Here is a 140,566-nt window from a genome sequence, read left to right on the forward strand (position 1 = left end):
TTCACATCCATCCGATTTCTGCCAGGCTTAACTCTCTCTTCCTTTCATTTCGAACTGTTATCATCACACATCCAGTCAGTTGTATTATTCTACATTTGATATTTTATATGCACAAGATTAGTAACGGTACGGTTGATTGTAGATACACAACATTCAACATGTTTATCTGACACGATATCTGGGAAGCATCAACTTGTCTTAGTCACAGGTACATGATTTCCTTGTGACGCAATGGAAGATATAGGGGTACATATGGGAAGGCACTAAAAGTGTATTAGAGCCAGCGACTCCATTGGTAAGCAGGAATACCAAAAGTTGAGAAGTTTGAGTAAGCAATCGTATAAGCTGGAGAACGGCAAGGAAAACCACCTTCTGCTGCTTTACTACTTTCTATTACGCACTCTTGCAGATTCTAGTGTATGATGATGTATTCCATATCGAACAAGGGAATTATATTGTGCACAAAGACGGAAGAATTGCTCACGAACAGGATTTGTGTAGCACAGAGGCAAGATGAACTTGTAGCTTTTCCAACCTTATTGTTTTTGCTGATGCCGCAGCTGATTCCAACATGATGTTTCGCTTGCCTGTAATTATATTTTCGTGTGGTTTAACACATCTGTCACATGATATAATAAACTGGATGATTTACTTCACCAGGAAAACTTGAAGGATGCGGAGAGTGGAAGGGGATATGAGTTTCCATGATGTAGTTATCCATTAATGGGAGCATCCACTAGATTCTGGAATAAAGGAAATCAAATAACAATGCTGGTATGACCTCCACTAAAATCCATTCTCCCCCGGTTTATTTCCCTCTGCCAAACCGTTCTCCTTTTCTTCGGTACCTATAAAAGGGTCTCAACAATAAATTCCACTTCACGACTGACTAACTTAACCCCCAGGCGAGACCATATCTTCAACTATGCGGAATAGCATAAACTTTTCGTCCAATTGAGAGGAAAACTTCAAAAATTACATGATCCATCACGTCCAACTATCATCAACCCTCTCCAGAGAAAAATATCCTTTTCACGGATAAAAGCACTCACTTCCAACATACATCCATGCTCATTCAGCCAAAACACTAAATGTTCAGTGGGAATCCAAAAACGTTATCCTTTTTAGAATTCCACCGATTCCTTTATCTATCACATATATTTCAAGCTTAACGGAATCATACAGTGGAAAATATCCATACATTCTGTTCCGGACTAAGAACTACTATGTCTTGAACCCGGCCACCGCCACGTTACTATCCTTTGATATCCTAATTTCACAAGGAAATGAATGGGGCCTTTCTTCTCTTAATCCTTGACAACTCCCCATCCCAAAACCTCAACGATTACGACGAATCGTATTAAGCATATTATTATATTTTACCAAGCACGCGAATTGGAACAATTCCAAAATTCCGTAGATTCAAAATTCAAGATCTGGAACACACAGAAATCTTTCCGGATCATCTTTCCCGTAGGAAGGGAGGGAGCAAGTTTGCTGCATTACAATCCTTTGTAGCACCCAGCCTAGCGGTAGTGCTCGTATTTGCAATGTATCCGAACCCACACACCCCAACCCCCAGTGCCTTAATGTTTCTACGAAATTCTAAACCCTTTAGATGGTGGCTACCGCACGTCGAAGAGAAAGGAGGGCAACGGGATTTACACATTCTGTTGCTTGCCTTGGTGAGATTCTCTCTTGTTGCGAACCGCAAAAAGGAACAACAGGATACCATGTGTGTATGTCTTCTCGTACGAAATAGAAACTATCGAAAGTAATAAATTGCTTACTGTTTGGGGTAATTTGCCACGAACCACTTTTCTCCATTTTGCACTCATTTTTCCGGTGGTTGAAAATGCTCAAGTGCTATGCATCGGCGTGTTGAATACAGGATTGGAGCCAAAACTTCTTCTCCTTCTAACTAAATGTCGGTCATATGTAAGGGACAGGATCTAGGGATGCTGTGTGGAGAAAAGTCGATTGTGAAAGTTTTGAGTCAGTTGAATTATGCAGGCCTAAACTGAATTTAGATGCCAAAGAGACTTTAATACCAACCACAAAGGTTGGGGGATCGTCAACGATCCTTCACGGGTCGCTTACGATACGGGGAGTGGCGTCCCCGAGGTGCCCGAGCAAGTAGTTCTGGCCCCTAGCTGGCGTAATACTTGTGTCCTAGGTAGTAGCCTCGAGAAAGTTTCTCGGTGAAGAGCGAACTGCTAATGACCGATACACGCCGGGACACACCGGGAGTCCCCGGAGCCGTCGACAACTCCTTGTCGACGTCGATGGGGTGATAAAAGCCTAGCTCTGCCAAGGTGGTAGTTGTGGCGTGTATCAGGAGCCAGCCCCTTCGGGACCCTGGTCAGATAGTGTGCACTGAACCGGTATTAGCAGACCGCGTTGCCCCGAGTGAGCGCTGATTCGTCCGTGACTTCCGGGATCAGCTAATCGTAGGTTAGGCCTCAGGGAACTGGGGTAGGAGATTTGTCCCCGAGGGTATACCCGTTCCTGACTATCCCGGCCCGCTCCCTTGCACACGATGGAAACTGCCGAAACTAATCAAATGGTTTCGAATATAAGCCGAGTGGGAGGACTGTCGACTACTCTGGCGCAAGCTGAAGAGGAAAGGCTTATTAAGAAATGCACGGCAGTTGTGAAGCACATGCGATCTGCGACGTTCTCCAGAAAAACGTCGGCAAGGGGATGAAAAACGGGCTAATGGAACTGGAGGAGCTCCTGGACAGGATTTCATACTATAGGCGGACATTGGAAAGTAAGACAAAATCCGCAGGAGGCAGAAACAATCGCGCTTCCCGAGGAGAACACCACGAATATTAAACGGATCGCTGACAGCTCATTGCATAGCGAACTTGGTAAAAAACGAAAAGAGGAAGAGACATCTGAAGGAGACTTCACTCAGGTAGTCTCCAGGGCTCAAAAGAAGAAGGCGAAGAGGAACAAAAGACAACAACACCTCCCGCCATCAGAAAAACCTCTGCCTAAAACTAAGGCGGGCACGAAGGACGGAGCACCAAAAGAAAAGGTGGGGAGCCGAAGGAGGACTACACCGCCAGCTTTGCTTAATAAGCCGACGGAAGGCAAGACTTTTGCGGAAGTCCTCAGCGAAATCCGTTACAAGATTAAACCCGAAGATAACGGAGATTCGTAAAACAAAGGGTGGTGGAGTCTTAGTCGAACTAGGCCCGAAGACTATAAATAAAGTCACGTTCTGTGAAGCAGTCAAGGGGCTTCTCGGAGAAAAGGCTTTGGTTTCCAGCCTGGAACCCACGTGTTCTTTGGAAATCCGAGACCTTGACTGCCTCACGGAAAAGAACAAGGTAGAAGAGGCCATCAAATGCGAATTTCCAGAGGTAACCAATGTCCGGATTGGTATCACCTCTGCGAACTCTCGAGGCCAAAGACTCGTTGTGGTGGAAGTTGCCGAGCAATCCGCGAGGAAGCTTCTAAACAGCGGGAAAATAAGAATTAGTTGGGAAGTGTGTAGGATACGAATCCGGGCCGCCCCAACCAAATATTACAAATGTTTGGATTATGGGCACACATCTGTAAACTGTCGGGGACCTGACAAAAGGGCAATATGCCGTAAATGTGGTCAGGCAGGCTATAAAGTGAACACTTGCAATGAAAAGGAAAGCTGCGTCCTATGCAGGGACCGTGGCGTGACTGATGAGAATGTTGCGCGGAGCTAGGACGCGGCCAACATGATTCGCATCCTACAAATCAATATGCACCGGAGTGTAACCACTCACGAGTTGCTAGCGCAGTTTTCTGTGGAGACCAAAGTTGATTTAGTACTCATCAGTGAGAAGTACCAAACCAAGGGCCCAGTTTCATGGCACCCTGACATATCAGGCCGAACCGGGAGTCCAACGCTGTGTGTATAAATGCGTTCACCTACCCTACCCAAAAAAAGTCCATAAAGATCAAAACCAAGATATCACTCCTTAATGTGCGCGATAAAAAGTTATGAAACTATTGAGATCGGTTGAAGACACAAGTTTTTTTTTGGGGATAGGGTAGGTGAATGCATTTACGCACACAGTGTTGGACTCCCGGTTCGGTACGTGGTCGGACTACCAACTAAACACCTTCTCATCGTCTGAGAGTTAGCCTGGAACCGTTTGTCACATTACTTCGGGCTAGTCCCCGAACTCTCCCGCCTTGGGGAGCCTTCAAATCAGAAAATTCCTTTCACCAACGGGAGGGGAGAGGAGGAAGGAAACTGGCAGTTCAAGGAAACCCCTGCATCCGGCTCCTCCACCGGTCGAGTTCTATCTTATTAGCAACGAGAAGGGCCCGAAATTAATGGGCAAGACGGTTCCACCTGTCAGCAGTCCTCTTCGACAATGTTGTCTGGAGAGAGATCCCCTGTATTTAAATAGAGCTGACGAACCCCATCCTACCTTCCACAAGAAAAAAAAGTGTGGTGAGCGTCGTCCACAACTCCATTGCAAAACACACAATCCGGAGATCGCGCCTTTCCAATCTTGTGCAGGTAAGACTGAAAACTTCCATGCCCACTTAAAACTTAGGTAAGGAAATAGTCAGTCTCATCATGCTTCCGATTCAGCCACGCACCTAAGTTGCCGATGAGCCGCGCAGTCCATCTGCCTCTAGTTTCATTTTGCCACGAGAGCTGCCACTCGTCTAGAGTTCGTTGCCGTTCTTCGCGAGCAACCACCTCCCTTGGCTCATCTCACTTGCGGTTGTATCATATATGACTTGACGCTCCTTAGCAAGAAGGGCAACGGGGATCACTCCCACGATTACCGTCACGGCCGGTTCAGAGTAAGTGCAGTACGCAGACGCCACCCGCAAAGCTCCCCGTCTCTGTACGCGCGCGAGGTGTTTACGATATAGCTCCTTGTTAAGAGCGCCAGCCCATACCTCTGCGCCGTAGAACAGGACAGACTACGTTGAACTCATCAGGAGACGTCGCCTGCTACTTACCGTCGAAACTCCAGCTGCAGCCTTGTTCGCTGCTGGTTTGATTTGCTCGAAAAAGCTCATCTTTCATCAAGAGTCAACCCGAGGTACTTTACCGATGGTTTTGACTCGATTATCGACTCGCCGAACGATATGGGACGCAGAGTCGGAATTCTCTTTTTAGTCAGGATGACTACTTCGGTTTTTTCCAGTTCAAGGTTGAAACCATCATCAGCATCACCAGCATCAATATGCCGACACAAGTTTAGGATACATTGAAAGTAACAACATATTTGAGTCCTTTATCAAAGATTTCAAACGGGGAAAAAAGGGTCAGTTCCTAAAAAAATAAAGGAGGGACGATTGGAGCTGCTTGCGAAACTCACGCAGCTGCGATTCCAAGAAAAGGGAGTGGATCTCTCAAGGAGAATGTGGAAGCCTGGAGAAAAATGACACCTCGAAAAAGGAAAGATCGGAGGAAGATAAGACCTGAGGTTACCGTCATCTCCAAACGAGGTGAAGCTTCATACAATGGCATTCTCAGGAGAGTGAAGGCAGATCTCGAACTCGACCATTCGGAAGATAATGTTATCCACATTAGACGGTCCCAGAAAGAACGCTTTATGTACAAGCTCAAGAAATCCAAGGATGTAATCGCGGACAAATTTTTGAGCCAAATAGGAAGTCGTTAGGGCAGGAAGCCGACATAAGGGCTAACAGGACTTAAATCACTATAGTCTGCAAGGATATAAAAGGAGATCACCACGAAGGAGAAGATTACCGAGGACTTGGAAAAGCAATTCGATCTTACCGGACTACAAGAACCAACGGTGAAAACGCTAAGGAAACCCTACAATAGAACACAAGCCACCACCATCAGCCTACCAAGTTGAGGCAGCACTCAAACTGTTGGCAGGAAGAGTAAGAATAGGCTGGGTTATGTGGCTCTGAAGCAATGCTTTAGCTTTGGTCACATTGCAAAGCATCCAACAGTTCGATAAACATATCGAAACAATGCACAAGATGTGGAGCGGAAGGCAACATCAGCAATGACTGCGGAGTTGACCCAAATTGCCCTCTGTAAAGGAAGGAACAGGCAGGCAGGGTCATTATAATTACCCTTTCGGATAATCACAAACATTCATGACTATGGCCGGAATTTGAACCCAGGGCACGGTGTCGAGATAGTAAAACTGGCGCCGTAACCATCTCGCTATTGCCCCGTTATCCCATTGGCACATGGCAGTTAACAGTAGGTGCCGGTCTTTTGGAAAAACCCTCAACGCAAATCGCAAATAAAGCTGATAAAAATCAACCTCAACCACTGTCAGGCGGCGCAAGACCTACTCTCGCAAATCATTCGAGAAAAAAACATCGATGTAGCTACAATTAGTGAGCAATATCGAAATCACAGTGGGAGTATTTGAGTCAAAGACAAAACGAACCAAGCAACACCAACCTTCCAGGAATTAATAAAACACCCGGAAAATGGATTCGTCAGAGCAAAAGTGGAAGGAATTCACACGTACGACTTCTGTTTGGGAGTAAGGTAAGTGAATGCGTTTACGCACATAGTGTTGAACTCTCAACAGAACGTCGTCGGATTACCAATTAAACGCGGAACCCTTGCCATCCGGCCGCTCCGCCGAGTTCAATCTTCTTCGCAATAAGAAGAGCCCGAATATAATACACAATACGATTTCATCTGCCAGCGCTCCTCAGCACATCTCTGACAATGTTGTCTGGTGAGAGGTTTCCCTGTGTCTGAATAAAGCTGCCAACGAAAGCCGTCCTACCTTTTACCAGAGAAAAGGTGTGTTCGAACCACACAATTAGAAGATCGTGCCTTCCCAATCTTGTGCAAGTAAGACTGAAAACCTCCATGCCCGCATAGAACTTGGGTAAGGAAGTAATTAACCTCACCTTGCGAACCGGACAATCCATCTGCCTCTTCGCCAGGAGAATTGCCACTTGGTAAGTGTGCGTTGACGTTCTTAACGGCAGACACCCCTCTTAAATTTTCGCCCTTGCGCTGTAGATAGATTTACGCTCCTTACCAAGGATTACTCCCGCGATGATTATCACGTCGGGTTCTGAAGCAGTGCGTTAAGCATACACCACTCAAAAAGCTCCCTGTCTCTGCGCTTGAACAAGGCGGTTACGATGTACTACCTTGTCAAGGGAGTCAGGCCATACCTTCACGCCATAGAGCAGGACGGACTGCTTTGCTCTCATAAAGAGACGTCTGCTGGTAGATATAGGGTCCCCAATATTCATCATTAGCCCACTCAAGGCCGGGCCTCCAGCTGCAACCCTATCCGCGGCTGCTTTCATTTGCTCATTAAACCGAGGTATTTGACCACCGATCGATATGGGACGCAGGGTCTGGATTCTCATTCTGGTCAAGATGACTACTTCGGGGTTTCCCCATACTCGTCGCATCAATGTGCCAAGTCTGCTTTGCGTCTGCTTAACAGTGCGACCGGCAGCAAATGCACCAATGCCGTCTGCATAACCAACCAGGCGCAACTCTTCTAACAAGCCGAGTCCTAGCAAACTGTCGAAGGAAGCGTTCCAGAGGTCCAACCCTAGGATAAATCCCTGCGTCTAGCGTCTCATAGAACAGGGAGCGGTCTTTCAAATAATCTCTCATTATCCGCTACAGATAGCTTGACACGTAGAATGAGTTTTTTTTAATAAGCCCAGCATGTCTGTTCACCTAACGGAATTGAAGGCATTTCTGGCATCAAGCGTAATGAGAAGCGTTATCCACCCGTACAATGCAGTGTACCTGATCGATACTTAGTATGCAATATTTCCGAAGAGCTCCGATTTTCCAGATGATAAGTTTATAGCCACGTCGCCACCGAAGCTTTGCTTTTATTTATCACCCTGCGGAGTCTCCTTTCTGCTGGCCTATACTCTTTCTTTATGGCGTATGCTTCCTCGTGGGCGCGTAAACGTTGTGCCAAACGACGGAACTTATGACAGTCCTTCCGTATGTCGGTAATTTCTGCCGTTCATAGAAGGTTTCTCACGACTGGGCCCGTCCGATGCATGGAAACCCCACATGTTGTCGCTATCAGGTGCATCACTGAACTTACGGCTTCGAAGAATTTCCCGATCTTCACTCTCGCGAAGTTCCATACCCAGGGGAAGCGCCGGGATGATGCACACCAGCAAGTAGTGTTAACCACTTCGAAGGTGATGTACTGATGACCACTTGCCAAGAAGACTTCCAGGACTCGCCACTCGTTCACTGATGATGCCGGAGATTCCGATACAAAAGCTATGTCAGGAATGCTTTCTTCGCAGCGTGAGCGCCAAAACGTTCCGGTGTTTAAAACTACGAGCCCGGTTCACGCCGCCATTTCCAGGATCCGTTTCCCTCTGGAGTCTGGCAAGGGTCGAAGCGTTAAGGTCACCGTCTAGTATGATTCGCCCCACCGAGTCCGAAACAGCGTCCTCCAGAGCATCTAGCCGACGCCAAAAGTCCTTGAATATTGGACAAGAACACGAAGTCGAACGCCGTCCCGAACCCGAAGCGATACCCGATAAATCGAAATACAATAGCTGATATGATCAACCCAGTGGAACACTTGCCGAATATAAGCAGATACTGAATACTTTGGTGGATGGTCTGGACGCAAAACGACGTTGGCCGAAAATCATAGCGAACGATTTTAACGTGTGGGGGGCAATGAATGGGGCAGCCAAAAAACGGATGTGGTATTCGCGAATATCGAGACTTCATAGACTTTTAGATGAAGAAGCCGGATATCTATAGCGGACCTGCCATATGTGAGCGTCACTTTAGCCAGTAGTCACTTGGCAAATCAATGAGGACTATACTCACAGAGACCACTAGACAATGCATTGAAATCAAAGGCAAATCGAACTCGAAAAGGAGCTCTCGTAGAATGCGGAGTGGTTTGCCTGGGTGGACGGCTTAGGCTTTTAAGAGCCGTCCCAGCTCGACATATCCCTAGATTGTACAACCAGAAAAAAGTCACCTAAATCACACGACAAGCGACGCAAGAATGCGATGCTAATTTGCCCACAAAGCGACTGCTCCCCAGTAGGCAACCTAACTACTGGCGGAATAAAGAAATCATAAGTTTGCGAGTAGCACATTTCCGGGCAAAAGGGCTTACCAAAGGATTATGGGAAAGCCCGGGAGCGACGGTGATCGAAAAGAGATACACAGGCAACTGCCGGGCTCACTTAATGGTCGTGTCCTGATCTTCTCACAGGGATGGAGAGACTCGACCTCAAAAAGCTCAACACGGTTTGCTTTCGGAAATGGGAAAACTAACTTACTGCCTGAACGGCAAATACTTTGAACCACTTTCCGGAGAATATTGATGAGCAAGTGTAGGTCTCGTGGGAACGGATCGATGAACCGAAGGGGTTGGAGACTCCACTGACCGCTGCGAGCGATGGCGAGCGCCACGCGGTCAATCCCCGATAACGGGCGAAATCCCAAAAAGTTCAAAGTAGTGTATGCTATGATCAAACGGAATTTGATATTGTGTTGGTCAAGGAAGTGAAAGATACCTCGAAACGCAATGATTTCAGAACTGTATACCGCATCATGAAAGAGCTTACATGTGGTCGTAAATCTTTCGATAGTTCTGTAAAGGACGTAAACGGTAGACTTCTCATCCACGATGATGAACAACTGAAGAGGTGGAAAGAACACTTCAACATGGTTCTTAACCGCATCACACCCGGTGAAGTGCATCCTCACCATAACATGTGCATACAAACTATTCCTCCAAGCAGAGAGATGGGTAAAGCCATTGGGCTTGACAGTCTCCCGGCAGGCGGGAATTATTTATCGCTGCACCTGCAGCTACCTAAATCTGCTCCTTCCACTTGTAAGTAAATTTTGAGAATCCGAGACCTTTTCCAGAGAAGGGAAGAAGTCGATGATCATCAAGTTCTCAGAGAAGAGGACCAGCTTTGAGTGTGACGCCTGAAGGAGTACTTGCGTGCTCTCCGCCGTCGCAAAGATAATAGCGAAAATAATCCCGGAATGCATCATAGAACATCTTGAAAGCGTGGTCAACATAGAGCAGACTGGTTTCCGCTCCGGATCCTCCTGCATTGGCCACATCAACAACTTACAGATAATTTTGGAACAGTGCGCGAAGTTTGGAGCTTCGATGTATCTGCTCTTCATGGATTTCGAGAGAGCTTTCGATAGCGTGAACAGGGAGTCTATCTGGAGTTCTTTACGCAGGAGGGCCATTCCGGAGAAACTAATAGCTACCATCAGTGTGACATATGATGGCGCAAAATGTCATGTGCTGCATCGAGGTAAAATCTCGGAAGATTTCGAGCTCCAAAGCGGAGTCCACTTGGATTGTGTCTTGTTACCGATATTATTTATTTTTCTTATCAATGATGATCTTCACGTTGTCTTGACCGGAGAACGTGGAGGAATTCAATTGATTATGACATCTTTCCCCAAACACCTCGACTGCCCTGATAACATCTGTTTGCTCTCTCACTTGGCTATTGACCTTGGCCAAATGCATCCAAATTTGGAAAGAGATACAACTAAAGTTAGATTGAAGATAAACACCAATAAAATCAAGATTCTCAGTCTGATGGATAATCGCACTCTCTCTATATGCATTAATGGGCAGAGCATCGAAGGCATCGATCAATTTGTATATCTAGGAAGCGTGGTTTCTGCTGACGGTGGCACCGCACTGGATGTGGTCCGACGCATTAACACTGATAGATCCGGTTTAGCTGTCCTGTCTAAAATCTGGAAATTATGTTATCTCAACACGAATATTAAGCTGAGACTGTTCTGTGGTAATGTTCTTTCTTTGTTGCTATATGGCAGTAGCACATGGAAAATGAACTCCACGGTTACACAAAGGCTCCAAGCTTTCGTCAATACCTGGCTGCATCGTATCAACGAAATACGCTGGCTCGATACTATCTCAAACTTCGTCGGCGCACAAGCCTGGCACTCGTGCGCACTATGATCGGAAGACGGAAGTAACAGTGGATAAACAACACATTAAGGCGACAGTTGCATTGCTGGTTATGCCACGCAATGGAATGCACACTCCCAAGATGGCCAACAAGTGGGTCGCCCCAAGGGCATTTGGCGCAGAACAGTAGAGGAGGAGTGCGAGCGTCTCGGGAAGTCGTAGGGCATTTCAGGTAGCCGCGAACGATGGCGCGTAAATGTGGTTGACATGATATACCCAACCAAGGAGTGAAAGCCACGTAACTACACTTATAAGTGTAGTTACCGACCACGTTCTGCACAGGTGCCATAAGACCTGGGTGGCTGCCAGGACATGGAAGTAGATCGAGAAGCGTAGGAAACTGAAGGCTCCTATTACCACTGCAAGCGAAGGGCGAGCTCCGACAATATGGCACTTCTCGGGAAGTACAACGTAGCATACCGAAGCAAGATCAAACAAACAAACTGAGGCTGGCTCATCTTTCACCAAAAACCGAAATCATTTCGGCCATCAATTCGGTCAAACGGAGCAAGAGCGCTGGTCTTGACGGTCCCCTAGCAAACTGTTTATCGCAATTCCACTCATCTGTAAATCCTAGTAATCTTTTCCAAAGAGTGTGGAAGTGGAAGAGGGAGATGGTCGTTAAGATTCTGAAGAAGTGGACCTTGCATGCGACATTTAGAGGAGTATTTACGTAATAGCTACTCTCGTAAATTATCCTGGAACGCATTAAAGAGCATCTCGAAAGCTTGATCGACAAACGTCCCTCGGATTATTTCATAGCAATGTCCGGAGTTCAGATACTCATCCTCGATTTCGATAAGGCCTTCGAGCGGGGTCCGACAAGGTTGCATTCTGTCATCAATACTATACTTATCGGTCGCGTTCTATTGCTTTTTCCGTGAAAAACTTCAATGGACCATGATATGCTTCAAACACCACATTTACTCTCTCAGTATAAACCTTGAACAAATGGCTCTAGATTTGGAAAGCGAAGCAAACGAAGTTAGAATAAAGATTAAAACCAATAACATCTAGGATGTCGATCAACTGGTCTATCCTGGCAGTATTGTTTCTTCTGACGATGACACAGAGGTCGATGCTACCCGACGTATTAATATTACTAGATTCGCCTTCGTTATTTTGTTGAAAATTGGGAAATGCAGATAGTCAACGCCAAAATCAAGCTGATGCTGTTCCGCGCCAATATTCTCTCTGCGCTATTATATGGGAGCAGCAAATGGAAAGTGATCATCACTGTTACTCAAGGGCCTCCTTGTTATTGATTGACTCTGGTCGGAGAAAATCTGGAACAAAGAGATGAGTCGACGTACGTACGGCCAAATACCGGTAGGTGTATTAGTTAGAAAGCAAATATAACAGCGAATAGGTCACATTTTAAGAAAGAGGTATGCAATGCAGTTGGATCCTCTATGACAGAGTGGTCAACGAGCGAGTTGCCTAGAAACAATTGACGCCAAACAATAGAGGCGTAATGTAGGCTTTCTTGCGAGACCTGGCGAGAACTGAGGCACATTTCGTCGAACCAGCAACGATGACGCCGGGTATGGTGTACGCGCCATGCTCCAGTTACGGAATATTGACCACCATACAGTCAGCCAGGAAACGCTGTATCGCATTGGCTTGCCGGCCGTGATGCAGTAGGCGAATGCTCCAAGGCTTAATTAGGGCGATCAGACCCAAGTCTGCACGGGGACTCATCTGAAGTGGCTTCGGCCACGAAACCTTACCAGGAGTATACTGGTACCATGGGAACCGGGGCAGCCCCTGGACTCATATACTTCGGGAGAATTCCTGTCATATATAACCGAGCTGTAAGGTTATTTACGGTTGGCCCCCTTGTGGGAGCTTCATGGGGGTTGTTGGTGATGCTCAAGCGAGAAGAGACTCTCGGGCCTCGGCGTGGTGTTGCGTTTCAACACGGGTGCCGTACTCCTTAGTTCGGTAGAGATTTAGGTAGGTCTTGCATCCACCAGTATGAATGCTAAGTCATGCACTTACATAGACTGGTACCGTTGTTGCTTGTCACAGCGGGGCTCTGATTGTGGTCCCAAGATCAATCCGTGTCTTAAGAAGACCGTAGGATTAAGTCTCCACGACAGGTACCTACGTTAAAATCCCAAGCACTTAACCATACAGTCAGCCGCATTTGAAGTTGTCATAACACAGTTTATTGATCGACAGCATTTCGACCCCAGGCCGCACAGGACGTACAAATCTGCAAGGCATGAATTACGAAACCATGAATAAAAACCCTGTCAACTGACCACACCTTATCAGGAGATACTTATTGCTTTCTTAAAAAACTCCTGTTTTTAAATTTATGAACTCCTATTTTGTCGGAAGAGAAAGTAATGGCAAACCTTTGATTGACCTGAAAATATGAATTAGAATAAGTGATCACAACCACTTTAATTAATTGAGCGCAACAATTTTGAAATGTCAGTTTCATTTACTCATACCATTGCCTGTAAAAAAAGCGACGATACGGCAAAGTTTCCTGGACGAACGCGAGGCCCGTATAAAGCGTAAAATATGAGAGACCAAGAAAAGATGAGTTTATACTCTTATATAAAAAACAATGGTAAAAATGTGAATATTCTGTCGTGCCAAAGATGATTTGAATACCAATGAAAACTTGGATCCTGGTTAGTGAAACCTAATACTTCTCGTCAACAGTGTGCCTGTACATACACATATGTACACCCAATGATGGCACCTCCTCCTCAGCAACTAAATTTTCAACAGACACATATCCTAAGGAGGGTTCCTTTCCATTTTCGGGATAAGGATCCATATTAAAACACACATGCTGACAATTCCCTAATAGGGGATACTAAATGCAGAATGATGTATGAAGGACACGGCAGAATGCACTATGTGTACACAAAAACACTATAAACGCTAAATGGAATCTGCTATAATGAGAAATTAAAGTTTTATAGGTGCACTATCAGTGCAAACCATAGCAAGTGGAGAGCTATCAACATTTTGGGGATGCAGGATCCAAGCGCTGGTGCCCTCTTTGTCTGTTTGTATAGTCACATAGCTCGATTGCGACATTTCGTGCTAACATGAAGAAGTAAGGATCTCCGAATACGGCACGGCTAAATGTCGAAGGGGAGAGTATCGTCTGCTGGCGAATGATATAGAAGTTCAACATTTTTGGACATGCATCAACAAAGGATACAAGAAAGAAGCAAGAAGCTATGTCAATGACGGAAGGAACTTTTCAGGACTTTCAGTGAAGTTAAACTGGGGCTCTAGAAGATAAGAGAAAGAAGTGAATGATGGTTTACTCAAGGTAAGTGTTATTTAAGGATTGTTGGACATCAGGTCATCAGCCGCTTCAAACAGAATGTCCTCTTGGTAACTGGGAGTGAAAATGCATCATTGTATCCTTTCTTCCATCCTATTTACCTTACTAAATTCGTCTAGAAAGTGGTGAGGCCAAATCCCTTTTCATCACTTCACTAAAAAGCTGGCACCCATTTGGTCCCCACTTACGTTGGTTCTATCCTGGGTGCTGGATCAACATCATCGCACGGGTTATGCATAGTGTTCCATCATTTATTAGTTTGTCTTTGACATTATTCATGAAAGTACACTCTGCGTCCTCATGTTATATTGTTTCATTTATTAACTTTCCAAAGTATTAAAATAAGGAGCAAATCCTTTCGCCTGGATTTCTGTTCGCCATAAATATAAAGCTGGGAGAAAACTGAGAACAATTAGCCATTAGAAACGTTTGTGCTGAGATTACCTGCATCTGGTTATTGTTTGCTAAAACGACTATGATTTTCAATGCACATATGCAAGTTTGTATGTAATACAAAGTCTTCATTTCGAAACGGTTCTGCGTTGCAGGAAAATGTTTATTTGATGAATATGTTGAAAGTCATAAATCAAATACGTTTTCCTACAAATAGGTGACCTGGAAATTTATTTTAGAGACGACAAACACTATTTTCTAAGCTTCGCATGCTCTCGTTTACAGTAACAATATGGTCCTTGACGTGGTGGAGGCTACTCCGCTAGTAATTTCCAACTACAGTAAGAGCATCGAAAACATGAATGTAGAAACAAAGGATTTGTCCTTTCTAAGTGGTAAGAAATCGCAAACTTAAAAGCAATCAATTCGTGGTCAGGTAGCGAATTTCGGAGGCCTCACGAAGTTTACGCTTCCCGACAGAGAAGTCTGTGGAAGACAGACCTCCCACTTGAAGCCCGCAATTAGCATCTTCGGCGCGTTCAGTCAGAAAAGGGGATACAGTAGCTTCCATAATGAGAGAAACTGTAAACGATCTGTTCGCAATATTATTACTTAAATCCTCCAGAAAGCTGAAGAGAAAGACATGACAAATGTCAGCTTCAGTCACTAAGGAGAGGGTCTATGTCTCCCAGAACCCCTCTCGCCTATATACTGGAAAAAGCGTAATATATTCAAGCTGTTGATGTTGACGCAACGGGTCTGATTCTGACATTTAAAAACAGGACCATGCACCGGTGAGACCCACACTGGACGCAGCAAACTCTTCGATTGGCGGAGATTTCTCATCACGTGTAAGGCCACAACATAAGTTGATCAAATTAACTTTTAGCATGTCAAATCATCTGGGACGTAGGCTGACAAAGTTGCATTACTGCCCTTATATCTTTCTGGCACAAGAGCCATGGGTTCGGTCTAACTAAACCGAAAACCTGCGTGTTGATATCAAATTTGTTGAAAGCAGCTATGCTGCGAAAATTTTATAAACAAGGCCTATTTACGGTCATCTCCCAATATCATGCTAATGAGAAAAAGAGAAGCGTCATAGTTGCCCCTGTTTATCTACCCTATGATTTTCTATATCCTCCGCCATCCCACCCGCTAACCAGGATGGAAAGCCCTGTGAGTCTGGCTGCAAAGAAAAAGGACACAACCCTCGCTGCTAACGCAGAAATTGCTAGAGGCTGAAGTAGACATGCATCGACATCATGGACAATAGAAACGACGAAAGCGTTTCTCAAGGAGGTGTGCTGTCGCGACTTCTGTGAAATATGCTGATCATCTCATTCAGAATGGTATCTAGAAATATACGATATATATTTACCTTGATTTTACTGACAAGCGGTACTCCAAGCCTCCTCCCTCGGACACCACCTTGTCGTGGTGGGGGAGCCTGTAGTAGTTTACTACTAAAGTAAGGGTATCCAAAATATGAATATGGAAACAAAGGATTTAAACTCTCCAAGTGGAAAGAGTCGCAGACTTCGAATCCACCCGCGACCATGAGCAATCATGTCGCTACCGAGGCACAGATTTTTGAAGGCCTCACCACATTCATAGACAAATATGCAGAAGGGATGCTTTCCGACTCAGTGGAAAGCTTACGTTTAGTGCCTACAACGAAGTTAGCCAGAAAGGAAAGTACGGTAACTCTCAACTCGAGAGAAACTGGAAATCCGACTACGGCCGGCCCGTCCGCGGTACTACAGCCAAAATCTACCCGCAAGCGGAAAAGGAAGGCTCGGCGGAAGGGAACTTCGGCCGCTAAGAAAGGAGGACTGCAGGCTGAATCCTGCCTGTCAGAACCTTCTTCTTCACCCTTACCGGGAAGAACGGAAGCTACTGGTTAAACGCCGGTATGTGGAAATGGACCCAAGCGGCCCGGACACTGTGAACCTGGAAAGGCCCAAGCCTGCGGCAGAAGCGAGCACTGCGAAGAAAGATGAAGCACCTTGGGAATGAGGACATGGACGGGGCTGTATCACTAGGTACGGTAGCGTCCAGAGAAATCGGACGCAAAGAAACGGTATCTCCGGCGGAACGTAGGGATAAACTGGAAACCCCGGCGAGATCCACATTGAACGCACCAGACTTCTGTCAGCAGTAATGCGCGCAAGAAGCGTAAGACCAACAGATCTGCTGAAGCTAACGTTTTAATGTGCTCCGCAACAGGGGTTACATCCACGCTTTCCGCGAGTATTAGGACCGGTGTGCCGGGAAGTGATCAAATCAGCGAGAGAGATCCCAATGAAGCTGGTCCCTCCCATAGGAATACGAACACGAACGCAGGAAGGAAGAGGACATATGCGCAAACTGCAGCCTCTGTTCTGATTGCTGCGGTGAGAGTTTCGTCCAAGGATGGCAAAATGTCAGAGGGACAATTTACCATCCTCCGGGAATGCCTGTGGAAAAAAATGCTGGAACCTGGAACGAAGCCACGATTTAACAATCAAGATTTTCGCAATGGGCTTCTCCATTTTGAGTGCACTGACAAGGCTGCCTTAAAGTGGCTCCAGCAGGCAATCTCGGTTTTGAGTTCCGGCGGTCGGCCCAAGTTCACTATTGTGAACACTGAGCTACGCAGGGCAGAACATGTCGGATGTTGGTTATCAGTTAATTAAGTGGATCCATGCTATGCTAACGCAGAGATTGCTGACTGCTGAGGTGGCTGTCAATCGCTATCTAACAGCAGAAGCAACGAAAGGCTGCCCCAAGGAGGTTTGCTTTCGCCACTTCTGTGGAGTGTGCTGATCGACTCACTACTATGCGAACTGCAAAATTTGCCAATACACGCTCAAAATTATGCTGATGACGTGGCTGTACTTGCTGTCGATCGGGATCTTGGAACGGTGTGTAGAACCATACAACGTGCCGTTGATTCGGTAGACAGTTCGTGCCTCAGACATGGTCTTTCAGTTAATCCCAATAAAGCCACAATGGTATTATTCACAAAAAGGAGAAAACTGGATGGACTTTGTCTCCCTCAGATGAGGGGTACTACCCTGCAACTCTCCGAAGAATGAAATATCTGGGAGTCACACTATATAAAAAACTTCTTTGGAACAAACATGTAGAGGTAAAAATGAAGAGCTTTCACAGGTTATGGGCTGTGTAGGCGGACCTTTGCCTCGACATGGGGACTTAGACCTAAGGTAGTAATATGGATATATGTCAGTAAACTCAGGATAGAACGATGTTGCTCACTGTATGGGTGAAGGTTCACAGCCCCCCTCCTTCCCATCAAATTGTGCATCAATCAAATATCAATCAATCAAATAACCATTTCTGAGAAAAGCGGATGTGACAGGCACAGTGCAAAAAACGTGGAGGACAAGGTCACATATTCAAGGAATGCAAAGCTATCCCTGGATCCACACTTTGGAAGGGGAAAATGGAAGTCGACTGTGGGCACGATGGAGAAATGAAGTCGATACAAATCAATCTCAACCATTGTGAGGCAGCACAAGACCTATCTCACAGACTATCTATGAAAAGGGAGTCAAGTGGTCACAGTGAACGAACGTTATCGCGACAATAAGAGTGGGCCTGGGCCACAGATGTAACTGGCAGGGCGGCAATATGAGCATGCGGAATTCAAGCCATCCAGGAAATGATGGAGTTTCCAGAAATTGGATTAGTTAGGGCGCAAAAAGCCGAAGAATCGATGATAATAAAGCTCTCGGTGTAGCAGTTCCCAATAGAGCCCTTAAACCCAACTAGTTCATCAGCGTATTCAATTCATCACAGTCAGCTACAATAGACTTCTCCCTATCATTGAATATAGGGATGGCTTTCGATGCGACAGTTTAGTTTTTGTCAAGCTCATTCAACAATCGAATCCGTAAACGTGATTTTAAAACAGGCTCGAGACGCGATGTCCTCCAAAAAATACGTTCAATTCAGCCAGCTGGGAGTAGATAAAAAGTTCACTGTCTAAAACGAATATATCTCTAGTAACCTGACTAGTGTGCTTCCTGAGAAGTAACTTTCGAAAACCTCTCAGGAAGCACACTCTGGTACAATACAGACTAGAGACCTAAGCATTACAACGTCACGGCTCAGTGGAACATTTATGTATAACGGTGTCCTTGCCCTTCCCGCGCCAAAAGAGACCAAGATAATCGGTTTCACAAATGATCCAACTGTGTAAGTGTACGCCAATGAATAACCGCCATAAATGTGTGATTAGAGATGTTTCAACTTAACCCAACGGGGCCAAAGATCGAGGTAGTATACGATGAATATTCGTGTTGATAGCCACATTATCATTTCAAAGGCGGCTATCAAATACCTGGAAGTGATTACTCACATGAAAATCAATTAAAAGGGTCACGGATTAGCACGTATGACGCCCAATATTGGAGGCCTAAAATATAGCCTTAGATTACTTGTGGCCAGAGTGATTCGCTCTACACTATTATACGCAGCATCGAGCAGAGATTAAATGTTAGCGTATGGGCCTCTCCTGAAAACAAACTGACCACGTGTTCATCGAACGTCGCCACCTCTCAGCCTTGATGAATGTCACAACATATAGGGCGGCCAATATAGACTCGGATCACTATCTCGTTGGCATGTTGTTCCGAGCTCGAATAACAACACCACCCACAATCTCCTCTGGCAATCAGGTGAGAGTTAACACTGAAGCCATCCACAACACAGCCCTCCGCGACGCCTATAAGAGGGATATGGATGCCGCAATAACCGCAGTCAAAGGAGATCCTGGAGAGCATCAACAAATGATCTTCACAACCACCTGAAGAACGTTATCATTGATACGGCCGCAAACATACTTGGCCCCAGCCGCAAAAAAAGTCAGAACGGCTGGTTTGACGGTGAATGTAAGCTAGCTACGGAACGGAAGAATGCCGCATACCGAGTAATGTTGTATTCTCAAAGAACGCGGGCACGCGCAGAGACTTATCACGAACTCCGGTGAGCGGAGAAGCGACTTGACAGACGGAAAAAGGAAGCCTGGGAGAACCAACAAGTCTGTGAACTAGAAAAGTACAGGGAGCAACCTCACCAGGCGCGGAAGTTTTGCCAACAAGTCAGCAGGATGAAACCTTATACACCTTGATGCTCATCCTGCCGAGACAAAGAGGGAAATCTTATTTCCGACAGATGGGGCATATTGGAGCGATGGGTTGAGTACTTTGATGAACTACTCAACCAACCAACCACCAAGTAAAGAAAAAACAGTCCGTGCAATTCATCAGCTTAAAAATGATAAGTCGCCAGGAGGCAATGGAATTAAAGCCTAATTGGTTAAATATGGAGATGACCAATTACACCAAGTGGTTCATCAACTTGTCCTCAAGGTATGTGACAGCGAATCAATGCCTGACAACTGGCAAAGAGGTATTATATGTCTCATACATAAAAAGGGAGATATTACAGTGCAGCAATTATAGAGGTATCACGTTGCTGAGTACCATCTATAAGATATTCTCCACTGTCATGCTAGGCCGGATAAGCCCCATACGCCCAGAACCTCATTGACCCATACCAAAGAGGCTTCATTCCAGGCAAATCAGCAACAGATCAGATTTTCCCTCCGCGGCAAGCGATGGAAAACTGTTGGAATATGGACAGCAGTTGCACCATCTATTCATCGACTTTAAAGCCGCCTATGATAGCATAGCTATTGTATTATATTGTACACGGCCATGAGACAATTCGGTATCCTAACGAAATTGATAAGACTGACTATGCTGACCCTGACCAATGTGCGAGGCCAGAGAAAAGCAGCAGGATCACTCTCAAGACCATTCGACATCAACAACGGTCTACGACAAGGGGATACCCTATCACGCATCCTATTTAACCCTACCCTCGAGAAAGTGATCCGTGATGCTGAGGTAAATGCAAGAGGCACGATCCTCGTTAAGTCCACCCAACTACCCCTATGTTGCCTATGTTGACGATATCGACATCATGGGAAGAACACTCGAGACCTACAAACTGCCTTCATCCAGATCGAGCAGGCGGCGATTGAGGCGAGATCTTGTGTTGCACATCAATGAAGGCAAGTATATGGTAGCAACGTCAGCACCAAAAGCCAACCAACCAACAACATCAAACCGCACTGGTCAAACAGGAAGAATAAAGACAGGAGACTACAACTTTGAGACCGTTGATAATTTCACCTATCCAGGGTCGAAAATCACAACCGATAACAGCTACAATGATGGCCGCATTCGAGAGAAGAATCCTCCGAAGAAAGAATTTTTGGCCCCCTACATATGGATTCCGTAGCCTACATGACGATGAAATCTATGAGCGACACCATGACTGTCTATGGTAGGAAAAGAAGACGAGGCAGACCGTGCCTGAGATGAAGCGATGGCGTGGGTCAGGACGCCAGACAGCTCTGAGGGATATCGAATTGGTGGACCTCGGCGCAAAACCGGGATGTCTAGAGTTCCTTATTAAGGCAGGCCTAGACCGGATACCGATTGTTGCGCCGTTGATGCTGATGATGATATTTCATAAGGGGGCTGTGGAGGGTAAAAGTGGGGTTTTGTCCAACTAACCAAAAGAATACCTTCTCGCATTTTCACCGGGAAATAATTGAAGGTTCCTGCGCTAAGTTCTTTAGTGTATGGGACACAGAACTCGAGTACTCGAGTAGGAAGGTATTACCTTATCGTTAGATATGTCTCTATTTCGTCGCAATATGGGATTTTCAATTTGACTTAAAGTTCTCTTCAAATTACTTTCTAGTATGTGATGCATATACTCCTGTCCAAATTTAATCCCAAACACAACTTACATTTGAGCAACTGTCTTCGGTCAATAGTTTGGCAGTGATTAAGTGTCTCCCCGACAACCAGAAATTCACAACCCTCTGAGCGCCTCATCCCTCTCCTCTTTCCTATAGTGTTGTTAATATTGCATCTTTCCAGACGCTATCTCCTAAGTTGTTTATCTACTGAAGAAAATCAGGTGATGCTACCTACACAATATTCACTTTCACCTGTGATCCCTTCGCCTTCTGTTTTGTGCTCATATTTCAGCAGCACATGTTTGATTGATTTATTTATTGTCTCTTACGACAATTGTTGCCTCCAAATGCTACCCCTTCATCTCCCGACACACATGGATAGCTGACAGAAAAATTCTAATTCTAGATGAAAGAGGAACTCAACATTTTATGTGCTTGGTAAATGCAGGTTGTAGCAGGGAATCCATTTTGCCTAAACTCACAGCGCCAAAGCGAGATTTGTTAGGATTCCTCTCTCATCTTCGCACCAGAATAATGAATAAGCAACGTTCTCTGCCAAGTGACTTAGGGCTTCAATACGGGAATTGTCGCTGTATTTGGAGCGCTCCTAAGAAAACTGAATACCTGTAATTAAACAACAATAATCGTCCTTGCCGCCTTGTGTCCAAAATTTCACCAATCTTACATAGGCTACTTCCCTATTGAATATTACTCTAGGTACACACGACAAAAGAAAGGAATGGAATATCCTCGAGCTTTTAGCGTATCCTCAATAATGAGTTATGTCCTGGACAGTGTATCCAAGAAACATACTAAGGCTTGATAATGCTTCGAGAAAGCGCTGAGGTAGGTGGAAGTATTTGGTTTGCTCAACAGTTCCCTCTTACTCCATATAAAGAACACGAAAGCTTTCTTCCTTGATGGGAAAATATTCTATCTACCATCCAGGACTGCTTCATGCCACATAAAAGTTTCAATAATTTTAGATGAACTCACACTGAAAGAAAAAAAGGAAAATGAAAAAGCATTATACACCCGTCCCGATAGATAGCCCTTTCTAAAAAGGAAAATATATCATATGTTGAGATTGATTGAAATCAAATTCCATCCAGGAAACGAAAAGGAAGGCTGACAGAGCCTGTTCGAATCTAGTGGAGTTCATCAGTTATGTTGAAGCTACAAAGATACGTCAAAAGCGAAGCTCAGGACTCCTGGAATATTTGCCTATGAAGGCTAAGATTGCCTGATAACAGAGATTCATGCTACTTTTGTGGAGCCATCTGAATTACAAGAGTTGCAAAGGCCTAGAATTGAAACCCTTCGGAAGGCAGTGCTCAGATGAAAAGCAAGCTGGTGTTTAAGCTCCGGAATAGGTTGGCATCCGGAGCAACCTCAACCCATATTTGTGGATGACATTTGGCAGAGAAGTTGATGGAGCTAATAGCTTCTTCTAAGATTATAGTGTCTAAACGGTTCCCACTCTTATCAAGCATCGGATCAATGGCTGCAAGATATACCTACTCGAAGAACCATATGTTATTGGTAGGAAAGGTTGAAACTTCCAGCACACAAATTATTGTTTATTTTTCGGTCAACAATGAAACTACTCTTAAAGTACCAACAATGAGATAAGGAGACTATGGAGTTCTGATTAATTGCTGACTGCAGGAACATTCATTCGAGCTATCAAATGCCAGGCACGAAAGTATGAAGGTAATAGCAGGCTGCGATGTTAACGCAAGATCTAGCTTATTAGAATATCTAATGAGGGCAGAACCAAAGACAATCAATTTGGGTAATCTACGTCTCTCGTCGGGGCTGGCAGGCATCAAACAGTTATAAACTGTCGAGCTATAGAAGCATAACGGGTATGAAAGCACCACGAACTGTTCCATTCCGAAATCCGTGGAAGTAGAGGCTATATACATGTAAAGTTGCCCCTAACGCCCAAGAGACCTTCTTTGAGAGGCGCGTCAAATACATACAGTATATACAGTACAGTACAGTATAGATTAGCTTTCGAAAAGAGCTCCCGTCTCTGTACGACAAAAAGAGAAAGGAACTTGGCAAAGTCGATAACAGTACGAGCACCCCTCAATCTATAAAGAAACGCATTGACTAAAGGTAATTTCTAGAGTAAAATGAATCCGGCTTGGTAACATACACTTATATGACTGCCATTTACACTTTCGTGGGGTATAGGGCTTCAACCATGCTCTTCAGCTCCCCCACGATTTCCCGAGACGCCCGCACTCCTCCTCTACTGTTCCACTCTTGGGGCAACCCACTTATCGGCCATCTTGGCGTAGCTTGCAATGCAATTGTTGCTCCTCCTTAATGTGTGATCTATATACTGCCACTTCCGTTTTTTAATTACAGCACGGACGATTGCCAGGCCTGTACGCCAACCAAGTTCTTCTTTTGCGATAGTTTCAAGCTAGAGTACTCCGCTAATATGATATAGACAGGTGTTCACGAAGGCTTTTCAGTAAAAGTGGAGAAAGAACATTAACACAGAACAATTTTAACTTGATCTTAATGTTTAGATAACTGCATTACCAGATTTTAGACAGGGCAGCGAAAGCGGATTTAACGTTGTTAATGCGTCAGGCAACATCCATTTCGGTGGCATCGTCTACAAAAACCACACTTCCCAGATATACAACTTGATCGACGCCTTCGATTTTTTGGCCATTAATGCAAATAGGGAGAATGCGATGACCTGTCAGACTGATAACTTTGGTTGTGTTCGTGTTAATCTTTAGTCCAACTCTACTTGCCCCTCTCTCTAAATCCAGAGTCATTTAGGGGGAGAGCAAACAGATGTCGTCAGCGTAGTCGAGGTGTGTAAGGAAAGATGTGATCGTCCATTGAATTCTTCCACGTATTCCGGACAAGGCGACATGTAGAACGTAATCGATAACAAGAAGGGTCAGCCTTTAAGGGGATGATCACTGGGATTTTTTTCTGACTTTTCGGTTGGATAGGCTCTGGGAATAAGACCTGTTTAACTTTTTGGTGCACACATCCCCTACGTTTCACCCAATATCAAAAATAAAATCAGTTCCGAAAAATACTAATCGATCCCTTTCATTTGATACCCCACATGACCATATTCTGTGAAAAAATAACACCTCCCTTTCGCATGTGGAACTCAAAATCGCACCACTTGCTGCATGTAGCGGGACACACAGAACACATGTTCTCACCAAATTTCGTAACAATCGATTCTGCACTTTCAGAGTAAATCGGGTGTGACAGACAAACAAACGAACAGATGGATAGACAGGCATTACATCGATTTTAATAAGGTTTTGCTCCATACAAAACTTTAAAAATCGAAGTGATTGGTATATACATATATCGTTTTGTGATCGATAGACTCCGAAACCGCTGAACCAAGCGCTATCAAAATTGGTACATACATACCGCTTTCGCGAAATCGTTGATATAACCGTGAATCAACCCGGATTTGTCAAGAACTGCGGAACTACTGACACAATACACGCTGCGCGGTTACTCATGGAGAAACATCGTCCCCTTTACATTGCATTTCTGGACCTAGAGAAAGCGTTTGACCGTGTGCCACACGAACTCATCTGGTATACTTTACGACACACTTAGTGCCAGGAGAACTCGTGCGCTGGGGTCAACTGCTCTACCACGATCCCAAAAGTAAAATTCGAAGTATGGCAGGGGTATCAAAACCGCTTCGTGCCTCTGTTGGTGTTCATCAAGGAGGCGTCCTCTCATCACACCCCTTTGTTCTTGTTATGGACAACGTCACACGGTATATCTAACGTCCAGCGCCCTACACACTGCTTTATGCAGATCATGTTTTCCTAACATCTAATAGCAAAAATGATCTCGAGCGAAAGCCCTCAAAAGTGGCAATATCAGCGGCGATTAGCAACAACAACGATAAACTTAACTGTTACGTGTTCCTCAGTACAGCGTTAATTAACGTAGAGGCATCGGATGGAACTTCAGTCAGCTGTAGAGCGATGTCAGATTCCGGCTCACAAGTCAACATCATGTCAGAGAAACTGTTGCGGAAATTACAAAAAGTAGGACATTCGAAGCTGGAGACATACACTTGAAAGCAAGCTAGCAAAAAACGAAAAATTAAAGAAGCAGTATTTCGACTTCATGAGGGAATATCTCAGACTTGGTCACATGAAGGAAATCAACCCGACTCAGATACCTCACCCTCACTATTTCCTACTGCATCACTGCGTGCTACGACCAGAGAGTAGCACTACAAGGTTAAGGGTCGTCAGAAATCGACTAAGAAGCAAAGGTCCACTAGTATACTTCTCTAGAGCCAGTACCAGAAGGCCATGCATATTCTCAGTAAGATTGCTAAGAATAAGGAGGCCGGTATTGTCGACGAACTGGATGAAAAAGACATCGCTAAATATCAGGCGATTGTTGAGGACTACTATAGCAAACGCCTGGTGAACGAGCAAAGGGCGAAACCCATCGCTCTGAAACACAATCGATCTCAAGACGAGGTCGAGCAAGATCACAAGCGGAACAGAGTGGGCAAGAGCTCGAACGCTAAGTAACATCCGAAGAAAAGTATGCAGCAAAAGCCAGACGACGGGCCAGAAATTGCGAAACCCTTCAGCAACGTGGCCAGGATCCACTTGCGTGTAGCGCTGACGAATGGTAATTCCGCTAACGGCAAACTAGCGCCAAAGGTGTGGGGATTCATCCCCTGCTTTGATTCCTCTCAGGTGGTCCGTGGGTTCCACGTCATAGCTTGCGCGGACCAATACTCTATGGACTTTATCGTTTCGTGCGTCACTAAGATCAGCAGCGCCTGGGAGGGCGTAAAGCTCAATGTCACCCCTTACAACGAGATTCCCAGTGAACAAGCTCGTCCAATCCCTCCGTCTTCAAAACGCCAGGATTCCCATGGACGACTGGGTTGTTATCAAGGAGGAGGAACCCCAGACAAACAGCCAACCTTTTCTACTCCGTATAAACGAAGAGTGCCTAAAGGCACTGGAAAAAGCCGACTATAAAGTGCGCTCTGAAAAACTGGACGACGACCTAGATCCAATCGACGCCGCCAACGAGCTGTTGGAGGAGATGGCGATCAACGATCCGACGGGGACTGACGAACCCCCCACGCAAACAGATCATGTTGAGAATAAGGCAGATAAATCTGCAGCACTCGAAGCGCGCCTCGGTTAATCTTCCTCCTAGACGAAGACATCAACATCGCATTAACCCATTCAACACGGCAGCCATTTTGGTTCAGTGTCTCGAAATGGACTCCATGACGCGTCAGTGCGCTCGCCGTGTGGAATGGGTTGATACAGGAGCCCTAGATCGAAGGTGACCGAACGATCAAAGGGCTCCAAAGCAAATATTTTAATTTACTTCAAAGCACAGGAGACGCTGATCAGGACAGACCAGGAGCATGTATTCTCGCGAGGAAGAGTCTGCAAGATTTTCTGTGTCCGAACCTGAGCTCCAGCGAGCTAGTCGTGGTCAAGTTGGACCAGGCGGGGGCAGAGAACCCGTATATTTCCTCGGCTTACATGGCCCACGACCGATCAGCTCCGCCAGAAGAACTACAACATGTGACGAACACCATAGCAACAAAGAAAGCCAACCTATTGATAGGCTGCGACGCCAATGCAAAGCATACGCTTTGGAACAGCTGAAAATCAAAGAAAGAGATGAGTCATTCTTTGATTTTATTATTACTTCAAATCTGACTGTGTGTAACAGGGGCAATATAGCAACCTTAAATTTCCCCAGCTCGGAGAACTGTGACGGTTAGGAGGAGGTCCTTGATATCTTAGGGTGGAGAACTGGAGAGTGTCTGACCAGAGATCCTTCTCGGATCACAGTTCAGCATAGGGCCAAGCGCTCTTACTGTACAAGACAATGATATTGCTAGTCTTGATGTATTCCTCGGAGACTTGGGTTATTAGCAACAAAAATTGCGAACTTTTGGCCGCGTTCGAAAGAAGAATCCTCCGAAAAATTGTTGGCCCCCTATATGAGGATGAACGATTCCGTAGCCTACATAACGACGAAATCTATGAGCGATACTGTGACCGTCAGGTTGTGGATAAAATCCGGCTCAATAGGTTACGGTAGGCGTATCACTTAATCCGTATGGAAAGTCTATAAGGGCAATATCTATGGTAGAAAAAGAAGACGAGGCAGACCCTGCCTGAGATGGAGCGATGGCGTAGGTCAGGACGCCAGACAGCTTTTAGGGATATCGAATTGGTGGACCTCGGCGTAAAACCGGGATATCTGGAGTTTCTTATTAAGGCAGGCCTAGACCGGATACCGCTTGTTGCGCCGTTGATGATGATTATGTACGACTAGATCACAGTTTAGATTCGCCTCCCACGAGGGGTAGCTAATTGGTCATCAGGACCCTGGACAAATGTAAGACCGTGCTGGTGCCTCCAAAGATTTTCCCATAACGACAATTGGGTACCGCACAAGTCGTCCCGGATAGCATTTACATCTGAGAATCCTTAGACAAAAGAAAAGTGAATCAAACAAATTTTAAAGCGGGTAGTGACTGGCGGCGAGAAATACGTCATGGAAGCGAACCCGACCGAGCGGTGGCCGTTCATTTCGGAGATCCACTGCCAACATTTAAAGTGTCTGAAGACAGCAATCGACCAAATTTAGGCAACCGAAAATGCCTAGTGTTCCAGTACGCCAACGGCAAACCCCACACGTCCATGAAAATCCCCCAGGAGCTTGGCCCGGGAGTCCTTATGCGTCCATATTACATTATGACCGCCGTCTTTTGTTATTCATGCTTAACGTTCTTCGCCAGCCACACAGCCACAGGAACAAGATCAAGAGGAGCAACTTTGCTAAGTGCGACATTATGGGTCAAGTTTTGGTGACCCGTCAATTTGCATACAATTTCGTGTTGAGTCTTCTCCGTAGCATCACTTGCCCAATTGAATACAAATCACCTACCTGAAATCGAGGAAAAGATCGAAACTAAAGTAAGACATCAAACTCATTTCTATTCTACTCCAATTTACCTTAAACGATCCAATTTGCAGGGTTTTATCCAAAACACCATTTTCACCACACGCGTCACTTCTTCCGGTTACCGAAAACTCGCGCCAAAAAGCTCGCCCTGCGTCAAGTTGCATTTCCTATCACGGAAATCCCACAGCGGGAAATTTCCCAATTCCCTCCATCAGCAGACACTCACGATGACTCCAAACACTGCTCCAAGGTTGCCCCAAAAGCTGTTTCCCCACGAAATTAAACAAAAGCCGAGAAATTATGCGAATCGCGAGGACGCCCCGCCGGCAATGACGTCGGTCAACAAGAACTGCGTTGCGTTGCTACCCGTCGGAGGGGGCAAATGGGAATGAAAAGCTTCATTCGCACACGTCCGCCCCCCCCCCCTTGGGGGAAGATGATCCAATTGTTGTGTTGGATTTTGTTTGGTAAACAATTCTTTCCGCAAGCCACTGTGCCAACGCGCTGGCGATCGACGCGTGCCGGGATCCGATGCTCTCATGTCAAAAGAGTTGCCGCTCTTTGATCTGCGGAGAAATGTGCGTATTTCGCTCATTTTGACGGGATGGAAATGATCAAATAATTCCGCGGTTGATAGCGAATGGTTTGTTCTTTTATCTGCTCTAACCATGCACGAAATTGAATCTCAAGAAAAGCGCATTCTTCATTCATAACCGGAACAAATTTACAACGATTCTGATGGTAACTCTCATGTTGCAAATCAGCAACGCGTCCGTCCGCCCGCGACGCTCACATGCAGACGCGCTCCGCCGCTCTCATCGCATTCATCCGCTTTGCATCGAACGGACGAGTTCGCTCCGAGCCCCCAGTTCAGCGCAGTGCGAATTTCCTTGGATTCACGTCCGACTCGCGGCCGATTTTCCGTGCAATTCTGAATTACCGTGAAAACTCGATCAATGTGAATTTCCCAAGTGCGTTTCCCATTGAGTATCCTTCCCAGGTTCGTCGTAAATTTCCCGTGAATAACTCGAGATTTCCGTGAGTGAAGGAAGTGAGAATTTTCGTGGCCGAACGCAGAGTCGTCATCGGTGGTGAGTATGTGTTGGCATTTTTTCGCTATGTTTATCGCTGGCCGTGTCCGTGCACGCGGAATGCAAATATTTGTAGAAATGTGTGGGAAATTGGCTGCGGTGGTGTTGGGGCGAGTGTGGCACGTCGTTTTGACACAAACCGAGCTTTCGCACGCACGCACACTTCCGCTGTGCTGGTTGCGGTTGATAAACGAATCGCAAGAGGGGAAAGTGTTTTCGTTGCCACAGAGCCACAGAAGCGGCGGATTTTCCTGTGAAGGTGATTTTCACGTGAACTTGAAAACTCGATTGGGCGAGATCCTTGAATGGGACCTTCCCAAAGGGAGACAATAGGGAACGAATTGTCTGTGGACTGTTGAGTTTTCGGGGTTGCGAGTTGCTTTGAATCGGCTGGCCTTGGGGCCTTGAAGCTCCGCAGAGAATCATTGAATGGGACTAAAAATGGATTGACAACGAAAACAATGGATGCTCGACAAAAGCTCCAAGTGGGGGACTGGCACTTTCCACCCCCATTATTCCGTGTCTAATAATTGAGATTTATGTAAGAATGTGAATTTAGCGAAATGTCGTTGACGATTTAGGCAAGGCCAGCGTCGAGTTTGCGAACAGTTGCGCCATACAGTATTTGTACAATGAGGGTCGGTTCCTTGCAATTTAGCACTAAACACGTTAGTAAACTGCCTCCAAATAATGTTGGGTATTCTGTCTGCATTTTAAGGTTTTGTATAAAAACAAAACCTTATTAAAATTTGTTCAATATTCGTCTCTTTCCCTTCCTGATATGGGAATCTTCAAATGGCACTGGTACAAATGTTCCATCGTAGCGGATTTTTATCCATTAAAATCACCCCCTAAATCCTATCATATCCACAGAATCATCGGAAAGTATCATCTGGCCTTGGATCTAGCCCTCCTTTCTTGCATTCTTTGCTTCCACAACTGCGCCTTTCTCGTCTCCTCTGCCTCTATCAACCTGCACTGAATCTACCTCACCATGTGGCTAATTGCGTTCCAGTTCTTCTGGCGCGCAAGCATTTTCACAATTACACTTTGTGGTACTACTGTTCCTGGCAATGTCTCTAGGCTTCTCCTTTCCTCTACGAATTTAGGACAGTGAAAAAGACATTTTCCACATCCTCCGAAATACCGTCGAAGCTGGGACAGTTCGTGAAGTGTTCAGTTTAAATCTATAATGGTATTTACAGTATGCCTGATGAGAAAAATCATAGTTTATCTCACCACGCATCCTTGAAAATCATCAACGGCGCAACAACCGTTATCCCGTGTAGACCTGCCTTAATAAAGAACTCCGATCATCATGGTTTTGCGCCGAGGTTCACCAATTCGATATCCCTGAAATCTATCTGGCATCCTGGCCTACACTATCACATTTCAGACAAGGTCTACTTCGTCTTCTTCTTCTGCCATAGAACCCTTATAGGGTTTCTGGGCTGGATCATCCCCTTCCAAACGGATTAAGTGTCGGATTTTATCCACAACCTGACGGTTATGGTATCACTCATAGATTTCATCATTATGTAGGCTACGGAATCGTCCATCTTATGTCGGGGTCCAAAAATTCTTCGGAAGATTCTTCTTTCGAACGCGGCCAAGAGTTCGCAATTTTTCTTACTAAGAACCCACGTCTCCGAGGAGTACAAAAGGACTGTCAAGATCATAGTCTTGTACAGTAGGAAAGTTTTGATCCTTTGGTGAGATGTTTCGAGAGAAACAACAACCGTGCACGGATTTCATCGTAATAGCGTTATCTCAAAGTTGTAGTTTTCTATCTTTATTGTTCTCGTTTGACAAGTGCGATTCGATGTTGTTGATTCTTTAGCGTTGGAGTTACCACCATATATTTCTCATGCCACCTGCTCGATTTGAATGAAGCCAGTTTGTGCGTTTCGAGTTGTTCGTGCTCACCGCATTTACCTCAGCATTACGGACCACTTTTTCCGGGGCCAGGCGCAACTGATGTTCATATTCCAACAGTTTTTCCATTGCTTGCCGGAAATCTGATCTGTTGCTGACTTGCCTGAAGTGAAGCCTCATTGATATGAGCGAACGATGTTCTGGGCGTATGGGGTTATTCGACCTAGCAAGGGAGTGGAGAATATCTTATAGATGGTACTCAGCAACGTAATATCTCTATAACTGCGGCACTCCGTGATATCTCCCTTTTCATGTACGGGACAGATAATGCCTCGTTGCAAGTCCACAGGCATTGATTTGCTGTCCCACACCTTGAGCATAAGTTGATGAACCGCTTGGTGTAGTTGGTCGCCTCCGTCTTTAACCAGTTCAGCTGTAATTCCATCGGCTCTTGGCGACTTTTTTCTATACTTGTTAGTGGCAGTATTTGTCCCTCGTCTTCAGTTGCCGGGACCTCCAACTCGCCAATGTTCTGGTTGTCCAGCAGTGCATCAAAATATTCAACCCATTTCTCCAATATGCCCCATTCTGTCCGAAATCAGATTTCCCTCTTTGTCTCGGCAGGATATCTAGGCTTAATCCTACTGACTTGTTGGCAAAACTTCCGCGGTGCCGTTGCTCCCTGTACTTTTCGAGTTCACAGACCTGTTGTTTCTCCCATCTCTGAAGTCGCTTCTCTACTCAACGGTCTTGGTGATAAGTCTCCGCGCGTGTCACGTTCTTTGTGCTGTTAGCTTACATTCCAAGTATGTTTGTGGCCGTATCCATGACAACGTTCTTCAGGTGATTGTGAAGATCATTTGCAGATGCTTCATCTCCAGGATCTCTGTTGACTGCAGTTATTGCGGCATCCATTTCCCCCTTATAGGTGTTGTGGACGGCTTCAGTGTTAACTCTCACCTGATTGTCAGAGGGGATTCTGGACGGTGTTTTTATTGGAGCTCGGAGCACCATGCCAACGAGATAGTAATCCGAGTCTATATTGGTTCCCTATATGTTCTGACATTGATTAAGGCGGAAAGGTGACGGCGTTCGATCAACACGTGGTCAATTTGGTTGGAATAGTCCCATCTGAAGAGACCCATGGATGTTTGTGGACTGCTTTCCGCGCAAATCAGGTATTTCCAACAACCATTTTGGGTCACTGCTAATTGAATAATCCGCAGTTTGTTGTCATTGGTATCCTTATGCAAACTATTCGCTTGAATACGGGTTGCGCTCCTACTTGACTGTTAAAATTCTCAAGCATGATTTTGATATCATACCTGGGACAGGCTTTGAGGGATCGTTTTATTGCCTCGTTGAAGGTATCCTTCTCCGATTCTGCGGTCTTCTCTTTAGAACGAGGCTTATATTTCTAAGTGTGTTGCACAAGCGCAAAATGCATAGCAGTTCGCTTATGTTTTCAAAATCGGTAACAACAGGCTTCAATTTTTGGCTGATTAAGAAATCTACTCCGAGCATATGGTTTACTGGATAACATATGGTGCAGTGACTTTTCTCCAAAAACCGGTTAGCTCTTCTCTTGTAACGCTGTTACATTAGCCTTATATTGGGACAGGGTATCGGCTAGCTGCTGGGCAGCATTCGATCTGTACAGGGAGCGCACGTTCCATGAGAAAATGCGCAAATCGTAATTCTGTTTTCGTTACTGGGTTAACGGTTGTGTTGTCAATCCAGTCCGAGGCTCCTTTTGTGCATTCGTAACAAGTTATTTATCAGCCCTACCTAACCCTCCACCTGGAGGACCAGTTGATATAATTTTTCACAATTTCAGGGGTGAGAGGCTCGCCTTCTTCCTTCTCTGTCTCCAGCTTTTCATTGAGAAAGAGCTCTCAGCGGTTACCGGGTGGAGGTGTCGATAGGGTTTGGTAGTAAAGCTGTTGGTGTTGGCTCAGTAGGCGTTTCCCAGGTTTTATGCTCCATCGTGAGTACCAATCCACGTTTCGCCCTGGGACCTATTCTAACCTTTGGCAACTGGATTTTTGCTGCCGAGAATTAATCTGTGGATCCATTGACCATTTGCCGCCAGTTTCCATTGTGAATTTTACCTGCTTTCGGCGTTTTTCAAATATCAATTAGAAAAAGAACCGGGTCTGTCGTAGATGCACGACCTCTCGTCAGCCAAAATGTCTATCAGCATTATTCCGACTACCGCTTCGTCTGAGATGGTTCTAAAACGACAGCACATTCTTAAGACAGTCTTTTGAGTATTGGTATGCAGTGCATCTGCCCAAACTGATGCTGCGTAGAGCAGTGTAGACCTCACCATGCGTACGAGTGCATCGCGGGCCCCCATCATCATCCTTGCCAGGCCATGCTTGCATTTTGTAAGTGCTGCTTGAAGTTCAGCCTCGCATCTATTAGAACTCCAAGGTATTTGATATCTGGTTTCGAAGTGATGATGTGTTCCCCATTTTGATCCGAGCAGCCACTTTCTTACGCCGCTTGATGGTAAGCATCGCCTATGTTTGGTCCATTTCTGTTTATTCATAGCAATGATTGTTTCGAATATGGCTCCACATCGACGAGATGTTTGTCAACAGCATCGCATTTTCAGCTAAGCCAGGGACAAGTTTGATTGAAACCGAATCGTCGATCTGGTAAGCTTCTCAGACTATAGCCGGGTTCAATCTGTTATATATTATCCGCTCCAGCACTTTCCCCATGTCAAATAAGTCTATAGTAAGATGGTTCAGGATGGAAGAAGCTCAGTAAATCGAAGCAATAACAATAGACTTTGTCGTTTTCATGTCCCAGGAAAGGTCTCATCCACGAAGCCTGCTTTAAACCTCTCCACTGTCCGGTCTCAACCTAAAAGCTAGCGTAAGGGCTTCGTTGGTATATTATCGAGGCCCGGTGCTTTGTTGTATCCCAGCCTGCTGCAGATCTCCAGTACTTTCGTTGTTATTGGGGCTATTACAGTCACACCTAAAGTCTCTGGAGACTGTTGCCGCTCGTGTTCTCCTGGAGAAACAAACCCTGAAATCTTTTTCTTTAGCCTTTGTTTCGTTCCAGAGCAGGGTCGGCTCGTTATGATAGATTGTGCCATTTTGTTCTATCAAAAGGCTGGCTGGATACATTCGGGAGGCTTTTAAATCACCATCCAGCGTATCAAGCGATCGCTGTTTCGGCCGGCCTTTTGGGCGCTTACCATCGACTTCGATGTTTAGACTAATCTTGGTCAGTGAATTCTCGTTAGCGCGAATTACGTGATCATAACATCGAAAACGCCTCACTCGAAATTTTTCCACGATCGGTGCATCCCCTTATCGATCGCGTATTGCCTGGGGCCGTCATTCCATTTCTGGACAAGTTGCTCGAGATCATTTTTGCTATCAGATGCCAGCAAAATATCATCTGGATAAACCAGTATATAGGGTGCGGGGCGTTGGATGTTCCGTGTGACAGTGTCCATAACAAGAACAAAGACGTGAGGAGAGGAGGATACGAAGCGGCGTTGGCACTTCTCATGGTATTTCTCCATGAGTAGCCGATCTCCTCATCACAACCCTTTAGGCGCTCCCACACAGGTCTATATTCGCTTCTGAGCACAAAAGATTGAAGCAGTCCCTCTCGCTTCGATGTATAGCTAGCCTTAGGTTTCTTCGAGCTTCCTTGTAGACACGCTGCTTCACCTCCTGATTAATCCTACCCACTGCTCTCTGGCCACTGATCTGACCCGATGATACGCCAACCGAAGATCAGACAGATCACTGTTCCACCAACAGTAAGATCTTCTACTAGGGGACATCGATGAGTCGCATGCTGTCGCGATCCACTCCATGATATGCAAGACTTTCTTCGAGGATGCGCCCAACCAGACATCCATCAATATTTGCTCGTGAATTGCTTTCACAGACCAACCTGATTTCTCATTTTTGAATGAGCAGGTCTCCAACCGGTTCCGGTGTTCTTCACATCAAAGACGATTGCCTAGTTATAATGGTGGGTGTGGTGTTCACTGACATTCGAGGACATATCATAAGTTAGTGAAGAACTAAGAAAAATCAGGGCCTAAACCGAACCGATCCCTTGTTTTCGGTAGGTATTAATCTAGTTGAGTGGTTAGAGGACAAGGCTGTCGTACGGAGGGTCGCGATTCAAGTCTCATTGGTGGCAGTGGAATTTGTATAATGATTTGACGTCGGATACCAGTCGACTTAGCTGTGAATGAGTAGCTGAGTCAAATCAGGGTAATAATCTCGGACGAGCGCAATTCTGACCACATTGCCTCCTACAGGGTACTATAATCATGTAGTGCACCGTTACGGTTTTAAATGAAGTGCTCTAACAAACTTCAAGGTCCTGATCCAATTGGATTGTTGCGCCAACGATTATTATTATTATTAACCTAATCATCGTTTGCCAATATGATGACTAACGACTGACGAAAGTTTCCAAGAGACCAAGCCCTCCAATCTCTTGCATAGGTCAGTAAACTTTTCCATTCTATGGCCCACGCATTAAAATCACGGCCAATAACTTTTGATCTCCGTCCTTTTGCATTCAAGACCAACATGTCCTCGAATTCAGCCAACGTCAGGCTTAGAGGAATGTAAATGTCGTCTATTTTTGCCATATGAACCCACTTGTGGGTTGCCTCACACATTCCTCTATATAGGATCGGCTACCCATATATTATTGTTAGGGTATCTATAGCTTCGTTTATTATAGCCACGTACACCTTCGATACGTAGGTGGTCTGCGTAGAGTGTCTGGAACGACCCTGCAACGGATGAGTTTGGTTCGGATCAACCTATTGTCCCCATTGCATTCAGCACCTATTTTAACTCAGAACACTTGTCACTTCCGGAAATTTGCCCGCTGTCTAGGCCCTCGTTTTCATCACACTGCATGCATTTGGGATCCTTGTTACATTCCCGGACAATGTGACCCTTTTCCTCACATCATCTGCATCGGTCAGACCTATCAACCGCACTTGTGCTTGCCCTCGACACTCAAGCATTTCTTTAAAGATTTGTTTTCTTAGGCGACAGGCTACCCATCCAATATTGATCTTTCCGAGAGCCAGAAGGCTGCGCGCTGCATCTGCTGATAGCCAGATGATCGTCATCTCTGTGTCTCCATAAGCCTCTCTGAGGTTTACAATGTACAGCTTGAACTGCTTTGCCAAGGCAGCGTAGATTTCTGCTTAGAAGTAATCCCATCTAGGTCCTTGCACTGTATGGTGGTCTTATGGGTTTTAGTACGCTCAGCAGCGGAGCTTAACCACTAAGCTGTCGCAATGGAAAGTCGCGGTTCAAATCTTACTAATGACAGAAATTTGTATCACCACTGGATGTTGGATACCAGTCGATTCAATTGTAAATGAGTACCTGAATCAAGGATAATAATCACGGACGAGCACATTGTTTTCTAGTGTGCTGATCTTGAATATAATACGCTTCAAAGCTAAGATCCAATCGGATTGTTGCACCTACGAGCTTGAGCGCATCACGCTCACCAGCATTCGCAGCGATCAATAGATCCTTCAATTCCTTAGATTGATCAATGCGCCTCCACGGTCGATAGGATATCTCTCCCATTGTCGAATGACAGTTGAACTATCATATATAAGCGGTCGGTGTTGAGTTTTGGGAAGAATGGGAAGCAGCAATTGCAACACGCACACGAAAGAAAGCGACCATTAGATGACGATCCCTTTCAGAGCCAATGTTAGCGCTTCGTTTGTTACGCGCATCCAGAAGACAATTTCTAACTCTCCTGTTGATCGCAGAGTGGTCAATTTGCTTGAATGGTGTCGCTCAGTAGAAACCTAACTGATTTTATGATAGGTTCTGTACTCCAAAAATATGCCCCCAATGACGGGGCGGTCGAAGCTGTAAAAATGCAAAAACCTTCGTTTACTATCGTTATAGTTGCCAACATTGTGTTTTCCTATGAATTGTCCTAGGAGTCCTCCTAGACTGCATTCAATTTTTCAGAGAGCCATGCGTGCATCCTAGGTCTCTGTTGGTACATACTACTATTAAAATGTTCCTTAGGTATCCATTCCGAAATCGGCTCCTAAGTAATAAGGGCACGTCTTGCGGATTCACAGGTGTTTCAATAGCACAGTGGTGCAAGGAGGAGAGGAATGTTCTTCAGAGTTTCACCATCTAACCTCACTTAATACTTGGGTTGTAACGCAGGAACTCTTATTCAAGTTTAAGAAAGCAAGCATTGTGAGATCCCTTCACACCGCTGCCGATTAGGTTGTTCAGATTATAGAGTATCGTTTTCCTTTCTTTTTCCTTTTTTCGAACGGGCTTGAAATCGTCTTTGGCGGAGTTTAAAAAAGGGTATACTATGTTGTGTTAGAAAATTCACATCTCCTTGTGCTACTTCCGTGGTTTTGTTATACCTGCTGCACTCCCGAAATGGCATTTTCGATCATCTGGAATAATTTTTGATCACAATAAACTAGGTTTGCATTGTCAGTTAACTGTCGTATCCTGTCCTATCTAATCTGCTCTCTAGTTACATCCCTTCCCCTATCATCGCCATCAAAGATTCCAGCAGCCCTCAAAAGTCTATCTAACTTTTCTCCTTTCTTCACAGTGCACTACTCAATAAAATCATTGATTAATAAGTCCCGAAACGAAAATCTGTTCAATGTCGAGATCTGCTCGAAGAGCGGGAAATTAAACTTTTCTGGTCTCACATTCCCAACTATGCCCAATATTCTTTCACTATCAGCAAATTCAAGGGTTCCACTGCTAATTAATTTGTGATTTGCGTTACAGTTACCATTCCTCGGTGTATATTTGCTTATTATTTTCTCCTCTTCCCTATTATACTGCAGATTGCTTCCTATTTTCCGCCATTTCTCTTCTGACCTCTTCTTGAGTTTTTCAACAACTTAATGTCAATGTAGGCTTCAATACCACTGGTCTTCCAAACCAGTTTCCATTAAATACAAAGTGCATTTTCCTCCTTCAGCGTAATTTCTCTTCTTAGTGGAACGATTGTGCTCTCTTGCTAATCAGGTGGTAGCCTGTCCTTCTTAATAATGCTATTTAGAGACCCATTGGGTCAGAATGTGGGGTTCTAGACCCACCTTTTCCAGAGCTCAGTTACAACGGAATTAAGGACGCATACACGTTGAAAATCAGAAAGTTGTCGAGCGATCATTTCAAATTACCGAAGTTTCGTAAAATGGGTACCAGAAGAGTTTCCCCTTTTGACCGAAGATCAGAAGTTGAGACTTTTGGAGGTTTTTTGGAGACTTGCAACAAGGTTTGCTGAAAAAGATAATGCATTTTTAAGTTGAATGATCACCCGTGGCGAAACTTGGTTAAAACATTACATTCCCCAACCGTAAAGCCCGTATGGAATGAAGAAAAAGGGGAAGGCTGTCCCAGTGAAAGCCAACACAGCATTTTGCTCGATTTCTTGCACGCATAATGTTTGCTGCTTACTATTGCAAGCTGTTGAGGGAAGCTAAGGTTCTACATTAGTACAAAAGGCGAAACCATCCGAAATATTATTCTCCTCCATGATAACGGCAGGCCTCAGTTCAGTTGCAACTGTCCCAAAACTTAACAAAATTTTCTGCAGTTGATCATCCTGGATTTCTTTGAGCCACAACATAGGTTCTCAGTCTGACGGGTCTTCACACTCTCTCTATCTGCATTAATGGGCAGACCATTGAAGGCATGGGTCAATTTGTATATCTATGAAGCCGACGATGGTACCGAACTGGTATGTTGCCCGACGAATTAATAGCGCTAGATCCGCTTTCACTGCCCTGTCTAAAATCTGGAAATGCAGTTATGCCAACACCAAAATTAAGTTGAGACTGTTGTGTGCTAGTGTTCCTTCTGTGTTGCTATTATATATTGAAGTAGCGCATGGAAAGTCAACCCACTGTTACTCAAAAGCTCCAAGCCTTCGTCAACACCTGCCTGCGTCGTATTATCGGGGCGTCCGCGAAAACATTTCATGTACGGAAATGTAATACATAGCTCCGGTTGTCATCTGTCTTTGCAATGAGGGATTCCACCTGTTGTTGTCACAATTCCTAGCACTGCACCATAGTAACAATTTTTGGTAAAGTACGGATATCAATCTCTTTCATAGAGATCCCGCAGGTTCCTTCGTCTTACCAGAGTACCAATTTGGAGCCGGATTCGTATGATCAAAAACTGAATTTTTCATCATCATGTCAAGCCATGCAGGAGCACTTAGTTTTCTATGAGCCAAGCAAACATTAAAATTGTTTTTAGGCACGAAAGGGTGAGGTACCTCACTCCACAGGCGAAAATTATACGAAATTGTGATACTTCTGAAAAAAGATAGAAACCGCACCCTAAACACTATCTCCGTCTTATCTGAAGTTTCATCGATCTCTGATGCATCTAGGAATCTAGTAATGATGTTCTTGACTTCCAACAACTAACAAAAGGTGAGAAGAGAATGAATCTATTATAATCTCCTCAAACTCGACCCCCCCCCCCCCCCCCCCTCCATCCTATTTTATCGAAGCTTGCCTTTGGGTCTTTGAGTCCTCCTTATTTTCTTGTAGAATGTCCGCACAAATTGTGAGCCTCTTAGGAGAAAAAGTACCAAGCATCCGAAAGCAATTCCATCTTTTCCGTCTAGTTCTGGTCATTTTCTTCCTTTACGTGTGTGACCTCTCCCTGGCTACATGTATAAAGGAAATGAGTTGTTTTTGCGCCTTTTTCTAGATTAATTTCATCCTTGCTTCGATCGCGGAACTATATCAGACATATCTATGTACTGGTGACTTTTTGAGTTACAACATTTATAGTGAGAAATATAGTGAAAGTCCCTAACTTTTTATAGGGGTAACCGCCACGAGCTTTCATCAAGATTGAAAGGGGACCGCCCCTCTCCCTTCGCTTAAACTGATGGCAATCTGGTGAACCGTGTAGAGATTAATTCTTTGCAGCGCTATCTGATGGCGAAGTACAACATCGCATAGAATCTATAAACCTTCGTCATTAAAGAATACATATTTTTCTTTAGCCTTTGTCCCATTCACAAGCGAGGTCGGCTCGTCGTGATTGGTTCCGCTATTTGTTTCTATCAAATGGCTTATCTGGATGCAATCGCGAAACTAAAATCCCCATCCAGCGTATCAACCCACCGTTGTTTTGACCGGCCTTTTGATCGCTCGCCATCGACTTTGATGTTCAGACCAATCTTGGCAAGTGAGCCAAGATCTCTCGTTGGCACGAATTACGTGATCAAACTATCGAGGACGCCTCTTTCGCAATTTTTCCACGATCGGTGCAACCCCGCAACAATCGCGGATATCCTCATTTCGGATGTGATCAAAACGTGTCATGCCACTAGTCCAACGCAACACTTTCGTCTCCATTACCACAAGACGCCATTCATTGTCTTTTATAGTCGGCCAACACTCAGAATCATAAAGGGCGACAGGACGGACGGATTGCGGTAAATTTTAGATTTCAGACGTTCGTTGATACGTCGGTCACAAAGATCACCAGTTGTGGAACGCCACTTCATCCAGGTTGCGTTAATGCGAGAAGCAATTTGATAACGCAGTTCTCCATTGGCTGATAGTGGTGACTCGACGTATTTAAATAGCTCAGTTCTGGGCAGATCACTGCCGCTGACGGTGGTTGTGCCTGTTTCATGGGGATCGGTCGTCAGTGTTGCATGAGGCGATCATTCCATCTTTGAACAAGTTGTTCGAGATCATTTTTGCTATCAGATGCTAGGAAAACATCTTCTGCATAAAGCAATGTGTAGGGCGCTGGATGTTGGATATCCCATGTGACGGCGTCCATAACAAGTTCCTCGGTCTTCCCAGTTAGGGTATTGGTTTTGTTCGGACTAACTTGCTTACGTCCTGACGACGTCCATACGTCAAAAACTCTTTCCCATTTCTCGACAGGACCGAGGCCCGTCCTGCCGTGTCAATTGAGGTGGACGCCCTAACATTTCTCCGAGGCTTGTGACTTAATCCGACCATCTTGTTTGTAACGACATTGTATGCATTTTCTTAGTGGGCCTGTCGCGGGACCTGTCACCAAGAGAGATCAGGTAGTATTTAGCATAGTGAAATAACTCCAGCTATACTCTATTTATCTCTTTCCCTGATCTCAGCATTTTATTTTTGTTTTACTGAGGATAGTACAGAGTACGTTGCCTCAAACCCTCCTCCTTTACCTGGGCTTGGGACCAGCATACTATGTTAATAGTATTCAAGTCGAATACAATAGTATCTTTTACCGGCGACGCAAATATGCTTTTTATACGTTTCACCGGTGGTCGAACGTATTGGTTTAAGAGTCAATGCGAATTAGACCTTAATTCCTGACCCAGAAAAAAGAAAGGCCTTGAGCCTTGTATGGACCATGGGTTCCGCGCAATCGTTACTGATTTTCGGCAATGAGTTTCAACATCGTTGTTTGTCTGAACTTTTAGAACAAATTGATACTCCCGGGACTAATATTAAGACAAATTAATATTGCTGGATGATGACCCCCTTACTGATTTTCTGGAAATTTCTTGTAATCGCAATCTATGTGACGCACCATTCGCAAGTGCTGACGTTCCCTTTTTATTGTTATACTTATCACTTCATAGAACTAGCTGGGCTCCATGTCGCATACGACTATTCACCGTCAAAATACATTTTATAGCAAGTGGTAAAGCACGATCGTCTATTTTTCACCCGGCTCGTCACTCTATAACTTGATAGCTGGGGTCAATGGGCTACTCACAGCCTATCATATCGTGAGGCAGCCCTTACTTCTCCATATCACATTCGAATGTACTCGTCCAGTGGAGATCATTAAAATTACTTTATTCAAACGACTGTTGTGCTTTTTCGAGAAAACAGAGAATAGTGAGCCTAGCAACGTTTGTTTTTTCTAACTCCGAAGCTAGCATAAATATATTGGGTTATATATAGTCCAGCTGTGCTGGATCGGGATAGGTAATTGAGCGAAGATAGATACGTTCGCGTGTAAAGTGCAGTGGAAAAAAATAGGTGATAAGGAAAACAAAAATGAGCGGTTGATAAGATTGTTTACTGTTTCGCTGAAAGCACGCAACGATATGTTGTAATTTTTTCAAAGCGGACACGTACACCACAATGGGTGTTATTTGTGTACTTTTAATTCGAAGTAGTATTTATAGATTCACTGATCAAAATTATTAATGCTTAGAGTATTTTCGGATTGTCGTGAAAATTTTCCTGCAGAGTCAAAAAAAATTCACAGTTTACCTTAAAGTAATCACCAAAAAGAACAAAACAGGCTTTGTTTTTCTTATCCTATCAAAAATCCCTATAATTCCTTTCGTCCTTAAAACAAATGCAATTTCAGACAATATTTGAACAGCAGAAAGATGGTGGAATTATTATTAGAGTCCACCAACTCGTTAGTAAAATTCAGGAGGTATCCAAAAGAGAAACGCACTTCGATCACGTCAAATATATTGACAATTCCTCACTACCTAAAATGGACCTAAAATCTATCGAAAATGACCGAAAGACCAATCGAGACAATGGTAACATCCGGACTAAGTTTACGACCGAAAGAGGTGGCGACCGCATCCAGTCGAACTAACCCCGCAACTGAACGGGTCATCTCTGATGTTGAAGCAAATGAGCTGAAAAAAGACCTGGGCGATATTAAACTGAGCCTTAATTTTTGAGAAATTTGTAACTGCAGATACCGTGCAGATTGTATGCTAGATGCTTTAATTTAATTGTTCAAAGTTACTTCTTTGGTACGAACGTTTTTTGCTAAGAGAGCTAGCACGATGAACCAACGCAAAAAGGCAGACCTCTTTTACTTCCGTTGCAAATGGCTGGCACTAGATTATAAAGTTTCCTTTCTAGTGGAAATTTCTCTCACTAACTCAGCCTTTTTTTCCCTACATGCCCGACTAGGAATATAACGTAATTCATCTGAAATAATAAAACTGTCTATTCGCTAGTGGAGAATTTTATTTAGTAAATACCGATATTTCGGGAACCACTTATTCGCTAAGCCTGAAGATCTAGAAGAGAAGCTAGTTAGTTACTACTAGTTTACTTAACAGCAAGACTATCAAATACAGAATTATATAAATGGAAACATAGCATTCGTATTATTTCAAATTGCACTCTAAAGAATTTCGTATTATTAATCACTGGTACTGAACAATCCTCCTCCTATGATGATGGAACTGGTGGCAGTATGAGCACTGAGAGCTGTTCGACCGAAAGTTAAACCGCTCGGCTAAAGAGGCAAATGATGAATGCGTCTGGTTTGCAATCACCCTTGCAAGAGCCAGAATTGAAAAGAGATGAGGGGACAATTTTTTCCGTGAAACCCGTGGCCGGAGCAATACGAGGTTAGACAATTAAGTAATGAGACTGATTTTATTGCCGCGCTTGTGGTAAACCTGCAACCTTCAAATTCCCTTCCCTTCCCCCGCATCCTTCCCCTCTCCATTGATATATTCACCATCGCTCTAGCTTGTTTAGTTCGTCTGTTGTGTCGTGTTGAATAGACGTGTGTTGGTGGTGCTCGTCACGAAAATGGAGAAACAAAATCTATAGCAACGCGTCACGATAAAATTTTGCGTAGATTGGGCGAAACAGCTTCGGAAACGAACGCTAAAATTGTAAAAGTCCATGGTGATAGTGCTCTTAGTCGTGCCTAGGTGTTTCGATGCATAAAGAGTTTAAGAAGGGGTGTGGAAGACGAGGCGCGTAGTGGGAGACCAGTCGAGGTCGCCCTAAGCCGTGAAGATCGGCGTTTAGCAGTTCGAATGCTGGTCTCAGAACTGGGTATGAAACGTGAAACAGTCAGACAAATTTTAACAGACGATTTCGGGATGAAAAAATTGTGCGCGAAAATGGTTCCATAGAACCTTTCCGAGGAGCAAAAGCAGCATCGAATGACCGTCGCAGAAGACTGTTTGGAACAAGTGGAAAACGATCCCACGCTGCTTGATCGAGTTATTACAGGCGAATAGAGCTGTTTTTTTCCAATACGACCTGGAAATCAAAAGCCAAAACTCGCAATGGTTGTCTCCGCACGCTCCCGCCCGAAAAAAGCTTGGATGGGCAAGTCGAAGGTGAAAACGATGATTATTACCTTTTCTGAATCGTCGAAAAAGAATTTGTTCCACCGGGGTAAACCGTAAATCGAGTCTACTATCGCCAAGTACTCGAAAGATTGCGAAAACGAGTCAACAGGGTGCGCCCAGACATCGCTCGTAGCTGGATCTTTCATCACGACAACGCGCCGGTATTTAGTCTCTAAAGGGATCGCCGTGTTGCAACAGCCGCCTTATTTGCCCAATATGTCTGACTGTCTGAATGTGTGACTTCTTGTTCCCTAGAACAAAATCGGTGGTCAAAGGAACCCAGTTTGAGTCAATTGCAGACATCCAAGCGATCATGACGAGGGTACTCGCGGACATCCCAGTCGAAGCGTTCCAGAAATGTTACGAAGAGTGAAAAAGGCGCTGCAATCGCTGTATAACTGCCCAAGGGGATGGCAGAGTTGTAGAATAATTTTTAAATATACGGTTTTTATGGAATCAGTCTTATTGCTTAATTGTCTAACCTCGTATACGCTTGGAGGTCCGAATGATAAAAATCTGCTAGAAATTGGTTAGGGATCTTCTAAATTAAGGCTAATTATACATATACTAAGTAACTATTGAGAGAGTCTCCTGTTGAGTAAGCAAATCAAGATCAACTTCTGCTAAGGGTTTTTTTCTCGATATCTTCCTCAGACGATGCCTTGCATGAGATCACGCACACAATGAAAATATTGTTTTTTGATTGAGGCAACCCTATTGCTTTTATTAGCATATGTCGATATTTCGCGAGCTAGTGACTCCCTTCTTCAGTGCTTATAATCTTACATAATCAACCTAATGATGAAGTATTTGGGATGCTGGCCAAAGACTACTTCGGCATTTTGAACTCGCTGACAATTAACACTTAGCGTCTGAAAGTATTTGTCTAACCTTACAATGAATATTCCGACTTTTGAATGCCAGAATTTAAAGTCGAAGAGGTATACTATTCCGAACATTTCATAAAACTTCTTTGATCGGTGGAGTTTCCTTCCCGCTCCTCATGAAGCTGCTATAGGAATTACGTCACAGGATGGATCTAACTTTATTATTGTTTATTTGTAAACTAAGGAGAGTTAATCGCATCACAATCCTCCTGGTATGCGGGTTCTATCTACTCTAGAACTTTCGGTCAATTCTTCTAGAAATTGCTTCCAGTTCCTCCAATCGTCCATAAATCTTCGGTAGTCGAGAGCGCCTAACTCTGTCTTCATATAGACCGCAAAGTCAGAAGAGTATATTATGCACAAGTTACTATGTTTCTCCAAGTCGTCATTGCATATAGGATCCCTGTCCATACGCAGTCTATGAGGATATTGTGAGGCTCTTACATTCAGCGTTATCTTTACCAAAGCCATAGGCCCTTCGGATGTTACCGTAAGCATACTGCTAGAGCTTAAAAAAATATATTTGCGTCTATTATTCCTTTCCGGTATTTGGATGATTAGCTTATAGATAAGGATATGATTCTCAATTCAAATGCGAGCGTCAAGAGTCCTATGATGATGGTTGTTCAGCGCTGTCTAGCCACAACTTCGCCGCACTGATTATTTCGCAAACAATAAAGATAGGAGACTACAACTTTGAGACCATTGAAAATTTCTCCCTTTCTGTGGGTCGAAAACCACAACCGATAACAGCTATGACGATGAAATCCGCGCACGGTTGTTGGCTGCCAGCAGAGCCTATTTCAGTTTACAAAAACTATTTCGCTCGAAACGTCTCACCATAGGGTCAAAGCTCTTACTCTACAAGACTATGATCTTGCCAGTCCTTATGTATTCCTTGGGGACTTGGGTTATTAGCAGAAAAAACTGCGAACTCTTGGCCGCGTTCGAGAGAAGAATACTCCGTAGAGTTTTTGGCTCCTACATGAGGATGGACGATTCCGTAGCCTACATAACGACGAAATCTATGAGCGATACCACGACCGTCTGGTTGTGGATAAAATCCGGCTCAACAGATTGCGGTGGGCGGGTCACCTAATCCGTATGGATGAGGATGATCCAGCCCAATATATCTATGGTAGAAAACGAAGACGAGACAGACCCTGCCTGAGATGCAGCGATGGTGTAAATCAGGACGCCAGACGAATTGGTGAACCTCGGTGAAAAATCGGGGTGTCTGGAGCTCCTTATTAAGGCAGGCCTAAACCGGACACCGGTTGTTGGGCCGTTGATGATGATGATTACTTCGCATGAGTATATTATAGTGTCCTCAACATACTTTACAACTACATCTAATGGGATATGTGTGTCCTTGTCTCAACCGGAAGATTCCATAATAATCAGTTCAGTAGAACTCTCGCGATAACGTTCACCTTGGGTCCGTCGTTAGTATCAGAGAATTTTTTAGTATTCTGCAGATTTCTAGCAGCCCGCCTCTGATTACTGCCGTGGTATCCAATATTAATCTTTCGGTTCTGAGGGAAATCAGCACTCCCCCTTTGGACTTTCGTCTAGTTGAATTTTCTTGTGGAAAATATTAACTCCATTAGCATTGACGAGTGGCACGCTTTTGCATTATGTGGAGAGCTCCCTCGAAAGAGTGACTAGCATATGGCTTTGCACACTCATAATCGTATTCTTTCATCCATACATAAATGATTACAATTCACTTACGCGCCATTGTTCGCGGTTACCTGAAATGCTGTTCAGCTTCCGAGGCTCCCGGGCTCCTTCTCTACTGTTCTACAAGTGCTCTTGGGCCAACACACTTGTCGGTCATATTGGGAGAGTGGATTCAACTGCAAAGTGTATCAATGACGCCCCTCCTTAATACCACCACTGTCATTTCCACCTTCCGATCACATCGCGTAAGGATGTCCAGCCTGTACGCCAACTAAATTTTTTGCTTATAATAGTACCAGACAAACGTACTTTCATAATACGACGCAGACAGATACTGACAAAGGCTTGGAGCCTTCGAGAAACAATGGGGGCCACTTTCCATGTGCCACTCCCATATAGCAACACAGTAAGGTCACTAGCACGGAACATTGTCAACTTGATCTTGGTGTTGAGATAACTGCATTGCAAGAGCGGATCTAGCGTCGGCTATCTAGTTCGGTGCCACAGTCGTCCAAAACCACGATTCCTAGATATACAAATTGATCACCGCCTTCGATTCTCTGCCCATTAGTACCTTGGTTTTATTTATTTATTATTTATTGTCTTCAGTCCAACTCTACTTGCCCCTCTTTCCAAATTCAGAAACATTCGGCCAAGGTTCACGACCCGATGAGAGACCAAACAGATGTCATCACCGTGGTGGAGATGTTTGAGGAAAGAATTCATCGTCCAGTAAACTCCTCCAGACAAGGCGGCATGAAGAACGTCATCGATAACGAAAAGAAATAATAGCAGCGACAAGATTGAACCCTGACGGACTCCGCTATCGACTTCAAATTCCTCTGGGATATAGCACGTAACATTTTCCGCCATCATATGTTACTCTGAAAGCATCTATTAATTTCTCCGGAAAGTCTCCCTTGCGTAGAGCAATGCAGGAGGATCCAGAGCGGAAACTAGACTGCTCTCTGTCAATATTCCTTGATACATTCCAGGATTATTTACGCTATTATCTTTGCGACGGCAGGGCACGCAGATACAGATATTTGGAATTGCATTTGGACCCTCCCCATTTCTGTTTACAAAGCCACAGAGGCAACAACTGGCTGTTTTAAATTGTCCATCGAGGGGCGGAAGGCTATATAAGAATGAACTCAATACGCAAAATGTATTCAACTTTCACCATCCGCTTGCTGCTTTTAGAAACCGATGAAGATCCGTGGGGACACCCCCTGTAAAAAGAGATGCAGTTCGCTGCGAAAGTCAAAGCGGACCTAGTGCTAATCAGCGAACAGTACAGGAACAAAGGTTCAGCTGCATGCCATCCCGACTTAGTACGAGCCGCTGCCGCTGGGTTCGGAACGGTATCCGATTTTGGGTTTGTCCCCAAGGCCGAGAGCATGCCTTTCTCTGGATTTGATCTTTAGAGGCAACGCTTTTCAGCCCCTATGTAATAACTTGTAAGATAGAACATGACTTACTCAGATTGCAAAAGAAAACATCCCAATATGATGATCGTAAACACTGGATCCACGCCTTCCCGTATGCATCAGTGACATTGTCAGTAGGCGAGTTGCGAGTTCTGGAAAACTTTATACATCGCGTTCGAAGTGGTTGACGCTATCTTTCGACCAGTACGGGACACGAGCTAAGCCGTTGATTTCGTAGCTCTTGATCTTAGAAGCGCTTTCCATTCCGTAAGATTACAGCTATGCTAAGCACACTAGAAAATTCTTCCAACATGCCGGGCTACCTTTTGTTCATATTGAGGGGTTATCTGAGAGACCGCCCCTGTCCTATGAGACACTGAGGGGCAGAGGAGAGTGAAAATCAACTCGAAGGTAGCGCAGGGACGCATACTAGACATTTCGAACACCGCAATCCAACTCTTTTTGTTCTATGGCGCGCAGATCTGGGTTGATATTCTTGGCAAAAATGTGTATCACCATTAAGTTGTGCAAGTACATAGTGGTGTCTTCCTATCGCGCTGTGTCTGAATCGACAGTGATATTGGTCGCGAGAGTGCCTTTTGTTACTCGTCTTGCCAACGAATGTAAAATTGTTTACAAAGGCAAAGTAAGAGACTTAAGGGAGGTGGATGCTCGTGGAAAACAACAAAAACAGAAAAACTCAAGAGGCAGATGGATTGTGCGGGTCATCAGCAGCTTACGGGCGGCATATGAAACGAAAGCATGATTAGATTGATTATTTCTTTCATGCAGATTTCCAGTATTATCGATACAAAATTAGGAAGATACGGTTCCTCTGTGTTCTGCAATGATGGACGGCGTCGATCACATCCTTTTTTGTTGTGGGATGGAATTCATCGGCAACTTTACTTAGATACAGAGCTCTTTACGGACTACAGTTTTCAGAATGATGCTGAGAAATGGTGACAGTTGGACCTGTTTTGGGCGTTATGTTCTTTTTCTTATTGAGAAAAAGATAGACCACGACCGGCGCGGGACCCAATGGCAGGTGGTTCTTTGAAATAACAATTCTCTTCTTGCCCCGCCCTCCCATTGGTGAGAGCCTGATTTACAGACTGCCTGATGCGAGACTAGCCTAAGATAATGTGTCAAACCGAGGTATTGACCATGACCATGTTGTTATAAAAAAAATGTCACTTTGGTGGCTATAACTTTTTAAAGGAGGATGGTCGCTGCCGATTTTCATTCGCTTTGAAAGAAGGACACCACCCTCTTCCCTTCCATAAAGTTTTCACCTCTTTCGGGGATGGGTTTGAAAATTCAGCAAATTTTTAGGGGGATGACTGCCATAATTTTTCAACAGGTTTGAAGGGACCTCTCGTTTCTCCCTCCATATTCTCCACAATCCCTTCTGAGGTAGGATTAAAAATTAGATTTCACCGTTGTGACATCAAATTAGTCCATTTCGAGGTCCTATAATTTTGCGGGGCGATTGCAGCAATTCTGCAATGGGGTAAGTGAGGGGAGGATCTTCCTCTTTCTCGGGCTAGGATTGAGAATTCAAGCTACCATGATTATATAAAAATCCACTTTTTGGGACGCCATCATTTTTAAGGTTTTATGCGAAACAAAACCTTGTGAAAATCGATTCGATGTCTGTCTGTCACACCCGATTTACTCGGAAACGATTGAACCAATTGTCATGAAATTTGGTGAGAACATGTAGTCTGTTAATCCCTTTGCATGCAACCTGTGGCATCATTTTGCCCTTTGCTTAAGGGGGTGCTCCCCATACATATGAAAAGGTGATCTGGTCGGGTGGAGTATCAAATGAAAGGGCTTAATTAGTACTTTTCCAAACTGATGAGATTTTTTTATACCGGGTGGAACATAGATGAGTGACGGCTCAAAATGCAAGCCCCAAAAAGTGTAACAGGTTTCGTTCTCAGAAAAAAACACAATAGTGCATCCATACGCAATCTAAACCGCAAAATACATCCCATTGCGATGCCTGCTTAAATAAAGTTATGAATAGTATATTACCACGGACGTTTGTAAGTAATAATATAGGGTTGGGGAAAAAGAAATGTCGTATTTTGTCAATAGATGGCGACACTTAAACATATCTTGTGTTGTACTTATCGCATCGGGTCATACTATACGGCGATTTGAAATCTGTGACATATCTGTCTCTTTGACAGTATTGTGATCGTACGTTTCAGTCTCAAGTTATAGCGCATCAAAGATGGAGTCCACCGAGCAAGAAATTCGTCATATTTTACGTTTTTACTACCTGAGAAGTAAAAATGCAGCGAAGGCGGGCGAAACATTTTGTGAAGTTTATGGGTCCAATACTGTAACGATTCGCATAGCACGGCGTTGGTTCGATTGATTTCGTTCTGGTGTAGTGGATATCGAAGATACACTCCGTACTGGTAGGCCGATCGCCGTAGAAACCGATAAAATCGTCGAAATCATCCAAGTAGACTTGCATGTGAACATTTCGCTCGATTAGCCAGGAACTGGGTATAGACCATAAAACCGTTTGGAACCATTTGTAGAAGGTTGGATTCCAAGAAAAACTGGGTGTTTGGGTGCACACGATGTGACGCAAAAAAATCTCTTGGACCGAATCAACCCTGCCATGCACTGCTTAAACGGAACGAATTCGACCCATTTTTGAAGCGGATGGTGACTAGTGCTGAAAAGTGGATCACGTACGACAATCTCAAGTGAAAAAGATCGTGTTCGAAGCGCGGCGAGCTGGCCGAACCTATCGCCAAGCCCGGATTGAGAGCCAGGAAGGTTTTGTTGTGTGTTTGGTGGGATTGGAAGGAAGTCATCCACTACGAGCTGCTCAACTATGGCCAGATCCTCAATTCGGTTCTCTACTGTGAGCAACTCGATCGTTTGAAGCAAGCGATTGACCAGCGGCCAGAATTTGTGAATAGGAATGGTGTTGTGTTCCACCAGGACAACGCTTGGCCTCACACATCTTTGATGACCCGCCAGAAGCTACGGGAGCTCGGATGGGATGTCCTACCGCACACACCGTATAGTCCGGACATGGCACCAAGTGATGACCATCTCTTCCGGTCCATGCAAAACACTCTTGATGCTACTAAGTTGGCCTCAAAAGAGGCTTGCGAAAACTGGCTGTCTGAGTTTTTTGCGAATAAGGAGGGGGGGATAATGAAGTTGCCTTCTAAATGGCGAATAAAACGGCGCATATTTGACTTAAATCGAATAATTCTAAGTATGTTAAATAAAGCGTCAAATTTCGATCACAAATACGACATTACTTCTTCCCCAACCCAATATAATACATAATTTTGGAAAGTTTGACAAAAATCTAGCTATTGTTAACAGAGTTATAGAAGGTCAAAAATTGGATATTCCACGTAAATTTATCGCACTCTATGACGATCATGCCGTCATCATCATGTAAAGTGAACTCATATGAACCACGGAGTTTGGAAATGTCATTGGAGGTATATGACAACGGAAAAGCATGAATAGGAAATTTCTCACAAAAGATAAACACAAAACCTTCATATCGGAAACGTCCAGCTTCCGGTATTTTGACTTCTTTAAAACATGGTGAGTGGCCCCGAGTTTTCACCGGTGTTAAGAAGGGAATCTCCTCCTCCCCCTGCATAACTTCACTACCCTCTGAGGGATGGAGTTAGAAATTCAATCTGTGCCAAAATTATTGATTCATAGCAGTGCTACGAACGTATGAGCATTACCTAATGGGAGATTTGAGCACTTCTCATTAGAAGACAATTGTTGAGGAAATTATTGAGAATTTGTTAGTTGCCCTTACAAGACATTCTAAGCTCCTTTATGTTTGCAATTCTCGTTGCAATCAAACTTCACAATTTGCCCAGTGTTTTCTCTAATGATAAATCGCAGAAACCAGCAAATATGTCGATTAAGTGACTCAGTCCCTATGCGAGAGACAATTTGCTGGCCCAAAAAATACTCCGTTCGAGCGTCGACTGATTATTGCTCCCCAACTCATGGAAGAGACGGGGCTGAATTTTTGCCATTGTGTCATTGAATTCACTATTCTAAACTATTTTCAACCAAATAAAGACAACAGTAAACCAAGTACATTAAAAATGCAGTCGGCTGATTGTCAATTAATTAACAGGCTCCCCCCGAAAATTTCAAGGAGAGCAAGCGCCAGCACTACACGTGCCTCTGCCACAATGAACAACGTTAAATATCTATGATCTAATTTCCGTTTAATTTACCTGCCTGCCAGAGGGCACAGCGAGTATACCATTAATTGGAGATGTTCGCTTCCAAGATATGTACATTCATGCCGAACGCACGTTCAAAACGTTGGTGTATTTCCATTTCACGTACGTACACGCGAGAAAAAAACATCAGCTGACTAAACAGCTGCGCTCCCCAAACACCAAACTAAATAGTGTGGAGCCTCAAAACAAAAGCAAAAGTTGAACGCTATGGGGAGCATACAGCACATTCCCCAAACATGTGTTTGCTCTTGTTGATGTTTCTATCGCTGCCAGCGGGTCAAGCTTTCAAAAAGCGGATAGAAAACTGAGGTGGCCATCAAGGTGGGGGGAGGCCCGAGTTTCATTCCCCAATGCTACTGCACCAGCCCCATGTCCATCAACAAATAGATGAGCTTTCTTGCGGCTTATAATTGGGCTAATTTTTGAAATTTTTCTGTCCCCAAATCAGATTCTGTGTGATTGGAATTTAACTAGCGGACTGGGTGGAGGATGGAGGGTGGACAGAAAAACCCCAGTGGGGCCATTTGTCTTGTTTTTTCTCCTCTGTCTTCGCGATGTTCAGAAGCTCATGCATAAACTTCGACTACCATTTCAGACATGAGAGTATGTACGTACTGAGAATGCTTAATCAAAGTATCTGGCCGAGGGGGAGTCGAACTGCGCAAGGGCGGCTCGTTTTCCACCCGCTCCAATCTCTTCTCCTTCAATTTTACACACTAATTTTACAATAAAGCATTAACATACCACCACAGACCAGCGCCGAACGAATTGTGAGCTTAACAATATTTTTCTCAAGTTAGGGGGGCATAGTTGGTAAGCAAATGTTCGTCGAGCGATACATTCGACCGCAGTGGCTGTAATTTGCAATCGCGAATGTTTTCTCCAACATTTCAAGTGAATTTTCCAATATCTGCAATTGCCAATATAGTGTCTAGTGCCTTTTTAAGGGTAGGTTTCTTTTAAACGGGACCTTCTTCAATTTAGAAACTGTTTTGTTGGATGAAAATTCTGTGTTGTTTTCTCCCCTAATCTCCAACACGGTGACGTGTGTCTATGTGGTAGTTGACCTTGAAGAAGGTGCATTCAATTTTCCACTACATCAGCTTGTACTCTACACCAATGTCAGTGAAAATTTTCATCAACAAGATGTGACAACAGCCACCGTGTCACGTAATATGACAGTGAAAAAAAACTGTGAAATAAATAAAGAAATTGGTGAAAGAAAAGTCAAAAACCAGAGCAGAATACATATGAATTGGTGAAAAGTGTTGGTGAAGGAATTTACCATTGGAATTTTCTTTGTGTCCTAAAAGAAAAAGTGGGAAATTTATAATTGCAAGGAAATGAAATCATATGTTCAATGAAAACAAAAATTGTTGTTGAAATGTCGGTGAATTGGTGAATTCGGAAGAACGTTGGTGAACTTTGTTTTTCCTCAGCAAATTATATCTGAGAGCAAACATTAAGTTGAATATTTTCTCTCAAACTTATCATAGTTTTCACCTGGTCGCCGTAACATTGGTGAAAAGGTATTTTAGTCGTTCTCCGGATTAGGCAGCTTCAAGGACATCGTTCCCCTAATTCGGTTCTGTGCAAGTGCTCATTGTGCTTAAATTTCTATAGATAAAAGAAGATCAGCCTCAAGTTGATTTTATAATTGTCAATTCGCAACAATTGTGACATAATATGTGATAATATTACTTTTCCAAACCACTTGAACTATAATAGCCCACAAAGTGCCTTAATTTCTGATCCCAAACAAAGACCGAACCCTTCCCAACTGATTATCAAACTACCGACATTTTTTCGGAAAATTCCGGTAAAATTCCATTCATCAATAATCTACATTTGGATTACGTATATGCAACTGCTAGTCCATTCGAAATTCACCAACGCCAACGAGTCGGTGTTTCGGTAAGTACATGCAACCCAGCAACTAAGACCGAGCTCAATCAAGCTGGTCTCGTTAGTTCACTCCATTGAGGCTTTCACTTTTCTTGAAAATAAAAGTAATAAAAATGAAGACGAAAAAAAGAAACATTTTTTGCTCTTTTTTGGGCTAATATGCTTTGGCTTTTGATCAGGTTTTGTGTATTTTTTCCTATATTCGATGGAACAGGTGAAGTAACCAATACATGGTGGATACTTCGTACATATCTCGCGCATTCATGAGAGTGAGATTAATGAATGATGAAGGGGGACCGATTGAGGAAGAGGAGAATAATGGAAAAAATTATTATAACTGGACTTTGTGTAGATGTTTGAAAAGGAATAGAAGAAGACCTTGTAAGAAGTTAGGCCGGGAAGTGGTTTTCGGTACAGGCGACTACGTCGCAGATTTGACAATATTGATTGTCATTTTCAGCATAGAGTACTGCTGAGTACTTTGCTGAGATATTTATAGGTGTGTCATTCCAAACCATAGGTAATGAAATAAAGTAAACCTTTCTTAGTATTTTTGCTGGTGCCTTTGGATAATATGTGAATATATCATATATTACTGGAGACAGTTCAAAACGTGGTCCGATCCCTTTGAATGAATCAGTCAAACTTATATCGTAGAGAGAAAAAGTCTACGGGATTACTTGGGTCTTTCATCCTCAGGCAACCGGCCCTTTGTAGTACATGTTGGCCCATTTAATGAACTTACTATATAGATTATCAAGAAGGGAGGAGAGAGTATATCAGGTCTGTGGTTTCAATCTGGAAGCAGGTTTGCCTTACTGTAGTGATCAGTCGTGATTGGTACAACACTCGTCAGCTGGAAGATCTCACATGCCTTGCATAGTCGCATGACGAGTTCTCTAATTCGTATCTATCACACGCGGGAGTTTGATCTTCACTCTTTTCGTGAGCAATGTTGTCGCCGAAGGGTTTGTTTTCTCAATTGCGAGAAATTTCTTAGGGCTTTCTCCTTCTTGGAATTTTCTTACATTCTTCTCCGAAGAAACTAGTATAAATTTTCGACATTTAGTACAAAAAAAAAGCCGCAGCTTGCTCTTCTTCCAGTTTTTCGAATTATTCACGAGAATTTTCATTTGGGATTTCGGGAGTTCTGAGTCCACTTCTTCCACTGTTCGTAGTCCTCGAACCCCCTGTTTTAGGCTAGCACCCAATACAACGAATTTACGACTTGCGGTTTCGTCCAAGGCAGACGCAACTCATTAGACCCTGCCTTGCCTCCGCCCTAAAACAGCGTGACCGAATTGGGTACAAGGTGGTGCTTCTTCCTTTATATAAATCCAACAACATGTGCCTGAATTGTAACCGGGACAAAATCCGCCTTGCGAAATTGACGCAGAAGTTAATCTAAATTTTTGTTTTGAAATTGCAAAAGGCCTGCGTCTCTTTGCTTTTCGCATAAGGAGTATACTGTTTCAAATATAAGTATCACAGAATGCGATTAATATAGTGCGGTCCCCATCCTGTTAATATCTTCCCCAGCTGTTCGCTAGTTTCAATAGCATTTTCAACGAAAACGTTGAAGACTCTTTAAAAGACTTTACTCAGAGCAGCTCAGTTTAGTTTCATGGTCTCGAATCCCGGCTATAGTCATGGATATTTGTGATTGTCTAAAAGGATTAGCACAATGAGGCTACTAAAGGCCGTAATGCTACAACTGCGGTTCCCCCTTTAAAAATCAAAGTAAAAAAAAATAGACCCCAATGCACGAATGGCATGTCTAAGCCTGATTCCTTGAATTGCTACCGTTTTCGAAATTGAATTCGTTTTAGTGGCTTCTCCAAGTGGTAACTGCACTTGCTACTTCACAGGGTAACCAAACAAGCTCTCAGGTAGTTATCGTTTTTACTTTCAGTAGTAACAAATATAACACGTAGCCACATAGAGCTCTCCCTGATCTCATGGTATCAAATATGCTCCGGTAAAACTTCGAAGCCAAAGCGACTTCTGATGAGTCCTTGTAAATTCTATTACTCACGAACGAGAAATACTCACCCCCTAATGAAGGGACTAATACGATGTAAACCTAATGGAATGAACCGCAACTAACTCTTGACTCTAATAATACAACGTATCACATGCTTAGCATATGCTGCAAAACTCATGCTCGTGAATACCAAAATCCTCTAACCCAATCTAGGTCAATAAGAATATTCTGCATGACATCAATGCGGCCCTTTCACTAGGGCTTCACTCACTCATCGCTCGTTTTAACATGTGAGATCTGCCCGGTGAACACGTCAACTGGAGTCAGAAAAATTTTATTTTCCAAAATTCATTTGATATCATTATATTATCCCCTACAAAGTAATTCCGATTTAACTTCCATTTCCTTTTCCATTATTTATAAAATCCTTGGAGATATGCAGTTTTGAGGCTTGAGGCTTTTTACGTTTCTGCGCTCTCGAAATAAAAATAAGTCATTGTTATGGGGGATATGGGGGATCCTAAGTCCACATCCACATGATGTTGGACCGGACCAAATGGAGAGCAACTTACTCCCACGGTTTTTGGTCCGCGGAACACTCGTTTAGGGCATAGCACCCAAGCATTCAAAAAAACAAAAAAGGACTAACGGTTTCGTCCAGGGCAGAGGCAACTCTTTAGACGCTGCCTCACCTTTCGAAAGTTCGGTGTTCTCCTCATAAACACAGCAGATCCACAGTGACAGACAGCCAGTGGTGTTGCATTGTCTTCGTAGTCATCACGGCTCTCAAGGAGCCTATAATCCCATTTTTCGAAAATTCTTTTTCCTAGTTCTTTATCCTCATAAATTCATAAACAGCTTTAGAAGTGCTATTAAAACCAAAGCGTACTATACAACTATCTCGCCAGTCTGACGATTACTAAGATCGTAGTAGATTCTGTCATATTGAACACTGAGTGTGCATGACCATATACCTCCCCATTCTTACTTCGCAACATCAGTTCACGTACCCAACCCCTCTGTTGAACATCACAACGTGTGCTTTTCGAAACCAACACGAGTGCCTCATCAAACCAACCTACAGTAGAGCTAAGCTAATCCTATAGTACATTCAACTTAAGGTTCAAAAGAAATAGCTTCTTAAACGGAGCTAACTCCTGACAACCACACGCAGTGAGTTTCAACACCACAGAAGTTCGGATTAACTAGTCAGATGCAGCTTTAAAATCTGCAAAGCTTCCAAGAGTGCACCTACGGAGATAATACATAGCGAAGTTCTCAACATGCATTGAATGTCAGCAATGGACCTGCCAGTTCGAAAGCCTTACTTTCCGTGTGACTGGCAAACCTATGCCAACCTGAAATGAAATCTTTAGTATGTTTGCAAAGCCTTTCTCATTTTCTTTCATGGTTCTCTTCAGCTCCACACAGAACAAAAAGGAAGACGTGAAAGGAAGGGAAGGAACCATATTTGCCCATATTTGATGAAAATGATGACTAATTTGGCTTTTGAAGTGGAAGAAAACAGAAAAACCTTCGTATCCAATCGAATGTGTTAAGCTTTTTTTTAGTATTCTTGAATGACAGTTTCGTCCAGGGCAGAGGCAACTCATCAGACGCTGGCTCATCTCTGCCCTGGGAGCAGCATGACCGAAAGTAGCGACAGGTGGTAATTGCTCCATTTTTTTCAGTATTTGTGCCTTCAGCGGCTTCAATTGGAATAGTTAGAGGCGGGGTTTTACGGAATACCTATCGAAGGGGCCTAACATTTTTGTCTTTGAAAGGTCTTAGAAATGGGAAAGGACATTTTGATAGAATCAGGGATTTTCATAAATGTCCACTTCCAGAAGGTTGCCCCGATTCCCGCCCCATCGTATCAAACCTGCAACCAATTGAGCGTCGTGCTTTTAAATCATACAAATCGTTATACCATTGAGAATCGCCCTGTAAAGAACTCAGAGAATTCGGCTGCTGTATTCAAGACCAGCAAATCTAGATCAGCATCCATTTCATGGTGCTACCACAACTCGCTTGGCATTAATTCAACAAAAAGAGTGAAGTGACGGCGGCTTTACGGTTTCTTACCAGGACAGAGGCAAATCGTCAGACGCTGCCTCACCTCTGCCCTGGGAGCAGCGTGACCGTAGCGGCTCGCAGATGTTGAATGCTCCTTTATATAATTCGTAAAACACGACATGCCTACGAATTATATTGAGCGCAAATCCGCCTTGCTGACCAAAGCTGGCCATGGCTGAAATATTCGTTTTGAGAATGAAGAGTCCGCATCAACTTAATGCAGGACCGGACCAATTGAGGAGCAACTTACTCCTTCTTTTCTGGTCCACGGACCCCTCGCTGGGCCTGCACCCAAACTTTTTTAAAAAAAGTGAAGTGACGGCGGCTTTACGGTTTCTTACCAGGACAGAGGCAAATCGTCCGTGGACCAGAAAAGAAGGAGTAAGTTGCTCCTCAATTGGTCCGGTCCTGCATTAAGTTGATGCGGACTTAGGACCCCTCTTCATTCTCAAAACGAATCAACAAAAAGAGTTGTTGCCACCTTTACCTCGCTATCTTTTAACATCTTTCATCAGGACTATTAAATCCTGGTTTCGATCTGCCCCAACATACCCAAGACAATGCTTTTAGTTATAAGACGAGAATTTCGACGCCATTTTTGCTGCCACACATTTCACGGCCAAAGTAGCTGAATCAAAGGTTTAGCATGTGTCAACTAAAGTGGCGATAATATCAGCAGCCTCTGATTCCTCCGCGATTTCTTTTTAATTATTCGATCTTATAACCGTTGTTCTTCATGTACTCAAGCATCCAGACCAGTTGTGACTTTGAACGCCTCTGCCGCCTTCTTGAAATTGTTGGTACCAGTCGAGAACTCTTGTTCCCATAGCAGATTTGCTGCTGTCCACATTTCGAATGGTGTGGAACCTTTTCTCCATTTGTCATACAACATTTCATGGAAATGTTTTGGTGCAATAATTTCAAAAGTGAAAAGTCGCTGGACGTACCAGAAAATGAAAACGACTGTGACGACGATAATGATGGACTAAACTTTACGTCCATCATCATCAGGCTCTGCCTCACCTCTACTCTAGGAACATCGTGTTACTCGCAGATGTTTAAACGCTCTCTTATGCTATATACAGCCTTTGCCTATGTCTTTTTTCAATTACTTGAGTGCTAATTTCATAAAAAGGAGTCCGCGCACCACAGAAAGTAGGAGGCTCGAACTGTCAAAAATTAATTAAATATTCAAAGGGACTGTAAAGACCAACAAGATGAGAGGCATGTGTACTAATTTGATTTATAAAGCCCTCGAAATTTAGAATCTTAAGTCTATCTGACAGATACTTTCGATCCGAACACTATGCAATTTCTAGCCTGAGCTATATGGAATGCAAGGAAAGCACCAGCCGTCATCTATCTTTCTGAAATGCTCAATGGTTTTCATTAAAAAATGGATAGGTTTCTAGAAAATCGTAAAGAATAAATTGAACCCATAGATTTTGGAAAATTCAATATTAGAATGAAATATAGAGATTAAGAGTGAATAGTAAAATGACATCTCGAGATCTTGCAGTGCTAGTTAAACAGTGGAATTACAGGGTTTTGTAGAGTATATGATGCCCTTCACATTTGGTAGATCAATCTTTATCCAAATACCTGACCTGATCGCAGTTATCTCCCTGGACACTAGATCAAGTTGAGTAGCCTGCTTATTTCCCCTGCATATGAAATCACAACCTCAAGGTCATAGATTTCTTATTGACATAAGCCTCCTTCGACATCTTCACAAATTAGGAGCAAGAGCAAAGGGGTGACGGGAGCGCAGTGTACAATCGACAGTTTACTATGACCAGACTTGGTGGTAGATACTGTCGACTTCTGCCGCTTTTTGAGAAATTAGAATTGATATTTACCCACATACATCGAGCTCTTTAAATGTTGTTCCTTGCAAAAACAAATACTGACCTAGAGATGGGAAGGCAGGATTAATTTAAACGTCTAAAGGTAATTTTTCCATCCTGAATATGTGCTCTTAACCCTAGAACTCTAACTTTGAGCCTCACCAGTTTGTCGTGTTACTACCTTTCGCTTTATATTCTAACAATGTGCCAGTGTCATGGTCAGGTATTACATGGTTTATGGTTTTGAATGTGAAGCAAACAAAAGTCACATGTAGACCAATCCGGAGGGGGAGAGTGTTCGAGGGTTTCTCAATGCATTTCACGCAATGTGATCCGCGATGATTCGCGATGTGTGCTTAACGTTATCATGGAAATTCATGACATCTCTTATGGGCATTCCTCGCCTTTTACTTCGGTAGGCGTTGATTTCAACTAATGGCAACAAAAAACCGGACTCACTGTATATACATTGATCATGGAGAAAATATATGTATAAGCATATTCTGAGAGGCGGATTTTGGCCTTTACTAGGCTTCCTTTCCTTACCTTCTTTGGAAAGCCTGCCATCGTCGATTTAGTCGACAAATAAATACTCGGTTCTAGGAGAGTGTAGGCTGCCAACCTATACCTGGTTAAAATTCCTGAGGGTTTAACTCCTTTATGAGATTAAATATTTTATTACAATGCTCTGTGCAACGGACTAACCAACCAGGCTCATTTCACTTCCTCACCATCAACCGACCATTCCACCATTTAGTTCGAAACTGTTTATATTTAAACCACCCTCATAAACCCAACCGCCTTAGTGAATAGATCCATATCACGGGCAGCTATTTGACACCAGCAATTTGCTTACGCCTCTGATTTAAAGTTCACCTCGCTCAGAGGATTCTACGAATTGATTGGAGTCAGCCTAGAATCGTGTTTGCAAAATTTTGCTTGTAACGAAGCCGTGTTGCTCTTTCTTCAATTTATTTGTTAATGTTGAGGTGATAGTAAACGGCTGATCCTGAAACCAGTTATCGCATGGTAATGCTGCCTTCTTGCTGCCTCCATTGTCTATCGAAGGCTTAGTGATTAAAAACTGTTGTTATATCCTCATTGATGGAGTGTCGCATGAATCTTTAATGCAACGAAAAGTGGTACTGTTTTCTTCCCATCTTTTGTTATAGGCGGAATTGTAATTCCAGTATTCAGGTCCTTATTGTAAATTTATCCACAACAGCAACCCAATTAATAACCACGACTGGGATTCGAACCCGGGGCACAACGTCGAAATCGCGAAACTAGCGCCTCAATCATCTTGGTGCGTTGGCCGCCTCTTAGCATCTTCAAAATAGATGGGGACTTTTAAACGGTTCTTTTTTGGCCTGTATTGCGTCATCACGCATACAAATTTTCCGAAGTGTCAGTGTAGTATAAAAGCCGAAGCAATGCTCTCAAGTCATATATTATTTAGACTTTGAAAATAATGAATCACTACAAAAAATGTACATTATCCGAGCACAAGTCTCCTTGCTAAACAACGAGAAAAGCCATAAAGCTCCCTAAATAAATTGATGTCACCCATGGTCGCTTCTCACCCTTTTAAAGGGTATCTGTCAATCTTTCCCGACACCTTAATCTAAAGAAAGACAACCCTCTTACGTCCACACTTTGCTGCAAGAAAAATTATTATCTGAACCATCTCCCCCTTTAAAAGCTCAATCAACCTCATAAATAAATTATCTAATTCAAATATTATCGCTAAATTTTCCCTCAATCATCGCCAAAGTAAACACATAATCAGCTGTGACGCGAAAACAATGGCGAAAAATAGCATTTATTCTACCACATTGAAAATTCAGCCCCGATACTCTGTAATGTGCAACTCCTCATGCTTTTGTTAGCTTTCTCTGAATTTATATTCACCGAACGTATGAACTCAATCAAGAATGAAATTTTCATGAAATTACTTTAGCTCAATTTCGCGCTGATGGCTTGCCCCCTCATTAGATAATTTCGTGAACGTTCCTAAGAAAGCAGCCACAAAATATCGCAACGAGCGCACGCATTTATTAACCCCGAAAGCTCTTTATTGATGCAATTGTGCTCTTACTGATTCTAAACAGTATATTCAGTTTTTCCTTGGGAAACCGCCAGATGAAGCTTCTTACAATGGAATTCTACCCTTAATTTGAGGGACACTTTTTGCATCGATTTCTTTAGAACAGGGGAATCCCCCGAAAAGTGAACTTGACAAAGCGACAAGCGTGCATGGCGTTTATGAAAGTGTTAGTGAAGAAAGAAAACCATCTTCTGAGGAATATTTTGCAATGGTAAACGCAATCATTCGTGAGGATAGGAAATGCCGGCATTTTCGGAAGGGTTTCGTGAATTGGTCATGTGGTATGTTAGTGAGGTAGGGAAGGGATGGCTGTTTCGAATTGTGTAAGGGCAGGTTGGTTTTCTGTGAAGTGTCTCAATATTGTGTAATTCAACGGGGAAAGATTGATTGTGAAATACTATATACTTTTGTCTCCAAGAACAAATGGTGTTTGAGTGGCGGAAATTCAAACGAGTTGTTGGAAAAATTGTAAGTTTTGCTATTTTCTAAGTGAGATTAGGGTAAGTTTGACAAATGCTCAGATCATTTTAGTTGCATGCTGGTGGAAAAAATCCAGAATCTTCGTAAATTGCTGAAATTATAAATGCTTAATCGCCATTTTTTGGCCCCAATTAGCATACTATTTTTAGGTCCCGTCTCCAACCAAAATTAGCGATTGCAAACATTTGTTTTTCTTCCGGTTTATGCATAATAATGAAGACAATCACGTTTAAAACTGCATTTTTCGCAGATTTTTGTCTTCTCAGTTCTGTTTTTCAAATTCTACTTCAGAAAATTTTCGATGTTCAACTTTTCTCAAATGATTTTCCATTGCTAATTTTCTGAATATTTTGTACCTTCTAATCTGGACACAATAAATGTCTTTTCTGCATGAAACTGATGACCACACCACTTTCTCTTATTCACTCAATTGTTGAGATCTGACCGCATAGTAGATTACGCTTTTCGGATTTGTAATTGTTCAAAATTTTTACTCACTAAAACCACCCCTGACACCCCCCTACCCCTTTAGGTATTACATCACGGGACGGAGTTAGCTTACTTTAGCTGGGTCTCCCTCCGTCTACCCGCGGGATTCGTAACCACGCCTTCTTCACTTATTCTGCTTTTCGCAATTTATCCTGGATTACTGCGATCATGGAATTCATTGCATCCCAGTCTTCCTGACAGGCTACCATTCTCCGGATAAACTTTCCCGGTGATAGCACTTCACCTAGAGTTTCCTCTAGATTCCTCCTTTCTTCCACGAACCTAGAACACTGGAGGAATACGTGCGCTGGGTCATCTGGGACCCCGTCGGTGAGATTATAATTGATCTCCCCATGCTTTCTCTCCAACCACTCCCCGATGGAAGGGATCAACCTGTACGTCTAATGACCCTTTTCTGACTGGTCCCATCGCTGTTGCCATCTGCTTATGGATTTCTCCTTTTCGGCTTTTTTCACCTCAGATAAGGGAGAGATGAACCTGGTGTTATAAATGTTCATCATTTCGGTTGCCAGGATGTCAATCGGCATCATTCCCGAGATGACTAACGCTGCATCGTCTGAGACGGTCCTGAAGGCAGAACACACCCTTAGGGATGTTCTTCTGTAAACCGTACTCAGTTTATATGTATTGCCTAAAACCTGCATGATGATACGATTCCCGATTCTAACGCAGGCGTAATTTCTTTTGGGGCGCTTAGTGATGAGGACTGCTTTCGTCTTTTCCTCCGCGCGTGCCAGTTCAGCACTCTCTAACCAAGCCTTAACAACACTGATTGCTTCGCTTGAGTACAACTCAGCACCCCCGAGATGCTTTGCGACCACAACCAGTGCTTTATTATCGGCGTAAACCACCACCGTGGCCTCCTCCGGAACTGGAAGGTTAAGTACATCATTATACATGATGTTCCACAGTAGTGGGCCCAGTACAGAGCCCTGTCGGACACCCGCGGAGACAACGTACTCTTTGGGTCCATCATCGATGTTATACCCGAGTGTGTGCTCTTTCAAGTAGCTATCGATAATAGCGGCAAGGTAAGTGGGAACACTAATCGTCGCTAGGTTCCAATTGGCCGAGTTAAATGCATTCCTCACATCTAGGGTCACCACCACGGAATATTGTCTGTCCTTCAGTCCGTCACACGCATTTTTCTCGGAAACGGTTATAGCGATTGACACCAAATTTGGTAGAAAGATGGGAACTGTGAACGCTCACACAGTGAGTTACATGCTTTTACGTTGAATTTAAGGGGGGGGGTCCCCAGACATGTAAACGGGAGGTGTAAAATTTTTTTCCAACAAATATAATCATGTGGGATATCAAATTAAAAGTCTCGGTTAGTACTTTTCGAAGCCGGTCTTAGTTTTGACATTTGTTAGAAAGGTGGGGAGTGCGGGGGGTTGAAAATGATCATTTCTTTAAGGGGGCAATTCTCAGAAACTACATAATCGAAAAATCTGAAAAAAATCAGGAGGCTGCCACTATATGGTGCCTGGGCTTCGAAATATCTTCCATATCGACATCTCTTCAAATAAAGTTAATAATAGTATGTTACTGTAATTTTTAGTAATTGGCTGCAAAACAGTTCATCCTGGCACCACAAAATAGCGATGTAGGCTATAATATAGAGCATGATCTTACCAAGTTTAGTGGAAATGACACTATTACTAACAAAGTTATAATACCTCAAAGTTGTTGCTTTGAAAATTCAACACTATGAATGGATACTCTCACATAATATATGCATATACTACGTGCTACGTACTGAGAAATATCCAAAACCTTTCGTACCCGAAGGGTCCAGCTCCCGACTTATTTCTCATATTCATCGTACTTATGACTTTTATTTTTTTCTAATTCGAAATCCCGTAAAGTTTCAAGGTTCAATCAAGGACTTTTCGGCGATTCTAACCATTTTAAGATCTTCACAAAGGATCACGGATTAAAGTTTATTACTTGAAGTCTCGATGATATTAGCATATAACGTTTTTCCTGCCAAATTTAAATCATTTCAAGTTTCGACCAACATTATGTAAGCTCCACAACTCCATAAACTTTTGTTTCGGAAGTTTGACTGGCTCGCCTTAAGTTAGTTCTGCGTAACATGGGTAATTCTGAGGATCCTCATGAAGACATATAGAGATATTCCGATTGCGGTACGAAAATACGACCTCCAGACGTTTTTGAGTCAGTCCTTGACAAGAGGGAGTAGATCATTCGTAAAGTTTGACCTTTCAACCACACTCCGCTCGGGATTAGGGAAAGGGAATGCTTCCTTCGAAAACCCCGATAAATACTCGTGATAGTAATTCCTCCTTGAAAATTAATGGCGCTTCGAGATGTCTTTTTAACATCATCGTGGTAAAGTTTGGATTTTTCAATAAATCTTACCCCCAAAGTTAGAGGTATGCAGGAGAACGAGAAAGAGCCTCATTTCCAACTTCATAGGAAAATTCCTGTGGCTATCTCCCTCCCTCATAAGTCTACTTTGATATCATAACCGTAGGGAGATGGGATTTAAAATTGAACCTTTACCAAATCCCTTTGTCAGTAAAGCATTTTCGACAAGCAGTTAAGAATAGTTTAATTCCTAAGATGGGGTAATCTGTAAAAGTATCTGAATTGGTAATGTAATCTTGGGGCCGCGGCGGAAAAGTGTGCTACGTTATTATAATGTGGTGTCTTCTATGAAAAATAAACGATCATTCCATATTCCTAGTCAGGCATGAAGCAGTTTTATAGAAAGATTAAAAACTGCAAACTCCGGCGGAAGTTATTCCTGTTTAAACTCTTGTATCTCAAAACCAAACACAAAAATAAATATACTAAAATTCGTGAAGGGCATCACAGGATAGTTAAGTGTTGTATTCCGAAGGAGTATCATCTTGCGCGCTCAGAAAGCGAATATCTCACGAATTCGCAGTAATCAACCATATTAGAAGGTTATTATGAAAAAGACAGAGAGAACGCTGAAAAAATACCGAATTCGAGCATCGCAAACTAAACAAATTGCATAAATAAAGATTTCGAATTTCTACGTTGCGTAGAAAAACTAATGACTCTTCATCCTTTTTGTTAAATGTTAAGTCTAGCATTTGTGGAACTATTCCATTCAAGCCTGTGAGCAGAATTCTTAAAAAGTTTAAACGTTTTCTCAATTCAGCGGTACAAAATTAAGCTTACGAGTATGTCTCCCAGCTTTTTATTTTAAATGGTAATCTTATGGCTATGAGTTCGTTAAAAAGTCAAAAGACTTCTTAGGATTTATTTTTATCGATTAGATATATATCCGCCAATACTTAAACAAACAACAATGCTCTTTTAGTACCAAATCAAGAATTTAGCCAGAACACATAAATTCTGCTTGTCAACGTCATTACCTAAGCATCACATGTCATAGCCCTGCTCTCCTGATACTTTGCTTCGTAGGTTTACGGGTCAGCCCATGCACTTTTCTCGTGAATCCAAAAAAAACTGAGTTCACTGGGGGACGCAATGACGTCTACCCGAAGCGCAGCAACACGTCGCTTTACAATTGTCTAATAGACACGGACGCGGACGCCTTGGTCCTCCTCGTCCCCACACCCAACAAACTTTTTCTACAGCAACTAAAACTAGCGGCGCAAATTCCACGCTCATCACAACTTTCGGCTACATGCAAGTAAACGTGAAGTCTTGGCTTGCGTAGATCCTTTTCGTTGCGGTTCATTTTATCTGACATCAGTGCCCTCATATTAGCCGCAGGCTTCTTACGTCACTATGCTGCAAGTGGATATGCAGGATAAGTCCCTGATAAACCCCACAACCTCTCTTAGGTCGTTAGGGAACCTGCGCAAACATCACTCTTTCCATTATTTTTGAGGGCGTTGTCAACCACCGCATCCTCGGAGTCCTCTAAAAATATCGGAACATTACTACCGAGTGTAGTATCTCTCATCCAGGTAAATACCATGTTCACCACCACATCAACATTACTGGCTCCGTAATCTTCTTGAAGGTGCGTTTTTTACCATCCCAGATGCTTACTGTTTGAACTTAGGCAGGATATATGCAGACTTTCTTCTACGGCGAGTAACGACCTGTGGGTTTTATAGACACCTGAATGCTCAGACGATTCCGGACCGGTATCCCATTCTACGTATCCAAGACTTTTGACATTACTATATTTAGCAAACTGTCGTGTTTTCTCGAACATAGAACTCGCTAAGGCTTACCATCAAATCACTGTAAGTCTCGAAGATATTCCAAAGACAGTAATGTGTACACTTTTCGGACTTTTCAAGTTCACACGGCTGACTTTTGGCCTTTGCAACGTGGCGTAAACTTTCCAGAAATTCATCCACTCTGCATTACGGAACTTGGACTTCTGTTTCATCTATGCGGATTCTGGTCGCATTTTAGACCGAGTCCGGTATTTGGCGCATCTTGAGAGCGGTTTCCTTGACAATAACCTATTTCTTAACGTTAAAAAGTGTAGATTTCTCCAGCAGCGGGTGGAATTCCCAGGCCATTCCATTAACCCAACCCAGACAAATTTTAGAAAAAAATGTCTGAATGATAGACGCTGGGACTAGAGGCAGGCTAGGAATTCCAAGACCACGTCACAAATGGGTTCCCATTTCGTCATTGATAGTTTCATGTGTCAGCTGCGGACTACCATTTCCAATGGAAATAGTTTGACTAAGCGCACCCGACTTTCTTTCGATCCTATTCTGTCGGGGTTATTTCAGGCTTACCTTATTGCAATTTCTAGAGACAACGTTGTTCTTTGATAAATGACGTTTATTCATTTTCGACACACACAATTGCAGCTTTACAATGGGGTTGCACCGATCGTGGAAAAATTGCGAGAGAGGCGTCTTCAATGCTGTGGTCACGTAATTCGCGCTAACGAGAATTCATTTGCCAAGATGGGTCTGAATATCAAAGTCGATGTTAAACGACCAAAAGGCCGGTCGAAACAACGGTGATTTGATACGCTTGATAGCCTCGAGATTGCATCCAGAACAGGGATTTGATAGGGCCAAATGGCAAAACCGATCACGACGAGCCGACTTCGCTTGTGAAGGGAACAAAAGCTGAAGTAAAAAAAAGAATCGGCAGAGTCAACATTACTTTTGACTATTCTCCAGCGATGCCAATGTTCAGACATAATAAGTCTTAGTAAAGCATTGGTCATCACGAAATGCACAGCCATATCATTGCAGGCCAAATTTTCTGATGGTTCATTTATTATTCAGCGAACAGAGTAAACTCTAATTATTCATTGTCCTCTGCAAAAGGAGCAAATTATGTACAAAGTGACGGCGCAATTTCATTGTAATGTAATCTTTTTATGATGTCAAACCGGCACTTAGTGTTCTCTGGTATCGAATTGTTGATCTCGTCAAGAACACTACACATAGGAGGCAACTGCCGTGTGCAGACCTGAGAGGAGCGGAAGGTCTCCACGTGAACGGAGTTTTTCGAGAGCCTGGAATCAACATGACAGTCGTTTTTTCCCCATTACGGCCCTAGTGTTTCACAGTTTAAACCATTAAGATCCATTTTTGTATTCTTTCTTATATTAGTAAGATGATCCTTAGGACTCAATCAATATATCATATATCAATATGTTAATCTTACCGAAATTTCAGTTCTTAGTCGCAAGATTCCATTATTCTATACTATATTCTAATACTAAAAGGGAGCACTAGATTCTGCATGCACCTTGCGAGTTGACAGCAATTTATGTAAACTTCCAACTGGCTTAATATGATATATCTTGAAACCTGTTAACTAGAGGATCGATGGATAAAATTCAGTTTTACCATCAGGTTGAAGTATAGGATGAGATTTTCTTGTCCTTCACCCATAAGAGCTCTTCTCTCGCATAAGGTAAGGGGAGGACAGTTTTCTACTTGTACCTCTTCATTGATGAGAGCAGACCGGAGTTAGTGGGCCTCACATCACATTCAAAGAACGAGATCATGGGAGCCCATGACTCGCAGCTTATTCTTGAGTTTCTAAGGGACTTTATTAAAACCGAAAACAAGGATTGTAAAAAGAAAATCCGAATCCGGAGTCAAGATTATTGGTGCTCCCTGTTATAATAAAATGGTTATTTCCGGGCTCCTGAGGGCTCGATGCCAACAGCTTTATGTGATAGGCACTTTTCTTATTTGCGTCCTAAGAAAAGGTTCGACAATTTTGCTTACGTTGAATTTTCAAATCCTTCAGATACACTCAATATGTCAGAGTACAGAGAATTTTTGGTTATACCAGAGAGCACTAACATCCTTGCTATCATCGCTTTTATACGATAATCACTATCAACTCTAATGTAAAGTTCTGTCGCAACCAAGTCGTGCGACCTTACTTGTTTTCTACGAAAACCCAGCTGTGGGATACCGCCATTGAGGGACTATTCTTATTCACGTTTTGATTCCCTCTCCGATATCAGACGTGACAGGAACCCGACGCGCAAGGGTAAAGAAGTATCCTCTATCATCTTTGTATAATGTATACCCTGATTCTGATAATTGAGAAACGACGTTTATTTATTGCTGAAGCGTCATGGACGTTGACATCATCAAACATACATATATGAAAAAAGTATCCATTATATCCAACCAGGGCAAAGTGGAAGACCGGCGGCGTGTTGAAGGTTATGACTCAGTGTTCTTTACCGACAGATCAAAGATGGCCTGTGGAGTCAGTGCGGGGGGTTTCTCAAATACACACAGTGTATCCAAGTCGTATGGTCTCCCAGGTTTCACCAGTGTATTCCAGGCGGAAATACTTTCGATATTGGAAGTCTGTCGATGGCTGGAGCGAGATCCGAGCCTCAAACGTAACATAGTCATTCTGATCGACAGCCCCCTCTGGGTTACCGGGCATAAGAACATAGAAGGGAATGAGCGGGCTGACGGATTGCCCAGGTGAGGCTCTGCTCTTGGCAGTCTTTCGGTGAATACAGTCGGTGTTCCGCTGTTGGCTGTCGGTGACCGAGTCTACTCGCACTACATAGCAGCCGCGGGTCTAAGATCGCGAAGGCTTACAAGCTGTGCCAAGTCAAGGAGAATTTGGCCCACTTATAACATAGCCCGATCACGGGAGCTCCTGTGCCAGACGCGTGTAAATGCATTTAAGGTTACGGCGGTCTGCACGCGCACTGGCCCATAGGGGATCATGCCGCCAGGCTCGGTATACCCTACAATTTGCAATGCCGAAGCTGCTCTACGATTGCCCAGCTCTGGCTAGCGTCAGGCTATGGGCACTGGGTAAACCATTCTTTGGGGAGCTGCTTTCCTTCGTGAATGCTACGGGTTGGCTCTGAAGATCCGACTCTGCCTCCCTGCTCCTATAACAACAGTCACAGTCTTAGGAGTTTGTGGCATCAAAACGGCGCACCATAGCGCTAATTGGGCTCCTCGGAGCGGCCACTGATACCTACCTACGTACCCATCCATTCTATTAGTGAATTTATATCCTAAACGTGAAAACGACAACTTTGCCAGTGCAAGATTGTCGGAAACTAGTTGCATAAATGAATCTGTGGAATGTAGGATAAATATTTTAAGATTGGCTAAAGCTGATGTTTGCAAAACTGATAAGTCGAAGCAAAAGTAATTAAACAAATGGGAATGAACCAAGCTTCGCGGGTATTACACTCAAAACAATTGTTTGTTTCATAAAAAAGATACTTAACGAATTATTAAGATGCCTTTCCTTAGATTCCATCAACATTATTCTTTTAAGTACTATCATTAAACTCTCCCGCAACTCAATCCATTCATTAGCTCATAAATAAACACGAGTACAGGAATCTTTCCGCAAACTTGATTGATCTATTTAATCTGATACTTGTTAGAATGGTCAGTACCTAATGTATGTAACGCATCGATTGAAATTGTTATAATTCAAGTCACGTTCCAATACATACACGTGCATTACTTACATAAGCAAATTTATGTTGAATCAGGTTAAAATGAAACATTGCAAAAATAACCTTTTCGACGAACAACAGAAAAGATTGTTTTGTACTATTTCGCTTGGTTAGACTTAAAATAGATTTATATTTACACACGTACGTGAAAGTATGTATCTGTATTTCAGTTCCTGGGTTATTATACCGATTTGGAACAGATATTCCGTCGATACTTGATTACTCTGCTAATGGCGACCTTGGATAACTCCTTCAATTTTTTGCTAGCTACAGGCACTGGTATTGTTGCTGATACTATCAAAAAATGAATAGCAGAAATTCGCGTGTTTCGCTTGCCAATCAATAAGAAATCACGAACTTGCGTCTGTGCCTGAGTTACGTATGACCCTGAATTAGCAATTTAGTGTATTGTGAATATTTATAATCGGCATTTAACTGCAGACTGATTTGTTGTATAATGAGAATAGTTGAATGGCGGCGGAAGCTAGATTTATTTTGCATAAAGCAGCTTATACTTCAGATTTGTAAATGGTTTTGAGTGCACAAATATTCAGATTTAGTTAGCCAGATATATTGGTATTTTAAACGAATTAATCAACAGGAAGAAGAGATTTTTATCCACTTTTCAAACAAGAGAATTCTATGCTACTAGAAGTCTGGTTGTTTTGCAGATTTCCACTGATTTTTTCATCAATTTTAAGTTTCTCGAGAAATAGATCGATCCTTAGAATGAACAGACTGCAGCTGGTAGCAATGCTTGGCTAGAATGGCGAGTCCCTACGTCTCAGTCCAAGTCTTAATCTTCTTCTTCCCGTTTTGCTAGACTTCATCAAGATTGCGGAAAAAATTTCTGAAGCTTCTTATGCTCTTCTTTTCCTTAATTATTCTGTATTTTATGTTTAACATTTTGACAGTCGCAGTCTATCTCGTTGCTTCGAAGCCAACTGACTATTGTCTAATTTATAGGTACAGACCAGATGCAACAATGTAAACGTTTTAACTAATAATTTCCCTACCCGAATGGTTTCTTATTGCTTTCTGAACTAATGGCCTGTATGGCGCTTTTCTTTAGATTCTTGCCAAAACTGGGATCGCTAAGTTCATCTTTGGTGGAAAAAATTAGACTAGAGGAATTCAAATACGGAGCGTCTAGCTGATAAGTCATATTTTCTTGTGAAAAGAACTAAGTATATTTTCTTTGAATTTCCGCATTTAACCAAAAGAAGTCTATGTTCCTATGTTTCACACCATAATAGGTGATTTAGGCCTGTGTGTTAATATCTGCTTATGTAAACGCTACTCAACGGTTAGATCAGAATTGCTTACAGACAAATTTTTTTGGAGGACAAATATTGAATGCAGAGTGATCGTAAAATAAACGAGACGATCGTGTGTACACTCGATTATCATAAGAAGCGGCTAAACTCATCCCACGAATCGAAAAGATGCGCTACCCCGTGCAGAACACTTGAATGTGTTCTAAATCTACAATTTAAAAATCCCATTTTAAGTAAGAATGACTCAAGTGCTTAGAGCGGAAGGTCGCGGTTCAAATCTCGCTGGTGGGAGAGGGATTTGTTATCGTGACTGGATGTGGGATACCAGTAGACTCAGTTGCAGTGGGATACCAGTAGACTCAGTTGCAAATGAGTACCCTTGAGTCAAGTCAGGGCAATAATTTCGGGCAAGCGCAATGTTGACCACATTGCCTCATACAGGGTATTGTAGTGTAGCGTTAGGGGCTTGAATGGAATGCTGTATCACACTTCAAGGCCCTGATCCAATATGGCCAACGTGTGCCAACGATTATTTTCCGAGTTGTTACAATCTCGGCAGATGCCGGATTTTACCTAATACAAGCACTAAGTGCCCAGTATTTAGGCTTGGATGATCCGACCTACTTAAAAACTAAAGGGCCGCTGGTAGTGTTGGCCGGTAGTAGGTCAACGGGAGAATCCGTCGACAACTCCCCTCAACATCGAGCACGTATGCAGAATGGTGTACTTCTGCATGGTTTGAACCAGACTGTGCGAGAGTCCCAGGACATAAAGGAAAACCGTGAGCGATTTAGGTAGAATGCCTGTAGTTGACAATATTATGGGAACTACAAACACCCGCTCGAGACGCCAAATTTCTTTGATTACCCGAGTCAGTGGCTCATAGTTCACCGTCTTCTCCACGTTCGATGTTGCTGTTATGGGGAATAGCAACATCGATAATATAAGCGGAGCGACCCGTCTTGTCAACTAACAGTACGTCAGGCTTGTTGTGTGCGGTATGGCGATCAGTCAGAACTTGCTGGTCCCAATACATGCTGTAAGCAGAACTATCAAGTACTGCTTGCTGCTCATATCGGTAAATCGGACATGTTCCCATGATCAGCCCATGCTTTTATGCAAGATTTTGATGGATCACCTTACATACAGCATTATGCTTGGTGATGTATTGCACCGGTGTCATAACAGTACAGCCAGAAATGAGATGGTCCAACATCTCTAACGCCGAACCATTGGTCGTTCCCCACTCGTTATTTCATGATGTGCTTTTTATAAGCTTGGGTGGCGACCACGCCGTCCTGAATGGCACACATGAACCCCTCTGTCTCAGCAAAGAGTTCCCCAACACACAGCCACCTGTTCGACAAATGCAAATCGATAAACATCAACCACGACCCTACCTCCGATGTCACGTGGCAGGTACATCCGCTCCACGGCAGAGTTTGGATGATGCATTTGAAATTTGGACTTAGTTGTCCGTATCCGCCACTGGACGTTTTCCAGACCGGTCTTCGTCCACAGCAATATTCCGAATGCATAAGCCAGTGAAGGGATAGCGAATATATTCAATGCGCTTATTCTTCCTCGAGAGATGCGATTTCAGTAGCAGCTTTACACGTCGCAGGAATTCGGACAGCAGAGCATCCTTTAGATCACCAACTCGAGCATGGGTTCCTTGCAGAATTCCTAGTTACTTGTAGAAGCCTGTGTCGGTCGTAGCTTCGATTTGGAGGTCTGCTATGTCCGGCATGCGGCTCGTGATGACCTTTGCGGATGGCTTGGATTCGACTCTTGTCTCGTTGTCCATCCGAATATCACGGCTGTACATGTCTACTATTCGCAACAGACTTTTAAGATGGTCGCCAGTACCAGCATACAGCTTGATGTCATCTAAGTACATCAAGTGTGTCAGTTCGCACTTAGCTCGTAGGCCATATTTAATTGCAAAACCATGCCCTCTAGCATCATTCAGTAGCCATGAAAGAGGGTTCAGTGCAATGCAAAATAAAGGGGACTCGACGAATCCCCCTGGAAGATGCCCCTCCGTATACGGATGGGCTCTGAGGTATTAGGACCCTCAGATGTACGCACTGATAAGGTGGTATGCCACCCTTCCATGACTGTCGCCAAAAACTTTATTAGTTTCGGATCAATGCGATACAGATGTAGAACATCGATTAGCCAGGTATGCGGGACGCTATCGAAAGCCTTGGCATAATCGATATAGCAACTACAGAGGTTTCTTTGGCCTCTAGTTGCTTGTCCTACAATTACCGAGTCGATATTGAGTTGCTCTTTGCAACCCCTTGACCCAACTCGGCAGTCCTTTTGCTCCTCGGGCAGAATGTTGTTCTTGAGGTGCGTATTGTCTCTTCCACTAATAATGAACGTAATGAATTTGTAGATGATTGGTAAGCAAGTAATCGGTCTTGTGTCTGCGGGGTCCTGCACTGTGTCCTCTTCAGGGATAAGGTAGGTAATTCCCGCAGCCTATTTCAGCTTACAAGAACTGTTCCGCTCGAAACGTCTCACCATAGGGTCAAAGCTCTTACTGTACAAGACAATTATTTTGCCAATCCTCATGTATTCCTCGGAGACTTGGGTTCTTAGCAAGAAGAATTGCGAACTCTTGGCTGCGGTCGAGAGAAGAATCCTCCGAAGAATTTTTGGCCCCCTACATAAGGATGGACGATTCCGTAGCTTGCATAACGACGAAATCTATGAGCGATACCATGACCGTCCGTTTGTGGATAAAATACGGCCCAACAGGTTACGGTGGGCGGGTCACTTAATCCGTATGGCTGAGGATGATCCAGCCCGGAAAGTCTATAAGGCTAATATCTATGGTAGAAAAAGAATTCGAGGCAGACCCTGCCTAAGATGGAGCGATGGCGTAGGTCAGGACGCCAGACAGCTTTTAAGGTGGACCTCGGCGCAAAACTGGATTTCCTTATTAAGGCAGGCCTAGACCGAATACCGGTTGTTGCGCCGTTGATGATGATGATGATGAATTCCCGCAGTGAGGAAGGGTGGAAATTCTTCCGGCCAGCTCATGACCTGATTTATGCTGTATGCCAACCCACTGTGTACGCTGGTAAACTTTTTATATCAGAAATTCTGCACCCGATCCAGTTCTTCGAGCTGTTTATGGCTCGTCGAACTTCCCCTTCGGTAACATCTGCAAAATTCATGCCAGGCGTATTGGCAAGGAGGGTGCCTTCGGCATGCTGAGTACAAGACCTTGATGGCCGCTTGGCTGTCGGTCAGATTGGCTATGTTACGCTTGGGGCTCGAATCACGCTCCAGCCATCGACAGACTTTCAATATCGCCAGTACTTTCGCCTGGAATACACTGGGGAAACCTGGGAGACCATTCGACTTGGATACACTGTGTGTATTCGAGAAAACGCCCGCACCGACTCCACAGGCCATCTTTGATCCGTCGGTGAAGAATACTGTATCAAAGTCTTGCTACACGCCGCCGATGATCCACTTTGCCCTGGTTGGAAGTTCCAAAGCAAAGTTTCTCGTGAAGTTCAGCGTGCGTGTGGCATAGTTCGTGGGGGATGCCCAGATTTCCCGAGGTATTTCATCTAGGATGTTGCTGTGGCCGTAGGACTTCGCTGTCCAACATTCGGACTCACGTAGTCTGACGGCACTGCACGCTGCAACATATTTAATGTGCAGGTCTAGGGGGAGGAGATGCAGGAGTACATGGAGAGTATCTGCCGGGCAGGACTGCAGAGCCCCAGTAGCAGCTGCACACGCGGTTCTATGAATCCTATTAGGTTTCGTTCTATTGTATTTTTTCTTCAAAGCCTGCCACCATACAATGGAGCCGTACGTTAGGATCGCACACATTACAGCGGTGTACATCCAGAGAACCATCCTCGCCCGGAGACCCCATTTCTTTGCAATGGTTCCCTTGCAGGCATAGAAGGCTATACAGGCTTTCTTAAGCCTCAGTTCTATGTTCAACCTCCAATTTAGTTTAGGATCCAGGATTACACCCAGATACTTTACATTAGAGGAAAGAACCAATCTTTGTTTATTCAGCCGTGGTAGATGGAAGTCAGGTATCCTTGTCTTGGTGGTCAATAGCATTAGTTGCGTTTTTAGTTGGGTTTATGCTGAATCCGCATCTTGCGGCCCACAGGCACACCTTTCGCAACTCTCCTTCCATGATGTCGCTCATAATGGACAGAAACATCCCTGATACTAATATCACCAAGTCGTTGGCATACGCCTCCACCTTCACCCCGCTGCTGTCCAATGTACGTAAAATTTTGTCCATTACTATTAATCAAAGCACCGGTTAGATGGCGCCACCCTGGGGTCTGCCTCTGTTCACAGCTCTGGTCAAGTGGTTGCCTCCCAGATCTGACTGAATTATCCTGGTGCTTAGCACGGATATAATCCAATGCGTGAGATACCCTTCCAATCCAATACTGGTCAAGGCTTCCTTGATGACGTTGGTACTGACGTTGTGAAAAGCTCCCTCTATATCCAAGAAGGCAGCAAGGTATACTGCTTGTACTGCAGCCACCGCTCAATCGTGCCAATTACCTCGTGGAGGGCGGTTTCTGTGCATTTTCCTTTGAGGCAGGCATGCTAGGACTTAGAGAAAGGCGTTCTCTCCATAACCGTCCTTAAGTGAATGTCCAGGACGCGTTCTAGGGTCTTCAGCATGAAAGAGATCAGGCTGATGGGTCGAAAGTCCTTCGCGGACTTATGACCGCGCCTGCCCGCTTTCGGTATGAAAACCACTCGTCCGCGCCTCCAGAACTGCGGTACGTATCCTATTTGGTCTATAATACTTGAGTTTCTGGTTACGAAACTTGCATGTGAACTATAGCTCAGCATGGCACTCGTTTGGTTCAGCATATCTGCCTACCCTAAAGTAATCTTGTACCTGTACCTTTCATGTGTTTTCTACAGCGTCAGGCGACTAAACATCGTAGCTTTTTGGGAAGGGCTCTTTGATTGGAATAAGTATTCCTTACAGTTTGACGCATACGTGAACTACTACCTTAATCTCCTCAGTTTAAAAGGAATTAGTGATAAAATTAGGTCCGATTTTTTTTTATTTGTTGTTGTTTTTGCGTCTTAGTTTTCCCGTTGCTCCTAGTTCGGTATTATCTTCTTAACGAGTACTGGTATTGCCATCCTTTTATGCTCCAGAAGTTTTCACCCCCGAAGGCGAAGTTCTATTTGTTTTTCTGGCCCAGTTCGAAATCGTCCGAGAGTCGCCTTGTTAATCAAACCCTTATCTCTACTTTTCCGCAGTTATTCCCAGAGGCTGCCGTAGATCCCTTAGTGAGACAAAGTGCATTAACATTGACGATTTTCGACTATTTGCGCAATTTTGTATGTATTTGCTGAGATTTGGATTCAGTCGATCAATAGGACAAATTTACTAAAAAAAATGAAAAATCGAAGATTGTAAGCCAAGTTCGACGTCCAAAGGCAATTAAACAAACTTAAAATGAACAATTGACGGCCCTAAACCCTCGTTTTCGTTTAATATTCCCAACTCGTTCCTCCCTCTGTTTTGCTTAAATATTGTCATAATCGAAAGCATGCACTACGCGACTGGATTTAAATATTAATTGCGCCTCTAAATTTGCATATCTGAATCGAACTAGCCCATCACTCTATGCGCCATACACTCATGTATGCTGTCTTAAAATTACTACTCAGGCTTTTTATTTTTTCATTTTTTTTAGCTCTTCACTTAGCTTTTGTGAATATTCACATAAAAAAAAATAAAAATTGCGGAAAACTGATGTCATCGAAGATTAAGATACAATTTTGAATGTTTAATGCGTTTCTTACCCATCTGAACTTAGATAAATAATGTACGATGTGTACGCCAAGTTGAGATGTTTGTATTTTTAGAATAATTGTATCGTATCTGTTGGGCGAGCATGACTATAGATACATATTTACTCACGTAGAGATTTGTATACAGAAAGTTTGTTGTGAATCATCCAATGCTTTTATAGGTGCTAGAAACTCGAAAGAGAATCCATTTTCTGACAAATTGTCTGTTCGGTGCTAATACTACAATTGTTAGCGTTGCCCTTGGCATTGAAAGCAGTTGAAAGATGATCGTTAGTCATTGTGTTAACTTCGATTTTTTTTCTTTGTTATGGGAATGCGGCTATGTAAACGATTGGCGAGCTGAAGGTGGAACTGATTTTCTTCAATTATGTTTACCTAGAAGCTGTGGAATCTGGAGTTTTCACATAAACAGTGTAACAAAGATATGTACACAATTTTCCTCAAAGTTGCGAAAAGTGTCTTTCTTCCTCTTAAACTGCTACGTAAATGTTTATAAGTCAACCATTCAATGAGAGTTTCATTCAAAAACTGACAAAACACATGTTTCCATTAAAAATATGTCCTTTATTTACAAATTACACATGAACATCGAACAGAACACTCCCAATTTCGTAACAATGTGCTTACATTTAAAGTCGGAAAGAAAAGAAAATTGAAACTGGATATTTACTGAGCCTAGAAACAAAAGATCGTACTACACACGGTTCTATTTATTTAGCCTACATTAAGCTTTCATGCCAGATCTTTTGTTTTTTCGCAAATAGTTCTGAATAAATGAAAAATTTCATGAGAAAATTATGCAAAGTTTAGATACTCCCGATCAATTCAGATTTTGCTTACATAACCCAGCAATCGAGATGATTACGGTAATTTGCATTCATTTGGAAAATTATTAACGAAATGCATTTTCAAGTTGTGATTGCTATTTAATTGGATAGTGTTATATTGCCTGAAAAATCTATGGCGGAGATGGTTATTTAACGAGAACTATTTGTTGGTTCTGCCAAATTCCAGTAGGATTTCGTTTCCAATTAATTTTAATAGAAAAATGAAATGTAGTGGGTATAGTTACTCAGATTGCTCACGAAGTATGTGAGCATTTTATTACAAATTGAAGCACTAGAAAATTTCAAGAGATCATCAAGAGTTGTTAACAGTATCAACCAGGAGAAGAAGCTACAAATTCCATAAAGGAAAGAACCTAGAATTCATCAGAAGTGTTCTTTATAATGTGACTCGTGTGTGCATGCGTCTCTTGGGAGGTAACCCACGCTGTGTATTCGAACATTACTATGCTAACCGATTGGGGAGGATGAAGGAGATGATTCTTGTCACATCTGACTAATGTCATTTTGCAAGAGATCAAATGCGCATTTCTGCTGACGGTGAAATACCAGATGATTCAGAAATCTGCAAGTAGCAAGCAGAAATTGTATAATAGTAAATATATCTCGGAGCAGGATGGGTGGAGGTGGCCAAACTGTCACCTTCAAAGGGTCATGTCATTCCGCATAAATGCCTCTTATTTCATCGCAGATATGAAGTGATTGGTCCTGTTTCATTCATAACTTTGTTGTTTGTTAACTCGTATGATCAATTTTCTTCATATTTACAAATTCAACGTGCGTTTATTATTGACGAACTTCACAAACATCCATGACCATCGCCCGTTCTGAATGTGGTGCACGAGATAGAGATCGCGAAGCTGGCGTGTCAACAAGCTAAGCAATTGCATCGTCAAACTTAATCTTCTTGGAGTTAATACTTTCGACTCAAGCAATTTTCGTCAAATAGCTATCGCTACCTACATGGCAGGAGGAGAGGCTCCTGGACGGATCCTCGGATTTTTCATACTGGAATTCTGTAGCTTCGTGATGTTGATGACAACATGAAAAGTATGGTAGCAATTTCAAAAACATTGAAAATTTAGCGGTGGACAATTTTACAAACACTTGAAATTTTGGTGCCTCTCCTTTTTCGCTGTTTTTTTTTGTATGGTATAAAAGTTTGAGGACAAATTCAAGAATGGCTCCATTCAATAATGAATTTCCTTGTGTCTGCCACACACGATCAGACTAGCCTGTCAGTTATACCTGAACAATACGCGGTTAGCTGGTGGCCGCATCGTGTGTGGGATCTGGCTGACCTGTCATTTGGGGCATCCAGTTAGCCGCAAAGGAGATCAGGAAAACCGGTACGTATGTGGTTTGAGCCACGCAGGCGACGGTCTCCTGATAGGCCGTTGAGGCAGTAAGCGTTCTGTTTTAAATGCTCACGTACAAAAATATCTCCACGCCTTTCACAGCCAAAGTTGAACTGATAATGTCGTCCGGCTTGTCGGTACATATATGGTGTTTTCAGTCCAACAGCCGACCGGATGAACTACTAGACGTAACTGCCACGCCTTCTGATCGTATATGCCAGACTTTACAATCGCTCTTTTAGTTGCAGCGATTCATTCAAGAAGTGTATGAATGTGCCGAGAATCCGGATAAATATGGTCCTAAAAGACATGCTGGTCGTCCAATAAGGCTATCGTTGCGTGGCGAAAATAACGTTTTTCGCAAAGCTTCGAATTCTAATAAAAACCGCTCTTGAAGTTATAAAGGTATATAGCGAATCAGATCTACCAAAAGGAGTTCACGCATTAACATCAACGTCATCATGAAAACCATGGTGCCCCTTTTGAAGTGGGCTTTTTCGGCTCCTTTTTGGCGTTCGCGTTGGCTGCAAGGGGAGAAAATTCTTTAGTTCGTCATGCACTTTGTTCGAATCAGTCTAGATACTCTAAAGCGACACAGTTTTTCAATAGACACCTTTCATCCATTGATGTAAGTTACATGGCTCTTGAAGCTACTAAATTTGAATGAAATTCAACCGGTGGAGAAATATTTATAATGTAAGGCCGTTAATAATGAATCAAGCTACTTGAATTATTGCAAATACAAATAGTATCGCATAATAATGAGGTCAATGGATGGAGGGGTTGCCCAAAGACACGTTACATTCGTGCCCGAAAGCGAAACAAGCGAAATTCGTTACTGATTTTGCTTGTTTACAGAGCTGTTTGTCCGTGGGTGCCTGGCCCAGCCTTTGTGTTTTATTTACCAGGATATGATAATACAAGGAACAGAAGTTTCAAAACCCTCGCTCATCTTTCTAAATTGATTAGCGTAACGTCATTCAAGCACGTCTTGATGAAATTTACATCCTCCTAATGGATTAGAGAGGGTGAATAACAGGCACTACGCCATAAAATTGTTGCCCTTGAAGCTTCGGAGCTATCTAACCGAGCTGGGCTTCAGAACAAAAATAGAATACGAACTTTGAATTTGAATATACGCTCATAATTCAGAACAGGTGGAATAGTACAAAATTGCTGTCTTAGCGGTGGAGGAGACGAAATTTCTAGGTGGGGAGGCATATGGCTCTCAATGTACCTTCTTTTCAAAAACGGAATATCGTCTGGAACGCGAAATGTCCGGAAGATCATAGCTTTCAGATCAGCCATATATGCATTTCAAGTGAAAAGTAAAATTTTCAACGTTTAGCCATTTAAATTTATTTGCGTCAAAGGAAGACAAGAATTATTTTATAAGGCAAATTACTGCATTTAACTTGCCGCCCTCAAATCAAATGGAGATGGTTCTTGGCGGCAGTTGAGGTCAGTTCTTTCACGAACGCAATTGTTGGAACAGTGGGGAGAAAGGCCACCGCTAGGAGATCTGCACAGCATCACGCCGCTCCTTGGCTACCGTCAACAAATTTAAACCGCAATATTCTCGCTGCAGTGGCGTGGAAAACTGTTTATCAAGGGGAGGTCAGAAGAACGCGGCAGGCGCTCTACGGCCTAGCGTCGCTCCCATCCCGTCATAATAATTGTATCTCCGTCCTGTAACGCAAATCAATACCGACCCTCCAGTTCAGCTGTTAAATCGTACCGTCGATACCGAAAAACCACCACTAGTGTCGAGAGAACCGAGGCTTTCGGTCCTGAGGCCGTTACACCTAAAGTTACAACAATACCAAGCTGCTAGTATTCGGAGTATCCGAATTGACAAGGTAAAAGCCTAAGCGCCCCACCCTTCAGTTAGGTCGATACTGGCAACGAATAAAACACACCCGTCAACTCTATTGCTCTGTTCTCAATAGTAAACGCAGCCACACACTTCCATACACAGAGGCAATAGTCTAAGCTGAAAGAATCTTGGGTCTAATCAACACAGAAATCACCGTTACTTGCCTGGCTTCAGATTTTGTGAATAAAATTCGGTCCAGCCAAATGGGAGCGAATGAGAGCTGATCTCAGGGGTGCTGTTCCTTCCGCAGGCCGCGTATCCGCTAACCTCACTTTTTGCTATAAAATTGAGACTATGGCATTCTTCCTTATCCCGTCGTTGACTCAAAACTTGTATTTTTATGCCGATATTATGGGAAACTCCGAACTGACATGTACGATACTGTCATTAACATCTTCCCGTCGTTTGGCACTGAGGGTTTAGTGCGCACAATTCGAACAATGCGCGCCATCAACATTGGAGGCCATAAACTTATTAAGCATAGACATTTATCAGTCTCCCCCGTCGTCGTTGATAGAATATTGTCGCTGGGAGTTAGTCTTCGTTTGTCACTTTTGTCTGGTCTTCGTTTGTCACTTTTATGATGTGACTTGGTAATATGCGTCTTTATCTTCATGCACGCAAGATGAATAGTGTCACTGTGAAGGGTGCTTAGCCCCTGCCTTTAATCGAGGGGATTTTCGTTGTTTCCAAAGGTTAGATTTATCATGAGTTTACGTAGATCAGGCATAGAAGGCCAAAACTGCTTTCACAATTCCAGGGCAATCGCTCTACCAGTTTGTGAGCAAGTCGTTTGGATTCTCCAATGCACCTCCACTGATACAGCGACCTATGGATACGCCCATCCCTGCCTACCTCTGCGACATCAAATTTTCATTTACCTTAGCGCTTGCTACTCAGCATTTGTTGGTGTTGAGCGAAGTGGCACTCCGTATAAGGTACAGACGAGCAAGTTTGTTATGAAAAAATTCTGGTACTTAGATCACATCAGCAATAATGGAACCTTTCGAACGGACCAAAAAATCACAAGCTATACCTGATAATCAGGCAGCTGCAGCAGGTTCTCGGAATATGTGGTCGGTACCAGCGCTTTATGGACAACTACGCGACACTGTCGCTTACGGACATGCTGCAAAAGATGCATTAACTTTGCTGAACTGAGGAAGCAATCTCGCATTCGGTACATTGAAAGTGAACCTCTTCAACGGTGGTTTTGCATAGTCCGGATTTCAATAAACTACTCGCTACCCATTGCGACCAAAGTCAATATAGCATCGGTACAGAAGACAAAGAAGGAGAAGGAAGTCGGAATTATTTAAATGTTAAGGAAGTTGACTCAAACGCAGCGTAACTATACAGTGACTAAGCAGAAATGTCTGGCAGCGGTCCAGACAATTAAGAATTTTCGAATGTTTGCTGATGGTGCCAAGTTTGTGGCAGGCCAATCCGGTCAGAAAGGTCGCATAGCCGGATGGACTTTAAAGTTGCAAGGGTTAGGTTTTTTTATTATACCTCGGAGAGGGCCTCAATGCTTTGTATCTGATCTTTCTTTCATATGTATACCAAAATTTTGGAATGCTTTCGAAGTTGATTCTACTGGCCTAAAATGGTTTCCCAGGTCAAAAACTATGTAACTGTTAGTTAGAAGTGCGAAAGCTCCGAACCAAAGACTTCAGCCGCCAGTGGAAAACCCTTTCGTCTCAGATAGAGTTTTTCAACGTCTGTAGATTGGTTTGACACCGGTCCATACCCCAGATCCCGTGCAGGTAATATCTGCGCCGTAGTCGTTTTCGAATCGTGATCAAAATTTTCTTTCGTGAAGCCAGTAAAGTGGTTTACTGCGAACGTGATTGTTGAATATCTTCCACGTATTTGGCATCCCTGAGTCTGTCTTCAAAAATCTTTTGTCGTTAGATTCTTCACAAGCGAACGCATCCCAGAGGATAAGTCTATCCTTACTGGGGGAAAAACGTATTTACGTTGACCAGACTCAGCGGAATTGGAATGCCGTCTCATGGAAAATCTTACGCCCTTTCGCCGCGATTGCAAGCCATGCTCCTGCTCCTTTGAAATAATGCTCCGATCAAATTGTCCTCTTTAAAGATCGGTAGCGGTAGTTTATCGTCTTTACAATGCTATGTTGAACCAGAAATTTGGAAAGTCATTGCGACGGTTAGGGCTGTACAATATGAATTCGCAACATGAAGAGTATTGAGGGTTTTCAAAGAGGCTAAACATTATTTTTTACTTTCTTTTCCTCAGTCGAGTTCTTTCTAACTGGTCGATTGCCATGCAATTGTGCACGACCTGGATGGAATGCTTGAGACATAGCTGGCTAGACAAATTATATCCATTTGACTGTTTTTGGTAAATTTGTGTTGAAATATTTCCAGCAGTATAAAAACTTGTATAAAATTTGCTTCCATATTCAATTTTCAATTTCCAAAAAGGCCGTGACACAATATCGTCTGAAACTAGGCGGACGTTTCCACTGAGATTGTAGTTCGGCGTGTCTCTTTCATCCCTCATTTGCCGCTAAGTTCGTGTCTTTCAGCTTTACAGCCATTGTTTTTTTGGTATCGGTTTCTCTTGTCCACAGACAAAGTTATTGTTTGGCACAAATTTCCATTTCGCTTTGAAACAAGACGATGAAGGCGATACATTATTTCGTTTATATTTTATACCCTGTTACCAAAAGAATCTTTCCTACTCCCGTCCCGTACAGAAGTATCACACATATTTCTAGAAAGTTAACCAGTTTGCGTAGTCCTTTTCATTGTTTTGATTCAGCCGAACTGAAGCTGCAACCTATTCTTTGCAATTATGGTACCGATTCGTCCCATCACGAAAACCAATCCGTAGGAATCAAGTTCGTGTCAAATTATTTGTTTCTCGTTGATTAATATGCTCACGATTCAAACTCGTGAACCAAACTGAATTTGGAATTGTTTTTACATATTCACCTCTAATTGTTACATACTTAACATTTTTTAAACGTTTCCTGTGCTTTTTTCTGCATCCTCAAGTTCCGTCAGACTCATCAAGATCTTCTCTCCAAAGTAAAACAAGTACGTACTGACTGATCTGTAGTAGCCTTGGCCAAAAATTGCTTAATTTGAAATTTTTTTCTGAATCACTACGGACTTTTTTTGCAATAGCAAAATAGCTAACTACACGCTAAATCTATAATGAATTGTTTTTGTGGTAAAGTATCTACAATGTTGCCACGGGTATCTCTATTCATGGTCATGGCTATTCATGACCTTAACCCAAGCAAGCGTGAAAGACAAAATCACATTCTTTTTGTCAAGACGATAAAAGTAATAATGATCATAATTGAATGCTTGTTGACTTGATTTTCCCCAAATACATTCCAAAAAGATGGGAGACAGATGGACCAAACAGAGGAGCTATCGCCAGAGCAGTGTTTACAGTAACATATTGTATTTCTGTATTTACTCAAAAAAGAAGCCGTAAAAAGTTGCGAAAATCATCTGAAAGTATCTTCAATGTATTGGATGTATCTTTGTATGGAAAAATAGCCTGAATGGTAATCATTTTGTTATTATGTTGATCCACTGGGAGATTTGGTGTCTCTTTGAGTCTCATGTTGCCCGAAAGTAAGATCAAATTTTTGTGGTCGCAATTTTTTTCTGGTTCTGCTTTCAAGAGTCCGGTTCTAATTAGGCAAAACTGCACGAAATGGATTCGTGAATGTAATTTCAGCAAAAACTTGCCGATATCCTCCAGCAGAGTAGATTACCATCTTCCTGGATTTATGATTGTTTTTGTGGTGCTAGAACGAGCATCTCTAGTCTCGCCCGTCTTCGCTCCTCACATCGCCATGATCTCTTTTGAGCCCCATCTCCAGTTCCACTTTTACTTACAAGCATTATTACAATCTTGCGGTTGATTATCAAGTACCATATTCATAATTACAATCGAGCAGAAAACGAGTTCAAAGTAGCCGTTTTACAGCTTACAACAATGTATGAGTACATTGAATTCAAAATATATCTCCAAGGTCAGATTTGCCTAAGAAAGTTTGCAAAGTTATTATGGACCAATCCAAGAGTTCAATTGATCATCAGCATCTTAGCTAGAGGAAAAGCAAGATGAAATAATAGCTGGAGAGAGAGGAGAAAAGTGGAACATAGATTTCTGGCTTGGTGTTGGTTGTGTTTTCATTTTATATTTGCACCATCTTGCAAGGCGTCGGAACTCTTAATGTATCTTCTGCTCTGCGAATGGGGCAGCTATTTCACTTTCAAAAGCGCTTTTGAAAGTAAAATGTGTATGAATTTTGTTACTCTGGTGAATAGGATTACGTCATATTTTTGGCTGGAACGTGATCCGTATTTTGGGCATTTACATTAACTCGTATGAACTCTGTGTTATTGCATAATTGCGACGGTCTAGTACTTTTGAAAGGCTTGTATGTACTTGTTTTGTGCTTGAACTGCAGTAAGAGGAAGTATGCGGAATATTAATTGTTCAGTTGTACATCTATTTGGCCAGGTATTTTGCTCGTTGGGTAATTCGCTGACAAATATGGCGAGGAGGCTCATTCAGCCTAAACGATGCAAAACCCGACTGTTCCCGCAAAATATTATTTTATGTATAATTGATTTCACCACCCTTCCGGTCATACCACACTCTGAAGATACTAGAGATCAGAGTCTAAATCCAGTGATTCTTTCCGGAGATATTATTGGCTTCTTCCATCTATATAATTACTCTTTTGGGGGTTTGCGAAAACCCGTGTTCATTTCAAAGATCATTCTTTGGACCCAATATATTAGGTTGTTGCAAATGAAATGTCGGATTTTTCAATGAAGTGAAGTTAGTTATGATTTTAATGTTTAAAACTGCCGCAAGGTGACTCTGGTGGTATGGGATAATTGAGTATAAATAGTCGTTCGTTCGATCAAGGAGTCATTTCAGTTTCAATCGTCATTGAAGTTCCAAGTAAAACTCAAAGAAAAAAGCATGGAAGGGAGTCAAAAACGTCTACTTTTTCTATATGAATTTAAACTTGGTCACAACGCAGCGGAGGCAACCAGAAACATTTGCAGAGCATTTAGAGCTGACGCAGCAAACGAACGAACGACACAGCGGTGGTTCGAAAAATTCCGATCAGGCGACATGACCCTCCAAAGTGAACCTCGTGGACACCCAGAACCATCGATCGACAACGACGAGTTGCGTTTGATAGTGGAATCTGATCCCCGATCATCGATTCGTGACATTGCAGAGAAAATAGGCGTACACTATTCGACAGTATCTCGGCACTTACAACAGCTTGGAAAGGTGAAGAAGCTTGATAAGTGGGTTCCGCATGAACTCAACGAGCAAAACATGGCGCTGCGAATGGAAATATCCAGTTCTCTACTCAACCGCAACAGGAACAATCCCTTTTTGCGCAGAATAGTGACATGCGATGAAAAGTGGATATTGTACGACAACCGTCGCAGATCAGCGCAATGGCTAGATGCCGATCAGCCTCCACAACACATGCCAAAACCGAGCCTTCACCCCAAGAAGGTAATGGTAACTGTTTGGTGGTCTGCATCTGGAATTATTCATTATTCGTTTTTGGAGCGTGGTGAAACAATTAATGCAGAGAAATATTGTGCCCAACTTGATGAAATGCACGAGAAATTACGTGTTCAGCGGCCTAGATTGGTCAACAGAGATGGAGTGATACTGCTCCATGATAACGCCCGACCTCATGTTTCCAGAATGACGGTCCAAAAATTAAATGAATTACGATATGAGACTCTTCCTCATCCACCATATTCACCCGACCTCTCGCCAACCGACTACCACTTTTTTAAGCATTTGGATCACTTTTTGGCGGGGAAACAATTCAGCAATGAAGTAGCTGTCAAAAGTGCCTTTGAAGAATTTTTTAGCTCTAGAAACCCAGACTTTTACGAAACTGGAATAAATGCCCTTGTATCTCGTTGGGAGAAGTGCATTGAAGCTGCTGGTTCTTATTTTGACTAATTAAATTAATTTTCATAAAAGTTATAGTTTTTTGAAATTTTACTCAAATATCCGACATTTCATTTGCAACAACCTAATACATAGGTAGCTAATTTTCTAAAAGATCTTTGCCGCACCCTTTGAGCATCAATCTCCTTTTCTTTTGATTTACATCAGTGTCAAACTCTCGGTATATATTAAAGGATGGTTACCAACACCCCCTTGATTGACCATCAAACCTGGGTGTTGTAATGATCGGTTTTTCGGTGCTCGAATGATGTTATTTTTGAACCAGTTTCTGTTAAGCGTTTTTACCTGAAACAGATTACCAGTTTTCGATATTTTCGAATGTATGTAATTCGATAGTGTAAAATTCCCACTACCGCACTCGTGCTTCTAACGTGGTCGTTGTCAGGTCATCTTCAAAACCGGTTAACGGTTGAGATCGAATTTGATATACTCGGGTCTAAAGCTTTTCTTATGAGATACTTCCTCCCTGAACTTGCACATTATTCAGGATGATCTAGCCTTCCCTGCAAAAGTTAGACGTTGCTTTTGCTGGTAAGATGATTTTTATTGCCCAAGTTCCTTTAAACACGATTGTCAAGCAAACGCGTCTACTAATGCGGCATGGATAGCCCCCATTCCATCAACACCTAAGTGGCCAGGTTTATAAGAGAGGCTGGAAGCAAACCCTAGCTTTGACCTCCAATTTTCTTTTGCTTCCATTTGTTATGTTCTTTTTTTAGTATGTTGATCGACCAAGATCTCGGCCTGCATCGACCTGTCATTTCTGTGTTTTTGCTTGCTTTTGTACCATATAATACCATATTACCATATTACCACACCTTTGTTTCACGTCCGAACAACAAGAAGAAATTTCAAAAACAGATTGACTGACGGTTTTGTCAGGGCAGAGGCAACTTATCAGACGCTGCCTCACCTCTCCTTACCTCTGCCTTGGGAGCAGTGTGACCGAAAGTGTCGACAGATGGTAAACGCTCCATTTATATACATATAATCGCAAACACGACGTCAGTGCGAATTATGTTGAAGTGAAATCCATCGTATGTTCAGGCTTAAACTACTCCGAGGTAATTTTTTTGTTGAGGATGCAGGAGTCCTGAGTCGGCATTCACTTAAGGACCGACCGAACCACTTGTGAAGTAACTTACTTCCTTTCTTGTGGTCCACGGAACCCTTTTTTGAGTTGAAAACTCAAGTTTTTAAAAAAGATTGACTGACGGGGCAGAGGTGAAGCAGCGTCTTATGGGTTGTCTCTGCCCTGGACGAAATCGTCAATCTTTTTTAAAAAAATATGTTTAACTCAAAAAGGGTCCGTGGACCAGAAGGGAGGAAGTATGTTGCTTCCCAAATAGTCCGGTCCGTTATCTCAAGACAAACACAACAAAGGAGAAATTTAGTTTTCCAATCGCCTACATGCGGGCAACTTTATTAACCACTGACAGCATTATGTAACTGCTGGCATCATTGGTTTGCCACTTTCTTCAGTCGGGAGTTATCGTAAGCCGGGCCGATGTGATTAGCTCTACATTGTTAGCTTACCAGGGCCTTGCGAGAAAAACCCACACCCAGCATCTAAGTGCAGTTCCGACGAAGAGGCGCATCAGTGTGAAAATGGGGGGAGGGATCTTTGGTATCTCGGTTTCTCAGATGTCATTGACAGAAAGCGTATGCCGTAAGCCTAACCAATCAATCTCTACCATTATCGCGTTCTCATAGCTACAGGGTTTTAAAATGTGAATAATAGAATCGCCACAATGGTACGCGAAGTAGCTTGGTATCTGAAGAACTGTTACTAAATTAAAATGCTCCCTTTTCATACACTCAATAAACTGAATAACACGAGACCAAATCCTTAACAACTAATTTTCTTCGACGGGATAACGAAGCAAACATCCATGAATACGCCTGGCAAGGAAAGCAGCAGTGATTATAAAATAATTATACTTCAAGAACTAGAGGACTTTGTTGATTACCAACCCCTTTATCAGCTTTTTGAGCAAGATCAGTTCTCCATCTGTCTGATGGTGTAATTGCAATAACTAATGGACTTATAAACCAGTTTGACGAAAATTGTTCAATTTTCTTAATTAAATCTGCCAAGCTGGTATGGTGGGATTGACTGATGGGAGACTGGTCGCGAAAGGTTGCTCTATCCTTTGAACGTGAATCCCAGGATTGACTTTCGGTGCCTCTCATCATCAAATAGGGAAACTTTCCAAATTAAACTTTTGAGTCGAGCATAGGGAATATAACAATGTCTTCCTTGAGATGAACAGTATGGAATCGGGAAGTTACTAGATCTGACACTTTATTAACAGAAAAACTCCTTTCAACAGATTAGCCGTGTCCCTATGAAGGCGAATTTAAGTGAAATTAGCGTAACTTGGATGGAGTGTCATTCCAAACCTCGGTTTTTTTGTGATCGGCGAATCAATGAACCTCTTCATTACCAACGACGTTCGAGTGCCTTGGCGCTGACATGCAAGACGTTTAATTCGTTTAGAAGTTTCCTACACAGGTTAAATTAGCGATTTACGACCTACGATTATGAAATGAATGCTCAGTATGATGTGTCATCACTTTCTTCTATAGTAATCGAATATTCAAGCAATTAGAACTATTAACAAATTTGGGGAAAGTTCTCTGGTGCTATACCGGAACAATGGTTCCAGGGTATGTTCGAAACGACAGAGGACAGGCTGTTTTCCGCTCCGAATGCTCCTGCATTGACCAAATCTTGGCTTCCTATGCTCTTCATAGATTTCGAGGAAATTTTTGTTCGGAGCGGACGCTGCGATGGAGGGACATTCCGGATAAACTAATAGCTATTATTAGAGCGGCATATGATGCTGAATCGGAGTAAAATCTCAGAGGATTTTGGGATTCAAGTAGAGTTCGCTAGAATTACATCTTGTCACCATTATTATTTCTCCTTTTTGTCGGTGACCATACTCGCCGTGGATCCCTTGTCACAAGCATATTGCAGGTGTTGTTTAAAACTTCACTTCGTATCTATCATTATTCCCAAGTATTTGATAGTCAGCTTGGAAGTGATGATGTGATTGCCGATTTTAAATCGGACGTAACTTCGCTTCCGGTGTTTTTGCGATGAGGATTGCTTCCGTTTTTTTCCTCCACAAGTACCAGTCCAGCACAGTCTAACCAGGCCTTAACAACACTGATTGCTTCGCAAGAGTATAACTCAGTATCCTCTAGATGCTTTGTGACTACAACCAATGCTATATCTCGAACCGGAAGGTTAAGTACATAATTGTAGATGATGGTCCAAAGTAGGGAGCCCTGTGCGATACCTGTGGACACAACGTACTCCTTGGGTCCAGCATCGGTGTCATGCCAAAGTGTCCGTTCTCATAGGTCACTATCGGCGATAGCTGCGAAATAGGTGGGAACACCAACCGTCGCCAACCACTTTCAGGTCCCAATTAGCGAAATTAAATGCATTCCTTACGTCCAGATTCAGCACCAGGCAATATTTGCTGGTACTACCCGTTTCGTGAATTGCATTTTCCGCCAAGCCAGTAACCGTTTTAACATAATGGCATCAATAGTTGATCTGGCTTTGCGGAACGCAAATCTCCGATCTCAAAGGTCTACTTGGCTTTCGACGATCGGGAGTAATTTGTAAATTACCCGCTCCAACATTTCTTCCCTTAGAAGGCATTGGTTTATCAGCCTTAGGCAGCAGCACCATCTTCTGTCGCTTCCATGCTCTAAGGAATATCCCTCGGACATGCACGCTTCGAACATGTCCGGTCTGGATTTTACCGCGAACTTAAGGGCTTTGTTCGGTATGCCCTCCAGCCACGGAGCTTTCTTGTCAATTATTTTGCTGCATATCTCCAACAATCTACCGTCACATTTACAGATCTCTGAAATGTGTCAATATCCCTCTCTTGTTGGGGGAATAACACCTGGATGAATTTCAACAAAGAGTAGGGCACGTGATCTGTGTGGATGATCGGCCTCTCAATCTTTCCATCACAATTCTATAGGCGTTCCCCCACGGATTTACATCCGCTTTCGAACAGGGCTCCTTAAAACATTTCCTTTTGCTCCCTTGTTTCTGTTGTTCTTTTAATGCAGTGCATATTTCTTCTCTGAATGTCACTTCGTCAAGATCCTAGCCATGCCATGCCTAGCTTTCGGCCCCGTACTGTGACATTCTCCCCAAGCGAGTTCTTCAGTTGGGTGCAAAAGCCTTCGGTTTTGCCCAAGCTGGATTTTCTCAGCTCAAACATGAGATCGCCTTTCCAGGTTCTTTGGATCTTGCTGACATTTCCACTCAGATGTTTTAGGTCGGGGTCAGATTTCACCTTTTTTAGAATCTCCGCGTACGATAGTCCTTGGTGGAGATAACAATTGCCTCGAATTCGCAGTTTTGCTTTCTTCGCCTTTTTATTAACGACCTTCGTCCATTCACCATTTTCGTTTCCCTTCGATTGCTGACGTTCACACTTAGGCCATAGGTTTTTACATTCCGTGCTTTCAGTTCCATTCTTCGGAACTGCTAGTGTACTTTTTTCCTCTTATGTGCCTGCTGATTCCCAAAAAGATCACCATCTCTATCTCGAACTCTTCTTCTTTGCTGGCAGATCGCTAACACTATGGTTCGGTGTTACTTGGGTCGCCTGTGACACTGTTGTATTGGCAGGTTTCGGATTTTCCTTGGGACCTCTTTGCTCCTCTTCTGTCTTTATCATTGTTGGAGATCGGGGAATTGAGGAGCTTCTCCTGAATGGGTCAATTTCTTGATCTTGGTGTACCTCCTGTAATCATCTTTCTTGGACAAATGCGGTAGGTGTCGAAACCACGTTAGTCGCGCAGCGATCTTGATGTTCTTGGCAAGGTTTTGCTTCGCTTGAACACCTCCTTCTTCAACTCTAAATCAGTCTGCCTGTCACACGCATTTTTCTCAGAAACAGCAATACCGGTTGACACACCAATTTGATGAGAAAGTGGGAACTGTGCAGTAAGTTATGTCTTTCTACATTGAGTGAGGGGGTCATCATATGTACATGCAAAAGGGGGATGTACATTTTTTTTTACCGAATATAGTTATGTGGGGTATCAAATGAAAGATCTTGGTTAGTACTTTTCGAAGTCGGTCTTAATTTTGACATTTGTGGGAAAAGCGGGGAGTGCGGGGGTCGAAAGTTATATATTTCTTTAACGAACCCAAATCATACAGCTCCCTTTATACAGGGTTCAGGCCTCAAAATATTCTCCCAAGTGATACCTACTCAAATTAAGTTAATAATAGTGTATATTACTATGTTTTAGAGAAAGTGACTAGGAACCCCATTAAGTTTATCCTAGAGTTACAGTTGAGAAAAAACTTTCTTAAACTTTAGTGGCTTACGGACAAATCTTTTTGAGCTGATCCTCAAGTTTCCAAAAAGGATAGCTGACAATTTCTTGCAGGTCAGAGCCTACCCATCAAACACTGTCTCACCTCTACCTTGAGAGCACCGTGGTTGCAAGTCATGTTTGCGAAAAACAGAGGGAACTCTTAATAAAATCGGAGCTTGGATTAGAAAAAAGTCTTTTTACCAATAAATTTTGATGGTGAAATCAACACTGTCAATTGTCCAAGTGTACCCTAACATTTCCTTATCTATTTCGCGAACTACTTTAATTTTCTTAGTTATTTAGATTGTGATGTCTTTTCTTTTCCTTCAGCCACAATAAGTCGCCTTTCTACTACTTATTTGATCATTAGCGACATACAATCATTTTTGCTAAAAAGTCACTTTTAACCGGGTTTTCTCAGATCGTTGTCTACAAACAAAGAGAAATTCTTCGAAAACCTTTGTTAAAAATTGGGTGGCCGAGTGTAATTGAAATTGCACAACGACAATCTTCCAATCAACTTCTTACATTTAATTTTAAAGACCCAGACGCGTTATAATATTCACTTCACGCATTCGCAATTTATTCCGCTCTTTTCTGTCATGCTGCAGACAACTGATAAACAAATCTAGTTCAGCCATTTCTTGCACGGTACCTCGAAAAAAAAAATCTATACTCCAATTTATTACCTAACTGGCATTTTAGCCAGCAAACATTAAATGCAAGAAATTTATATAACCATACAACCCGAAAACTAATTTAATTCACTCTAAACGCACCAACCAGCATTTCAAGGTAATTTTAAGTGTTTCTTGTCTGCTTTTTTATTGAAGGTGTCCCCGCAAAAACACAGCAGCTAATCAATGACCAAACTAGTCGAGATAGTCAACAGTACCGTCACTGAAACTAGAAAAACAAGAGAGGATTGATGTGGGCCTTAAAAAATATGGATAGAAAAATAGTCCATTTCAACGATATTCATTTAATTCAAATATAATCATTTCGCGATGAAAACAAACTGGATTTTCCGGTAGCAGGTACTTGTATTTTGGGTTCATTTCAATAATTCCGGCTTGAAGTTGATGGGAACGCGACTATGGTGAATTTAGCAATCTATTTATGAGACATGTTTACGTATGTATGTTGGAGATGTAGAGTAAAATGGAAAGGTTGAACCAAGACGGAGAGGATTCGATAACTTGGCCGATCTGCCTCTTCATTAACTTGCAAGATTATGCTATTTGCATACGGAAGAGTATGCATAATTTTGGAACTATAATCCAGTTTTAGAGGTATCATCAAATAGCATCAGTAGGTATGAATGCCCAAGTAGGAGCATGTTAAAACAAGTCGGGAAACCGGAAGCTGGACGCTTCAGGTACGAAAAGTTTTGTGTATTTCTTAGTACGTAGCACGTAATATATCGATATATTATGTGAGAGTACCCACTTTCGGGTGATATTGACATTCATAGTCTTCAATTTTCAAAGAAGCAACAACTTTGACGTATTATAACTTTGTTAGTAATAGTGCGATTTCCACCAAACTTAGTAAGATCATGCTCTATATTATAGCCTACATCATTGCAATTTCGTGGTGCTAGGGTAAACACAAGGGGGAGTTTGCAGCGAATTACTAAAAATTATACTGATATACTATTATTAACTTTATTTGAACAAATATCCGTATGGAAGGTATTTCGCAGCCGATACGCCATATAGTAGCAGCCTCCTGATTTTTTTCAGATTTTTCGGTTTGGTAGTTTCTGAGAATGGACCCCTTAAAGAAATGATTACTTTCAACCACCCGCACTCCCCATCTTTCCAACAAATGTCAAAACTAAGACCGGCGTTGAAAAGTACCTTTAATTTGATATCCTACATGACTATATTTGATGAAAACAAATTTTACACCCCTCTTTTGCATGTATGGAGACCTCACCTTAAATTCGACGTAACAGGATGTAACTCACTGTATGCGTGAGCGTTCACAGTTCTCACCTTTCTAGCAAATTTGGTGTCAATCGCTATAACCGTCTCCGAGACGGACAGACAGACAGACAGTAAACCGATTTAATTTTCTGTTTCTAGAAATGCACGAGGGACTATCAAGTTGCCTGATCAAGATCTCTATCTCGGACTATGATTAGCTAATCAAAAACCGCTACCTTGATTAAAGCAGCTGCACTCAGATATGTGGTACTACGTGTCAAAACGCAGATCATCTAAACAAAAAATATCTCTCCCGATATCGATATTCCATGCACACAAAGTATAAGCACTGCATAATCCAACCAGAAAAAAACGTCCAACAGGTCACCAGAGCAATAAACATTTATTTTAAAACAAATGTATTCAAAAATATCCGAAAACATCAACAAAAGCAGCAACTTTAGCTTCCTACGCTTCCCGACTATCACGAACAATCAAAACAAACCTCCCCATACCTCCGAAAAACGCGTTGATAAAAATATCAACTTTTTGTATATTTCTTTGCATATTTCGGTGGGTTGGCTTTTTGTTCAAAAGATTGCTAATTTAAAAATAAATTTGTATACATATTCAATATGTTTTTATCTCCATATGAATATACTTCAGACGACGAAACTAAGGAGAGGAGTGAGTTCCGAAGAAGAGCAATACACGAGCCAAGGGCTAGCGAACAATTTTCATAGACGTCAGCATGTAAAGCATACGAAAATATGCCTCGGGAGGCCACCAAATATACATACATTAAATTTAGAAGAAGCAAAAACTTATGACAAGTTTATCAAAGTCAAATGGAAGAAATAGCAACAAATATGAGCATATTCGGGGTGACAACACATTGATACACATACAATCGAAATATCGCTTAAGATCAAGACAAGTATCTGACAACAAAATACAGGAACCACGCCAAACTCGATTCATTCGGATCCAACACACATAAACCGACTCTCGGAATCAGTCTTCAGCTGCTATCCCCACTGGTGATTCTCCCAGATGCATCGAGTACCATCAACAAACGATAACACAGACTACGTGTAGCTCCACTGAAAAGCTCCCCTTGTTATTATGACAACACGCAACAGTCTGCTTGTATACTGTTAGCATTTGCCAGCTGTTATTCTACTGTATTAACACTGGCTCCCTTGCCCCCAACTCGTAGACAATAGCCATTGGGCTCAGTCACCTAAATTTGTAGGTAACTGTAAAGTCGTTGGAGCAGACCCAACAGCATCAACAGGACAGCCCCAGGAGGCTGCACATCATCGGGAGCTTTCACACACTCCACTGACACATATAACCCAGAACATTGTGCCACGAAAATCGTACTATTCCGAATTATGTACAGCTTCCTCGACGGTACATCTTCACTTCAGGCTCCATCATTTCACTTTAAAAGGGGAACCTAGGAACCATACGAACTCTTCCTCCAACCCCATTTAGCTAGAACGAGATAGAAATCTAAACAAACAAGTTTGAACACGTCTGATTCTACGAGAGCCTACACGCGCGAGGAGGCTGGGTACCCTCGAGGGGAGTGGAGAAATTTAACTAGATGTTGGCTAGAGCTTTTTCATACGCACTTATTGGGTGGGAATGTATGGAAAACAGTTGTCTCAAGGTCACGCGATGGACTGATGGATGCATGCAATTCGCACTCGTTGGGGCACCTCCAGCTACGTACGACCAGATGATACAGCGAGGCTTGGCAGTACACATATCGCAACCGGCAAAGTTCCCGGTGGAGAAGCTAAGCTGGTGAACTGTTGTTGACAGCAGACAATGGGCTGGTCAGGTGGGTGGGTGGGTGTAGAGGAAGGTCGACAAAGGCGACGACGGAGCTTTCCATTATTCATCATTTTCTTTGCTGTTTTGTGTTTTTGCTGTCGTTATCGTTTCTGTTGGTCGGTGTAATGTTTGGGTTTATGTCAATAAAATAAGATTCGCTATCAGATGTGAATTGAGCTGAATCTGAAAGAGAGATATGATTTTTGCTTATGTAAGGGGTTTTTATTATTTATGCTTTTATATTAGAACGGAAGTACTAACTGCTTTTATGACCAACGGGTTGGGATTTCGTGGAGGAGATTATAGTCGCTAATGGGATATATGGTATATATTTCTAGTTAACCGCTTAGTGTTTCTGACATCACCATTGGAAAGGGTACTTGGAACTTGGTATTTTCTGATTTGCAAATTTTGCTCTATTTAATACTCCTATTATGTTTAATTTCCTTGTTAAGTAGATGCTGGATTTTAAGGCCACTAGGTGCCAAGCAGTTGGGCAGGGAGCGTCCTACCTACTAAAAAAGGGCTTTGGTAGTACGCCAGATGATACCTTATTAGGAAAATCCGACAATGGCTCCAAGCATGGTTGTTCAGACTTCGCTCTAAAAGTTACAGCACCTCTGGAAAAATCGTGAAAGATTAATGCATAGTAACTGTAATTTATAATATTACGGAAACTACAGCCATCGTCTCCAGTTTCCAAATTCCATTCGAATTTCACAGCTAAACATATTAGTGTTGCCCAAGAGTCGTCTAATCAGGTCTGTAAGACTTGTCGGCTGTCCTATGATCAGCGATTTTTTCAACGACTCGATCCAATTCGACAGAACTTCTCCTCAATTTGAATCTTGTTGGGCTTGAGATATGCACTGAGAGGAGGTTCTTTTGATCGTCATGTTTCTTGAAGACAATAGCCTTTATAGGCAGAAGCAATAAAATTTACAGTTAGAGATTAATTTCAGGTCGTCAAAGAACGATTTACCTCTTGTCAGTTGCCTTGCTCAAGTTTAGAAATACCCGAAACATCATTTAATAGGTGATATGATATCACGTAACCTTTTGCCAAAAATGGTATTACAAAGTATTACAAACATCATCTTTTATTATCTTGACCGTAAATCACTTATGCTAGGAAGAAAAATGGGATATATCAGAAGATACCTTACAGTATTACTACGTGTCTCTAGTAATGAGTGATATGTTGATGTTAAAGTGATATTTGGTAATGCGATATTAAACTTGAAGGTAACATCGCTTTTGTCATGTTATCATACATACATCACCCACTAATTTATGTTAGAGTGGGGTAAACCGATCTATTGAAAAATATGTTTTAGTAATGTGCCCGATAGTAGTTTATTGGGAAGACTTGTCAACAATCTCAAATAGGATGGAACAATATCTATACCTGACAAAATTTAGGAATTACAATCATCCTCTGCAGTTGCCATATCTCGGTGAAATATAACGACTAAACCTATAAGTTCCTCACAATAGCCCAATAGGAGTTAGACGATATGTCGAGAAATTTTCCACTGATTATCCCCTGAAATAAATCCACTAACAAAGTCTACGCAATCCTTCCACGACCCGACAGAAGTTGTATTAGGGTCATCTCCATGCAAATCAACTGTAGGAGAACGTTCGGCAGTCCTTCTGATTCTTTATCAGAAACTTGTTGTTTTTGGGGTGCGCCTTAAACATTTTTTTTTTATGGAAAGAAGCTATAATATTTTTGATTTTTTTTCTTTTCTTTTTTTTCATAATTTCCTATTGCCAGAATGACCTCGAAAAAGCTGATTACTTCACACTATGAAAATGTAGAAAGTAACTTATGCGGCCCATTTTCAATTATTCTCAAGTCAATTGCAATTGATCCTTAATCCGTTCGATTCAATCGGCAGGTAGATAAGGTAGTAGCAGTGACGCCCTGTTTTGCTGCCACAATTTCCAGGACAATGCCCCTCAGAAGGGCAAAAACCAATCCATGCAGTTCATGAAAGATGACAATTTTTTCTATTTTACTACAAACAATTCTTTGAGGTTCCCAATTAGCCGTGCAGATCTCTGTAATCCTAAAAGCATTCGTACAGGCGTGAGCATGCGGAATTTGCGCTCCTCTCCGTAGCTAGAAGAACATAGACTATGTTTGCCGACTGGCAGTCAAGAACGGCACTTCCTCTGACCAGCTCGTTTCGTTCTATATTTCTTTTCCAGAATACCAGGGGGGACGGTCTGAGGGAACCGCCCAGGATGTTCAGGACACCACCGCTGACTCTAAAGCTTTGATTGTCACTCAAAATAGCTATACTTCGCTTAAGAATAAGATCATGCTTTATTCGCCGACAAGCCTTCCGTATTGTCAACATCTTCGCCTGGAAGGCTGTACGATTTAGATAGGTTGTATGTGTTCGTGGAAATTATCACTCTCAATTTCACAACTCATTTTTGGTCCGTCGTTGAAAAATACAGTATACCTTGCAACTTATAACCTATCGTGAAGCGAAGCCTAGGTGTAGTATAGTCCGTTAATTATACCTCGGTTGGTAGCGTCAAATATCCTAATTCTTGGAGCCTGAAAGCACTGCACTATACAATATATTGGATATATGGAAGGAAATGCAGTAATAAGTGAAGGGCCTCCGTTTGGCAAATCACATAGCTCCAGGAGTGCTAACGCTGGCTCTCCTTTCAATCTTGTTAAGCTTCACCCTATTGTACTTTGTGCTCAACGCAATATACTGCACTGTATCTGTAGGTGAGGATCGGGCGAACTTTGGCTGTGTACATCTATAGAACCCTTTTCGAAGAAATGCATTTTTTACGAACAAATTTTTGAAAGCGGAGAAAACAATGTTAGCTTTCCTAACTCATAATTTTATGTTAAGCCTCCAATTTAATTTTATATCGAAGACAGCACCAAGATACTTGTCATTGGTAGAAAGTCGCAGTAGTTGCCCGTTCAACCGCGAAAAGTGGAATTCCAGTGTCTTCGCCTTAGTAGTGAATAGTGTTGATTGGATTTATACCAAGTTCACATCCAGTATCGACAGGTTTACTTTTTCCAGTGCTCCCCCGGAAACCTCGCTGATCACTTTGAGAAACATGCCTGAAACCAATTACATCATGTCGTCGAAATACGAGTATGGGGCCTCTTTTATTTCACCCCTGTCAAGTTTCCTTAGCATATTATTAAGCAGAGTGGAAAGATTGCCTCGTTCTGCTTAAAGTCTTTGTTAAGGGCTTACCTTTTCGCACCAATTAAAATAATCTTAGTTATTAGAATAGGTGTACTATTCAATGTGTAAGACATTCAAGTTAGACTAACTTTGACATTGATAGTTAAATATTCCTTCTATGTGCAGGAAGGCACCTAAAACAACACATAATGTCCTCTCAAATATATTAGTTACCTCGTCAAAGGCAGTCTCCGTAGATTTTGTGGTACATGCCGCAGTACATTTCCATTAAACACGGAGCAGCCGTGTCTGTGGCGCGCATGTTATTAATGGGAGTGCTGAGAAGTTTAGCCCTAATGTAGCTAAAATTCCTCCATTCACTTCTCCCTGTTTCTTTGAATAATTGAAAAAATCTTACTATTAAGTTCAGACTAAAAAGTATCCGACTGTGATCCGAGACGGACACTCCCCAGTTTATTTTATATTGAAGGTTCCGTTGTCAGTAAATGAGCTGGTATTAAAATCCTCCTCTCAGCTTAATCGTGGTGGTGGGTGTCCATACCATAACGCCGATTTTCAATTTTTTCCAACATTTAATTAGCTGCATTGGCTGGATCCAGCCCGTCCTCTATTTTTCAAAATAGGAACACTTTAGTAACGTTCCTAATTCTAAAACAGTGTATGGTCCACCTTTTCCAGTGCCTCCAGAAACTCTCCATTAATGAGGGCACGGAAAGCCGGATTAATTTTTTGGCGGGTCTTCCTCCCTTAACACCATCCAGACGTCCATAGACTCCGCAGAATGCTGAAGGCACAGCAATTGGTCGAACTTGCCTTTGTCAATGCGAATTTTTGGCAACCAAATCCAGGCAGCAGGTTTCCTAGGGATCTCACCACATGGAGTCATCTTGAATTTCAGTAGCCTGAGAGACTACTAATCTTAGCGACATGATTTGAAGAAATTACGGAAGAACTGGTCTTACGTGACGCACGCATGCATGCATTTCACTTACAAACAACTGGTACAGTAGAATCTCGATAATTCGCACATCATTAATTTGTATTTCCGGCTAATTCGTACAAATTTGCCGATCCTTAGAGTTAATTTTCTTTATTTTGCACTCCCGATAGTTTGTAATCTCGATATTTCATACTACATTGTCAGTCCCTTGACGATTCGAATTAGCGGGATTCTACCGTATTTGGCTTCGTCCCGCTTATCGACCGTACCGGTCTCTGCACTTTTTTTACATTTGAATCTTTGAAATAGAGTCCATGTATAATAACACGGGTATTCCAGGACAGAAGTCTACTCTGGCTAATCGGGAGAAAGGTTAAAGGATTTCTTTTCAACCGGAGATATCCACAGGATTCGGAGTCTGTATATCCAAGACTAAGTTTCCTTCTTGGCCACACAGCCCGCGATCCCCGGCTTGGGATATTTTCAGCACTTTTCTCGGTACAAAGGGGGCAATCATGGAGCTGTTGTTTTCATTTATCCACTCGCCAGTCCCAATTGCCAATATACTATAATCGACAGTCATGTAGACATCGTTAGGTAGATAAATGGAATCTCTCCTCTTCGCTCCAGCACGATTTCGGTCCTCGATGTGCCTAGTCCCTTAACTGGCTTCGTCAATCGAATCTCCTTATCCACAAAACAGCTTGCTAAATCCTATTTGTATTCTTTCTTTCAGTAGATTAAGACATTGATTTGATCATACGTTACACATGGCCAGTTCACAGTATTTTTTGTAGTTTTTGGAGTAACGTAAAGATGGAGGCCTCCATCATATATAGTACAGGGCAGTAGAAAGGTGAAAATAGTAGAGAAATCAGCCCGGGTGGAAATTAAACGAGTCTGTGGAGAAAATTATGCCGGCCCGCCTATTATTCCTTTTTTTCATTCAAACTTCTTTTTCGGGTCCGGTGGAATCTTCCCCTTTCTACCCCCCTCTCGTCGGGCCTGAGTACATAACTTCCTACTTTATCTTATTCGTCATCTGCTATCTTCCTTCATGGGCCCAACATACGCTTGACGACTCATAATTCAAAGGCGTTTTCTGTCTTTTTCAGAATCCTCTCGCTGCCATAATACAGGACAGGATGAATTAATGTCCTTTATATCATCAATTTTGCTTTCCACTGTTCTTCAGTATAAATAATTCGAAGTAATAGTCTTTATTCGTAAGCGCCTATGGATTTTTTCATTTGATTGTTGTCGTTCGCTATTACTGATTTCCAGTAACCAAAGTTGTTCATTTGTTCAAAGTTGGGATCCTTCCGTGTTGTGTTTTATCTTTCTCATTTTCTAGGCTGTATCGTCGTTTTCTTTGTATTGTATTGTATTTGCGGTCATTGTCCGGTGTTTCGGTGTTTTCTTATACTTACTTGAAGTCCACGAATATCTGATGGACATTGATCTAGATTCTCAGCAGTTCTCCAGGAGGTACCTCACTGAGAATGACACTAGCCGTTTTATCATTATTTTGGATAGCATCTTATAATTTGTGTAGTTATGTCCTGGTGGTTTTACGTTGGTACCCGCGGTATCGCAACTCTACGCTTAAGATCTGAAGGATTCTGTTTGCGAGATGGACGTAACCACAACCCCCATGAAACACATGCCCCAGGAATTCTCCTGAGGCATGAACTCGGAGGACTATCCCGGTTCCTATGATATCAGAGAACATCTGGTGAAGCAGGTGTTTGTGGTCGCTTCAAATGAGTCTCCGTGCAGACTCGGGTTTGATCGCCCAAAGCCTGGTAGCATTTGCCTACTGCGACACAACCAGGAAGTCAATGTGAATACAGCGTTTCCCGGTGACAGCACTAGGACGTTCTCATTGGCCACTTGGTGTTGATTCAGTGGACAGGGCGATTGCCCCGTCTACCTCTTCGCCACCTAACTTAACTATAATTTGTACTGAAGGGTTTCTTCTTTTTTACACATGGGACCAATTACTAATTTTCAGCAATGCGCTGTGGAATCCTCCGGCCAGATATAATTAAATGGCTTTCCTCCTCACTAAATTACTCAGCCATGAGTAGGCTATCAAAACATTTTTCCAGTTTTAGTAATAAGAGATTAAATCTGATCGAACTGCAATTAACTTTTATATACAGTGTCTGCCCCTAAAGTATCAAGACAAATTTCTAAATTATATTAAATTTTAATGTGGAAAGATTTAAAACTTCTAGAAGTTATGTTACTAGCCCTAAAGGCCTTCCAGGCGTCATTCTCCATGATGTTACAAAGTGGGACGAGGCTGCTTAAACGAGAAAAGTCGAGAGGAGCCAAGTCGGAATTATAGAGAGGCTCGAAGTCTAAACAGATCTATGTCCTGGCTTGAACGTTGTAAAGCTTCCAAGCATTTTAATTATCGTTTAGGCAACATGCAACTCTTTTTAGTTGTCTTTTGAACACTTCCAAATGTTATTCAGAGTAATGAAATGATAATTACAAACCCGCCATAAATAAGCATAGTTTTGATCGTGTATCTTTTTATGCATGCCTACCTAGAACGAAGCAATCTTAAGATGTGTTATTCTGAATTCTGCTGTTCAAGTCATATTGAGAAATTCAAACTTCACACGTTTGTGAGTCGCAGTGTGTTTATATTTGGAAGGTTAGCGGTCCACTGCACAGTTTGACGCCAACTTCTTTTAGGGTTGGCTTCCATGACCTGTGGCATCGGAGAACTTGTGATTTGAACCCCCGTGGGACATTGAAGGGTACAGTCTCGGAAAAACATCCTATAGGACTACCACGGAAAAGAAGGGGTGGACATAATTTAGTTGGACAGCAGATTCAACTGAGACTAATCTGTTAGTCAAGGAAAGTGTTGATTTGTCGAGCCAGTGAATGAGCGGAATTTTAGTGGTGTAAATCTATTAAGGTCCCAAACCTCCTTAAAATTTACCTTTCATTTCGACTCATTTCCTTCCATTCAAATCTGTGAAACTTAGCGTTTAAGATGCCTTTTAACTAGCCTAAGGGTAGTAGCTCTATGGTTTCCTTAATTTTTCCTTTGAAGTTGTCTAAAATCATTTAAACTCGAAGTCTGTAGTAGCGAATTGATAGAAACAGAATTCCTGAAATATTTCCTTTAATCTCGAAGGAACTCGTTATCTAAAAAAGTTGCACCACTATGGCATGGTCTTAGTTGCTTCATATTAACGGTTCGTCTTACAAAACAATATGTCCTACGTTCTGCATACGCAACAGCCATTAATGAAATGTTTGCTTTCCGTATCTCTCACTCTTCGTATTCGATTTGCAGCACTACATTATGGAAGAGAATAACCCTCAATCTTAGCGAAATTTATTTATTTTCCTAACATTGTGCAATGATTACAAACAGCTTTCTCAGATTCCCTGCAATCAGCAAACGTCATAAAGTCGGCGAAATATCTAGGCAGATAAAGAAGTGGCAAAGATATCGTTCTTTTCTTTTGCTTATCGATTGTGTCAATTCGACAGAATTTATAGAAATTTACGGGTTGATATCAAACTATTGGGGTAAACAGTGTTGTGTTGATCTGTGTTGTTAGTATATATTCCATGAAGATTCTACTTATGAAGAAAAAATCATTTAAGAAGAGCCAGTTTTTAAAGCACTGGCCTTCGACTAGAACGAATCGAAATACTTAACTAATCCTCAAAGATGCTTAATTAGTGATGTAATTTAGTAGCAAAGTGGGTTGTGTTTGTGCTTTGAGAATTACCTAAATTTTGGGAGCGTGTACACATAAAATTTTCCCAGTGTCAATGAATAACTTGATTGTATTGTGTTTATAATCGATTATTAAATAAAAAATAGAAATCTTAGTAAAAGTAGGGACCCCCTTTTTCGTCCAGGGTAAAAACACGTCAGACACTGACTCACCCTTGCCCTAGAAGCAGCATGACCGAAAGTGACAGAACTGTGAATTATATATCTCTAATCTTAGTACTTTTTTCTAATATCAATAACCTAAGCTACAATTTTCTAACGAAACTTTTTTTTTCTTGTTTTAGATAAACCCAGCAGAAATTATGTCGTCAAACAAACATTTCAAGGAACACCTCACAACTAAAATCGATTCAAAAAGACTTTCGCAAAAATATATTTCAATGAAACTCAAATAACAAAAACAATATCTAAACTTTTGAAAAGGAATAGAAATCGTTTATTTTTATAATAATTCATCTGATGATGTGCAACATCGTTCAATTAATGATAAAGACCTTCCTTCCAGAATTCAATTCTAACCTGAACTAAAGTAGAGTAAATTTAAGCGCTAAAATCCTTGCAGTGGTACTACATATAATGAACGTGCTACAAAGATAGTGATCAATTTTCTCGTATACTCCCTGGAATCCTTTGAATATAATGTTCTTATTTTTTAAGTATAAAGTGATTAAATATTTAGAAGACCATCAGAATTGATAAAAAATCGTTAAAAGTAAGGAAAACTGATTGAAAGCTGTACATCTCATCAAAATGATAAGCAATATGCAACACCAACAGTACGAGAGTGTAGCGATGGATCAACTCTTACCATCACAGCAAGCAGTTGTTGAAAAATACGTAAACAACAATAACAACAATATGAATAAAAACATTCATATTATGACATCAAGCATTCTAACGTCATCATTTCAAAGTTCCGATGTCATAATCTTCGATCCGGAAGAAATCAATGATACTAACTCTAGTTTGAATACCAAAGAAATTATAACAGTAGCCGCAAGTCAACCTCTTTATGAAAATTCATCAATAATTCCGTTAATAACGACCACAACGACAAGCTCGACACTATCGAATGCTACCAGTGCAGTCAATCATACCAATCAAAATCATTCGGCAAGTCGTATCTTTAATGGAACTCAAGTACCAGTCAGAACTGTACCGTCTGAATTAGTAACGGGTGATGGGAATGTACAAAATGATAATCGTAGCCATGAATATGCCTTGATAAGTACTGTATGTGATCGAGAAACAATAGTAGTCCAGGACCAGGTTTCATCCATCAACAAATATCACACAATTCGGCCTGATGATCAGCGTGAGAGTCCTAGCGATGCACTTCGACGCATTGAGGATGTTCACAACTATTCGAAAACCTCAAAAACTAAAATGGACGAAAGTACAAATAGCAGTAGTCCAGAAGATGATGACGAAGATGACGTTAGTGATGACATGGATGATGTATTTGAACCTCCTAACAACAAGACCATTGAAAACTACTTCAAAAATCACGTTGCCAATAGAAACAATTGTGATACCAGCGCTAGTAAGCAAGCTCCACTAAATAAACAATCACAACAACAAAAAAGTCATCACAGAGAAATTTTCAATAGTTTTGATGAAATCATATCATCAACTACGCCAACAATTTCATCACCAACAGCAACAATTGCTGTTTCATCGTCAAGTAAATCTGACAACATGGTATCTTCTACATCACCGAAAAGCATCAATTCACCAACAATTCCAACTACCTGTGCCGATGTACCTGATGATGTTGAAAAAGGTGAACATTTTGATGAAATTAATGGTAGTGGTGGCGTTAATGGTGATAAAACGGCACCAGATCATCATGCCCGTCGACCAATGAATGCATTTTTGATATTTTGTAAGCGGCATCGTGCCATTGTTCGTGATAAATACAAAAATTTGGAAAATAGGTGAGTTAGTAATGCGTTTTCCCGGTTTTATGACAAGTGGAAATCAGTTGCTTCTGAAACCTTTATGAACTAATATATTTTTCAATTTTTGCAGGCAAATAACAAAAATATTGGGAGAATGGTGGGCTACCTTATCGGATAATGAGAAGGCTTGCTACACGGATCTTGCTAAACAGGTGAGTGGACGTTAATATCTCATAGTGGGACTTGGACTTTAATGAAGTAGAGTGAAGTAATTAAAGCGATCAGTCAGATACGGTTTTGCGCACATTTTCGGGAACTGGGTATTTTTGGCCATACAAATGCATTTTTTTTTCAACAATGATCTTTTCCGGTGCGATTCAAATCGTTTATCTGCTGTAGTGTATCCGCAAAGGCAATATCGTTTGCTCTGTCCTTACATAATTTTGTTTATCACTTTTAATTTAGCATTCACCTTGATTTTTCCTTCGGTTGTGTGTGTCGTTTTTTCGGCTTATATAATGAAAAGAAGACAAATTTTATTTTTTAAATGCCGAATTATTCACCTTGATGTTTTTTAACATAGTCTTCTGTACACTGAAAAAAACCGCAGACATCCTGCCGCTTGATCGTCCTAGGTCGAATTCCTCAACGGTCTTGTTAATAGAAGAAAGTGTTATAATTGCAATAGCCTTAATCTAAAGGATGAAGAGGAGTTTTATCGCTTTGATGATGTCTTGGTCTCTCGAATACGTTTTCAGCGACAGTCCCCTTCAATTCGCAAACTCCGGAAGCGATCTTTTGTCAGTGTCCATTGAACCCTCCCATCTTCTCCGTGGCAATACTGTAATACTGTACTTTGAACGCTTCGATATACGATCCGTGCGCTTTCGTTGCTGATGACCCGTCAGACAATTGATTCACCTCATAATTAGATGAGTTCGCAATTGTTCTCTTTCCTTGGTTACTACTTTTCTATGTTGATCTGTTTTTCCAATGCCTGCGTTAATATTCAGGTTTTGTATCTCGCAATTTTTCCACGATCGACGCAATCCCATATCGATCACGGATGTCTTCATTTCGGAAGTGATCACGTCGTGTTACGCCACTGGTGCAACCCAACGTCTTCGTTTCCATTACAACGAAGCACCGTTCATTGTCTTTCACAGTTGACCAGTACTCAGAACCGTAGTGGGCGACAGGGCAGACAGCACTGCGGTAAACGTTGGATTTGAGACGCTCGTTGATATATTGATCATCCCAGTTGGGGAACGCCACTTCATCCAAAATGCGATGATACATAAACCCAGTTCTGGGCAAAACCCTGCCTGCTTCATTAGGTTAGGTGGTCAAAACTCTTTTGTTTAAATTCAATCTGAGATCGTGTTGCATGGGGCGATCATTCCATTTTTGAACAAGTTGCTTGAGATCAGGTTTGCTATGAAGCGCTAGGAAGAGATCATCTACAGGGAGTAGTGTATAGGACGCTGAACGTTTGATGTTTGGTGTGACAGTCTCCATAGCAAAAACAAAGAGGAATGGTGAAAAGATTGCTTTTTGATCAAAGGTTATTTGCATGATGTCGGGAATGCGGTTTTCCAGAATGCGTTCAAAAATCTTCATGGTATGGGACAACAACCGGATTGGACGGTAATTTGAATACTCTGTTGGACTTCCTTTCTTTTTCCACATTGGAATCGTGGTGCTTTCATGCTAGTCAGATGGTGTACTATGTTCTTCAATATCCCCGATTGAAGAATTCACTACACAGTTTTGGGTCCCAGCTCGTCGCTTTCCAGAGGTCAGATACGATGTCGTCTGGTCCTGCTGGCTTCCCGGATTTCATTCCTTTTATTGCTTCCTCAATTTCGGGGGCGCTGATAAGTAGAGTTGGAAGTGCAGATGAACAAACTGTTCCGTTGAAATCTGCCGAAATATAATAGTTCCGCTATATATCCGTCGCGGCTCTTCGATTGGTAAGCAAAGTACCTTTTTTGTGATAAACGCATCAGAAGTGTTCAATATCCTGTGTGCGTATATGTCGGCTTTTTGACAAGTCGATACAGATCTCTATCGCTGTCCTGATTGTCCGTCGAACGGCGGAATAAAAGGTTCAACCAGTTACGTCGTCTGGTTTGAGTTTCCGGAGTTACGATTTATTTCATTTACATTGCTTAGAATCAATGCTGCCATTCCAGACCTTTACTTCACGTTTGCGTTTAATATCATGTTTTTAAGATTTTGTGGAAAACAAAAATTTTACGTTTAGCATCTTGTCTGTCCGTCGGTTACACTCACTTTTTTTTAGAAACGATTATATTCATTGAAATGAAATTTAGTGGTAAAGTTGAGTGTATGGGCCCATACGCATACAGAGAATGACATTGTCCCACGTTGAGTTGAAGGGATTCTCATGTTTCGACATCAGTTGTGAACGGAAAAAGGACTGCAGGGTAAGTCCTACTCTCTAAAACTACCAGGGCGAAAAATCTGCAAAAACCATCACGATAAGAGCCTATATATGATTTCTAGGTCTAAAAATATCTTCCATCCCGATCTTTGCTCAAATTAAGTGATTAATAGTATATATTATATGATTATTATATATTATAGATTTTGAAAATTTACTACTACATCCCTTTAAACTCATCTTAGAATCCGTAGTCATATAAGCCACCAAATTGAGCATTATATTCGAACATTTGGTGAAAATGCTACCATTATTAGCAAATAGGTCAAAGTTGCCTCTTTTGCATGAATTTACTGCATTCTGACATAAAACGTTAGTATCACATACATCACACTATAAACTATGTACAAATGAAGTCATTGTGCATTCATCTGATGGTTTTCAGCCTAAGTTCCTGAACAATGTCGCTTTTCATGGAAGGCATTTGTAGCAATGCACGTAGTCTTAAAACTGGAGGACTAGTCTCTCTTTCTCTGTTTTGGGGCCAATTCATCGTTACGCTTCTCTGCCTGCTGTCTTATAAAGAAAACATCGGGGTTTAATCGCGTAAGGAAGGATTCGCTGGCAAAGCTGCTAATGTTACAGTATTTCATAGGATTTGTGATACTTAACCTTGTACTAGATAAAGATGCCGTTTGGCGTCTTTTATTATCTCTTAGCCACTCTAATTTTCGTTCTTTAAGGTTTTGTGTAAAATCGGTTCACTGTCTGTCTGTTCGTCTGTCTTGACACCAAATTTGGTGGAAAGGTGGGAACTATATACGCTCACGCATACAGTAAGTTACATTTTTCTATGTCAAATTTAAGTGGGGTTTCCATACATGCAAAAAGGGGGTGTACATTTTTTTTCCACTCAATATAGTCATGTGGGGTATCAAATGAAAGTTCTCAGTACTTTCCGAAACCGGTCTTAGTTTTGATATTTGTTGGAAAGGTGCGGAGTGCGGAGGTCGAAAGCAATCATTTCTTTCACGGACCCATTCTCAGAAATTACACAACTGAAAAATCGCAAAGCTGCAACTATGATATATGGTGCCTAGGCTCCGAAATACCTTCCGCAACGATATCTGTTCAAATAAAGTTAATTTAGAATCACCAAATTTTGCAGCAATGTAGGGTATAACAAAGTTATAATAGGTCAAATTTGTCGTTTCTTTGCTAATTCAAGACTTTGAATGTCAATATGCCGCGAAAGAGGATATTCTCACATAATATATGCATATATTGTTTCCTGACTTGTATTTTTCTCAGTATGATTCTACGAATTTTCACGAAAAAATACTGTAGCCCATTAAAAAAATCATCCCTTACAAGTATATTAATCACCTCACAATTGTTGCGAACATTTTGTATCATTGTTTTGTTTTCACAAGTGACTGTTTATATCGGTAATCAGAGTGAATATCACAAATAATTTTCTCCATCAATTCTCAACGGTATTGATATCATGAAGGCGCGCTTAAAAATTATATCCTTCTAGTGATGGAAGTAGTCCTCAATCCGCAAATTTGGTGTGGGATCTAACCAATTGAGGAGGAAGTATCGCCATCAATATTTAGTGTTTTGATAAGAAATATATTTTTTTTAAATAATTCGGTTTCCTGAGGTTTGTTTGTACGTCAACAAATGCTTTCGTAATTGCTTTTCGAAAAGAGCCTGCGTGGGCAAACGAATCCTCTAAGAACGATGAAATTGAATTTGTTTTCGGCAAAGTTAGTGACCTACAAATGCAAAATTTTTTTTTTCCATGGCTCCGCCGATTTCGCAATCCTCCTAGGGGATAAGTGTACTTTTCATGTTCCAAAAACGCAAATAAGGACTATGTGCAAATTGGGAGCTCTTCGAATTTTATGTTTTGATTGGAAGAGAGTTCGCTTAACTTGCACGAAATTTATTAACATTTCTCTCATGCGTGTACTTTTGTGACGGTATTTGTTCAACTCTATGAGATTATTAAACTTGAGATGCTACTCACTCCTCTCCTTAGCAATCAATGTCGAAAGCAAGGCTTGATTCAGAAATTATGAGGCCCTTCATTTGGTATCACGGCTATATACCGTACGTATTGCGCTTAAACTTAACGCAAAATCGTAATACTCACTTCATTCATTATAAAGGAGCTAAGAACCCACCAGCAAATTCCATGCCAATTAGTGCAACCGTTTTGGAATGAAGTGCAGACACTAAAACGATTCTAATAAAATTTCTATACAAATCGGAAGTATCCAGTCGTTGAAACAGTATCGCTATTTGGTTTCTCTCTTAAAGTGTTTTTTTTTAAACTATTGGCTAACAAATATCCTCCAAACTTCAGTCTATCTAGCGGTTTCGGTGTTCCTACTTGTATGCGGCAAAGTAGAGTTGGCAATGTCAGTACGACTTTCTTTGCCATATGGAAGAATTATTTCAAAACTTCTCAAAGCAGTTTAACCTTCAACGGAGCCCTCTGATTACTCTTTCCTCCTACTCCATATTTGTCATTTTTGAGTTTGGGCCTGATGTTGCATCCAAGGTTTTTGTTGATTCAACTTCTCGTCGGAATGAACTTAAAGATTTCTGACAAACCTTCATTCCATTGTAACATATGTAATCACTATAAAATTTCGGTTATGGTAGATTCATCCTTAGTGAAAAGTTATATTATTATTTTTCCCCTCCAAAAAAATATCCGAGAGAACTAAGCTCGGTGTTTCCATTTTCTCAACAGTATTGTTTACCTGCGAATCAACCCTTTTGCAAGGTTTAGAAAATCAGTCCCTTTTATGTTTATTCGTGGGCCGCACAAATTTTTTACCAAACCATAAGCATTAATAATACTCGTTGACGCAATAATCCTTATTGGATCAGGGCCTTGAAGTGTGTAGGAGCACTTCATTCAATGTCGTAAATTGTGGTCCTGACATTTTTGTATGTAAAAAAACTAAAAAGAAATAGGAGTAAGCCAGCCATTCTTTCTGTAGGTGTCATTCGATCCCGCTGAATACAACACCATTTGATACTTCTTGCATTCATTCATTGCCACTTAGCGGTTTAAAAGAAATTGAAGCTTCCTTCTGCCAAGACCTATAACTCTTCAAGAAAGCGATCGTTTGTTACCATTAAAGTATAGCTTAAAATTGTTTGCCTTTGGTATGTCACGATTCACATTGGATGCACTTTTTTCAATGTGTTTCGGTTTACCCACATTTATACTATCCTCCATTTCTAATTTGCTTTGTAATCCATAGAAAGTGAACAACTGTCTACCCTTAGTTTTTTCGCAGTTATGAATTCCCGAAACTTTGTTCTTAATTTAATTATTTTCTACAGAAAAGTGATCCATATTGCCATTTCTTGATATGCAACACTGCGATATCATTCTTAAGAAGAACATGTGGAGCCTCACTTTGGCTACTAATTTTCGGTGTAATTTATATTCTATTCGTGTTTTTGTGCTAGCACTTACAAGTTTATCTTGTTTATCATATGGCAGCTGTGTTTTTCTGGTTTATCAAAAGTAAACATAAACCGAAATTACAGTGACAATACTGAAAACCACTGATTTCGGCTTCAATCAACTAAACGGTGGCAAAGATGAGGATTCTATAAAAACTCTCACCATTAACGTGGCGAAAAAAACAGGAAATACCATTTCTATTAGAATTACTCGAAAGGAAATAGAAGTGATCACAAGTTCATATGGTACCAGAACACTCACACTCTCTCTCTATTGACCGAGAAAACCTCAGGAGGAGGTATCATCACAACAAGCTTATCATAAAGATATGTATATTTACTTAAGTCTTTCCCTTTTCAGCACTAACTATTATTTCGCGTATATTCTGTCCCCGTACCAAGACGACTTGATTGCATTATCTAATCGGCGTTAAGAATGAAAGCGATCCAGTCAACTCAAAGAAGAAAATATATGAAAACACGCGACTGAACATATAAATGAATATGCAAAGTTTGCTAAATTCTATGCGATGAAATGGAAATTTTTAGTAACCTTGAGAAGGTTATCATTGCCACACGAAATTTACTTAATTCATTTTTTTTGTCAATAATACTGTTATTAGTTTGAAAGAAATGGTGACATGTTTATTGATTTAAAGTAGAATTTTGTTGTTATTGACTAGTTGCACTATACAATAGTTATGAACGATGCTATTGGAGATGTTTTGTTATGGGTTTTAAATTGGGATCAAATGAGATCAGTGGTGTGTTAGAATTTAATGGAAAACCTAGAGCTCTTCTATTTCTCTGAATATTTTAGTGCCAGTGTGCCTTTCAAATATTAATGCTCTCAATATATTAAGAGTAGAGTTCTATTAGTTTTAAAACATATTTACTTAAATATGTTTAAATTTAAGGAGATTGCACGTCGATCTTCCAGATCTTCTCATATGTGGATGCAAGTAGCAAGGAATGTTTAATTAATCTGCCTACGAAAATCGATGTGCAATTTCCTTTCAGCACCAAAGGGAATCTTAGTCTCCGCATCCGTTTGATGTCGGGTCGCACCAACATTCGTTGATAGGGAAACTGTTGTCCATATTCCAACAGTTTTTCCATCGCTTGCCGCAGATCTGATCTGTTGCTGATTTGCCTGGAGTGAAGCCTCTTTGGTATGAGCCAATGATGTTCTGGACGTATGGGGCTATCCGGCCTAGCAAGATAGAGGAGAATATCTTATAGATAGTACTCAGCAACGTGATACCTCTATAATTGCTGTACTGTGTGATGTCTCCCTTTTTATGTATGAGACAGATAATGCCTCTTTGCCAATCGCCAGGCATTGATTCGCTGTTCCATACCTTGAGCACAAGTTGATGAACCAATTGGTGTAACTGGTCGCCACCATATTTAACCAATTCGGCTGTAATTCCATCGGCTCTTGGCGACTTATGACTTTTAAGCCGATGAATTGCACGGACCGTTTCTCCTATACTTGGTGGTGGCAATATTTGTCCGTCGTCTTCAGTTGGCGGAACCTCCAACTCGTCGATGTTCTGGTTGTTCAGTAGCTCATCAAAGTACTCAACCCAACGCTCTAATATGCCCATTCTGTCGGAAATCAGATTTCCCAGGATTCCTTTTTCCGTCTATGAAGTCGCTCAACGGAGTTCGTGATAAGTCTCTGCGCGTGCCCGCGTTCTTTGAGAATGAAACATTACTCGGTATGCAGCATTCTTCCGTTTCATAGCTAGCTTACATTCATCGTCAAACCAGCCGTTTCGATTTTTTTTGCGGCTGGGGCCAAGTATCTTTGTGTCCGTATCAATGATAACCTTCTGCAGATGATTGTGAAGATCATTTGTTTATGCTTCATCTCCAGGACCTCTGTTGACTGCGGTTATTGCGGCATCCATTTCCCTCTTATAGGTGTCGCGGAGGTCTGTGTTGTGGATGGCTTCAGTACCCACTCTCAGCTGATTGTCAGAGGGAATTGTAGGTGGTGTAATTCGAGCTCGGAGCACCATGCCAACGAGATAGTGATCCGAGTCTATATTGAGCAAGGACGCATTTCTATAATTACCAGAATTTATTTTATCTTCCTTTATATGGAGGGAACTACATTACCGCTAAATGAAGGTCGTAAGTTTAACTCAACATAGGTGTTCATCTGCGGGCAGTGGTTCACATTTAAACTCTCTCTATTCTCACGAAAACAATATGGACATTAGCCAAGCGAGCCAATCGAACATGGAAAGATGAACTAACGCGAAACAGCCTTGAAGTTCAAACAAATGCAAGGTGCTACTTCTGTATAGATGAAACAATCTCGGCAATGTGAGATCTTTGACAGTAAATGGAAGCAGGCAATGATCCTTATTTGTAGAAGGACATTCGGCTTGAGTAGGATAATTGAATATGTGTTTGCCTGCTCCATGTCGTCGCAATAATAGCAGCTTAAATAATTCTGAAATGCATGAAAGAGCAAACTGTTGACTGCTCTGGGTCCCGCCGCAAAAGTATATCCACCCGAACATTTGGAAGTAGAATGCGGAGTTTAGATCCGCACCCATCTGCTTTTTATTCATTTCGAGAAGATTTTCGACAGAGTAAGAGTCCTACACAGGATGACCATTCCAGAAAAACTAATAACTATTATCAGAGGATTATAAAACGTTGTAAAATTATATGTCCTACATTACCATAAGATAAACTTGCAAAGAAGTTTGTAGTCCAAAAAGGATTCTGCCGGGCTTGCATTCTGTCACGAATACTTTTATTTTCCTGACACCTTTTATGCTACCTTGTCCGGAGGACGTGAAGGTGTTCATCTATCCTTCCTTAAATGCCTCGCACCTCATGGAGTCATGGACCTTGTGTTGGCACATTGAAAGTGACCGCCACTGCTACTAGAAAGCCCCAGGACAGTGGAGGAAAAGTATAAAGTGACCGCCATTGCTACTAGAAAGCTCCAGGACAATGGAGGAAAAGTATAAATTTGTCGCAAAATAATGGAAAGAGTTGAAACATATTGCCATAAGCTGACATCGATGGCGTGATTGAACCATGAACCGTATATAAATAGAGACTTCACTTCAGGCAAATGCCTACCAAAAAAATAGCCTTCCATGAATTGAAAATTGAAAAATAGATATTTCTCACCGCCAACATAGGGGATAAGTTTTGTGTGAAATAAGACCTTATTCAATGTATGAAATAGCCGAACCTATTGTCATGTATCAAATGGACCATGACATCTTTTCTGCACTACGCTATGACATCTGTTTGTTGTTTCATTAAGCGAAGGACCATGGCGAAATGGCCTTGGATTTGGAAAGAGGGGCAAATAGAATCGGACTGAAGATAAAAACCAAAAAGAAATCTCAGCCTCAAAGGTCATCTCACGCTCTCTATCTGCCTTATTAGGCAGGGCATTGGAGGCGTCGATCAGTTTGTATATCCAACGATGACACCGAACTGGATACCTTGCATTGGCAGCGCTAGATCCACTTTCACTATCTTGTCTAAAGTCTGGAAATGCAATCATCGCAATACCAAGATCAAATTCAGATTCTTCAGTGCTAATGTTCTTTCTGTGTTGCTATGTGGGATTAACACATGGAAGGTAGTTTAGTTAGTTTAGTCCACGGGGAGAGGCGCATCTCTGAGCACTGAGGCCATTGTCAGGCCCATTGTACTATCCTCGCAAATCGCCTATTCAATGGCCTCCCGCCTACGGCGTTCGCAGGCTCTAGCGAATCTGTGAACATTCTCAGAAGGCAGAGAGTGTGCAGATTCTTCATTGGGGAAAACCGTGCCAAGGTGTCGTCTGAGATATAAGGAGGCCGGGCAGCTGTATAAAAAGTGCAGGGCCGTCTCGTCTTTCTCCTACATTGGCTTCACATAGCCGAAACCACGTCCCTAATCTTTTCCATATGGTAGTTTAAGGAGCAATGTCCCATTCATGTCCCACTTCTTAACGGACAACAAAAATGTCGCTCTAGTAACCCTAGGCTCTTTCACAAGGATTTTCGCCTGCCAGCAAGAGTCCGAATTTCTCCACTCGGCTGCGTGAATCCTTGCAATTACGTCCTTCAGAGTTAGACTTGACAGTGGGTGGCCGGATTCCAAAAGCTGGTTCTGGCCCCACCATTATGGATCCAGATCTTCCGCGAGCCAGTCTGTCAGCCTCCTCACTACCAGCGATGCTAGAGTGCCCCGGCACCCACATCAGGAATCCTTCGTTCAGTCGACCAAGTTTCAGCAGCATCTGATGACAACTCCACACCAACTGGCTTTGATATGTCGTTGCTGTTTAGTGCCGATAATGCCGCCCGACTGTCGGAACAGATTCGAATGATGCGACCCCTCCATTTTTGTCACAGACGTTCTTCTGGTGCCAATGGAATGGCATATATCTTCGCCTGGTATATGTTCCCAATTTTTTCGAGGGGTTCGGGCTAGTTCTATAATCGGATTACCGGAGAACACTCTTGCGCCTGATCCGCCCTCCATGACTGACCCGTCAGTGATGATTATTAAGTCTGCAATCTGAAAAGATTCAGTTACCAGTGGACGAAATGATCGGAGGGCGGGAGTGGCGACGGATAGGACACATATCAAGAAGAGGCGACAATCGCTTACTGCGCTATGTAGTGGAACTCACTCTCCCGTCTTCTGCTGTTGTACATGTCCGTGCAGTCCAGTAGCTATTCCAGTTCCATCTTCCCATTTTTCATGCTAATTAAGCCTTTTCTTTTCATTTCTGGTAAGGGTAGTCGACTAAGCTCCCACTAATCCCAAAGTCATTTACCCAGTTTCAACGATCTCTTCAGGATCTCATCTTGAGACTTCCTTTGGATTTGGTCGTAAGCTCCTTCGTTGCACGCTACGACGAGGCATTTTCGTACTGCGCCCAAACGTAATGATCTTTTCCACATTCCCTAATATCTTTTTGGTTTTGTTTGTTTTATTCTTCATGGAATTTCGTCCGCAATAGTCAGGAATGAATGTATCCTTTCCCCTGTTCGGGGAGTCTGTCCTATGCTTGGCTGATTCCGAATCTCATGGACGAATGACCAGCGTTTTGTAAAGGACAGGCAAAATTACCCATCTCCACCCTCAAAGTTTCTTAGGTGGGACCTAATTCAATTAACCGTCAGTCGTTTCCATTGAAGAAATTAATGGGTTTAGACGTTAAAAATGTATGGCAAATATACAACGGGAATTTCCTGATGACTCATATTCTACTTTTTTCCATTTCAGTACAAAGATGCTTTCTTCAAAGCCAATCCAAACTTCAAATGGTACAAGTTGCCCGCACCACCATTACGCACATGTACAATACGTCCTGGTCATCAATCACCGACTTCTCCAAATGCACCAAACTATAATTATCATGCATCAGATGTGAACGGAACAAATGATGATGGAATGGATCGATTTAACTGTGATAATGGATATGTCAGGAAAACGTCGACTTCTTTTCTGTTCAATGCAGATAATATCTTTAACGATAATAGTAACAATCGTAATAGCAGTAACAATAGCAATAGTGTCTATAATCAAAGAAAACTGACAAATAATGTAGGAGTTTTTAAGCTCGCCGACGAAGCTCAAATGGGTAGTTTGAGTCAATTGTGCGGCAGGGACGGTAGCAGTTCGTCGTCGAGTAGCAGCCCAAATGCAAATGGAAGTGATAATGCTAACAGTACCAATGCCAATGACAATAATTCTGGATATACAAATGATAGTCAAGCGAACGCATTGCAAAACGCCTTAGGCGAGACATCTGACTTTTTGTCAGTTGCAATGGGGTCGTGTGAAGCCGAGTCGGATCCGTATCAAAACATGCGAGATCATGCGAATCGCATGGAGACAAATCAGATGTTAAATGGCAAAAGGAAAGCTTCAGAAGAACATATAACTTGGAATGCAAGCAAGAAGCCTTACTCGCCGACAGAAAGTAATGAATGTAGGGCTTCGAGATCGTGCAAGGGAAAACGCTATCAAGAATTCATAATATCCGGCCAAATCACATCGTGTGCAAAAAAGATAAACCCAAAACCTCGAACTAGTGCAACTGTTACTTCGTTGAACGGTCTCTACAAGCGTCCCGAGCACTTGTCTGAAGTTGGAGGTAATCACACTTTCAGCTCATATAATCAAACTTCGCCTCAACCAAATCACATTGAAATTATCATTCCTGATCGATTAGAGGCTAATTCTCCATACGGAAGTCAACCTCAACTCGACTCACCGAATTCTCAAAAGCAGTTTGATGCATCCGATTTCGATCTAGAGGAGAAAATCAAAGCTCTGCCGGCTCAGTGCTTAGAATCGTACTTATTGCGAAAGCGTGAGACCAAGAAGAAAAAGAAAATCAGCTCGAAACGTCGACCAGCCACATCCTCTTCAGCAAAGTCATACCAGGTGCCTCAAAATCGGCACCAGCAATGCAATCAACGTCCATCGTCACCGAAGACAATTTTCGAAGCTCGTGAAAGGCTTCAAAACGCAATGGTCGGCAGCCAGAAGCGAAAGGCTCGCAAAGAAAGCATCACTAGACGTGACGTTAATACACTGAACTCCTCATCTGCAGCAAATAGCGTATTCGATGCAGTAGGATTAGTACAACTGACCAGCGGCACTAATGGTTGTGATGCGAAAATTAAAGTTGAGTTGGATCCAGACAACTATGTAAGCTCTGGCCAGCTGGTTGATGGAATGATGACTATCATAAAGAAGGAGCCGGAGAACATCACTACCAACACTGCTGATAGCAGCACACCTACCTCAGATCTACTCATTCTAGCTGAAGTCGCCACTAATCATATTGCCGAGTGAAATATTTGGGAGATTTAGAAGTTAGTGAAGCGATGAAAAGATATAAACACACAATGAAAATCAGAGGAAATAGTTTAGTTTAGCCTGTAGTTGACTGCAATTGCTATTTGTTTTTGTTCACAGCTAAAGCCTTTTCGAAGTCCGTTTTGGAAATTATTTTTTTTCTCAAAACTATGAAGTGATATTTGTCCTACTTTGAAAAACACATGAACTTCTTGGATTCCCAATCAAAATAGAAAATCTTTTGTCCTATTCCATCAGAAATCTACAAAGGATACTACGGACTTGGAGAAGGATCGCATAAGATTTATATCAGTTATTATTTTTGACAGATTCCTTATATACTTGTACATTTAAGTAATATCACTTTACATACATGAATATTTCTTACTTTCCTTTTTTTTTTGATATTATCATAATATATATTTTATCAATGTTATGTAGTGCTATTATTGGTTACGAGAAGTGCACGATGTATGTAATATTATAACTCCTCAGCATATGTTTGTATGTTACGATTATGTCCGTATTTTTTTAAGCTATAGCAATCATAATCAGAATATTTTATCCTCGTTACTACTCCCACTATCGCGTACAATGACTGATTGGTAGAGAGAAGAGAGAGAAACTTATATAAATAGTCGACAAACAATGTGACCGTCTAGTGCCCAATCGTCTTTCGTTTATTTTTTTATTCAAAAGCAACTTATTGGAGAGAAAAGTGAAAGAATATATTGAAATATTGAATAATAATGTTTATTTTTCTAATGTTAAACATACTCACATTTTAAAAGAAAAAGTAAAAAACTTAGTCTAGTGGATAAGCGAGAGTGTGCTAAACTAGAGAGAGAGAAGGAAAGAGAGGAAGATACAGGAGCAGACTGGTGGCAAATTATAGAAAACTCAAAGTGTAATGAAGAAAGGAATTTTTTGTTCTTGTTAAATAGGTTCAAAGACCAAAGTGAATTGTTTCCGAATTAGTCCGCTGTAGTTATTATGACGTTATTGTTTTTTATTATTATTTTGGAAAGACATTATGTTGAAGCCATCTTGTTTTAGAAATAAATATTTGATTAAATCACACTAAAATTTGGTAACTTTTTTCTGAATTGTAATCCTTGTTGAGCCTTCAATATTCTTTATGCTCCTAAAATTCTTTACATATTGTTGTTCGTTTGTTTTGCCTTTCGATGTCATGACAAATTAATAGCGCTCTCGTTGATACGAGAAACGCGTCAAGGGAAAAAGCGCCTACTCCATTGTCTCTTACCATAGATATTGCCCTTATTGTTCTTCGTCGTCCATTGGTCTCAACCTGATTTCATGACCGCGCAGTCACGTAAACTTCGTTGCAGGTGTTGGAATCATCTATCCACATCTGGAATGAAGAAAATTCTTTGCAGGATCTTCTCGAACTTTAATAATTTTGTTTACTTCAGATCCAAATTTCCGCAAAATCCATGAGGACTAGCAAGATCAATAAAAGCATCCGATTGAGGAACATTTTAAGCGGAAGGAATTTAATAGATTTCTTCGTCTATGCTGTGATCGGCTGCAACTGCTGATCCTAGACAGGACAATGATTTTAACATCTTCGAAGCTATATTTTCCTATCTGATTGACCGCTACCTCTTGTCTTGCCATCATATGGTTTGGTTTTCGTTGAAGTGCCGCTTCTTGAATCTGGACGAAAGCTTTCATCAAGGCGTCCTCATTACTACACATGGTGAATATCATTAACATAGGCTAGCAATTGAGTGGACTTAATGAGAATGGCATCGCTCCCACTCTTGGATCACTTTCCTATGCCAGGCTAAAGGGCCTACACCGTAGTGTCTCCTTGTCCCAGTGACATTGACATACTTCATTAACTTGGCCTCGTACATTGATCCTGATCGGTCTAGTTAATCCAATTAATTTTGTTATGATATTCCTCATGATTATACCAAGCCCGCCTGGTTATGGATAAAATCCGGCTCAATAGGTTGCAGCGGTCAGGTCACTCAATCCATATGGGTGAGGATGATTCAGCCCGGAAAGTCTATAAGGACAATATCTATGGTAGAAAAAGAAGATGTGACAGACCAGAAAGTCAAAAGCTTTTAGGGATATAGAATTGCTATAACTCGGGCCAGAACCGGGATGTCCTTACTGGCTGGCCTAGCCTGGATACTGTTGTGCTGTTGATGATTCCTTATGATTGGGTAAAGTTTTCCCGTGATTATATATGTGTGTCCGGATAGCTGAGAGATGTGTGATGTGAATGAGTACCTGAGTCAAATCAAGGTAATAATCTCAGGCGAGCGCAATGCTGACGACATTGCCTCCTATAGGGTATCCTGTAGTATACCGTTACGGTCTTGAATGAAGTGCTCTAACGCACTTCAAGGCCCTGATCTAATTGGATTTTTACACCAAGGATTATTATACATAGTATAGCCATAAGTTCTGTCAGTCGATGCGTATAGCGAGGAATGTTAGGCCGTTGAAAGTGGTAACACTGCGTACGGAGAGTACCTAACCATACCCCACCTCCGTCAGGCTTTCAGGTTTCGAAGGTGAGTAGCGCGTGAACGACAACATGATGGAAGTCGATAACTACGTTGCACCAATGTGGGAATGCGCCGAAAAAGATTCATAGTTTGTTAAAAAAGAAGCCGGTAAACGAACGGTTCGTTTTTAGGAGATAAGCTGAATACCGCGAAACAGTTGATGTGATTGACAAGCCGCGGGAGGGTTGCCCGCGCTCCGTACGTCGCGTGAGCGTGTTCAGTGCAATCCTCTCCGCAAGCAGAAACGAATGTCGGTCGAAATGGGTGTTTCAACTGGAATTATGAGTCGTATTATGCGATCTCGATCTCGGTGGGTCCAGGGGACGCGTTAGCCATATGTTAACGCCAAAACTGAAGGAAATACGCCGAACTCGGCGTGTGCTGGTCTTCTGCAACGATTTCCCGGTAAAAAATATCGCAAAATTATATTTTCTGATCAAAAAAATTTTACCATCGAGGAAAAATTCACCCAACAAAATGATCGAGTATATGCTCACAATTGTTATGAAGCGGAAAAAATGTTTTACGAGTCCAACGTCGTCATCATTCGACTTCTGTCATGGTATGGTGGAGCGTCTCATATCATGATATAACTGATATTCATTTCTGCGAGGCCGGTGTCAAAACCAATGCGAGCGTGTACGAAAAGATGTTAGAGGATATAGTCAAGCCATTGAGTGAATCTTTATTCGCTGGAAAGCCGTGGTGCTTCCAGCATGACTCGGCCCCCGCTCACAAAGCCAAGATAATTCAGCAGTTGCTAGCGGCGCATGTTCCTGACTTCATAACCGCGGATGAATGGGCTTCAGGTAGCCAAGATTTGAATCCTCTGGACTACAGCCTTTGGACTAAGTTAGAGGAGACTGCCTGCGATCGAACTTACATCGATTTGGAAAATTTGAAGACCAGCACCGTGGGTGCAGCTCGAAAAAAGCCGCTTCATACCGTGCGTGAAGCGATCGATGCATGGCCTCACAGACTTCCTCTCTGTATAGCTACTAGCGGTGGTCATTTTGAATAATTTTTTTTTCGTTTGAAAGCTCCGTATTTTCCTTTTTTAATGGCGTACTTTTCAATTTGGTTTATTACTTCGTGAAAATAAAATAAAATTGTGTGTGAAGCGGCCTTAAATTGATTGCGTGTTGTGAAACCTGCATTTCCAGATTTTGCATGTGATGTCAGCAAAACATACACAAACTGTACGATATTCTCGATGTTCTGCCCATTAACGCAATAGGAAGAGCGAGAGTACGAGGACCCGTCGGAGTCAGGGCCTTGGTTCTATCTAAATCCTCACTCTAGTTTCCTCTTTTTTTAAATCAAGAACCATTTGGCTAAAGTCCATGGTTCGGTGGTAGCAAACATATGTCGTGGTCCATTAAATCCCCCCTCCAGACAAAGCAGTATGGAGTAAGTTAACGACAGCAAGAAGTATTATCGGTGACAATTAAAACGTTGTAAATTGCCTTTTGAAAATTTTACAGGAAATTTCGCTTTTTTTACTATACAAAAAACTCATGATCCCTCTTCTTGGCCAACCGGACCGAGAAGCTACCAACCAAAGATGGGCTGAAGGCAATATTCAGAGATCCGGTTTACAGCGATGACGCTTTTTTTACAGTATGTGCGACTGTACGAAAATGTTGCTACATCACCGATTGTCGCAAACACTTCAAAGAGAGATATATAACATTCAAAACAGTACAAATAGCAGATTGAGAGCAAACACTGCTAGGCCAGATTGTTATTAGACAGGACTCTTCGAATTACAGCACTCATTTCATGGACGGCAATCTTTTGTACTTCCATTGGATAGTCCGGCCCTTGGATGGAGCAACTTTTGTGCTTTATCTATATTTTATATGCTTTATAATCCCGTTGCTGAAATCACAACTGGAATTACTTGGATCTTTTTAGTTTCCATGTCTACTTCATATTGTATGCCAAGAGTCCGGAGTTCCGGAACTTTTCTTACTGTTTTTCAACAGTGTCCAACGGTATGGCTACATCGATTGTGGAGCATGCTCATTCTCTGTGGTTAGTATCAAAGCTATGGCCCATTAGTAGTTTGAACCGATGACCAGCATCCTGCATGTATATGTCATATGTTGGCTGGTCTCAGCTTCACAGCTTATAACTGGAGTTGGTAATTGAATAGTAATGAAAAATGTACCATTTCTACTTATTTATGGGTAGCGAAGCATTCTAGATTCGAGTAAGAAATACACCTATCTCGTAAAATAATACACCAGTAACTATTTGTTGGAGGCTTCGATGTCAATGCGTCCTCTGCTCTTCAAGTTCAAAAGTAACAATTTATTATCTGCGGGTAGTCTGATGTAATTGACTAGAGGATTGTTTCTCATAGAAAAACTCACAAAAAGAATGTATTTGATTGTTTGTTTTTCGATCAAATCACTATACCTCACTATACTCCGATAGCAAGTCGCAGACAAGTGTTGACAAAGGATTGGAGTCTTTGAGTGATATTGGTGGGCGCATTGTATGTGCTTCTCCCATATTGCAACACAAAGGGAACATAGCACAGAACAGTCTCAACTTGATCTTTTTGTTAAGATAACTACATTTCCAGATCTTAGCTAAGGCAGCAAAAGCGGATTTAGCGCAGTTGATGCGTTGGTCTGGGCTGTGCTACCGCCAAAAGAAACCACACTTCCTAGATATACAAAATTACCCTGCAGAGGGGAAGCGTGCGATGACCCATCAGATTAAAAACCTCGGTTTTGTTGGTGTTCACCTTCAGTCTAACTCTACTTGCCTTTCTTTCCAGATCCAGAGCCATTTGGCCAAAGTTCATCATCATCGCAGCCGAGAAGTTTAAAGAAAGATGTTACACAAGTAGCTTCTCCTTCTTTACAAACAATTCTGATTTTGCATATATAGTTGTGAAAAAATAATAGGGATACATGGTAAAGATCATTTGTCAGTTATTGCGACGTCCACTTTTCCAACATAGGTTTTGCGAAGGGCATTGTTGCGGATGGTTTCAATGTTTACTCTCATCGGATTATTAGAAGGGTTTCTAGGTCTTGTTGTTATGCTAATGTGATAGGGATCCGAAACTACATTGGCTGGATGTATGTATGATGTATGATGTAGTGGCTCGTCTTCAGGAAATCGTTTCACATGAGCTTTATATTGGGACAAAGTATCGGCTAGCTGCTTGATAGCTCCTTTTCTGTACAGGAGGTGCACTTCCATTAAAAAATCCGCAAATTGTCCGTATGCCGGATCCGTCGTTTTTAGATTCATCCAGTCCGAGGCTCCTTTTGTGGCTTCGTAACAATTGTTTTCCGTGTAGAGTCGTATCACTCTGTACTATCCTCAAGAAATGGGGTTAGTTGGAAGAGCTACCACGAAGGTACTCCTTTTGGGCAAAGAGAATGTAAAAGGAAAGGTTGAAATTCACCCATAAACATATTCTACAAACAAATTAGAGAAAACTTGCTTTGGGACAACGAAACCAAAATAAGTCGTTTGGATCAGACGGAAAACAATATATTCGGTATATTTTTTTTTAAGGATTGCGGAGCCCTAAGTCCGCATCCATTTGATGTCGGAGTGGACCAAATGGGGAGCAACCTACTTCCTCTTTTTTTTGGTCCATGGACCCTTAGTTTAGAGTTTACCACCCAAACTTTTAAAATATTAGGCAAAGACGACTTCACGGTTTCTTACCAGGCCGCTCGCAGATGTTAAGTGTTCCTTTATATAATTCGCAGAACACGACATGACTGCGAACTTAAAACCGCCCATACTTTGGGTCAAAGCTTGGCCAGAGCTGAACATATTTTTTTAAGATTGCGGGGAGTAAGTTGCTCCCCATTTGGTCCGGTCCAACATCAAGTGAATGCGGAGAGTTTAGTGCACAAAGTGTTGACATGTGATGTGTTTACACTGCCGCCACTAATGAAGAAATCTAGAACAAAGCTATTCCCTTTGGGTGGGTAGAAAGTGGGTTCGGGTGGTATATGAATGTAGAAGTTTTCCTTTTGAGCGAACTCGTATATGATACGACCTGCCTTATACGATCTTACGCAATTCCACAATTGATGTCTCACATTCAGGACCCCACAAAGCAAATATCTTCTACTTGTTAATAATTTCAAGTCTAGTTTCAAGCTTCCAATTTTTTCCCATTTAATTTAGTTCCTGGGAAATAAACCACGATAACGATAGTATAAATGCTCTCGATTTTGATGATCTATTATTTTAGTGTCATGGAAGCGAATAATACTATCTGAGTCCGCGGAATTTCTAGCGATTAATTATTTGAAATAATAAAAACTTTTTTTTCCTATTCGCCAGTGTTGATTTATATTTTGCAATTCAGACTTGTTAGCACTGATGAAGGGAACAAGTGGTTCCCGAAATATCGGTATTTGCAAAATATAAATCAACACTAGCGAATAGAAAAAAGAAGTTTTTATTATTTCGCATAACAATGTTTAATATTTTTTTTAATATGGGTAATGCATAACACTCGAGAAAGAATTGGAGTTTGAGGAATATTTTTACGCCTAAAAACTGCCGAAGTCTTGGAACTGGAATCTTTATAAAAGGCAAGTAGTGACAAATATTGGATTTTTTATCTGGCATATCTCTGAGTGTTAAGAGTGAATGCCTTTTTAATGTCATTCAAAGGGTTTGGTGAGTTGACATTTTTTACTGGCCTTACTAGAATAAAATTCGAGGCGGGAGGTAGATGTAAAGTCCTTTTTTTTCATTCATCTTTGGAGCTTTTTGTAGTTCCACGAGCAGAAGCTTCTGAAGAATTAATGTTTGATTTTGCATGATTTCTCACGTTGTATTTTGCATAGATACTTAGAACTGATTCATGCTATGTATAAGCTGCGTCGCAATTGATCTAACATTTCTCCCTGAACTGGCTGAGTTGTGGAAGGTTATTGTTTTTGGTTGCCTTCGAAAGTATAATAAGTTCAGTTGAATGTTGGAACGCGCTCGAGTGTCAGAATTACATATAAGGCAGAAGGATCATATTTTGGGGTAGTCCATGGCACTGTTCACTGAAACAAAACTCTGCTTCATTTCCGTATAAAGTGAAAAATGTCTATAGTGTGCTGTGTGGTTAGTGCAGTAGTTGCTGCATTTCTTAACAGAGGAGTGCTTCGTATTTAGTGCGCACTTAGATATAATGCGTATATTTAACAATAAACCCGGACTCCTGGCCGTTTAGCAAAAGAAACTGGCTTTGTTTTCCTTTTCCGCGGTTTTTTGACAAGTGTTCTTCTATAGAATAGAAGCTGTAAGATACAACCAGGATGGGTTTTATCTTCCCTGATTTTTTTATTTAGAGCCTAACTCTGACTTGATTGTGGTACCTAGTTCTTGATGTTGTAAATGGATTCCTTCTTCCTCATAAAACGTTTTTCGCCAGAGCCTATGAAATCTTGAGATCTCGGTTGATTCTACTTTTATATTCTTTTAATGACGGAAGTTAACCCTTACTAAGTTGGAAGGTATAAATACGGACTGACTTAGAACCTTTCAGACCAATTTCGGGTTAATATTAAGTAACCTTTTTTATTAAATTTTTTATTTCCTAGGTAGAATTTAAATATGCACCAACTCGCACTTTACTCTTCAATAGCAAAATGGAAATTTCGAAGTGCTAAATGCCATGCTAACCCGATCAATGTCCGCCTTCCAAGTTGCAAAGTGCATCGTTATATTCCTGTACTACTACATATTTATATATATCGGATCGTCTTGCACCGCTGCATCCATACATCAATAGCTGCAATTTCTATGAGCATTCGCGATGCATGAGTAAAACGTGCATGGATAAAACGTGCATAAATCTCGAGATATTTTCCTGCTTGAAAATCATGGGGCATGCCAGGTGGTTCTGTGCAATAAGAGTTTCTTATTATATTTTTATAGATGCTATCGATAATGTTCCATAACCAAACGTATATATGTACTTGGGGAATGTAGCCAATATTATGCAATAACTTTCCCTCTCACAAATTTTCCTCACTGGAGTAATTGTTGGTGCCGGGTAAAAGGAGAAAATTTAAGTGGATTCTTCGGTACATTTTGAATAGTGTGGCTACACCAGCTCCGCTCGAACATGCTCGTAAAGCAGGTACAGAGACGAAAATAGGTTTGCCATTATAAGTAAATGATATGTAGATGCCTTCTTTCTTGCTGCAACGTGCGGCTCAATAATGTTACATCGAAGAATAAAAAATAATGAACCTTGTATATCCAAAGCCTATTAAATATAAATTCGCATAATTTCGGAATATCTGCATACATCAAGCGAGTAACCAAATACACCTAACCCAAAAAGCCTAATAGTGTTTATTGCCTATGTACACACGTCTTCCTGAAGGCCTTTAGTCAACCATCAAAATGTTATGCAAAAACCAAGTTTGTGAACTATACCATTTGACTTCATCCTCGTTAATTATCAATTAAATACTTTATACTCAACTGTGATATCTCTACTGAACTTTTCTTAGTTATTTCATCTTCAATACGTAGACAAAATTGTCCACAGTTCAATTAAGCCTGTATCTTTGTATCTTTGATTATCAAAGTGAAAAGGACAGTCAGATCTTTTTAATATGGTGATCTGGTGGGCTGATCTGCCCCATTTGTCGGGCTAGAACATTCACTGAACCCGAAGGTTATGTACCTTAGTCGTGGCTAGTTTAGCTAGTAAAATATAACGCTCTCCTATTCTCTTTTCTAATGATATCTCTGTTCGCTGAAGCTCTAGCAGTTGCGATTACTAACGATATCTATTATGGTATTCAGCTTACGATCACCAAGAAATCCCATATCGGACTAGGAAGCCAGTCTTTCAAATAACGGAAAAGAGTTCCGAAAAGGACATGACGTGGCACCGATGATCGTACTTTCGAAGTTTTCTGTTAATGCATTAGATGTCACAACTTGTATACTCGTAGCTGATAAAGGAAAATACCTCAATCAGAAATCGTAAATAGTTTTCGTCGCAGCATTTCTTTACGCTCTAGCTCCTGAAGAGTGTACTTCAACTGTTCCACGATCCTTTAGAAACCTTCTTAAAACTCGTCGACGTTCCTTCGAGATTTCTATGCTGATTCCAACATACCCCAATTTATTCTACAGACCGGTAGTGATTCCACTCCCAGATAGTGAAGCTAAAGAGTGTATGCTTATACTTATCATCATCAACGGCGCAACAACCGGTATCCGGTCTAGGCTTGCCTTAATAAGGAACTCCAGATATCCCGGTTTTGCGCCGAGGTCCACCAATTCGATATCCCTAAAAGCTGTCTGGCGTTCTGACCCACGCCATCGCTCCATCTTAGGCAGGGTCTGCTCGTCTTCTTTTTTTTACCATAGATATTGCCGTTATAGACTTTTCGGGTGGGATCATCATCATATTGAGCCGGATTTTATCCACAATTGGACGATCATGGTATCGCTTATAGATTTCGTCATTGTGTAGGCTAGGGAATCGTCCATCCTCATGTAGGGGACCAAAAATTCTTCGGAGGATTCTTCTCTCGAACCCGGCCAAGAGTTCGCAATTTTTCTTGCTAAGAACCCAAGTTTCCGAGGAATACATGAGGACTGGCAAGATCATAGCCTTGTACAGTAAGAGCTTTGACCCTATGGTGAGACGTTTCGAGTGGAACAGTCTTTGTAAGCTGAAATAGGCTCTGTTGGCTGACAACAACCGTGCGCGGATTTCATCATCGTAGTAGTTAGTTTTTCCATCGCTTGCCGCCAAGAGAAAATCTGATCTGTTGCTGATTTGCCTGGAGTGAAGCCTCTTTGGTATAGGCCAATGATGTTCTGGGCGTATGGGGCTATTCGGCCTAGCAAGATAGAGGAGAATATCTTATAGATGGTACTCAGCAACGTGATACCTCTATAATTGCAGCTCTGTGTGATATCTCCCTGTTTATGTATGAGACAGATAATGCCTCGTTGCCAATCATCAGGCATTGATTCGCTGTCTCACACCTTTAGCACAAGTTGATGAACCACTTGGTGTAACTGGTCGCCTCCATATTTAACCAATTCGGCTGTAATTCCATCGGCTCCTGGCGACCTATGATTTTTTAGCCGATGAATTGCACGGACTGTTTCTCCTAAACTTGGTGGTGGCAATATTTGTCCGCCGATGTTCTGGTTGTTCAGTAGCTCATCAAAGTACTCAACCCATCGCTCTAATATGCCCATTCTGTCGGAAATCGAATTTCCCTCTTTGTCTCGGCAGGATGAGCATCGAGGTGTATAAGGCTTCATCCTGCTGACTTGTTAGTAAAACTTGCGCGCCTGGTGCGGTTGCTTCCTGTACTTTTCTAGTTCACAGACTTGTTGGTTCTCCCAGGCTTCCTTTTTCCGTCTGTGAAGTCGCTTCTCCGCTCGACGGAGTTCTAATAAGTCTCTGCGCGTGCCCGCGTTCTTTGAGAATGCAACATTACTCGGTATGCGGCATTCTTCCGTTCCGTTGCAAACTTACATTCATCATCAAACCAGCCGTTCTGACTTCTTTTGCAGCTGGGGCCAAGTACGTTTGTGGCCGTATCCATGATAACGTTCTTCAATTGATTGTGAAGATCATTTATTGATGCTTCATCTCCAGGTCCTCTGTTGACTGCGGTTATTGCGGCAACCATTTCCCCCTTATAGGTGTCGCGGGGGGTTGTGATGGCTTCAGTGTTCACTCTCACCTGATTGTCAGAGGGGATTCTAGGTGGTATTGTTATTCGAGCTCGGAGCACCATGCCAACGAGATAGTGATCCGAGTCTATATTGAGAGGTGGCGGCGTTCGATCAACACGTGGTCAATTTGGTTGAAAGTGGCCCACGTATGTTTTTGGACCGCTTTCCGCGCAAACCAGGTACTTCCAACAACCATTTCGTGTGACCCTGCTAATTGAATAATCCGCAGTCCGTTATCATTTGTTTGTGTAAGCTATTCCCTACTTGGCTGTTAAAATCCCCAAGTATGATTTTGATATCATATCTGGGACAGGCTTCGAGGGTTCGTTCCACTGCAACATAGAAGCTAGTCTTCTCCGACTCTGCAGTCTCCTCTGTAGGGGCGTGAACGTTTATGAGGCTTTTATTTCTAAACTTGCCTCGCAAGCGCAGAGTGCATAGCCGTTCGCTTATGTTTTCAAAGCCGATAACAGCAGGTTTCATTCTTTGGCTGACTAAGAAACCTACTCCGAGCACATGGTTTACTGGATGACCGCTATAATATATGGTGTAGTGGCTCTTCCCCAGGAAACCGGTCCCTGTCCATCGCATCTCTTGTAACGCTGTTATATCAGCCCTATATTGGGACAGGGTATCAGCTAGCTGCTCATCAGCCTCATCTCTGTGCAGGGAGCGCACGTTTGATGAGAAAATGCGCAAATCGTTGATCCGTTGTCATTGCCGGGTTCGTCGTTGTAAAGTCCATCCTGTCCGAGGCTCCTTTCGTGGCTCCGTAACATCGGTTTTCCGTGCAGGGTTGTCAGCCCTACCCAACCCCCAACCGGGAGGACCAGTTGGTACAGTTTGTCCCGTTTTTAGGCGCGGGAGACTCGCCTTCATCCTTCTCCGTCTGCAGCTTTTCGTTAAGAAAGAGCTCCCAGCGGTCACCACGTGGAGATGGAGAGAGGGTTTGGTAGTAGAACTGTTGGTGTTGGTTCAGCAGGCATTTCCCAGGTTTTATGCTCCATCGTGGGTACCAATCCACGTTTCGCCCTGGGACCTATACTACCCTTTGACCACTGGCTTTGCTTATACTGGCACAACGAATTCAAATTACCGTTCAGTGCGAAATGTCCAAAGGTATTCAGTTGAACCAGAACATTACAGTCGCAGAGGTCAGTGGTTATGATGAAAATGTTGGTGATTTATAGATGCTTTTTGCGATTAGAGATCCTTGGCTTGATGTGTCTGTCACTTTTAGGTTGTTCCGCTGACTCGGTTTTAACCGGACAAGCAATAAAAATGGTTCTCTGTGGAGCAACTCAGTGAGAAAGTATTTCGCGAATAGTTCATAGGGGTGCTATAAAACCCTTTTTGCGCTCAAATGGATAAAGAAGTGGTGCATGTCGTTTGATCGATGATATTATAAATCAATTTGGCCAGTACCCAGTGGAATTCCGTAGTTGTCATCTTCATGGATGCTTGCCAATTCTGGTCTTTGGTTGAATTAAGAACTCCTTTGGCAGTTTAGATGTTTTGCCGAATATTAGTTTAGGGGTCCTGCTTCCATTTCCTCTTTAAATGTTTCGTGCACTCTTTAAAGGGCTGCAGGAAGGTGACGAGTCTAAACCAGGCTTACTGAATAAGACAAAATGACGCTTTGTGAAGTTTTGTGCCAGCGGTCCAAATGTCGTTAGTTTGAATCCGCGAAGAGTTATAATTGTTACAAACACGCCGATTAGAGTCCATCTAATTGACGCCCTTGATCCGTTACAAGGGGGGAGGAGCGCTCACTTGCGTTCTTCCTCTGCTTAAGGCTCCTTACAAGAAGGTACAATTATAACTGTATCTCCAGCTTTATTTTAAGTTTTAGTAGGGACTTCATATCAGTGTAGAGTTTATATCCTATCTCGAAGGAACTCAGGCTTTGTTTTTCTTTATCCACTACATCAGCGTGAGATCGCATCATATTTGCTCTTGAACTTTTAATTTATCGGATTTTAACCTAAAAATAGTGTTCTTCTTATCATTGCATTGTGCTTAACAGGAAATCTCCTACTTAGTTCTATTGATTTCAATGTTGATTGAAGAAATGTTCCAAACAAAAAATAATTAAAGATGCTGTTAATATTTATATGGAAAGTTCGTTAACATTTGAACGATTTTGAAAGTAAAACACATAATTAGCACATTCGCTGAGATATTGCAAATTTAATTCGCAAATACATAACATACGTACATACAGTATGTATCTCTTCCAAGTACGTAGATCTAATGGAAGCTAGATGCATACTCGTGATAGGCTTGCATTTGATGGTGATACGGTAGTGGTCTCGATACCCAGTGAACCAAATGCAATGCTTTTTCTTGAAACAGAGCAAGTTATGCATGAACCGGATACGCACAGTGAAAATTCATATGGACAACCTATTTATTAGATTTGTCAATTATTTATATGAACCACGATATCGATGGAAGATTAGGTAATATAAGTAGGTAAGTTCTAATCTACTTTAGGGGCTAGCATACGTGATGTATCGTTGATATGTTATCAGCGACCAAACAGTCAAACAGACAGCTTCTGGATGGTGGCAGGGGGATTACCTGATTCGATGAGTTTTTGACCATTACTCTGCATCTGACTGCCCCGGAGAACATATGCCTTTTTTTCAGGGTTAAAAAAAGTGGATTACCACCAACCTCCACCCATGCCTGCCCAGGGAAAATTCTCACCACCGCTATCAACCGCCAGCTTTTAGGAACAGAGATTTGTTTTGCCGTCAGACTGTTGCCAGACGTTGGGACTTGTCAACAAAGTTTTAGGTACTCTGTGGCGACCAATTTTCAAAATTATGTTTCCTTTTCTTTCATAAACTAAGAAAACACTTTTTAAAAATAGATTTTAGAAATTCCAGGTAATAAGTATGGAGAAAAGCGGGCCTAGGCCCCGCAAAACCACCAACGATGCCTAATGTATCAAGGACGTTCCCGAAGATGACGTGGGGCGGGAGTTACTCATGCCATCTGATGACAATCACTTTGAAAAACAGCAATAAATGCCTATGAAGGAGCTAAGTATGATGATGTGTTGCGGAAAAATGAGAATCAATGTACTCAAATCGAGCTGCTGACGAAAACGATCATCGAACCTTGGAACACAGTGAAATCTCTGCAATCTATGGTAGCGACAGCATTTCCCGCAGTGAACGTGGGACAGCATGCTGCTGCCCTGACCAACCCAACAGAGGTACTAGCTGAATATCCTCCATAGCGCGAGCCACATCAAGCAGGGACTTCGTCATCCCTTCCAACGCGGGAAGTGAACCAAAACAGGGACTCCAAGCAGATAAGCAACAAGAAGACCTTTTCAACTTCGTCTGTCGGTGGAAAAAGCCCAAAAAAGCAACAGGTTAGTGCTAACAAGGAGAGTTCTTCCCGTGTGTCAAGTGTCAGTGCCTCCTCTTCTAATGCCTTAAAGCCCAAAAAGGAGAAAATTCCTCCAATTACGGCATATGATATTAATGTCCCGCAACTACCGAAATCACTAAAGGGCAAGGGCCCAAAGGCGACCCTAAAAAACACGAGAGATGATAGAACCATGATTTTTGCGGGGTCCACAGGGGATCATGCCAACATTTTTTCGCGCATTAAAAACCAAGGGCTTAGTGCCACCATGGACACCACTCCATCCTTAAGAACTCAGTCTTTAATTATCCGCGGTCTCGACAGGGAAACTGGCCCTGAAGGAATTATGGTTGATTCGCTCGGTTGCAAATTTCGTGACCAAATAAGAAAAAGCCCTCTACAAGGAGAATCCCTCATTCCCAATCAAATCTCAATAGGGTCCTTTCATGGTCAACTAAGAGCTAAGTGAAGTTTTCAAGGTGAAGTAAATCCTTCATCCAAAATTACCTTCGAAAAAGTCGAACCAGGGGAGGAATTGCAGCGTTACAACTGCCGAATTTCGAACATAACGCCCAAAATTGCTTGATAGTGCACAGATTTGTTAAATGCGCAAAGAGCCATCTGCGTAGAAAATGCTCAAGACCCACGATGGAAGTTCCACACTGTGGCAACTGGAGCCAAACTGGGTACCTTACAGGCTATCGTGGGTGCTCAGCTTATAAACAGATGGTAGCCAGACGAGAAGCTGCCAAACTCGGAAAGCAACTTCAGTCAAGTAAACAGTGACTCAACTTTCACAGATTTTGACCAGCCCAGGCGTATCATACGCGTAAGCTACTAAGAAATCTCTCCCTAAAACAGCGAATCAAGCAAAGACCAAGCAACCAAACAGGGATTTCCGAGAATCGGTTGAAGCTCTCGCTTCTGGACGCAACAACGAGCAGCGTCAACTCGCTGTAGTTTAACTTATCCTTAACTTATGGAATCAAGTATTGCCACATTCAACAACGGGTCCCTGATCTCACTCGTCCAACGTGCCACCGCCCAATTGTTAATCGACACTCTGACTTTTAATAATAATAATCGTTGGCGAAACAATCCATATTGCATCAGGGCGTTGAAGTGTGTTAGAGCACTTCATTCAAGACTGTGTGGTCAGCATTGCGCTCGCCCTAGATTATTACCTTGATTTGACTCAGGTACTCATTCAGAGCTGAGTCGACTGGTACCCGACGTCAACTTATGATACAAATCCCACTGCCACCAGTGAAATTTGAACCGCGACCTTCCGTACGATAGCCTTGTGCTCCAACCACTTAACTATCCGGACACTGACTTTTACTGTCCCCAAATCGAAACATTTGTTTTTGATACAAAGCGTAACACTAAAAGGGACGAAATCGGAATAGAAGAAACGCTACTTGGCGATCATATAAATAATGAACTGTGCGAATTCAATAAGTGGAGGCGGCATTTCCAGCAAAATGTCTGCACTTTGATAAGGGGCAGTGGAAGAGAAAAATGCCCACGAACCATATGACTAATTCTCATGATGGAGCAAACAAGCAAACGAACTAGGGAAGGTACCAATGAGCTTTCAAGATCCCAACAAGCTGCAAGAAGAAAAAGACCCCTAAGCCAAGAAGGCTGAACCGGCGAAAATAGCCGCCAAATTAAACAGTTTCTTATCTCCATCCTCAGCGCCTGGAATAGCCGAAGAAACCAATAGAGCTCCGATAAATGGATAAGGGAAGAAGTTAGACTCGCATAGAGATATGTCCTATGCAGATATCCTTCGTAATTTACGGACTTAGGTAATAGTGTGAGTCGTATCAGGTGAACACGCAAAGGGAATCTAATCCTAGAATTGAATAGTTCCGGCAAGAAATCTGTGAATAGTTTCTGCTTCGAATGCAAAAAGTTTTGGGAAAGCAAGCTAAGGTTTGAGCCAGAAAGTATAAACAATTGAATGCGATGCGTGACGGAGCAATTCAATCTTAGCGATGTTGAATAACGCTTTAAAACGTATCATCGAAGCATACGGAGGTACGTAGACTGCTCTTATTAGGCTGCCGGTGGAAATAGCAGTTAAATTATTTATAGGGGGCAAAGTAGATAGGATGTGACATGTGCAAGGAGCAGATGCGTCCTATGTACTGAGTTCACCAGCCAGCACGGTAGGTTGAAAGATTGATGAAAGTAAGGGGTAAAGTGTGACTTTATCAAGGAATGGACCGGAGACTCACGATGCTAATTATACAAGGAGAGAGGAGGTGTAGACGACATCCTTGCTTCGGGCCAATAATATTCGATATCCATAAAAGGTATCTGGCATCCTGGCCTACCTTGTCGTTCGATCTCAGGCAGGGTCTGCTTCAACCATAGATATTGCCCTTATAAACTTTCCGGGCTGGATCATTCTTATCCATAAGGATTAAGCTATCCGCCCACCGTAACCTATTGAGCCGGATTTTATCCACAACCGGACGGTTATGGTATTGCTCTTAGATTTCGTCATTATGTAGACTACGGAATCGTCCATCCTCATATAGGGGGCCAACAATTCTTTGGAGGATTCTTTCCTCGAACGCGGCCAAGAGTTCGCAATTTTTCTTGCTAAGAACCCAAGTCTCCGAGGAATACATGAAGATTAGCAAGATCATTGTCTTGTATAGTAAAAGCTTTCACCCTATGGTGAGACGTTTCGAGCGGAACAGTTTTCGTAACCTGAAATAGGCTCTGTTGCTTTCTAACAAGCCTCCAGGTAATAATTCACGGTGGTCCCACGGGGAAATTGATGGAACAGTGCTGGTGATTTTAGTAGGTCCGAAATCCGCATACTGCTGCAACCTGGCGCGGAAGTTTCCTTTCAAAATTTCCACCTCCATCCATAAAAAAATCTGTGGCGAGTGCCACAGTATGAACCGCACTTGCGCACATGTGTGGTAGGATAACATATCGAAGAGAATATCTAACACAAAGCACAAGGCAAAAACACCTAGAAATTTCTGTTGGTTATAGAACTAATCGATATCCTATAGTTGTGTATATAGTTTATAGGTACACTATAACCATCAACGATAATTCTTGTTGGTCAAAGGTTAGTATAGGTCCCAGGGCAAAACGTGGATTAGTACCCACGATGGAGCATAAAACCTGGGAAGTGCCTGCTCTGCTCCCAAATCTTATCTCCTCCACCTCCACGTGGTGACCGCTGGGAACTCTTTTTTAACGAAAAACTGCAGACGGAGAAGGATGAAGGCGAGTCTCTCGCGTCTAAAAAAGGGACAAATTGTACCAACTGGTCCTCCAGGTTGGGGGTTGAGTAGGGCTGACAACCCTATGTGGAAAACAACTTGTTACGAAGCCAAAACAGGAGCCTCGTACTGGACGGATTACACAACGACGAACCCGGCAACGACAACGGAATAATGATTCGCGCATTTTCTCATCAAACGTGCGCTCCCTGTACAGAGATGAAGCTGATAAGCAGCTAGCCGATGTCTTGTCCAAATATAGGGCCGATGTAACAGCGTTACAGGAGATGCGTTGGAAGGGACCGGTTTCCTGGAGAAGAGCCGCTACACCATATATTACAGTGGCCATCCAGTAAACCATGTGCTCGGAGTAGGTTTCTTAGTCACCCAAAAAATAAAACCTGCCGTTATCGGGTTTCAAAACATAAACGAAGGGCTATGCACTCTGCGCTTGCGAGAGCAAGTTTAGAAATATAAGCCTTATTAACGTTCACGCCCCTACAGAGGAGACTGCAGAGTCGGAGAAGGATACCTTCTACGAGGCAGTTGAACGAACCCTCGAAGCCTGTCCCAGATATGATTTCAAAATCATACTTGGGGATTTGAACAGCCAAGTAGGGAAGGAGCCCGTATTCAGGCGATACGTTGGCTCCCATAGCTTACACCAAAATACAACGGACTGCGGATTATTCAATTAGCATGGTTGTTGGAAGTACCTGTTTGCGCGGAAAGCGGTCCACAAACATACGTGGGCCTCTCCAGACGGGACCACTTTCAACAAAATTGACCGCGTGTTGATCGAACGCCGCCACCTCTCAGCCTTGATGAATGTCAGAACATATTGGGGGGCCAATATAGACTCGGTCACTATCTCGTTTGCAAGGTGCAGCACGAATGACAACACCAGCTAGAATCGCCTCTGACAATCAGGTGAGAGTTAACACTGAAGCCATCCACAACACAGCCCTCCGCAACACCTATAAGAGGGAAATGGATGCCGCAATAACCGCAGTCAACAGAAATCCTGGAGATGAAGCATGAACAAATGATCTTCACAACCACCTGAGGAACGTTATCATTGATACGGCTACAAAGATACTTGGCCCCAACCGCAAAAAGAGTCGGAACGGCTCGTTTGACGATGAATGTAAGCTAGCAACGGAACGGAAGAATGCCGCATACCGAGTAATGTTGCATTCTCAAAGAACGCGGCCACGCGCAGAGACTTATCACGAACTTCGTCGAGCGGAGAAGCGACTTCACAGACGGAAATCCTGGGAGAACCAACAAGTCTGTGAACTCGAAAAGTACAGAGAGCAATCACACCACGCGTGCAAGTCTTACTAACAAGTCAGCAGGATGAGGCCTTATACACCTCGATGCTCATCCTGCCGAGACAAAGAGGGAAATCTGATTTCCGACAGAATGGGCATATTGGAGCGATGGGTTGAGTACTTTGATGAGCTACTGAACAACCAGAACATCGTCGAGTTGGAGGTCCCGCCAACTGAAGACGACGAACAAATACTGCCACCACCAAGTTTAGGAGAAACAGTCCGTGCAATTCATCGGCTAAAAAATCATAAGTCGCCTGGAGCCGATGGAATTGCAGCCGAATTGGTTAAATATGGAGGCGACCAATTAAACCAAGTGGTTCATCAACTTGTGCTCAAGGTATAGGACAGCGAATCAATGCCTGACGATTGGCAACGAGGCATTATCTGTCTCATACATAAAAAGGGATATATTACACAGTGCAGCAATTGTAGAGGTATCACGTTGCTGAGTACCATCTATAAGATATTCTCCGCTATCTTGCTAGGCCGGATAGTCCCATACGCCCAGAACATCATTGGCCCATACCAAAGGAGCTTCACTATTCATCGACTTTAAGGCCGTCTATGATAACATAGCCAGGGTAAAACTGTACACGGCCATGAGAGAATTCGGTATCCCGATGAAATTGATAAGACTGACTAGGCTGACCCTGACCAATGTGCGAGGCCAGATAAAAGCAGCAGGATGACAAGGGGATGCTGAGGTAAATGTAAGAGGTGCGACCCTCTTTAAGTCCAC

The 140,566-nt window shown here is 42.3% G+C and overlaps 1 protein-coding gene across 5 annotated transcripts; it reads left to right on the forward strand.

Annotated features, from left to right (window-relative positions):
* The first annotated feature begins 29,265 nt into the window (after positions 1-29,265).
* LOC119653676 (putative uncharacterized protein DDB_G0282133) lies at positions 29,266-121,674 on the forward strand. Of its 5 annotated transcripts, none has more exons than XM_038058518.1 (5): positions 29,266-29,538; positions 95,079-95,282; positions 106,221-107,873; positions 107,968-108,049; positions 119,005-121,674. In XM_038058518.1, exons 3-5 carry the CDS (start codon positions 106,687-106,689, stop codon positions 120,583-120,585), a joined length of 2,850 nt encoding a protein of 949 aa, XP_037914446.1. In that variant the 5' UTR covers positions 29,266-29,538; positions 95,079-95,282; positions 106,221-106,686; the 3' UTR covers positions 120,586-121,674. The 5 variants fall into 5 exon arrangements, with proteins under 5 accessions (XP_037914446.1, XP_037914448.1, XP_037914445.1 ...); XM_038058519.1 differs by lacking the exon at positions 29,266-29,538 and adding an exon at positions 53,612-54,741; XM_038058520.1 differs by lacking the exon at positions 95,079-95,282 and having other exon boundaries at positions 29,266-29,542.
* Positions 121,675-140,566: the final 18,892 nt, after the last annotated feature.

Source organism: Hermetia illucens, chromosome 4 (assembly GCF_905115235.1).
Source record: "Hermetia illucens chromosome 4, iHerIll2.2.curated.20191125, whole genome shotgun sequence".
In the NCBI taxonomy this organism is placed as follows: domain Eukaryota; kingdom Metazoa; phylum Arthropoda; class Insecta; order Diptera; family Stratiomyidae; genus Hermetia; species Hermetia illucens.

Coding starts and splice junctions, on each gene's coding strand:
- LOC119653676 (XM_038058520.1), top strand. CDS start 106,687: ATGATAAGCAATATGCAACACCAACAGTACGAGAGTGTAGCGATGGAT. Junction 107,874..107,967: donor TACAAAAATTTGGAAAATAG/GTGAGTTAGTAA, acceptor CAATTTTTGCAG/GCAAATAACAAAAATATTGG. Junction 108,050..119,004: donor ACACGGATCTTGCTAAACAG/GTGAGTGGACGT, acceptor TTTCCATTTCAG/TACAAAGATGCTTTCTTCAA.